Source organism: Bufo gargarizans, chromosome 4, assembly GCF_014858855.1.
Source record: "Bufo gargarizans isolate SCDJY-AF-19 chromosome 4, ASM1485885v1, whole genome shotgun sequence".
In the NCBI taxonomy this organism is placed as follows: domain Eukaryota; kingdom Metazoa; phylum Chordata; class Amphibia; order Anura; family Bufonidae; genus Bufo; species Bufo gargarizans.
In genome coordinates, this window is record NC_058083.1 from 7,394,184 (window position 1) to 7,538,362 (window position 144,179).

Consider the following 144,179-nt stretch of genomic DNA (forward strand, 5'->3'; position numbering starts at 1 on the left):
AAAAATTGTATTTTCTTTTTTTTTTTTACAGAATCTGTGGCCAAGCCTCTGACTGTGAACCTAGTATGCACATTTCTTAGGACTAGAGATATGTGAGAGTGGTGATCAGAGTGGAAAAGATATTTTTTTACAGGGGGTTTATCGATATCCACAAGATAGGTCATCAATATCATGTGATGACCAAGTACATGGTACGACCCGGAACACCCTCGCTGATCACCTGTTTGAAGAGAATGCAGCGCTCAGGTGAGCTCTGCAGCCTCTTCTTAGGCTTGTGACATCACGTTTATCGGTTACATGGCCTAGGCGCAGCTCAGTCCCATTTAAGTAAAAGGGGCTGTGCTGGAATACCAAGCACATTCTCTATACAATGTACTTGATAACCTGTGATAAAGCCAAGGAGCTCACAGGAGTGCCGTAGCCTGAAAAAGCCCTTTCAATTTACCTGAGCAAACCAATAAAGACCATCAGCCTGACCTTTTCATAATATGATTGATACCAAGGAGTATAAGACTGCATTAGCTAACATAATAGATGGAGATAACGTAGACTTTTGGCTACACAGTTATTTCCACCTTAGACATATCTTATAGATAGATTCAGGTCTCACTTCTGGGACCCACACCTATCACTAGAACAGGGGTCCCCTGAGCTCATCCTGCCTGGTTCATGGCTTTATCCAGGTGGAAAATGGAGAGATGGACATGACCATGTGCAGATCTCTCAGACATCTATGGAAGTTACGGAAATAGATGTGCAAACGTGTTTGGCTGTCTCCACCGGATCACTACTTAGTTCCCCAGTAGAAAAACAAAATTGTATGCTAAATTATTAATTTTAAAGGCTTGTTTGTTCCCACCATTCCCATAAATGATGGCAGCTTTTGAGCGTTTTATTGTTTTTCCTTCAGCTCACGTTGTTTTACTTTCAAGAACATCTCCAATAATCTGACAAATGGGCACGTTACCGATGATGATCATTTGTTAGGTGATCTGAATGACATCAAATAATGTTTAATTTCCAACAGGGAAGAAACATTCTTCCATTTACAACATCGGGAAACAAAAAATGATTGCTCTGCCATGGCCCCAAAAGAGAGATGATGATGAAATACGGCCTAGTCAGTCAACTATGAGGCTGAGGAAATGATTTGAGTAGGTTAAAGATTAGGAGCCGGGAGCCGAGCCATCACAGACCCGTGCGGAAACAAAATCTAAATGTCGTTACAGCTGACACCATAATTTACTGTGAAAGGCGTCTAATTCTGTGTGGGTGGTAAGTGCAATCAGTATGAAAATGAAAGCACTCGTTCTTTACACAGTTAATTTGCTAATGTACAAGGAACAAAATATCTCAAGTTGAAATGTGTTTAGCCTTTCAAATGTTAAATGTGAAATATCAAAAATTATTTCTATGCATCTTTGTCAACTGCGTGTCTGTGAAAAGCTTTCCTTTTTATGAAACTTGCTCAAACAATGCAGCTGATGTCAGACATTCAGTGCCTACTGCATTGCGAGTGCACTTTAAAATGTGTCATACATCTGCTAGAAAGTAGAAGAACACATTTCCGTCAGTTGTTATTGACATTGTTTTGGAGGTCATGTGGTTGAGAGTTGGCTATAATGAACCAAATTCTCCACGTTGACAAGAGTCAAAGTTACTGGTTCCAAGTCACCAACTGATGCTTTATTATAGCAATCAAAGGTGGTCACTGCTGTTGGACACCCACTGAATGAACATTGATTAAAGTAATATGTCATTAAATTAGTGGATTGGTTTAAGAAACACATTTTTTAATACACTGTCAGGCAATACCAAGTTAATGCATGGGGCCCCCTGTTTAGGGCTGTCATCTTTTAGTCAAAATGGAGAGAGCAGCTACAAAGAGAGATTACTGCTGATTACCAGGGGGCTCATTGTTGGAGGACCCTTCTAAAAAAAAGTCCCCAAATTAGACATCCTCTCCAAATGAAAACACCCTTTAAAACAGATTAATTACCTAAACATGCCTGTCTTATGTAAGCAACTATGTAAAACTGTAGAAAAGGTATATCAGTGGCACTACACCAACCTATGTGCTATATGGAGTGAGTACCGAGGAGTGATGCCTTGCGGTGGTGCTCAGCCTGTAGCAGCAGTGCATGTGCAAAATAATCTTCAAAGGAGAGAAACAAAAACGAGCGGCACTCACCGATTTGTAGAAAAGGTATTCTTTAATCCATAGTAGGAGGGGGGTGCATAGAGTGGAAACACAGCATCAAGCGACAGCCGTTTTGCTCGTATGTGCGCTTCTTCTGGCTTTCCACAATTGAAAGGGGTCATAGCACCTATAAGTGTGCACAGGAAGCCGCTAGTAAGCAACTAGTCCAGCCTCCTATTAGCTAAAATGGCAGAGCACCTTGGAAACTTGCATTTGAAAAGTCCTGAGCAAAAGCATTAAATGTCTCTACTATGTTAGGCCTTATGCACACAACCTAATTATTCATCCATGTGCTATCCACATTTTTTGTGAATGGCACACTGACCCATCCCTTTTCATGGGGCAATGCATGCATCTGTGCTTTTTTTGCTTTCCATTCCACAAATTATAGAACATGTCATATTCTTGCCTGTAACGTTGAAGGTATCTCTATTTTGCTGATCTGTTGTTTGCATACTGAAATACAAACACGGCCATATCAATGAAGCATTCGGCTGCTCTCACATTTGCCCTAATAATTTTGTTGTTCAGTATAGGAGTAGAGCAATTGAAATTAACGGCACTAGACAGACCCCAATAGAACCCATCAGGCTTCCATTAGGGAGTCCATCATTTTACAGGACAAAATAGTCCTGCACGCAGGACTTTTTTTTTCTCATATTTTTTATTAAATCTGCGATGGAGGACCCAAACAGAGCCTCTAACACAGATGTGAACTTATCCTTGCAAGACAATAAAAGTTCAGTTTCACAAATTTTGAAAATCCTTCCTTCCTTCCTGCAGGATAGCCTATCGGTTACCTCCTGTTTTCATAATAGTATAGGGTATTGATGAAAATCAGGCAAGACCAAGCCTCGGTTATTGCCATCATTCCATTCTGGCCAAAGAGGTCTTGGTTTACTCAGCTCATGCAGGTGACTCGAGGGCAATTTTGCAGACTTCCTCCCACTGCAGAACCTGATATCTCAAGGAGAACAGGTTTTTAATATAGAAAATTTTTCATGGTTTAGGTATCTTCAATTGTGTTCAGTACTATCCAGTTTGGATGACAAACTGGTGTTGGATATAGATAATTCATCTTTTTTGAATGAATGGGTAGGGGGTACACTGTCTAGAATAAAAATTTCAAATATATATAAGCTATTACTTAAGGCACGGTTTAATGATACACATTCACCAGGACAAAGAGCGTGGGAGCTGGATTGCCCGAACTTACAAATAGAAGGTTGGGAGAATATTTTTGCGAACTTAGGTTCACTGTCACAGAACTTCAACCACGTTCTAGTACAATTCTATATTTGCCATAGATTATATATAGGGATGAGCGAACTCGAACTGTATAGTTCGGGTTCGTACCGAATTTTGGGGTGTCCGTGACACGGACCCGAACCCGGACATTTTCGTAAAAGTCCGGGTTCGGGTTCGGTGTTCGTCGCTTTCTTGGCGCTTTTGTGACGCTTTCTTGGCGCTTTTTGAAAGGCTGCAAAGCAGCCAATCAACAAGCGTCATACTACTTGCCCCAAGAGGCCATCACAGCCATGCCTACTATTGGCATGGCTGTGATTGGCCAGAGCACCATGTGACCCAGCCTCTATTTAAGCTGGAGTCACATAGCGCCGCCCGTCACTCTGCTCTGATTAGCGTAGGGAGAGGTTGCGGCTGCGACAGTAGGGCGAGATTAGGCAGATTAACTCCTCCAAAGGACTTGATTAACTGATCGATCTGCAGCTGTGGATCATTGAGCTGCTGATCCTCAATTGCTCACTGTTTTTAGGCTGCCCAGACCGTTTGTCAGTCACATTTTTCTGGGGTGATCGGCGGCCATTTTGTGTCTTGTGGTGCGCCAGCACAAGCTGCGACCAAGTGCATTTAACCCTCAATGGTGTGGTTGTTTTTTGGCTAAAGCCTACATCAGGGTGAAGCTGTCACACCAAGTGCATTTAACCAGCAATAGTCTGTTCATTTTTTGGCCATATACAAAATCAGGGGCAAGCTGCGCCTGTCACCAAGTGCATTTAACCCTCAATGGTGTGGTTGTTTTTTGGCTAAAGCCTACATCAGGGTGAAGCTGTCACACCAAGTGCATTTAACCAGCAATAGTCTGTTCATTTTTTGGCCATATACAAAATCAGGGGCAAGCTGCGCCTGTCACCAAGTGCATTTAACCCTCAATGGTGTGGTTGTTTTTTGGCTAAAGCCTACATCAGGGTGAAGCTGTCACACCAAGTGCATTTAACCAGCAATAGTCTGTTCATTTTTTGGCCATATACAAAATCAGGGGCAAGCTGCGCCTGTCACCAAGTGCATTTAACCCTCAATGGTGTGGTTGTTTTTTGGCTAAAGCCTACATCAGGGTAAAGCTGTCACACCAAGTGCATTTAACCAGCAATAGTCTGTTCATTTTTTGGCCATATACAAAATCAGGGGCAAGCTGCGCCTGTCACCAAGTGCATTTAACCCTCAATGGTGTGGTTGTTTTCTGGCTAAAGCCTACATCAGGGTGAAGCTGTCACACCAAGTGCATTTAACCAGCAATAGTCTGTTTATTTTTTGGCCATATACTACATCAGGGGCAAGCTGCGCCCGTCACCAAGTGCATTTAACCCTCAGTAGTGTGGTTGGTCAAGCTGTGACACCAAGTGCATTTAACCAGCAATAGTCTGTTCATTTTTTGGCCATATACTACATCAGGGGCAAGCTGCGCCCGTCACCAAGTGCATTTAACCAGCAATAGTGTGGTTATTTTTTGGCCATATCCCAGTCTAATTCTGTCACTAAATCCATACCGGTCACCCAGCGCCTAAATACTAGGCCTCAAATTTATATCCCGCTAAATCTCTCGTTACCGCTGTCCTGTTGTAGCTGGGAAAGTTATTTAGTGTCCGTCAAAGCACATTTTTTGTTCTGGGTTGAAGTACAATTCCCAATTTAGCAATTTCATAATTTAGTGGTTTCTGCTATATCAGAGCTATTTGAAATCTATCCCTAAAAGGGTATATAATATTCAAGGTGCACATTGGGTCATTCAGAATAACTTCACACACACCCGCTACTGTGTATTTTCAAGTCTAATTCTGTCACTAAACCCATACCTGTCACCCAGCGCCTAAATACTAGGCCTCAAATTTATATCCTGCTAAATCTCTCGTTACCGCTGTCCTGTTGTAGCTGGGAAAGTTATTTAGTGTCCGTCAAAGCACATTTTTTGTTCTGGGTTGAAGTACAATTCCCAATTTAGCAATTTCATAATTTAGTGGTTTCTGCTATATCAGAGCTATTTGAAATCTATCCCTAAAAGGGTATATAATATTCAAGGTGCACATTGGGTCATTCAGAATAACTTCACACACACCCGCTACTGTGTATTTTCAAGTCTAATTCTGTCACTAAACCCATACCTGTCACCCAGCGCCTAAATACTAGGCCTCAAATTTATATCCTGCTAAATCTCTCGTTACCGCTGTCCTGTTGTAGCTGGGAAAGTTATTTAGTGTCCGTCAAAGCACATTTTTTCTTCTGGGTTGAAATACAATTCCCAATTTAGCAATTTCATAATTTAGTGGTTTCTGCTATATCAGAGCTATTTGAAATCTATCCCTAAAAGGGTAGATCATATTGAAGGTGCACATAGGGTCATTCAGAATAACTTCACACACACCCGCTACTGTGTATTTCCAAGTCTAATTCTGTCACTAAACCCATACCTGTCACCCAGCGCCTAAATACTAGGCCTCAAATTTATATCCCGCTAAATCTCTCGTTACCGCTGTCCTGTTGTAGCTGGGAAAGTTATTTAGTGTCCGTCAAAGCACATTTTTTGTTCTGGGTTGAAGTACAATTCCCAATTTAGCAATTTCATAATTTAGTGGTTTCTGCTATATCAGAGCTATTTGAAATCTATCCCTAAAAGGGTATATAATATTCAAGGTGCACATTGGGTCATTCAGAATAACTTCACACACACCCGCTACTGTGTATTTCCAAGTCTAATTCTGTCACTAAACCCATACCTGTCACCCAGCGCCTAAATACTAGGCCTCAAATTTATATCCTGCTAAATCTCTCGTTACCGCTGTACTGTTGTTGCTTGGAAAGATATTTAGTGTCCGTCAAAGCACATTTTTTGTTCTGGGTTGAAGTACAATTCCCAATTTAGCAATTTCATAATTTAGTGGTTTCTGCTATATCAGAGCTATTTGAAATCTATCCCTAAAAGGGTATATAATATTCAAGGTGCACATTGGGTCATTCAGAATAACTTCACACACACCCGCTACTGTGTATTTTCAAGTCTAATTCTGTCACTAAACCCATACCTGTCACCCAGCGCCTAAATACTAGGCCTCAAATTTATATCCTGCTAAATCTCTCGTTACCGCTGTCCTGTTGTAGCTGGGAAAGTTATTTAGTGTCCGTCAAAGCACATTTTTTCTTCTGGGTTGAAATAACATTCCCAATTTAGCAATTTCATAATTTAGTGGTTTCTGCTATATCAGAGCTATTTGAAATCTATCCCTAAAAGGGTAGATCATATTGAAGGTGCACATAGGGTCATTCAGAATAACTTCACACACACCCGCTACTGTGTATTTCCAAGTCTAATTCTGTCACTAAACCCATACCTGTCACCCAGCACCTAAATACTAGGCCTCAAATTTATATCCCGCTAAATCTCTCGTTACCGCTGTCCTGTTGTAGCTGGGAAAGTTATTTAGTGTCCGTCAAAGCACATTTTTTGTTCTGGGTTGAAGTACAATTCCCAATTTAGCAATTTCATAATTTAGTGGTTTCTGCTATATCAGAGCTATTTGAAATCTATCCCTAAAAGGGTATATAATATTCAAGGTGCACATTGGGTCATTCAGAATAACTTCACACACACCCGCTACTGTGTATTTCCAAGTCTAATTCTGTCACTAAACCCATACCTGTCACCCAGCGCCTAAATACTAGGCCTCAAATTTATATCCTGCTAAATCTCTCGTTACCGCTGTACTGTTGTTGCTTGGAAAGATATTTAGTGTCCGTCAAAGCACATTTTTTGTTCTGGGTTGAAGTACAATTCCCAATTTAGCAATTTCATAATTTAGTGGTTTCTGCTATATCAGAGCTATTTGAAATCTATCCCTAAAAGGGTATATAATATTCAAGGTGCACATTGGGTCATTCAGAATAACTTCACACACACCCGCTACTGTGTATTTTCAAGTCTAATTCTGTCACTAAACCCATACCTGTCACCCAGCGCCTAAATACTAGGCCTCAAATTTATATCCTGCTAAATCTCTCGTTACCGCTGTACTGTTGTTGCTGGGCAAGATATTTAGTGTCCGTCAAAGCACATTTTTTGTTCTGGGTTGAAATACAATTCCCAATTTAGCAATTTCATAATTTAGTGGTTTCTGCTATATCAGAGCTATTTGAAATCTATCCCTAAAAGGGTAGATCATATTGAAGGTGCACATAGGGTCATTCAGAATAACTTCACACACACCCGCTACTGTGTATTTCCAAGTCTAATTCTGTCACTAAACCCATACCTGTCACCCAGCGCCTAAATACTAGGCCTCAAATTTATATCCCGCTAAATCTCTCGTTACCGCTGTCCTGTTGTAGCTGGGAAAGTTATTTAGTGTCCGTCAAAGCACATTTTTTGTTCTGGGTTGAAGTACAATTCCCAATTTAGCAATTTCATAATTTAGTGGTTTCTGCTATATCAGAGCTATTTGAAATCTATCCCTAAAAGGGTATATAATATTCAAGGTGCACATTGGGTCATTCAGAATAACTTCACACACACCCGCTACTGTGTATTTCCAAGTCTAATTCTGTCACTAAACCCATACCTGTCACCCAGCGCCTAAATACTAGGCCTCAAATTTATATCCTGCTAAATCTCTCGTTACCGCTGTACTGTTGTTGCTTGGAAAGATATTTAGTGTCCGTCAAAGCACATTTTTTGTTCTGGGTTGAAGTACAATTCCCAATTTAGCAATTTCATAATTTAGTGGTTTCTGCTATATCAGAGCTATTTGAAATCTATCCCTAAAAGGGTATATAATATTCAAGGTGCACATTGGGTCATTCAGAATAACTTCACACACACCCGCTACTGTGTATTTTCAAGTCTAATTCTGTCACTAAACCCATACCTGTCACCCAGCGCCTAAATACTAGGCCTCAAATTTATATCCTGCTAAATCTCTCGTTACCGCTGTCCTGTTGTAGCTGGGAAAGTTATTTAGTGTCCGTCAAAGCACATTTTTTCTTCTGGGTTGAAATACAATTCCCAATTTAGCAATTTCATAATTTAGTGGTTTCTGCTATATCAGAGCTATTTGAAATCTATCCCTAAAAGGGTAGATCATATTGAAGGTGCACATAGGGTCATTCAGAATAACTTCACACACACCCGCTACTGTGTATTTCCAAGTCTAATTCTGTCACTAAACCCATACCTGTCACCCAGCGCCTAAATACTAGGCCTCAAATTTATATCCCGCTAAATCTCTCGTTACCGCTGTCCTGTTGTAGCTGGGAAAGTTATTTAGTGTCCGTCAAAGCACATTTTTTGTTCTGGGTTGAAGTACAATTCCCAATTTAGCAATTTCATAATTTAGTGGTTTCTGCTATATCAGAGCTATTTGAAATCTATCCCTAAAAGGGTATATAATATTCAAGGTGCACATTGGGTCATTCAGAATAACTTCACACACACCCGCTACTGTGTATTTCCAAGTCTAATTCTGTCACTAAACCCATACCTGTCACCCAGCGCCTAAATACTAGGCCTCAAATTTATATCCTGCTAAATCTCTCGTTACCGCTGTACTGTTGTTGCTTGGAAAGATATTTAGTGTCCGTCAAAGCACATTTTTTGTTCTGGGTTGAAGTACAATTCCCAATTTAGCAATTTCATAATTTAGTGGTTTCTGCTATATCAGAGCTATTTGAAATCTATCCCTAAAAGGGTATATAATATTCAAGGTGCACATTGGGTCATTCAGAATAACTTCACACACACCCGCTACTGTGTATTTTCAAGTCTAATTCTGTCACTAAACCCATACCTGTCACCCAGCGCCTAAATACTAGGCCTCAAATTTATATCCTGCTAAATCTCTCGTTACCGCTGTACTGTTGTTGCTGGGCAAGATATTTAGTGTCCGTCAAAGCACATTTTTTGTTCTGGGTTGAAATACAATTCCCAATTTAGCAATTTCATAATTTAGTGGTTTCTGCTATATCAGAGCTATTTGAAATCTATCCCTAAAAGGGTATATAATATTCAAGGTGCACATTGGGTCATTCAGAATAACTTCACACACACCCGCTACTGTGTATTTTCAAGTCTAATTCTGTCACTAAACCCATACCTGTCACCCAGCGCCTAAATACTAGGCCTCAAATTTATATCCTGCTAAATCTCTCGTTACCGCTGTACTGTTGTTGCTGGGCAAGATATTTAGTGTCCGTCAAAGCACATTTTTTGTTCTGGGTTGAAATACAATTCCCAATTTAGCAATTTCATAATTTAGTGGTTTCTGCTATATCAGAGCTATTTGAAATCTATCCCTAAAAGGGTATATAATATTCAAGGTGCACATTGGGTCATTCAGAATAACTTCACACACACCCGCTACTGTGTATTTCCAAGTCTAATTCTGTCACTAAACCCATACCTGTCACCCAGCGCCTAAATACTAGGCCTCAAATTTATATCCCGCTAAATCTGTCCCTAGTGCTGTAGCTGGGCGAGTTATTTAGTGTCCGTTCAAGCACATTTCTTGTTCTGGGTTGAAATACAATTCCCAATTTAGCAATTTCATAATTTAGTGGTTTCTGCTATATCAGAGCTATTTGAAATCTATCCCTAAAAGGGTATATAATATTCAAGGTGCACATAGGGTCATTCAGAATAACTTCACACACCCGCTACTGTGCATTTCCAAATCTAATTCTGTCACTAAACCCATACCTGTCACCCAGCGCCTAAATACTAGGCCTCAAATTTATATCCCGCTAAATCTCTCGTTACCGCTGTCCTGTTGTGGCTGGGAAAGTTATTTAGTGTCCGTCAAAGCACATTTTTTGTTCTGGGTTGAAATACAATTCCCAATTTAGCAATTTCATAATTTAGTCGTTTCTGCTATATCAGAGCTATTTGAAATCTATCCCTAAAAGGGTAGATCATATTGAAGGTGCACATAGGGTCATTCAGAATAACTTCACACACACGCTTCTGTGCATTTCCAAGTCTAATTCTGTCACTAAATCCATACCGGTCACCCAGCGCCTAAATACTAGGCCTCAAATTTATATCCCGCTGAATTTGAATACAATACATTGGGCCAAATAATATATTTGTTGTTGTGGTGAACCATAACAATGAGAAAAACATCTAGTAAGGGACGCGGACGTGGACATGGTCGTGGTGGTGTTAGTGGACCCTCTGGTGCTGGGAGAGGACGTGGCCGTTCTGCCACATCCACACGTCCTAGTGTACCAACTACCTCAGGTCCCAGTAGCCGCCAGAATTTACAGCGATATATGGTGGGGCCCAATGCCGTTCTAAGGATGGTAAGGCCTGAGCAGGTACAGGCATTAGTCAATTGGGTGGCCGACAGTGGATCCAGCACGTTCACATTATCTCCCACCCAGTCTTCTGCAGAAAGCGCACAGATGGCGCCTGAAAACCAACCCCATCAGTCTGTCACATCACCCCCATGCATACCAGGGAAACTGTCTCAGCCTCAAGTTATGCAGCAGTCTCTTATGCTGTTTGAAGACTCCGCTGGCAGGGTTTCCCAAGGGCATCCACCTAGCCCTTCCCCAGCGGTGAAAGACATAGAATGCACTGACGCACAACCACTTATGTTTCCTGATGATGAGGACATGGGAATACCACCTCAGCATGTCTCTGATGATGACGAAACACAGGTGCCAACTGCTGCGTCTTTCTGCAGTGTGCAGACTGAACAGGAGGTCAGGGATCAAGACTGGGTGGAAGACGATGCAGGGGACGATGAGGTCCTAGACCCCACATGGAATGAAGGTCGTGCCACTGACTTTCACAGTTCGGAGGAAGAGGCAGTGGTGAGACCGAGCCAACAGCGTAGCAAAAGAGGGAGCAGTGGGCAAAAGCAGAACACCCGCCGCCAAGAGACTCCGCCTGCTACTGACCGCCGCCATCTGGGACCGAGCACCCCAAAGGCAGCTTCAAGGAGTTCCCTGGCATGGCACTTCTTCAAACAATGTGCTGACGACAAGACCCGAGTGGTTTGCACGCTGTGCCATCAGAGCCTGAAGCGAGGCATTAACGTTCTGAACCTGAGCACAACCTGCATGACCAGGCACCTGCATGCAAAGCATGAACTGCAGTGGAGTAAACACCTTAAAACCAAGGAAGTCACTCAGGCTCCCCCTGCTACCTCTTCTGCTGCTGCCGCCTCGGCCTATTCTGCTGCTGCCGCCTCGGCCTCTTCCTCCGCCTCTGGAGGAACGTTGGCACCTGCCGCCCAGCAAACAGGGGATGTACCACCAACACCACCACCACCACCTCCGTCACCAAGCGTCTCAACCATGTCACACGCCAGCGTTCAGCTCTCCATCTCACAAACATTTGATAGAAAGCGTAAATTCCCACCTAGCCACCCTCGATCCCTGGCCCTGAATGCCAGCATTTCTAAACTACTGGCCTATGAAATGCTGTCATTTAGGCTGGTGGACACAGACAGCTTCAAACAGCTCATGTCGCTTGCTGTCCCACAGTATGTTGTTCCCAGCCGGCACTACTTCTCCAAGAGAGCCGTGCCTTCCCTGCACAACCAAGTATCCGATAAAATCAAGTGTGCACTGCGCAACGCCATCTGTGGCAAGGTCCACCTAACCACAGATACGTGGACCAGTAAGCACGGCCAGGGACGCTATATCTCCCTAACTGCACACTGGGTAAATGTAGTGGCAGCTGGGCCCCAGGCGGAGAGCTGTTTGGCGCACGTCCTTCCGCCGCCAAGGATCGCAGGGCAACATTCTTTGCCTCCTGTTGCCACCTCCTCCTTCTCGGCTTCCTCCTCCTCTTCTTCCACCTGCTCATCCAGTCAGCCACACACCTTCACCACCAACTTCAGCACAGCCCGGGGTAAACGTCAGCAGGCCATTCTGAAACTCATATGTTTGGGGGACAGGCCCCACACCGCACAGGAGTTGTGGCGGGGTATAGAACAACAGACCGACGAGTGGTTGCTGCCGGTGAGCCTCAAGCCCGGCCTGGTGGTGTGTGATAATGGGCGAAATCTCGTTGCAGCTCTGGGACTAGCCAATTTGACGCACATCCCTTGCTTGGCGCATGTGCTGAATTTGGTGGTGCAGAAGTTCATTCACAACTACCCCGACATGTCAGAGCTGCTGCATAAAGTGCGGGCCGTCTGTTCGCGCTTCCGGCGTTCACATCCTGCTGCTGCTCGCCTGTCTGCGCTACAGCGTAACTTCGGCCTTCCCGCTCACCGCCTCATATGCGACGTGCCCACCAGGTGGAACTCCACCTTGCACATGCTGGACAGACTGTGCGAGCAGCAGCAGGCCATAGTGGAGTTTCAGCTGCAGCACGCACGGGTCAGTCGCACTACAGAACAGCACCACTTCACCACCAATGACTGGGCCTCCATGCGAGACCTGTGTGCCCTGTTGCGCTGTTTCGAGTACTCCACCAACATGGCCAGTGGCGATGACACCGTTATCAGCGTTACAATACCACTTCTATGTCTCCTTGAGAAAACACTTAGGGCGATGATGGAAGAGGAGGTGGCCCAGGAGGAGGAGGAGGAGGAGGAGGAAGAGGGGTCATTTTTAGCACTTTCAGGCCAGTCTCTTCGAAGTGACTCAGAGGGAGGTTTTTGGCAACAGCAGAGGCCAGGTACAAATGTGGCCAGCCAGGGCCCACTACTGGAGGACGAGGAGGACGAGGATGAGGAGGAGGTGGAGGAGGATGAGGATGAAGCATGGTCACAGCGGGGTGGCACCCAACGCAGCTCGGGTCCATCACTGGTGCGTGGCTGGGGGGAAAGGCAGGACGATGACGATACGCCTCCCACAGAGGACAGCTTGTCCTTACCCCTGGGCAGCCTGGCACACATGAGCGACTACATGCTGCAGTGCCTGCGCAACGACAGCAGAGTTGCCCACATTTTAACCTGTGCGGACTACTGGGTTGCCACCCTGCTGGATCCACGCTACAAAGACAATGTGCCCACCTTACTTCCCGCACTGGAGCGTGATAGGAAGATGCGCGAGTACAAGCGCACGTTGGTAGACGCGCTACTGAGAGCATTCCCAAATGTCACAGGGGAACAAGTGGAAGCCCAAGGCCAAGGCAGAGGAGGAGCAAGAGGTCGCCAAGGCAGCTGTGTCACGGCCAGATCCTCTGAGGGCAGGGTTAGCATGGCAGAGATGTGGAAAACTTTTGTCAACACGCCACAGCTAACTGCACCACCACCTGATACGCAACGTGTTAGCAGGAGGCAACATTTCACTAACATGGTGGAACAGTACGTGTGCACACCCCTCCACGTACTGACTGATGGTTCGGCCCCATTCAACTTCTGGGTCTCTAAATTGTCCACGTGGCCAGAGCTAGCCTTTTATGCCTTGGAGGTGCTGGCCTGCCCGGCAGCCAGCGTTTTGTCTGAACGTGTATTCAGCACGGCAGGGGGCGTCATTACAGACAAACGCAGCCGCCTGTCTACAGCCAATGTGGACAAGCTGACGTTCATAAAAATGAACCAGGCATGGATCCCACAGGACCTGTCCGTCCCTTGTCCAGATTAGACATTAACTACCTCCCCATAACCATATATTATTGGACTCCAGGGCACTTCCTCATTCAATCCTATTTTTATTTTCATTTTACCATTATATTGCAAGGCTACCCAAAGTTGAATGAACCTCTCCTCTGCCTGTGTGCTAGGCCTAAATATATGCCAATGGATTGTTGCAGTGGTGGCTGACGTGAAGCCTCATTCTCTGCTATGACATGCAGACTGATTCTCTGGTGACATGAAGCCAGATTGTCTGTTACGGGACCTCTCTCCTCTGCCTGGGTGCTGGGCCTGAATTTATGACAATGGACTGTTGCAGTGGTGGGTGACGTGAAGCCTAATTCTCTGCTATGACATGCAGACTGATTCTCTGGTGACATGAAGCCAGATCCTCTGTTACGGGACCTCTCTCCTCTGCCTGGGTGCTGGGCCTAAATTTATGAAAATGGACTGTTGCAGTGGTGGGTGACGTGAAGCCTGATTCTCTGCTATGACATGAAGACTGATTCTCTGCTGACATGAAGCCAGATCCTCTGTTACGGGACCTCTCTCCTCTGCCTGGGTGCTGGGCCTAAATATCTGACAATGGACTGTTGCATTGGTGGCTGACGTGAAGCCTGATTCTCTGCTATGATATGAAGACTGATTCTCTGCTGACATGAAGCCAGATTGTCTGTTACGGGACCTCTCTCCTCTGCCTGTGTGCTAGGCCTAAATATATGCCAATGGATTGTTGCAGTGGTGGCTGACGTGAAGCCTGATTCTCTGCTATGACATGCAGACTGATTCTCTGGTGACATGAAGCCAGATCCTCTGTTACGGGACCTCTCTCCTCTGCCTGGGTGCTGGGCCTAAATTTATGAAAATGGACTGTTGCAGTGGTGGGTGACGTGAAGCCTCATTCTCTGCTATGACATGCAGACTGATTCTCTGCTGACATGAAGCCAGATTGTCTGTTACGGGACCTCTCTCCTCTGCCTGTGTGCTAGGCCTAAATATATGCCAATGGATTGTTGCAGTGGTGGCTGACGTGAAGCCTGATTCTCTGCTATGACATGCAGACTGATTCTCTGGTGACATGAAGCCAGATCCTCTGTTACGGGACCTCTCTCCTCTGCCTGGGTGCTGGGCCTAAATATCTGACAATGGACTGTTGCATTGGTGGCTGACGTGAAGCCTGATTCTCTGCTATGATATGAAGACTGATTCTCTGCTGACATGAAGCCAGATTGTCTGTTACGGGACCTCTCTCCTCTGCCTGTGTGCTAGGCCTAAATATATGCCAATGGATTGTTGCAGTGGTGGCTGACGTGAAGCCTGATTCTCTGCTATGACATGCAGACTGATTCTCTGGTGACATGAAGCCAGATCCTCTGTTACGGGACCTCTCTCCTCTGCCTGGGTGCTGGGCCTAAATTTATGAAAATGGACTGTTGCAGTGGTGGGTGACGTGAAGCCTGATTCTCTGCTATGACATGCAGACTGATTCTCTGCTGACATGAAGCCAGATTGTCTGTTACGGGACCTCTCTCCTCTGCCTGTGTGCTAGGCCTAAATATATGCCAATGGATTGTTGCAGTGGTGGCTGACGTGAAGCCTGATTCTCTGCTATGACATGCAGACTGATTCTCTGGTGACATGAAGCCAGATCCTCTGTTACGGGACCTCTCTCCTCTGCCTGGGTGCTGGGCCTAAATATCTGACAATGGACTGTTGCATTGGTGGCTGACGTGAAGCCTGATTCTCTGCTATGATATGAAGACTGATTCTCTGCTGACATGAAGCCAGATTGTCTGTTACGGGACCTCTCTCCTCTGCCTGTGTGCTAGGCCTAAATATATGCCAATGGATTGTTGCAGTGGTGGCTGACGTGAAGCCTGATTCTCTGCTATGACATGCAGACTGATTCTCTGGTGACATGAAGCCAGATCCTCTGTTACGGGACCTCTCTCCTCTGCCTGGGTGCTGGGCCTAAATTTATGAAAATGGACTGTTGCAGTGGTGGGTGACGTGAAGCCTCATTCTCTGCTATGACATGCAGACTGATTCTCTGCTGACATGAAGCCAGATTGTCTGTTACGGGACCTCTCTCCTCTGCCTGGGTGCTGGGCCTGAATTTATGACAATGGACTGTTGCAGTGGTGGCTGACGTGAAGCCTGATTCTCTGCTATGATATGAAGACTGATTCTCTGCTGACATGAAGCCAGATTGTCTGTTACGGGACCTCTCTCCTCTGCCTGGGTGCCGGGGCCTAAATATCTGAGAATGGACTGTTCCAGTGGTGGGTAACGGGAAGCCAGATTCTCTGCTATGATATGAAGACTGATTCTCTGCTGACATGAAGCCAGATTGTCTGTTACGGGACCTCTCTCCTCTGCCTGGGTGCTGGGCCTAAATTTATGAAAATGGACTATTACAGTGGTGGGTGACGTGAAGCCTGATTCTCTGCTATGACATGAAGACTGATTCTCTGCTGACATGAAGCCAGATTGTCTGTTACGGGACCTCTCTCCTCTGCCTGGGTGCCGGGGCCTAAATATCTGAGAATGGACTGTTCCAGTGGTGGGTGACGGGAAGCCAGATTCTCTGCTATGGAACCTCTCTCCAATTGATTTTGGTTAATTTTTATTTATTTAATTTTTATTTTAATTAATTTCCCTATCCACATTTGTTTGCAGGGGATTTACCTACATGTTGCTGCCTTTTGCAGCCCTCTAGCCCTTTCCTGGGCTGTTTTACAGCCGTTTTAGTGCCGAAAAGTTCGGGTCCCCATTGACTTCAATGGGGTTCGGGTTCGGGACGAAGTTCGGATCGGGTTCGGATCCCGAACCCGAACATTTCCGGGATGTTCGGCCGAACTTCTCGAACCCGAACATCCAGGTGTTCGCTCAACTCTAATTATATATTACTCCATTGTGGATGAATAAATGTGGATTAAGAGACACGTCAAACTGCCCCAAATGCGATACTGTAGGAGCGGACTTTCTTCATATGATATGGACTTGTCCAGAACTTATAAACTACTGGAATACTATTAATAATTGTATTATGTATAAACTAAAAGTTCGAATCCCTTTTGAACCACAAGTATTCGTGCTTAATGATCTTTCCAAATTAAATAATCACAAGTATCAAAAGATTTTCCTGAGCAGAATATTGATGTTGGCTAGAGTCTTGGTCAGTCGGACCTGGTTTGCTCGATTCACTCCAGATATAAATACATGGATAAATTTAATTGTTAAGGTAAAAAATTATGAGAAAATTATGTACAAACAGAGGGAAGCTGAGGACAAGTGGATTAAGATATGGGGTGGTTGGAGGATTGATTAGTTGAGGTCAAATGGTTTTATTTATAGGGGTTTTATTTTGACGCACCACAGGTAGGGGGGGAGGAGGGGGGTTGGGGGGGAACTGTATCCTTTTTTCTATTCTGTAATGTTTTGATATATTAATTAATAAAGAAAAGAAAATAAAAAAATAAAAAAAATAAAAATAAAAAGGAGAACAGGTTTTTCCACATCTAAACTGTTTCAACCTGACAAACTGGAGGTTGACCATCTCTTATTGCAATTTAGAGGGTTTTCTGATGCCGTCTTGAGGACCATGTCTTTTTCCAGAGCAGAGTCTACAAAAAAAGAGTTATGCCAGGATCAAGAAGATCTTTGTCTCTTGGTGTGCTGAGAAGGAGATCTGATTTCAAAGATCCTTGAAATTTTTGCAATATGGATTTGATAAAGGCCTTAGTGTTTCTACACCAAAGGTTCAGGGTTAGAACCCCCTAGCTTTGCTCATGCCCATTCCACTCACTTAGAGTCTACTTCCTGGGTGGAGAGGAATCGTATTCCCCTGGATCAAATTTGTAGTGTCGATTCTTGGATCTAATTCTCTAAACATTATACACACTCTTTAAACATTACAGAATTTTGTCCAGGAGTTCAGAGAATATGGCTTTTGATCGCTCAGTTCTGAATTGTGTGCTAAAAGAGGTCCCACCCTGTGGGGTTACTCCTTGTTACTTCCCCATTATTGTTCTGCTGGTAGGACATAAAGGAAATGTTGATTTCTAACGATAATCTTGTTTTTCCCTTCGTCCGAACAGCAGGACAAGCTTCCCACTCTAAGTTGTTTATTTGTCCTTTATAACAAGTTGTACTGGGTTTCTGGGGGAGTTATATAGGAAGAGGAGCAGTTAATTTGAATATTTTATTAGTTCATTTAAAATTCCATCTGTCCAAACAGTACTTAGTGAAAACAAGATTAGCGTTAGAAAGCAATGCTTATGGCTACTGAAGCTACTGCAGAACAGCTGATAAGCAGGGAGTGCCGGGTGTCAGACCCTTGCTGATTAGATAATGATAGCCTAGCTTGAGGATAGGCTATCAGTATTAAAGTCCCAGAGAAGCCCTTTAAGCACTCTATGGCTACTACATCATTTAAGCTAATTTGATATTTGGAAATTGCAATGACCCTGACACATGGACTAACCTAAGCTAAGCAGCTTACCTTTTGCTATATCTTTTAAGATGGTACTTGTGTCTCTATTATACCGATAAACTGTAATTACAGCATAAAACAGCAAAAAACAAACCTAGATTTATAACCTCAGAAGTCAATACATACAAGTTTGGGTCAGCGCTGGAAATTCACAAGTAGAGAGTGGTTCAAAAAGCACTGGTCTTTCAGGAGTTGTTTCTCTCAATCTTTGACTACAACTTCCACGATCTCTGAACCAACCAGCAGCCAGAGCTGATGTTATTCAAAATTTCTTCTTCCAGTATCACACATAAAATATATAAAACTCTTGCCCGACCCGGGTTTCGCTCCTGCTTCGTCTGGGGCGTCATAGTTTTGTTTTCGTATGGGCAGTATTTATGGCCCCATCACAATAATCACGTGCTTTACCTAAGCTCCCCACCCTAAATTAATCGGGTACCCCTTTCTTATGAGGGGTTCTCATTTTGGTGCTTCCGTTCCATTTTACTCACATAAAATATTAAAACAGTTACATTTTATCTCTAAAAATTTTAAATAACATACATTTCCTAATAATTTACATTCCTTAAAATTATATTAAAAAAAACTCTACACTCCAGCGTCTGTCCTATATATCCATCTTATCTACTGCTACTCATGTAACTTCCCTAACTCTATACATGGGTATCACTAGTATCATAAAAGGAGGTGAAAAGCGGTATAGATTTCTTATAGTTTATTCTCCTACATATAAAACCTAAATCCAATCCCTACCCTAGTAAAAACTATTCAGACAAGATAGACTCTTAAAGGGGTACCGTATTCCCTCTAATGGAGCGATCCTAACCTACAAAGTTGCAGAAGCTTTCACCACACCTATCCTATCAATGAGGTATCTTATTTCTTCTAATGGAGTGGTCCCCTATCTTCGGTGCTGCAGAAGCTTTCACCACACCTAACCTGTCGCAAGACTCCTTCCTTAGCCTAAAATGTTCCGATCCTAGGGACTTCCTTCCTTTTCTCTCCACTCCTCTTATGGTTCTTTCTTGTACCATAATTAATTTGTGATCTAAGTGCCTTCCGTTATACCTAAGTAATCAGATAGGTGGGTATGGGATGAAGGTTTCCTTTCGCTATTCGTTTCACATTCTTACGTGCATTCTCAGGATCTTACGATATCATATCATACATACAGATTTTATATCCCATTCGATATTTAAACCTGTAGACTGCAGTGTACCCATGCTATAAATCCATTCTACTTCCTTTTTATTTATCTGTTTAACCAGATCTCCCCCTCTCCTTTTTTTATGTACTATTTCCACCCCAGTGAATTTCAGCCCCGAAGGATTTTTTTGGTGCGCTTTTTTTAAAGTGTGCAGAAACACTGTGAGTCTCCAAACCCTTTTGAATATTTGCAATGTGCTCACTAATTCTCACTTTTAACTTTCGAAGTGTTCTACCAACATATTGAAGTTTGCAGGGGCACTCCAAAGCATATATAACTCCCATACTCTCACAAGATAAATCTCCTTTCACTTTTAACTCCTTTTGATTTGCTGTTACAACAAGGGTATTTCTGGTTCTGTTCTTTTTTTTTCCTCTTTAGATCTATTTTTGCACCCTATACAAAAGCCGCACCATGCGAACTTGCCACTGATGGCCTGGGGTTTTTCTTTCCTCAAACAACTGTGTACAATCTTGTCCTCATCTGTAGATGCTCTTTTAAAAATAAACTGAGGTCTATCCGGAATGAGGGGCCTATTAGATCATCATTTTTTTTAATTCCCCAGTTTTGTTGAATAATGTGTTTAATCTGAAGGCATACTGTAGAATATGATGTTGAAAAAGCAAATTTATATCTGTCCCCATCTTCCTTTATCTTATTTTTTACCTCCCCACTATCTTGTCGCACTGCTTCCAAATGGGTTTTTAATATTTCTTCCCTATAACCCTTCTCCTTAAATCTGTCTATAATAAGCTCACTTTGTTCATCAAAATCTTTTAACTAGGATCAATTTCTCCTAACTCTCTGGAACTAGCACTTAGTCACGTTTTTTATCCAAGGACTTTTCGCATCTATATAACCATTTCAGTCTGTCGGTTTAAAAAAGGTTTTGGTATGTATTATACCCTCTATCACCACTATTTCCAAATCCAAGAAATTTACTGTTTATTTAATAATATTTTCAGTAAATTTGATGTTCCAAGTATTATTATTACTATATGTGATAAAATTCCTCAGGGAAGTCTCCTCCCCTCTCCAAATGAATAGACAATCATCTATATATCTCTTCCACATAATGAGGTTTGTGTTTCCCCTATCCCCATCCAGAAAGGGGTTAAAATATGCCCAACTCCCAGTACGCCATGAAGAAATTTGCTAAACTGGGTGCGAATTTCGCACCCATCGCTGTACCTGTAGTCTGAACATAAAAATTATCACTGTACCATAAGTAGTTTTGGCTAAGACAGTAATGAATACAGTCTAATATAAATACTTTTTGGTTTTCTTCCAGAGTGTTATCCTTATAAAAAAATATCTCACCGCTTCCAACCCTATAATCTTAGGGATGATCGTATATAAAGATGTAACATCTACTGTTACTAGAAACATATCGTCCCCTCATTCCCGATAGAACTCCATTTATGTTTAAAAGAGCATCTACAGATAAGGACAATATTGTACACAGTTGTTTGAGGAAAGAAAAAACCCAAGCCATCAGTGGCAAGTTCACGTGGTGCGGCTTTTGTATAGGGTGCAAAAATAGATCTAAAGAGGAAAAAAAGAACAGAACCAGAAATACTCTTGTTGAGACAGCAAATCAAAGGAAGTTAAAAGTGAAAGGAGATTTATCCTGTGAGAGTATGGGAGTTATATATGTTTTGGAGTGCCCCTGCAAACTTCAATATGTTGGTAGAACACTTTGAAAGTTAAAAGTGAGAATTAGTGAGCATATTGCAAATATTCAAAAGGGTTTGGAGACTCACAGTGCTTCTGCACACTTTAAAAAAAGTGCACCAAAAAAAATCCTTTCGGGACTGAAATTCACTGGGGTGGAATTAGTACATAAAAAATGGAGAGGGGGAGATCCGGTAAAACAGATAAATGAAAAGGAAGTAGAATGGATTTATAAAATGGGTACACTGCAGCCCACAGGTTTGAATATCAAATGGGATATAAAATCTGTATGTATGATATGATATCGTAAGATCCTGAGAATGCACGTAAGAATGTGAAACGAATAGTGAAAGGAATACCCTTATCCCATACCCACCTATCTGATTACTTAGGTATAATGGAAGGCACTTAGATCACAAATGAATTATGGTACAAGGAAGAACCATAAGAGGAATGAAGTCCCTAGGATCGGAACATTTTAGGCTAAGGAAGGAGTCTTGGAACAGGTTAGGTGTGGTGAAAGCTTCTGCAGTACCGAAGATAGGGGACCACTCCATTAGAAGAAACAAGATACCTTATTGATAGGATATGTGTGGTTAAAGCTTCTGCAACTTTGGAGGTTGGGATCGCTCCATTAGAGGGAATACGGTACCCCTTTAAGAGTCTATCTTGTCTGAATAGTTTTTACTAGGGTAGGGATTGGATTTAGGTTTTATATGTAGGAGAATAAACTATATGGAATCTATACCGCTTTTCACCTCCTTTTATGATACTAGCGATACCCATGTATAGAGTGAGTTAGGGAAGTTACATGAGTAGCAGTAGATAAGATGGATATATAGGACAGACGCTGGAGTGTAAAGGTTTTTTATATAATTTTAAGGAATGTAAATTATTAGGAAATGTATGTTATTTAAAATTTTTATGGATAAAATGTAACTGTTTTAATATATTATGTGAGTAAAATGGAACGTAAGCACCAAAATGAGAACCCCTCATAAGAAAGGAGTACCCAATCAATTTAGGGTGGGGAGCTTAGGTAAAGCACGTGATTATTGTAATGGGTCAATAAATACCGCTCATACGAAAATGAAACTATGACGCCCCAGACGAAGCAGGAGCGAAATCCGGGTCGAGCAGGAGTTTTGAATATTTTATGTGTGATACTGGAAGAAGAAATTTTGAATAACACCAGCCCTGGATGCTGGTTGGTTCAGAGATCGTGGAAGTTGTAGTCAAAGATTGAGAGAAACAACTCCTGAAAGACCAGTGCTTTTTGAACCACTCTCTATGTGTGAATTTCCAGCACCGACCCAAACTTGTATGTATTGACTTTAATAATATAGGGAAATTGGACCTATTCCCTTTTTTCTGGGACAGCAGTTTAAGTGGTACTAGAAATAGCACACAAATAATCCTTTCTGTCTTATAACCTCAGACATTTTTATTTTTTTTGCAAGATATGACTTTCAAGGGCTCTGCTAACTAAATTAACCTAACACAGTTGTGAAAGATCTATTTTTTAGGCCACTTTATTAATCGCCGGTATGCTCAATTAAAATCAGCTGTAATTTTAGAATAATAATGGCCATTTCAATTCCCGGACAAGTATTTTTGCTGCACAGAGATATGGTGAATCCTCTATGCTGTGTTCAGCCATTTCTGTCCTTACATACACAGCACTCAATAGACCTCTCTGTCGGATAGGGTGATCAATATCAGATTAGTGGGGGTCTGACACCTGGCACTCCCATGATTGGCTGGTTGTGCCAGGCGCCAATGCCAGAAACATAATAGTGGATGGAGTTAGAAGCAGAAGGCTTCGTCAATTGTGTATTGGCCGCCGGAGTATTGTGGCTCAGCTCCCATTCATGTGAATGCCCTAACCCAGCACGGCCACCACACAGTGTCACAGCTAATTGTGTGGGTGCCAGGTGTCAGACCCCTGATTATCTGGTATTTAGGACCTATAGTTCATGGTACAAAGGTTGTGGTACAAAGCCTAAATGATAGTTTTTTGGTGCAAATTGAACTATTCTAGTGCATTTAGCTTAGTAACGCTCACTTGATAAAAAACGCTATTTTTCTTTGTTGATCTGAGGCTCCGTTCCCGTAATATGATACTTTTTCTTAACATGCTCTACAAGCTCCACTTCCTTCTGTGGCCAGCAGTTTTGATTTACAGGGACAGACAGTGTCAGAGCAGTGAGGTTGGAGCTGAGCAGAGCTTGGGTGCAACAGGAGCAACGGTGATGCCCTCATTGCACCATGTCACAATTTGCATATTATTAAAAAGTATCATAACTCGTGAACAGAGCCTCAGATGAACAAAAAAAAAGCTACTTTTAAAGCCTGTTTCACAGCCTGACGGATCTGTGAATACCGTGCACTACCGTGCGCTGCCGAGATACTGTCCGGTCCTATTGATTATTATGGGGAGTGGAGGAGATTCGGTCGCTACGCGACAAATATGCTCAGAACCGGCCGGAAGAAAACTACTGTGTTTAGCGGTATTTTTCCGGCCGCTCCTCTGCAAATGTGAAATGAGACCACAGCTATGTGTCTATGCAACCAGTTTGATAGGGAGGTCTGTTTGTTGGGAAAAATGCAAAAATTATTTTAGTAGCCTAAGAAATTTAAAAATTGCTAAAAAATGGTATTTAAAAAAAAATTATACTGTTACTTTTCCAGTATATGACCTGCGGCATTGAAAACATCATGAAATATGAAATTATTGTCCTTTCTACTAACAGCATATAGAATTGGTAGTTTGATGGCTACTCAATGGACATAATACACTCACCTAAAGAATTATTAGGAACACCATACTAATACGGTGTTGGACCCCCTTTTGCCTTCAGAACTGCCTTAATTCTACGTTGACTGAAATAACCACTCGTTACACCCGAGGTCTGCAGCAAAGCATTTATGAAGCCACAACACGCACAACCTTGAGGCGGATGGGCTACAACAGCAGAAGACCCCACCGGGTACCACTCATCTCCACTACAAATAGGAAAAAGAGGCTACAATTTGCACGAGCTCACCAAAATTGGACTGTTGAAGACTGGAAAAATGTCTTAAATTTGGCGTAAACAGTATGAGAACATGTATCCATCATGCCTCGTTACCACTGTGCAGGCTGGTGGTGGTGGTGTAATGGTGTGGGGGATGTTTTCTGGGCACACTTTAGGCCCCCTAGTGCTAATTGGCCATCGTTTAAATGCCACAGGCTACCTGAGCATTGTTTCTGACCATGTCCATCTCTTCATGACCACCATGTACCCATCCTCTGATGGCTACTTCCAGCAGGATAATGCACCATGTCACAAAGCTTGAATCATTTCAAATTGGTTTCTTGAACATGACAATGAGTTCACTGTACTAAAATGGCCCCCATAGTCACCAGATCTCAACCCACTAGAGCATCTTTGGGATGTGGTGGAACGGGAGCTTCGTGCCCTGGATGTGCATCCCTCAAATCTCCATCATCTGCAAGATGCTATCCTATCAATATGGGCCAACATTTCTAAAGAATGCTATCAGCACCTTGTTGAATCAATGCCACGTAGAATTAAGGCAGTTCTGAAGGCAAAAGGGGGTCCAACACCGTATTAGTATGGTGTTCCTAATAATTCTTTAGGTGAGTGTATATGGAGAGTGCGTGTATGACTGCGTCCATGTATGTGGAGAGTGCGTCCATGTATGTGGAGAGTGCATGTATGACTGCGTCCATGTATGTGGAGAGTGCGTCCATGTATGTGGAGAGTGCATGTATGACTGCGTCCATGTATGTGGAGAATGTGTGTATGACTGCAGTATGAAAGGTACAGAGGCTAAAATACTTGTGGATATGTAAAGGTAAATCAGACATGTCTATTACAATTGCAGCGCAGGTTTTAAAGGGGTTGAGTTGAATATAAACTCCGTCAGCAACTGTAAATGTTAAAAAAACAAAGTCGTGCTAAAAATGACAGTAACTACAGTAAATAAAAAGCCACAAAATAGCCATATAAGAGGGGTTTGCACAGGAGGAGGCGGTATGTGAAGAAGTGTGTGTGTGGGGGGCCCCGTACAAAAATTTGCTGTGGGGCCCAGTCAGTTCTAGTTACGCCTCTGACCACAACCCTACATGCATTGAAGCAGCTGCCATGTGATTGGTTGACTAGATAATCACATTAATGAGAAATAGAACAGGTGTTCCTAATAATTCTTTAGGTGAGTGTATATAATTTGTTACAGGACATATGGACACCAGTCAAGGGGGCCCCATTGCTAACTAAGTTTCTAACACCAAGTTGCTAAGTAATTTGCTCTTGCTCTGGACTTGGCTTGTGTATGGCCGGCCTTTTTGTTTGAGTGGTCAACCAGGACTGCATGATAAATGTACATCTAGCTTTCCCTTGGCATTGATAACTGATCACTAAGGTTTCTAAAAGTAGGTTGGCTTAAATTTTAAAAGGGGTTGTCAACTTAAGACAAAAGACAACAGGCTAGTGCTTTATTTAGTAAGTGCTTTACCAGAATTAATCGTTGGACTGGAGTTCCTTACTTTCACCAAAGGTGATGGTTCTGAGAATCCATGCAGAATGTTCACGTCCACTTTTGAATGAATCATTGATATCATTATACACACAGGACAGATCATGAATGAGATCTAGTAAATTATTTGTGAAACAACCCATAAGAAATAAACCCTAGTGGCAAGTAATTTCTCCAAAGTCACTTTGAATGTGGTTGTCCACTGTTATCTCCCCTCCTGCATATTTTAAAAGGGTTGTCTGAGTTATCTTTTTGTTCTTTGTATGTTTCTAACTAGGCAAATGTAAGTACTTTACAATTCACTTACTTTATCTCCAGCTGCTGCTTTCTCAGATTTCACTGAGGGTCACACGACCTAAGGCCTCATTCACACGAACAATATGGATTAGGTACGGATGTGTTCAGGGTGCATTCAGTGAAACTCGCACCATTTTGCAAGCAAGTTCAGTCAGTTTTGTCTGCGATTGCGTTCAGTTGTTCAGTTTTTTCCACGCGGGTGCAATGCGTTTTGATGCTTTTTTCACGTGCGTGATAAAAAACTGAAGGTTTACAAACATCTCTTAGCAACCATCAGTAAAAAATGCATTGCATCCGCACCTGCTGGCCAGGGCTGCGTGTAAAATGCAAAATATAAAACATCCTGCGTTTTTCACACAACGCAGAACTGATGCATGAAAACCAATGCACATGTACAGTACACAGACCCATTGAAATGAATAGGTCAGGATTCAGTGCTGGTGCTCTGCGTTCACATCACGCATTGCACCTACGCGGAAAACTCGCTCGTGTGAAAGGGGCCTAATAGTGCCTCATTTTAAACCGCACACAGTCACAATGTGTACCGCACAACAATAATTGCTTATGGTAATTGCTAATCCCTTTGAGCCCCCAGCAGAAAAAAGGCATTCCCTCTTTTATGCTCCCCTACAGAGATTTAACAAAAAAAAAAATACTTGCATAATGTTCTTGTCTTAGTAGACTGTCATTTCCCAGCCTTCGCTGCTAGCCATCCAGTGTAGGCGGCACTATGCGTTTTTTTTTGCTCCATCAGCCCTGCCCCAACCCAAAACATATGTGACCCGATAGTGGGAATGGCATATTGGGAGCTGATGGCACTCTGCTATACCAACGTTTTCCACTGTACAGGTGAAACTTGAAAAATTTGAATATCGTGCAAAGTTCATTTATTTTAGTAATGCAACCTAAAAGGTGAAACTAATATATGAGAGACTCGTTACATGCAAAGCGAGATATTTCAAGCCTTTATTTGTTATAATTTAGATGATTATGGCTTACCGCTTATGAAACCCCAAAGTCACAATTTTGAGGTATCCTTTGCTCGGAGCATGGATTAATTAGCTGACTAGAGTGTGACACTTTGAGCCTAGAATATTGAACCTTTTCCCAAAATTCCAATTTTAAGCTGCATTAATGCAATTCCTTTTAATTTGCATTACTGAAATAAATGGACTTTTGCACGATATTCTAATTTTTTGAGTTTCTCCTGTATGTGCACCCTAGAGATGTGGATACAGTTAGTTGAAAAGGGGCCACTGCAACACCATATGCCCTTCTTATTTTGCGCCCTTATTATCTTTTAACATTGTTGCACTTTTTTGTAATAGTCAGAAAACCAGTCATTTTTTCCCCCTCAGGGCAGACGCATCCATTTGCTTGTAAAATAGAATTGGGTGCCCTGCAAGGTTAATAGGAAATATTTTGTGTTTCTGTTTTTCTAGAAGAGCATAGACCTGCTTCTCCAGTCAGCAGACGAAGGACCTTCCACTACAACCTCAAAGCTTCTTGCTATGAATATAAATGTTATTGTCACTTTAGCAGCTGATATATAAATAGAATGAAAACGTAAAATAATAAAAGGCAATGACACGCGGTGCTGCACCTTTAACAGTTGATGTCAGGTAATGACATTTTGCATAGAGAAATCTTTTTATACTTGGAATTTCTTATGTCTATGAATTAATAAAGGAATAGAGTCTTCTACAGAAAAGATACTGGAGGCACTGAAACACTCAAATGAATATAATTAAACCAGAGAGACAATGCATCATCATTTGGAGAATACGTTGAGGTCGGAAACTTTATTTATTTTTCAATCAATGACTATTGTTATAATAATATCTCCATACAGTTTATCAGCCTATATTTGAATATATAAAACATTGTAGTATAAGTATTACAGGGATTGTATAAGAATGTGGGGGTTTCGGCAACCTCCCCACCTGGCTGGAGTCTGGACCTTTAAAAGGAAGACTACTTACCTATTTCCTGGCGCTGACTCCTCACTCCTTCTTCTCCTAGCCTACCCCAGGTTCCCTCATAGTAAACATCCAATCACTTGCAGCCAATCACTGGCCATGGTGGTGATCGGCTTCCCTTAATTCATGACAAATGGTTACATGAAGCGAGGGGATCCAGTCACTGCCATGGCCAGTGCTTGGCTGCAGGCAATGTCGATCCAGATGTTTACAGTAAGGGAGCCCAGCAGAGCATCGCAGGTCGGGAGGAGAAGGAGCAAAGAGCCAGTGCCAGGAAGCAGGTAGGTAAGCTTCCTTTTACAGGTTCTGCCATTCTTCTATTTTTGCAAAACCCGTTTATGGAAATGATTAATCTTCCTTATCTTCCAGCAGCCTGGTCTCTTTTCCCTGCCTACAGGCTGTAAGTTAATGTTCAGACTCCTTCTCAGTCCTCTAAAACAACCACATCTAGCGTAAAACTGTAAATAGTAACCAGGGAAAAGAGGGAGGAGAGGGTGTTGCTACAGTTTCTTAGAGGGAGATTTATTAATTTTATTTTTATTTTTTACCTATGCCAGTTGCGACCTCCCAGGCAGGGTTGCACCTAGCCTTTCTGCTGTCTGAGGCAAAAACTGAAACAGCACATGCCCCAATGCCAATTTCTTAACCTAACCCCTTTGCCACAATGAAAGTGCTCATAGCCCATGGCCATTCTGCTGCCCCTCTCTTGCCCCTTCCTGGTGCTGCCTGAGGCGATCGCCACACCTGGCCTCATTGGTGGTGCACCCCTGCTTCTGGCACCGAAAGAGGTGGATGCCCTCTGATTACTAGGGGCTAATGTAGACTTGAGATATAATTTACACAAGTTTCTGGTGTAAATTATAGTAAATACTGTGAGCAGCTGCTAGACTCCTCCCCTTTTCTCACTACTACAGAAAAGTGGCAAGAAGCACAAGTCACAAATTATGGTGCAAATATGGTGTAACAGACTGCCTTCCCTGTGGGTGGGAACATTAAAGGTGCAATGATAGGGAACAGTGGGTGGGAACATTAAAGGTGCAATGATAGGGAACAGTGATTGTGCCCCCCCCCCCCTCAGTTGGCGAGTTAAACTGATGATTATTTATATTTTTTTATTTTAACGTCATTCAGGTAAAACCACATTATGAGAATGGCAAGACAATTTGGCCAGAGGAACTAGAGCCCACAGAATGAAATTTTGGTGAAGGTGTAAAAGTGCGCCACATAATAGGAGAACAACAAGACACATATGGACAGCTAGCCAGAGATAGTAAAGCCTGCTGAATTCATTTATGGTGAAGGCACGGATGTGTTCCACATTAGCAATTTTAAATGGTAGCAAAATTGCAGTGTCACTACCAGAGCTTTGAGACGTTCTCAAAGCTCTGTGTCTCCACCCCTGTGATGATGTCACTTAGGGTTGGAGGTTTTCTCACTGTTCTGTTTCTCCGCCCCTGTGATGAGGTCTTACTCTCAGCTGTCTCTCCTGCGTTTGATTTCTCTGCCTTTAAATCACCCCTCCTCCTATTGCAGGGCGTGGATTATATTTCTCCTTTCAGTTGTAGCTCTGCCTTGAGTATCTTCACTCCTTTAGCTACTAGTTCTCTGGACCTGTGTTCTGCTGCTGCAAGCACTCCGGATATTGCCAGCGGTCCTTGGATCCGTCTTCTCTACGGCTGCAGCTCCATCAGCTAAGTGTGCAGACTTTGTTATGTACCTGGTGATTTCCTGACTGGATCTGAGGTGGCCCCGGTTCCCTCCTTATTCTGTGCAGGGCATCGGAGGCCGTGCCCCTTCCACTATTGTAGGGGTTACAGGGCTCATCAGTCTAAGGTACGCGGGCATGCCTCGTTCCACCATTTGGATCCGGGCATGTGCTTTAGCAGCATAGGGAGAGTGTTGAGGGTCTGACAGGGGTCACCCTTTCTCTTCCCTAGTTTGGGTCCGGTCAGTAGCTCTTTTTACTGTGTATACTCTTGTTACCCTTAAACAGCCGTGACATTATAATCCACCAAAACCGTCCTTGTTGACATGGATCCGCTTTCTGACCTGGTTGACCGCATGCAGGGTCTTTCTTTGGAAGTAGCGGATCTCCGTCAATCTCTGACTCAGTTACAAGCATTGGGCTCTGCTCCGGCTCATGGAGTCTGTTGCGAGCCAAAGGTCTCACTTCCGGAAACGTTCTCCGGGGGCAGTGAGAATTTTGTTCGCTTCAGAGAGGCATGTAAACTCCATTTTTGTTTGTGTCCCCACTCCTCTGGTAATGAGGAACAGAGGGTGAGGATTGTCATCTCCCTGCTCAGAGGTAATGCTCAGACTTGGGCTTTTTCGCTGCCATCAGGGGATCCTTCCCTGCGATCCGTGGAGAGGTTTTTTGTGGCCCTGGGGCAGATATATGATGACCCGGATCGTGTTGCTCTGGCAGAATCGAACTTACGTGTTCTATGCCAGAACAAACTGTCTGCGGAGCTTTATTGTTCTGAATTTCGGAGATGGGCAGCTGATTCAGGCTGGAATGATGCTGCACTCCGAAGTCAGTTCTGTCATGGTCTCTCAGAGGGTTTGAAAGATGCCTTTGCTTTCCATGAGAGACCAACATCCTTAGAGTCTGCCATGTCATTGGCGGTACGCCTTGACAGGCGTCTAAGGGAAAGAAACAAGACCTCTCCGTCCAGCCATTGTCAGTCTAGGGGCAATGGTGCGGACTCATTCAGTATGCAGGGGTCTCATCCTGTCTCGCTCCCCTCTGAGGAGGAGCCCATGCAGCTAGGCCGACTTGCCCCTGATAAAAGAGGATTTAGTCCTCAGAATATGGTGTGTTTTTGTTGTGGGGGCATAGGTCATTTGGCAAATGTTTGTCCGTCTAGGAGATTCCTGAACTGTACTAAGAGCGATAATAAGAGAAAAACCTCAAGAGGTAGATCATCAAGTTCTGCTTCATCTGCTACTTTGGGCAAAGTTGATGTGGGAATTGATGCTTTTCCTCTGACCTGCAGTTCCCGTTTTCTCCTGTCTGCCAGGGTGGCGCTAGAGAGCAAGGTCATTCCTTGTGAGATTTTTGTCGATAGTGGAGCGGCCGTCAATCTTATTGACACTCAATTTGTAGCTTTGCATGGGTTTCAGGTTTGTACATTAGAAAAGGATATACCTGTTTTTGCTATTGACTCTGCCCCACTCTCGCAGAGATCTCTGAAAGGCATTGTTCACAATATCCGGCTAGCTGTAGGTGACACTCATGTGGAGGAGATATCTTGTTTTGTCCTTAACGGATTGCCTTCTCCTCTAGTTTTGGGGCTACCCTGGCTCACTAGACATAACCCCACTATTGATTGGCAAGGAAGGCAAATAAATGAGTGGAGTGACTTTTGTAGAGAGAATTGTCTCACAGCCACTCTTGCTGAGGTGTCTACTAAAACTCTGCCATCATTTCTCTCTGATTTCTCGGATGTGTTTTCCGAGAGCGGTGTTCAGGAGCTACCTCCTCACCGGGAGTTTGACTGTCCCATTAACCTCATTCCCGGCGCCAAGCTGCCAAAGGCACGCCTCTACAATCTCTCACAACCGGAGAGACTCGCAATGCGAACCTATATCTCTGAGAGTCTCGAGAAGGGGCATATTCGTCCCTCAAAGTCGCCTGTTGCCGCGGGTTTTTTTTTTGTTAAAAAAAAAGATGGCTCTCTGAGACCTTGCTTAGATTTTAGGGAGCTGAACCGTATCACGATTCGCGATCCCTATCCCCTTCCTCTGATCCCGGACCTCTTCAACCAAATTGTTGGGGCCAAGGTGTTTTCCAAATTGGATCTGAGAGGCGCGTACAACCTGGTCAGGGTCAGAGAGGGGGATGAATGGAAAACGGCCTTTAATACCCCTAACGGGCATTTCGAGAATCTCGTTATGCCTTTCGGCCTGATGAATGCTCCGGCCGTCTTTCAGCATTTTGTTAATAGTATTTTCTATCATTTAATGGGGAAATTTGTATTGGTGTATCTTGATGATATTTTGATTTTTTCCCCTGATGTTCAGACTCATCAGGATCATCTTTTTCAGGTCCTGCAGATACTGCGGGAAAATAAACTGTATGCCAAGCTGGAGAAATGTCTTTTTATGGTATCAGAGATTCAATTTCTGGGTTTTCTCCTCTCTGCTTCTGGTTTTCGCATGGATCCGGAGAAGGTCCGTGCTGTGCTGGAGTGGGAGCTTCCTGAAAATCAGAAGGCATTGATGCGCTTTCTGGGTTTTGCTAACTACTACAGAAAGTTCATTTTGAATTATTCCTCTATTGTCAAACCCCTTACTGACATGACAAAAAAGGGGACGGATTTTTCCTCTTGGTCGGAGGAGGCGCTTGCAGCCTTTTCTAAGATTAAAGAGAGTTTTGCGTCTGCTCCCATCTTGCTGCATCCCGATGTTTCCTTACCTTTTATTGTTGAGGTGGATGCTTCCGAGGTCGGTGTGGGTGCAGTTTTGTCCCAGGGCCCCTCTCCTGCCAAATGGCGACCTTGTGCCTTTTTCTCTAGAAAACTCTCCCCGGCAGAGAGAAACTATGATGTGGGAGATAGGGAGTTGTTGGCCATCAAGTTGGCTTTCGAGGAATGGCGCCATTGGTTGGAGGGGGCCAGGCACCCTATCACCGTTTTTACCGACCATAAGAATCTGGCGTACCTGGAGTCGGCCAGGCGTATGAATCCGAGACAGGCCAGATGGTCTCTGTTCTTCTCCAGATTTAATTTTGTTGTTACTTTCCGCCCTGGGATCAAGAATGTGAAGGCTGATGCTCTTTCTCGCTGTTTTCCGGGAGGAGGAAACTCCGAGGACCCGGGTCCCATTTTGGCGGAGGGGGTAGTTGTTTCTGCTCTATATTCCGATTTGGAGGCCGAGGTCCAGGCTGCCCAGTCTGAGGCACCTGCCCGTTGTCCCTCCGGGAAGTTGTTCGTGCCTCCTGAGCTACGTCACAAACTCTTTAAGGAACATCATGATACAGTTCTTGCTGGTCACCCCGGGAGTAGAGCCACGGTAGATCTCATTGCTCGGAGATTTTGGTGGCCGGCTCTTCGTAAGTCTGTGGAGGGTTTTGTGGCGGCTTGTGAGACGTGCGCTCGCGCTAAGGTCCCTCGTTCACGACCTTCAGGTTCCCTTCTCCCGTTACCCATACCTTCCCGTCCTTGGACACACCTGTCCATGGACTTTATCACGGATCTTCCTCGTTCCTCGGGGAAGTCGGTGATCCTGGTGGTCGTGGACCGTTTTAGCAAGATGGCTCATTTCGTTCCTTTCCCTGGTTTACCCAATGCTAAAACGTTGGCGCAAGCTTTTGTCGATCATATTGTTAAATTGCACGGCATTCCCTCTGAGATTGTTTCCGATAGAGGCACGCAGTTTGTGTCCAGGTTCTGGAAGGCTTTCTGTTCTCGCCTGGGGGTTCGGCTGTCCTTCTCTTCTGCTTTTCACCCGCAGTCGAATGGTCAGACTGAGCGCCTCAATCAGAATCTGGAGACATATTTGCGCTGTTTTGTGGCAGAGAACCAGGAGGATTGGTGTTCATTTCTCCCTCTTGCTGAGTTTGCTTTGAACAACCGTCGTCAGGAATCTTCTGATAAGTCACCATTTTTTGGTGCATATGGGTTCCATCCGCAGTTTGGGACATTCTCGGGAGGGGCTCTTTCTGGTTTACCTGAGGAGGAGAGATTTTCCTCGTCTTTGTCTACCATTTGGCAAAAGATTCAGAGTAATCTCAGAAAGATGAGTGAGAAGTATAAGCGTGTGGCTGATAAGAGACGTGTGCCTGGTCCGGACCTGAATGTGGGTGATCTGGTGTGGTTGTCTACAAGAAATATTAAACTGAAGGTTCCCTCCTGGAAATTGGGCCCCAAGTTTATTGGGCCTTATAAAATTTTGTCAGTCATCAATCCTGTTGCCTTCCGCCTTGATCTTCCACGGGTTTGGAAGATACATAATGTTTTTCACAGATCTCTCTTAAAACCATATGTCCAGCCCACGGTACCCTCCTCTTTGCCTCCTCCTCCGATTTTGGTTGATGGCAATCTGGAGTTTGAGGTTTCCAGAATTGTGGACTCTCGCATTGTCCGCGGTTCTCTTCAGTACCTCGTTCATTGGAAGGGTTATGGTCCTGAGGAGAGGATGTGGGTTCCGATGTCGGACATTAAAGCCACTCGCCTTATCAGGGCATTTCATAGGGCTCATCCTGGGAAGGTGGGTCCTGGGTGTCCGGAGTCCACCCGTAGAAGGGGGGGTACTGTCACTACCAGAGCTTTGAGACGTTCTCAAAGCTCTGTGTCTCCACCCCTGTGATGATGTCACTTAGGGTTGGAGGTTTTCTCACTGTTCTGTTTCTCCGCCCCTGTGATGAGGTCTTACTCTCAGCTGTCTCTCCTGCGTTTGATTTCTCTGCCTTTAAATCACCCCTCCTCCTATTGCAGGGCGTGGATTATATTTCTCCTTTCAGTTGTAGCTCTGCCTTGAGTATCTTCACTCCTTTAGCTACTAGTTCTCTGGACCTGTGTTCTGCTGCTGCAAGCACTCCGGATATTGCCAGCGGTCCTTGGATCCGTCTTCTCTACGGCTGCAGCTCCATCAGCTAAGTGTGCAGACTTTGTTATGTACCTGGTGATTTCCTGACTGGATCTGAGGTGGCCCCGGTTCCCTCCTTATTCTGTGCAGGGCATCGGAGGCCGTGCCCCTTCCACTATTGTAGGGGTTACAGGGCTCATCAGTCTAAGGTACGCGGGCATGCCTCGTTCCACCATTTGGATCCGGGCATGTGCTTTAGCAGCATAGGGAGAGTGTTGAGGGTCTGACAGGGGTCACCCTTTCTCTTCCCTAGTTTGGGTCCGGTCAGTAGCTCTTTTTACTGTGTATACTCTTGTTACCCTTAAACAGCCGTGACATGCAGCTGGTTTTTAGAAAGAAAAAGGCACAGTTGCGTACAATTCCTGCTCTCCCTGCCCACCTGCTGATGATTGACAGTCTTCTACCTATAAACAGCAGAAAAAAGTTTCAGCATTATTGAAGATTCTGTTGCTTTGTCTTTATTTTTAGTAGCAAATTACATCATGTGGACACCATCTCACACCCCCGCACATTAACACGTTTCGAACTATACCGTTCTTAGTCGTAACTGTTACAACTAAGAACGGTATAGTTCGAAACGTGTCAATGTGCGGGGGGGGGGGGAGGTGTCACGGATGAGGATGGGGGAAACCCTCAACCGTGCGATGTCAATAGGATAAGGATAGCTGCTAGGCCAGGACGACAGGATCAGGGAGCAGGTCACCTCCTAGCGCATCCCTAATTCTGACCCTGACTCCTAACCGTATGAGCCAACCCAGATGGTAGGAGGGCTCATACTCCGTAACCTAGGGTCCCTACTAGCCCTGAGGAAATCCCTGGACTAGGAGCAGGGTAAGATGACCTGTTTGTCCTAGACACGGATGAACAGGAGTCTCACTGGCCAAGGAGCAAGGAGGGGGGAAACATATACAGCATATGGATATGGCAGGTGAGTTAAACCAGTACTACACCTACCTGCCACAGACACGCTGACTGGAACCCGTGCACAAGTACTGATGTCCACACAAACACTAAGGACACAGCACACACCACAAATCACACAGGTACCCAGGACTCCCATAGCTGCAATAAATATAAAGAGCATTAAAACATCTTCTTAACATCATACATATATTTTAGATCACAAGGGTGGCCCTCACTGGATAGATGGCAGATAAAGACCAGGAGGATGACTCCAGCATAAAGCATGGCTGGAGTACCCCCCAGCTACAGGCATCCAGCAGGAGCTAAATAGCCCAAGCAGCCACACCCACACACACATACTAAGAAATTAGTTAACCCTTCCAACACCAGACAAGGTAAGTGTCACTTAAAGGGGAAATGCACACACAACTAAATCCAGTGCAAACCAAACATGGAAAGTGAACACATACAAACACACGTTGCCAGATGCAACCGCATGCCTTGACAGCGAGCCGCCTGGCAACCAGCTCAGGCTGCTACACTGCCAACAACATCATGTTGCCAGCGGCAACCACACATGAGGCAACATACTAACTGCCCTCACCTGCGGTAGACAACAAAGTGCAGACTGCTGACAACTGCATGCGACACAAAGAGTCACGACCAAACCATAGTCGTGACAGTGAGATGGTGTCCACGCGATGTAATTTGTTACTGAAAATGAAGACAAAGCAACAGAATCTTCAATAGTGATGAAACTTTTTTCTGCTGTTTATATCTGGAGAACTTACCTGGTTCGTTCCGTGCACGGAGGATAAAGTATACATTATAAGCTGGACATTTTGTTTATTAGTCTTCTACCTAGTTTTCTCCCTTTCTCTCTAGGAGAAAACTGCCAATCATCAGCGGAGAGAGCAGGAGACTATATAATAACCAGGACTCTTCTCAGGTAGATTTGACTCTTTTCCAGGCCTGAGCTTCAATGATTATGATGTCGGTTCTCAGCAACCACTTACTTTTAGCTCATAAGTGACACACCGCTGAGATCAGCATTTCTGTGTAAATTATGTGTTTTATTTTAATTTGACACATATTTTTTTACATAAATGAACATCGGATTACTGAGCAACCTAAACATATCACATACTTAATAGCAGGAGGGGTATGGGAAAACGGGAAGGGTAATAGGATAGGGAAGGGGGAACAGGATTAGTGATCAGCAGCACAACATTACCTTCAATATTCAGCAAATAGTACAATGTCCTATCTTACTCATAGAAGTGTAACTTTAATAGTCCATTCAACAGTGAGCCCTGAGCTACCTAAGCAAAGTTAAAGTCCGGCAGCATTACACATAGATGAAATAACGTCCGTTTCCACCTTTTCCAGATCTTGACAAGCTTTTCAGGCTTGTGTGCAGCATACCATCTTTTCTTTTCATAGTCATAGACTTTGATAAATTCGGAGAGCCAATCACTCAATGCCGGTGGATCCTTTTGGAGCTTTCGATTCTGAGCCCGGGGATTGCTCTTCAATCTCCACTTCCTGCGTCTCTGAGCTTGCAGAAGTAGAGGATGTTTCCATTCTCCCAACTAATGCCACAGGGTTTGTAGAAGCACTTGAACCCCATATAGCCTCACACAAGGAAAAGTAACACCAGGTTTGGCGGTCATTTCTGCTCCGGCCATTGTGATCCACAATTTGATGGTACTGCTTTTTCCGTACCTTCACTTGCGCTTTGGTTCTATTTACACCACGATTGCGGAGTAAACTGGTGATTTGGTCATAAGCAACAGAATCTCTTGCCGTTCCTTTAATCTGTTTGACTATTTCTGCATCAGCTCTTACTGAAAGTAGTTTGCGGATCTCCTCATCCTTCCAAGTTGCCATTTTGTCTCGTGGTTCCGGTGTGTCTATTGTTTCTTTCTGTTTCCGCCAAGTCACATGACAAACATGTCAACACACCAGTCACATAGCGAAATTGTTTGCAACACGCCTACTCAGATTATCCAAAACATTTACTGCTACTTTCTCACATGCGCTCACTTGGATAACATCCGGAGTTATGACTAGTAGTGATGAACGAACAACAGCCGGTACGGTTCACAAACGCGATTGCGCAAACAAAATGTTCGCGAACCGCAAGTTCATTTCATTCATTTTAATGGCAGGCGAACCTGAAAAACCTTCAGCTCATATTTGCAGCCAAGAAATAATTACTAGAAGTGCACAAATTGTCCCACAACATGGACAGTGACATACCAGATGCATTATTCAAATTTGCAATCTCCATTCATTATTTTTCTCAATGTGAAATATCGGCAATATAATTTTCGCGTACGCGCATGCACAAATGCACTATACAGGACCCAAATGCACGATAAAGAAAGTATATTGGTATATAACACCCCGCTTCAATCATTTTTTTGGGGGGGACTGGTATATCACACCAGTAGAAATTATTTGCTCCAATAACACTTGTCCCTCTATATACCTGCAGTATCTCAGCAGAACCGCACACAACTGCCGCACAATACAAATGCACTATAATATACTTCCTAACATAGAAAGTATATTATAACATTGTACAAGGAAGGCAATCTATTAGAATATACATAAAGATAAAACGTAACCTTTAATAATGTTACTATGAGGGTCCATTCACACGTCCGTAAGTGTTTTGCGGATCCGCAACACACGGACACCTGCAATGTGCATTCCGCAATTTGCAGACCGCACTTAGCCGGCACTATAATAGAAAATGCCTAATCTTGCCTGCAATTGCGGACAAGAATAGGACATGTTCTATTTTTTTTTCGGAAACGGAAGCACGGATGCGGAAGTGCGGATTCGCAAATGTGGATGTGGATCCGCACATGCGGACAGCACATTTCAGCCCCATTGAAAATGAATGGGTCTGCACCCGTTCCGCAAAATTGCAGAACGGATGCGGACCCATTTTGCGGACGTGTGAATGGAAAAGATATCCCTCAAAATGAAAATAAATTTAATTATCAAAGTTAAGCAAAAAGCATAGATGTGGTTGGCAATAACAAGTGCTCGGCGGCACCAAATCAGAAACCATATGTCCTACCACAATCCAGGGGGTTCCAGTGCACATCCATGAATCCCGGAGGGAAAGCAAAAAACATCCATCCCTGGGCTAGATGATGATGTGGTATTGAAGGTCAGGGTGGGCAAAGAACTGTCCCTGATATTGCCCTACAGGGGGTGCTATTCTGGCCCTGATAGCCTAACCACAGACCACCCGCCCTGATAAGAGCGACCCCGTCCGGAACCTTACCCTATATAAAAATGGCCGCAATTTGCGGAACGGGCGGCCCATTGTAGAAATGCCTAATCTTGTCCGCAAAACGGACAAGAGTAGGACATGTTATATTTTCTTTGCGGGGCCACGGAACGGAACAACGGATGCGGACAGCACACGGAGTGCCGTCCGCATCTTTTGCGGCCCCATTGAAGTGAATGGGTCCGCACCCGAGCTGCAAAAACTGCGGCTCGGATGCGGACCCGAGCAACGGTCGTGCGCATAAGGCCTAAGTGTGAATGGGGCTTAGGATATGTCATCAATGTCAGATAAGTGCGGCTCCTACCTCTGGGACCTGCTCCTATCTCCATAACGGGGCCCCTATCTATCTATCTATCTATCTATCTATCTATCTATTTAATATTTATCTATTTCATATCTATCTATCTATCTATTCTATCTATCTAAGCATTCCCTTGTGATTAGTGATGCCTGAATGGATTCTGAAATAATTGAAAGCATTTACAGAACATAGACTCCGGGCACTGGTAATGCATCAGGGAAGAGATTTATTAAATCTCCCAGGAAAATATTATAATCTGGAAGCCGTTTTGTTGAGGATATTGATTGATGGGTTGAGTGAATTAATGCTGCGGTCAATCAATGCAGATTTCCAGTTGAATCCGCTCGCAGGTCATAAGTAGGACGACACGTGCACTTCGAGAGGTGCTTCCTTCAGTACATTTGTCAAACTATTTAAATCCATCAAGCGGTTTGGTAAATTAAATGGCATGCTCCAACTGCATTAGCCGGGATTACCAACTGTGTGTCCAGTCCAATAAACAGCAGATACTCCGAGGGATTGATCTGGATGTACAGTGGTGCAAGACCTGACACAGTCCTTACATTTGAGTTAATAGTAACGCTGGGTTCACACCTGAGCGTTTTACAGCGCGTTCCTACGCGCTGTAAAACGCACAACAGGCAAGAACCAATGATTCCCTATGGGAATGGTTCACACCTGGGCGTTTTACAGCGCGTACGATCGCGCTGTAAAACGCCCGCCGCTCAAACAAGTACAGGAGCTTTTTTTGGCGCGTTTGACGCGCGTTTGGGCCATAGACTCTTTGGACAACACTGCTGTCAATCACCCAAACGCGCGTCAAACGCGCGTTTACTATTACAAAAAACGCGCATAAAAACGCGCGACAAAATCGCGCATAAAAACGCGCATTTGCGAAACGCTTAGGTGTGAACCCAGCGTAAGAAGCAGGGGTTGATATGGGGGGCAGTTATTTTCTCAAAACCAATCCGCCACAGTTATGTCTCATCCATTTTTCTTGAATTCAGTTGAATCTGGATACTATTGAATATAATTAGAGATTAGCAAGTTTCTTAAAAGTTTTATTCGGCTGATTCGCCGATTTTCACAAAAAAATTTGCTGTGTGACGAATTACTTTGTCATGAAGCGTATTTTTTTCGGAAGTAGTGGGTGCAATGACAGGGAGCTGCGATAGCGCTGCCCCCGTCATTGTACCCCTCAGATGCCGCGTTCATACATGAAGTATAAAAACTGTGTAAAATTAACAATAAAAAATATATATTTTATCAAACTTACCGCCTCCATTTGCTTGCGACGGGCCAGCCGGCGCCATCTTGATTGAAGATCTCGGCCGAAATCCTGTGCGGCGTGAGATTACGTTATCACGCCAACCGGCGTGGTGACTTATGACGTTATCACGCCGGCCGGCGTGATGATGTAATCTAACGCCGCACGGGATTTCAGCCGAGATCTTCAAGCAAGATGAAGACTGGCGGCCAGTCACGAGCAAGTGGAGGAGGTAAGTTGAATTTTTTTGTTTTCTATACTATTTCAGGTTAAATTGATTCGCTGACACGAAGCACGAGGAAATTTGGCTTCTAGGCGAATCTAATTTATCCTGAAATTCAGATCGAATTCCACTTTATGGTATTTAATTCGCTCATCTCTAAATATAATAGCAGGGTTGGTGTTGGACAGTCCAGCTTTCTGCCACTCTGTCCTCCAGGCCTGGATGGACACTGGGAGGTCCTCCTTTTTAGTGGCTCCACGCGCAGACAACAGCACAGCTCACCTTCAGGTCTACTCTTCACGTCTTTTTTTTTCTCTGTTTTTCACGGGCACCGTTACTGGAAGAGGGCGTGGCTTGGCTGAGTTGGGATTATGTCTTAGCAGAATTGGGTCGTGGCCTACATGTCCTCCTTTTCGGGGGGAAGCAAGTAGCCACTCTAGATGCAGGCAGAGTGATGACGTTCTGAAGATGCCGTAGACAAGTGATGGGATGACAACGTGGTAATATTGGAAGGTAAGTATTCTGTTCCTGGGGTGACAGTTGCTTATTTTTTAATAAAGCCACATTGTGGAGCATATATTTACTCAGGGAGCACAGTGGTGACAGTTCTTTATTATAATCAGGGGCACAGTGGGGCATTTTTATTAAGGGGGCATGAAAGAGGGTTGGAATTCAGCCTTGTACTTCTTACAAAAGTAACTGTGTTGCTATTTGGCATTGTTGTGGTGGCTAAACCACCTAATTGACCTGTAATGTGACTGCATTGCTATATGTTTGTGTATATGCATGCTATTGTATGACCCAGTACTTGCAAGCATGATGATATGCCATGTTGTGATGAAATGTAATTTTCCATATACTGTGAAAGTATTGTACGTTGTTTTTTTGTTTTTCACCCCCTGCCTTCCTAAAGCCATAATTATTTTATTTTTCCATTCAGATAGCCTATGAGGGCTTGTTATTTGTTGGATTTTTTGCAGGAAAGGTTGTACTTTTTAATGGCACCATTTAATATTGCATATGAATCAGTGGGAAGTTCCAAATGGGGTGGAATTTGGAAAAAACAAACAAAATTCTGCCAGTTTTATGGGTTTTGTTTTTACGGAATTTCCTATGTGGCAAAACTGATAACTGCTATCTTCATTCTCCGGCTCAATACAATTAGAGAGATTCCAGATTTTTATAGTTTTCCTTGTTTTGATACTTTAATTACTTTATGTGTACGGTGTTGTGTAAAGGCAAATTTTTAACTGGGTGATCTGTAGTAAATCATACTTACCTCATCCAGTGCAAAGAGACCACCACGGCCATCTTGCTTAAAGATCCAGCGCAAAATCTTGTGCGGCGTGTGATGACATCATCACATTGGCCGGCGTGGTGACATCATATGATGGGATCTTCAAGCAAGATGGCTGTGGTGGTCTCTTTACACTTAAATGGATGAGGTAAGTATGATCTCTTTATTTTTATCGCCATTTCAGGGAAAAGCACGAGGAAATTCGGCTTTGCAACGAATCTAATTTTTCCTGAAATTCGGATCGAAGTCCACTTGTTAACTTTGATTTGCTCAATACTAGTAATAATGCCCACATTGTGCCCCTTCACAATAGTTATGCCCACAACATGCCCCTTCACAATAGTTATGCCCACATTGTGCTCCCCTCACAGTAGTAATGCCCACATTGTGCTTCCTTCACAGTATGTGCCCCTTCATAGTAGTATTACCCACATTGTGCCCCTCACAGTGGAAATGTCCACTTTGTGCTTCCTTCACAGTATGTGCCCCTTCACAGTAGTAATACCCACATTGTGCCCCTCTCAGTAGTAATGCCCACATTGTTCTTCTTTCACAGTAATTATGCCCACCTTGTGCGCCCTCTCAGCAGTAATGCCCTCAGTTTGCCCCATTCTGTAATGCCCCCTTCAGCTCCATTAATAAAGTAAAAACGATGAAGCAGGGAGCTACTTCCATATCTGCGTTTTAGCTGGATCCATCATGGGTTCAGCAAAAACGAATCCGGTATATAATATAACCGTCTGCATCCGTTCAGAATGGATCCAGTTGTATTATATCGCAAATGAACAAGAAGGATCCGTCACTAAATCCATTGTAAGTCAATGGGTGCCGGATCCGGTTTTTTTTTCGTGTCTGACACATCGTGTTTCATGACGGATCCATCTTGCAGCACTTTTGTGTGTGACATGGGAACGCCATGAAACGGAACAGAATGCATTGTTGTGCACTGCGTTTCGTTCGGTTCAGTTTTGTCCCCATTGACAATGGGCACAAAACTGAAGCGTTTTCCTCCACTTTTAAGATTCTATGATGCATCTCAATAGCGGAAAAGAAAACGGTGATGCGAAAGTAGCCTAAATTAACTGTCCAGGCGCGCCCTCAACCCTCTGCACCCAAAGCATGTGCCCCACTTAGCCTCCCTCCTCACCACTCCCCTGTTTTGGAATGCAGCAATGCCTATGATCTTTATTTTTTTTATTATTCTTAAAATTTGGAAAGTTGTGATGGTGTTAATTTTTCTATCTATAATTTTTATGTATTTAACAAAAATTCTGTACAGTTTTTTTTTTAAGTTTCCCTAGGGGGCTTAAACATGCGATCATTTCTCCCATAGACCACAATGAATTTACATGGGAGCTTCACTGTGTTTCTATGGAGCCATTTCACAGGCAGGGCATTACTGGGACATAGCTGTGGCAGGCCTCTGAGCCTTCTGAAGGCCCGAGGTTTCCATAGCAACCAAGTGGCTCCCTCAATCTCAGCATTGTAGTAAAAAATAAAGTGTTAGAATCGCACTCACCGGATCTTGCGGTCAACCGGAATGCAACAGCCCACCTGGAGTCCAAGATTCTTTAGGGCTCCCTCATGATGAATCCGAAAAAAAGCAATGGAGGCAGCATGTCCGGTAAAAAACCCTTTAATGGGCACAGCCAAGTGAACTTAACGTGCAAAAAAGTTGTGACGTTTCGGCCGCTTCACAGCCTTTATCAAACACACTGTGCAATTTAAAAGTACCTGCTTAAATATACTAAAACACACCCACTGTCTATGGGGTGGCCAATGACAGAAACAAGAGATACTGATGTCATACAAAGTGCGCCCACATGTGCTCTTACAAAGTGTCTCATTCATATATGATAGGTCCCCTGTCCCACATACCTTCACATCGCACGTGTATCACGGCGTACCCTGGCCTCTGGCGCGCATGTCGGGAGAGGGAGCAACGTCACTGGCCGCTTTACTCCGAATCAGCTGACCGCAGGAAGCTCCGCCCCTTCGTCGCACGTCATCACCAGTCTCCCGGCATATGCGCCGTTGCCAAGGACGCCTAGGAGTCACCACCACCCCGTCACTTGCATGCGATCGCTCCACCGCATCACGTCCACAGCACCAGCAGTCAAACCCCAGATCCGGTGGCGCAAACCAGGTAGCTCACCTCACACTTGCGCCCTCTCACACGAAGGGGGACATCCGCACATGGGCCGGTAGCAACACCACGCCTCCAGCCAAAAGACCGGCCTTGGTGACGTCGCGACTCCACCCTCCTCATGTCCGTCCCCCCCAGGTCTGTCAGAGACACAACTGAGGTCTGAACCCGCCCATTGCTGTGACTGCGCGGCGCGGGACGACCGCCTGCACGTCAGGGATGAAGAATGGATCCCTCATATCATATCGTGCTCTGCTCCGTGCGGACCAGGGAATAAGTGAAACAATGTGTATATAATACAGAATACAATTAAAAAAACACTACACAGAGAACAAGTTACCATGGTCACCTTACACATTTGTAACTGAGAATTCTATGTTCATTCCGAACGGTTGCAGGGCTCTCATTGCAAAGATCCACTTAAGCTCCTTCTTGCGCAGAATGCGATCCTTGTCACCCCCTCGTCTCAGAGGGCCGACAGAATCAATAATTCTGAAAGCGTAGTTGGTTGACCGAGTGTCCACGCTCCACGAAGTGTTTTGCCACCGGCTTATCTATCAGAGCCCTGCGGATATTGCTCTTATGTGAGTTGATGCGCTCCCTGGCTTCCATTGTGGTTTCCCCTATGTAATAAGGCCACACGGGCACGTGATCATATAAATCACGTCCCGTGACCTGCATGTGTAGAAGTTTTTTATCTTGTATGGCTTGCCACTGTAGGGATGGGCAAAGGTATCTCCCTTGAGCATGTTACCACAATTGCAACAACCAAGGCAGGGAAAACAACCCAACTTCCTTGGTGTCAGATACCTCTGCCCATCCCCCCGTGGCTCACCAACTTCCGTCCTCACCAATTTGTCACGCAGGCTGGTCCCTCTCTTGTATGCCATCATGGGGAAATCCACAAACTCCTCCACCCTGGGTAATCCTTTTTGCAGGATGTGCCACTCTTTACGAATAATCCGCGCTATATCACCACTCTTAGATCCGTATGTGGAAACAAACGGAATCCGTTTGGCATCCCTCTCCTTCACCTTCCCTTGGAGCGTGGACTCTCGGTCAACCTCCCCCACTTTCAGTGAGATCTTATCCACTAGTCGTCGTGGGTATCCCCTATCAAGGAATTTCCTCCCCATCTCCTCCACCCTCCTCCCAAAACACTCCTCCCCAGATACCACCCGTCTCACCCTCAACATCTGACTCCAGGGTAACGACTCTACCATCCGTCGGGGGTGGTTACTCCTGAAGTCTAACAGATTGTTCCTATCCGTTGGTTTATGGAAAATATCTGTTTCAATACCTCCCTCCTTAATGTGTACCATCACGTCTAGGAATTGCAAGGGAAACTGTCGACATTGTCATGGTGAACCCCAACCCGGGCACCATATTGTTGAGGAACTCACAAAACAGCTGTAATTCACCTTGGGAGCCCCCCCACACCACGAAAATGTCGTCGATGTAGCGCCACCAGCACCGGGCTCTCCTAAACAAGTCAGCCTGGTAAATGAGTCTGTCCTCCACCTCTGCCATGAACATATTGGCATACGTGGGCGCCACGTTCGAACCCATGGCCACTCCACGCAGTTGTTGATAATAGGTGTTCCCAAAACGAAAATAGTTTCGCCTCAGGACCACCTCCAAGAGATGGAGGACAAACCCACGGCCGCCCAGGGAGAGCCCGGTGCGGGCCAGGGCCACATCGACGACATTCAATCCATAGGTGTGTTCTATGGAGGTATAAAGGCTGTGAAGCGGCCGAAACGTCACAACTTTTTTGCACGTTAAGTTCACTTGGCTGTGCCCATTAAAGGGTTTTTTACCGGACATGCTGCCTCCATTGCTTTTTTTCGGATTCATCATGAGGGAGCCCTAAAGAATCTTGGACTCCAGGTGGGCTGTTGCATTCCGGTTGACCGCAAGATCCGGTGAGTGGGATTCTAACACTTTATTTTTTACTACTGTCTGGATTCCTGGAGTCAGCACCGGGGTTTGATCCTCCAACATGGAAGGAACCCCAGGATCTACTAAGGTCAGTGATACCGCCAATGTGAACTCGTGCTTATACACAGACGAACAGATTCAGAGACTCATACATGGAGATAGCGGGGATGTGGCTTTTTTAAGCACCCCCTCTACGGATTTGCTCAAACGTAAATATGAGCAAGAGTCTAAAAGATTAGTCACATTGGACTTACACTTGAACACGCTGAGAGAATATTACCGCACACAGCGGATACCTCGGGGGTTGAGATCCCATCTCAGACCGACCCTACTCCCTAATAATGAGGAACTCTGCAAAAAATTTGAATTAATTAATAACAAACATGCGTTTGAATTGATGCTGCTTAATATTGATTTTTTGGGCCAAGAAATCGAGGGGGTGAAAGTGTCCATGACAGCCTTGGAGTCACAGATTCACCACCTATTGACTAGTGACGAGGCCACTACGTTCTTTGATAAAATCAAGAACTACACACTTCGACACAAAATGGAAGTAGAGAAAATCAAAAGAGACAAGTGGTACCGGGATCTGGATGACTACCAGACGGGCCAGGTCTATAATTGGCAACAACAGACGCAGAATAAACCTCGCAGAAAGAAGGGGAGAAAGTTTGAGCAGAGTCGATTTGGCTTCACGACGGGCGAATCTGACTCCTCAGACGATATAGGCAAAGCCTCTTTTTTAGGCCCCCCGCCACACGGCCAAGACGGAGGTGCCGTAGGGGGGGAAGAAAATACCATAGACCCCAGAAAAACCTTACCGCCACCGTTCCAAAAACAAAAGAACACACGGGGACGGGCGACGAGACGCAACCAGATCTGACCCTGAACCTGGTTGTCAACATCTCTACGAGACAGCTTTCCACTGAACAACAACGTGTCCTGGGACGTGGATTATCTTTCTGTCCAGGTCATGATATGGACTGGTTCGATTTGGAACTTGACCTCCAGCGTTTTTACCGCACACTCAGATTGAAGGCCTTCTTTCTTGACAAGGAGGAAAGGATGACGGTGCCAGCATCGGATGGAGCGGCGAATGCTGACTTTGTCTTAAAGGCACTAGATTTGAGGAACAAAAGTGACTTTGCTCCACCACGTAGTAATCACGTTGTGGAAACATATATTGCCATTGTTTCTAAACAGATTGAGACCTTGAGGGAGCTGAAGGAGGGGAGGGCTACATCGAACCTGACAAGGGGGGAAAAAGAGGCACTTAAACAACTGACTGAGGATAAATCTTTAACGATTAAATCTGCTGATAAGGGAGGGGCGGTGGTGGTGATGGACACACCTAGCTATGAACGGGAAGTACATAGACAGCTGGGTGACCGGGAGGTATATGTTGAACTTCAGAATGATCCCAAGTGGGACATCAAACGTATTTTGGAAACAATTATCGGTGAAGCCCTGGTTGGGGGTATCATCGATATGGATGTTAGGGAATTCCTTCTGATTAAACACCCGGTCACTCCCCTGTTCTATGTACTTCCCAAAATACATAAAAGCTTGGTTGACCCCCCAGGCCGGCCCTATTGTGTCGGGCAGGGATTCAATCTTCAGCAACATAGCGATATTTCTTGATAGGGTATTGCGGGTTCATGCCACCAGCGCCCCTTCATACATCAGGGATACCAGCCACTTTTTGTTGAAGCTCAGGGAACTGAGCCTACCTATTGACCCCATCCTTGTCAGTTTCGATGTAGTCTCTCTTTATACCTCCATAGAACACACCTATGGATTGAATGTCGTCGATGTGGCCCTGGCCCGCACCGGGCTCTCCCTGGGCGGCCGTGGGTTTGTCCTCCATCTCTTGGAGGTGGTCCTGAGGCGAAACTATTTTCGTTTTGGGAACACCTATTATCAACAACTGCGTGGAGTGGCCATGGGTTCGAACGTGGCGCCCACGTATGCCAACATGTTCATGGCAGAGGTGGAGGACAGACTCATTTATCAGGCTGACTTGTTTAGGAGAGCCCGGTGCTGGTGGCGCTACATCGACGACATTTTCCGTGGTGTGGGGGGGCTCCCAAGGCGAATTACAGCTGTTTTGTGAGTTCCTCAACAATATGGTGCCCGGGTTGGGGTTCACCATGACAATGTCGACAGTTTCCCTGCAATTCCTAGACGTGATGGTACACATTAAGGAGGGAGGTATCGAAACAGATATTTTCCATAAACCAACGGATAGGAACAATCTGTTAGACTTCAGGAGTAACCACCCCCGACGGATGGTAGAGTCGTTACCCTGGAGTCAGATGTTGAGGGTGAGACGGGTGGTATCTGGGGAGGAGCGTTTTGGGAGGAGGGTGGAGGAGATGGGGAGGAAATTCCTGGATAGGGGATACCCACGACGACTAGTGGATAAGATCTCACTGAAAGTGGGGGAGGTTGACCGAGAGTCCACGCTCCAAGGGAAGGTGAAGGAGAGGGATGCCAAACGGATTCCGTTTGTTTCCACATACGGATCTAAGAGTGGTGATATAGCGCGGATTATTCGTAAAGCGTGGCACATCCTGCAAAAAGGATTACCCAGGGTGGAGGAGTTTGTGGATTTCCCCATGATGGCATACAAGAGAGGGACCAACCTGCGTGACAAATTGGTGAGGACGGAAGTTGGTGAGCCACGTGGGGATGGGCAGAGGTATCTGACACCAAGGAAGTTGGGTTGTTTTCCCTGCCTTGGTTGTTGCAATTGTGGCAACATGCTCAAGGGAGATACCTTTGCCCATCCCTACAGTGGCAAGCCGTACAAGATAAAAAACTTCTACACATGCAGGTCACGGGACGTGATTTATATGATCACGTGCCCGTGTGGCCTTATTTACATAGGGGAAACCACAATGGAAGCCAGGGAGCGCATCAACTCACATAAGAGCAATATCCGCAGGGCTCTGATAGATAAGCCGGTGGCAAAACACTTCGTGGAGCGTGGACACTCGGTCAACCAACTACGCTTCAGAATTATTGATTCTGTCGGCCCTCTGAGACGAGGGGGTGACAAGGATCGCATTCTGCGCAAGAAGGAGCTTAAGTGGATCTTTGCAATGAGAGCCCTGCAACCGTTCGGAATGAACATAGAATTCTCAGTTACAAATGTGTAAGGTGACCATGGCAACTTGTTCTCTGTGTAGTGTTTTTTTAATTGTATTCTGTATTATACACACATTGTTTCACTTATTCCCTGGTCCGCACGGAGCAGAGCACGATATGATATGAGGGATCCATTCTTCATCCCTGACGTGCAGGCGGTCGTCCCGCGCCGCGCGTCACAGCAATGGGCGGGTTCAGACCTCAGTTGTGTCTCTGACAGACCTGGGGGGGACGGACATGGGAGGGGTGGAGTCGCGACGTCACCAAGGCCGGGCTTTTGGCTGGAGGCGTGGTGTTGCTACCGGCCCATGTGCGGATGTCCCCCTTCGTGTGAGAGGGCGCAAGTGTTAGGTGAGCCACCTGGTTTGCGCCACCGGATCTGGGGTTTGGCTGCTGGTGCTGTGGACGTGATGCGGTGGAGCGATCGCGTGCAAGCGACGGGGTGGAGGTGACTCCTAGGCGTCCCTGGCAACGGTGCACATGCCGGGAGACTGTTGATGACGTGCGACGAAGGGGCGGAGCTTCCTGCGGTCAGCTGATTCGGAGTAAAGCGGCCAGTGACGTTGCTCCCTCTCTCCCGACATGCGCGCCAGAGGCCTGGGTACGCCGTGATACACGTGCGATGTGAAGGTATGTGGGATAAGGGACCTAACATATATGAATGAGACACTTTGTAAGAGCACATGTGGGCGCACTTTGTATGACATCAGCATCTTATGTTTCTGTCATTGGCCACCTCATAGACAGTGGGTGTGTTTTAGTATATTTAAGCAGGTACTTTTAAATTGCACAGTGTGTTTGATAAAGGCTGTGAAGCGGCCGAAACGTCACAACTTTTTTGCACGTTAAGTTCACTTGGCTGTGCCCATTAAAGGGTTTTTTACCGGACATGCTGCCTCCATTGCTTTTTTTCGGATTCAATCTCAGCATTGGGGAGTCATTCAGGCCCTGGGACTGGAGTGCAGTGCTCCCAGGGAAAGTCTTCTCAGATCCTGTGGTCGCATTTGACCGCAACATCTGATGGGCTATATGTCCATGCCTGGTGTTCATGCTGATCATTGCTTCCTGATGTCTGCTGTGTAAAACTCCAGAGTGGGTGCCATCTTTAAAGACTTAACATGTGCTGTGCATATACTGCACATGTCTGGAAGAGGTTAAGCCACTGTGAAAAGCCAGCAAGGAAATAATAGATGTATGTTCACTACTGTGGATGAGACACCCTTTTTCTCCTTTTGCTGTGCTCGCGTCTAGAGAAGGCATCCCACCCTGTAAATATTGAGACTGCATCGGGAATGTACAAACCAGATTCCAAAAAAGTTGGGACACTATACAAATCGTGAATAAAAACTGAATGCAATGATGTGGAGGTGCCAACTTCTAATATTGTATTCAGAATAGAACATAAATCACGGAACAAAAGTTTAAACTGAGAAAATGTACCATTTTAAGGGAAAAATATGTTGAATCAGAATTTCATGGTGTCAACAAATCCCCAAAAAGTTGGGACAAGGCCATTTTCACCACTGTGTGGCATCTCCCCTTCTTCTTACAACACTCAACAGACGTCTGTGGACCGAGGAGACCAGTTTCTCAAGTTTAGAAATAGGAATGCTCTCCCATTCTTGTCTAATACAGGCCTCTAACTGTTCAATCGTCTTGGGCCTTCTTTGTTGCACCTTCCTCTTTATGATGCGCCAAATGTTCTCTATAGGTGAAAGATCTGGACTGCAGACTGGCCATTTCACTACCCGGATCCTTCTCCTACGCAGCCATGATGTTGTGATTGATGCAGAATGTGGTCTGGCATCAGAGATGACGTCTGGATGGGAGCATATGTTGTTCTAGAACCTGAATATATTTTTCTGCATTGATGGTGCCTTTCCAGACATGCAAGCTGCCCATGCCACACGCACTCATGCAACCCCATACCATCAGAGATGCAGGCTTCTGAACTGAGCGTTGATAACAACTTGGGTTGTCCTCTTTGGTCCGGATGACATGGCGTCCCAGATTTCCAAAAAGAACTTCGAATCGTGACTCGTCTGACCACAGAACAGTCTTCCATTTTGCCACACTCCATTTTAAATGATCCCTGGCCCAGTGAAAACGCCCGAGCTTGTGGATCTTGCTTAGAAATGGCTTCTTCTTTGCACTGTAGAGTTTCAGCTGGCAACGGCGGATGGCACGGTGGATTGTGTTCACTGACAATGGTTTCTGGAAGTATTCCTGAGCCCATTCTGTGATTTCATTTACAGTAGCATTCCTGTTTGTGGTGCAGTGTCGTTTAAGGGCCCGGAGATCACGGGCATCCAGTATGGTTTTACGGCCTTGACCCTTACGCACAGAGATTGTTCCAGATTATCTGAATCTTCGGATGATGTTATGCACAGTTGATGATGATAGATGCAAAGTCTTTGCAATTTTTCGCTGGGTAACACCTTTCTGATATTGCTCCACTATCTTTCTGTGCAACATTGTGGGAATTGGTGATCCTCTACCCATCTTGGCTTCTGAGAGACACTGCCACTCTGAGAAGCTCTTTTTATACCCAATCATGTTGCCAATTGACCTAATTAGTGTTAATTGGTCTTCCAGCTCTTCGTTATGCTCAAATTTACTTTTTCCAGCCTCTTATTGCTACTTGTCCCAACTTTTTTGAGATTTGTTGACACTGTGAAAATTTGAATCAACGTATTTTTCCTTTAAAATGATACATTTACTCGGATTAAACGTTTGATCTGTCATCTACGTTCTATTACAAATAAAATATTGACATTTGCCATCTCCACATCATTGCATTCAGTTTTTATTCACAATTTGTTTAATGTCCCAACTTTTTTGGAATCCGGTTTGTATAATGATGGTGTCATCATTATACAGGAATTCATGTACTTTAAGTAGGTTGTGATGGGCATTGCACTAAAGACAAGGGAGAACGCTCTGTGATTATATTACACCGATGATATACTGTATATTGTATACTACACTTTATATTATGAAGGTATGCATGGAAAGCATGTGTGTTTAGAATAATGCTGTGGTTATGCTGCCATCTATTGAGCAATTCATTATCACTGTTGGATAATACATGGGATGATGCAATACCGTTCTGATCATCTGACTGAATTACCAGCTAAGGTCTTTGTGCTGAAAAGAGATCTTGGAGACCACCCACAGGAAAGTCCTTGAGTATGTAGTAAAGGCAGCGATCATGAGATGATATAAGAAAGTACTATGAATGCCTCATGTTCAGTTTGAGACTGGAAATGAAAGAGTAAGCTGGTGGCTGCTGCTGGAAACAGATCCTGTTGCCGGTCACAGACTGTTGTGGCCATGGGCTTGTTGCCCCAGTCAAATAGGAATCACCTTTTTAAAGTTAAAACAGTTTCAAGAGCACAGTGAAAAGTTATTATCCCTAGGGGCCATGGTGTGTGGAGTTATTAAATTCTGGTGGACCCTGACTGTTAATTTTGGAGACAAGGATGCTTTTAGTGTAGGGATCTAGAGCAAAACCGAGTAACCAAAGACATCTGGGTGACACACTGTGCAGAGACGAATCATGACTAGGACAAACAATCATGAAGGTGTAGTCCATACGAAGAAGAAAATACAAAAAGCAGCCCAGTGAGTCCACAAAATGTAAATGTTTATTCTGCCTCTGACTGTGTTTGATCAGTGCTGCTTTCTCTTTTATAGTGTGGTATTATTGTTTATATTTGTACTATACTTGTGTAGTGGTAGTACACAGTTGAAAAACGACGCATGTCTCTGACTATGTTGTCAGACTGTCAGAGACAACATAGTTGTTTCTCTGTTCCTCTTTTATATTCCTTCTTTTGTTGGTTAGTTGATATATTTATTTAATGTAGTGTCAAGGAGGCAAGAAATTTAATGTGGGTACAAATCAATAAAATGAGAATGCTTGGACTGGGAGAAAAGAAAATGTCTGTATGTGGGTAAGTAACTGGCTGAGTGATAGAAAACAGAGAGTGGTTATTAACTGTACACACTCAGATTGGGTCACTGTCACTAGTGGAGTACCTCAGGGGTCAGTATTGTGCCCTCCCTATTCCCTTCAATATATTTATTAATGATCTTGTAGAAGGCTTGCATAGTAAAATATCAATTTTTGCAGATGACACTAAACTGTGTAAAGTAATTAACACTGAAGACGACATTATTCAGCTACAGATGGATGTGAATAGATTGGAGGCTTGGGCAGATAAGTGGCAGATGAGGTTTAACACTGACAAATGTAAAGTTATGCACATGGGAAGGAATAATGCAAGTCACCCGTACATACTAAATGGTAAAACACTTGGTAACACTGACATGGAAAAGGATCTAGGAATTTTAATAAACAGCAAACTAAGCTGCAAAAACCAGTGTCAGGCAGCTGCTCCCAAGGCCAATAAGATAATGGGTTGCATCAGAAGGGGCATAGATGCCCGTGATGAGAACATAGTCCTACCACTTTACAAATCGCTAGTCAGACCACACATAGAGCTGGAGAGGGCCATTTGGAGGGCAACTAAAGTAATAACTGGAATGGGGCAACTACAGTACCCTGAAAGATTATCAAAATTAGGGTTATTCACTTTAGAAAAAAGATGACTGAGGGGAGATCTAATTACTATGTATAACTATATCAGGGGTCAGCACAGAGATCTATCCCATCATCTATTTATCCCCAGGACTGTGACTGTGACGAGGGGACATCCTCTGCGTCTGGAGGAAAGAAGGTTTGTACACAAACATAGAAGAGGATTCTTTACGGTAAGAGCAGTGAGACTATGGAGCTCTCTGCCTGAGGAGGTGGTGATGGTGAGTACAATAAAGGAATTCAAGAGGGGCCTGGATGTATTTCTGGAGTGTAATAATATTACAGGATATAGCTACTAGAGAGGGGTCGTTGATCCAGGGAGTTATTCTGATTGCCTGATTGGAGTCGGGAAGGAATTTTTTTATGGGGAAAATTGGCTTCTGCCTCACAGTTTTTTTTTTTTTACCTTCCTCTGAATCAACTTGCAGGTTAACAGGCCGAACTGGATGGACAGATGTCTTTTTTCGGCCTTATGTACTATGTTACTATGTTACCTCAATTGGAAGCACTATAAATTCCTTCCTTAACTTTAGCCTCTTTTCTCTCTTCTTTACTCTCTCATCTCTCTTCTCTCTCTTCTCTCTCTCCTCTCTCTGTCTTTCTCCTCTCTCTTCTTTTCTCTCTCCTCTCTTCTGCCCCTCTCCTCTCTCGTCTTTTCTTTGTCACCTCTCTTCTCTCACTCTCCTGTCTTCTTTCTCTCTTCTCTCTATCTCTCTCTTATCTTCTCTCTCTGCTCTCTTCCGTCTCTCTCTTCTCTTCTCTCTCTCATCATCCCATCGCTCTTCTCTCTCTATGATGTCTTCTCTCTCTCCTTGCTCTCTTCTCTCTCTTTTGGAAATTCTACCAAAACAAATCTAAAGAAATTCTAATTCTACCAAATGAGAATTTTTTCAAAGATTCTGGTCAATTGATTCTCTCATCTATTATCTAATTGTATGACTATGGTATATCCAGTATTTTCTCATCTTATCGAAAATAATATACTAATGTATTAATTTCAAGTAATAGTATGATCGTTGATGTTCATAGCTTACAGATTCTTCAATATTACAGTGCAAAACATAGCACTAATCTACTTTTATGCTCCATTTTTTACAAATATAAGTCCTCAAACATAAACAACCATAGAATCACATCTGCTGCCTCTATTGCTGTGTTATTCGGTTTTCTATGGTCCCACTAAAGAAAATTCAACAATAATTATGAATTTTCTTCATGAATATTTTATATTAAGGTATCACTCTGACATCTGTCTCCAGTTTCACCAGTACATTACTGTTCATCAGTATAGAGCTCTATTCATGCTGCATCTGTTTGATGAAGACATTGGGAAATGCTCCGAACATAAACTTTCAACAGATATCTCCGATATCTCCGACTAATGGCATATATTGGCCATAAATCATCCTGTATACCATACTTTTTTTGTATTGTCAGGATGTATTTAAAAAAAGAATACGAGCTGTGCTATTTATTCAGCAAAAAAAGGGTATATTAAGGAATTGTCTAGCTAGTGGCAAACATTTAGGGTAAAGACAGTTTATTTTTTTTATGTAGGAGGATATCCGGTGGGTCTGGTTGCAAGCCCCTCCTTCATTGGTCATGTTCAGGAAGGGAGGGCCATGCAGTCTTTGGAAAAGTCTGTTCTAACAGGTGGACGTTTCGAGCTGCTGATCTTCTAATATCTACAGTATATATTAGTAAACTGTACATGATCATGTTATCCTGTTCTGAAAACATTATCTTAAAGAAATGACCAGCCCCTTTAACATAAATTATCTATGGTATATAGAAATTGTACTTTCATACTCAACAGTATTATCAGTTAATAACCTACAATATTTTGACTTTATGACCTATAGAATTTTTGAAAGCCGTGCCAATTAAGTCTGTAAATCCATTCGTTAATAAAAGCAACATTCATATATTTTGTGGCATCACAGAATATAATTTTGTGAGACAGAATCTATTGTTTCCTTTTCAAATTTATGGTCACAAAATTATTTTTGCCATCTGTAGCTATATAAAATGTTTATAGTTGCAATGAAAAAAAAAATCCTTATTTTTGTCTCTGATTTTCTGATACTCTTCAGTTTCCTCCTTTTCTTCCCTCACTATTTCTTTGGCTTTGTTCTGAAATCACCATATTTCTGAGGACCCCTAGTATAATTTCCTACCAGTGTCAGCTATAAACCGTCATTAGTTGAGCACCATGTATTATATCACAGTCCTTGCTTCCCAGCATGTTCCACTGACAATGATTCACACACGGCAGATGGCAGAGATACAAATAAATAGATTTAATGGCTACGCTGATGTCTGCCTAAATTCTGCAATTAACTTAATCTCTGTTAAATGATGTCAGAGACTAAATGTTTTTATTATGGGTTGTTTTATTTTATTTATTTATTTTTTGCTTAACTATTATGATTTTAGAAACCTTTTGTCAAGTTTGACAGTTTAGAAAATTTGGTAAAAGTGATTACGTCTTTCAAACAAATGGCAAAAATATAAATAGCAATATGTTCATATGATAATACAAGTTAAAGGCCATCAGCTACATCACACCAAATTTTCCTACATTTTGCTTCCGCAGAGTTTGTGTAAATCCTTCACCTAGCTGGCGGTGCTGCAGAATCTGATATTCTGTTTTTGTAGGCTCTCTTAGCTCTCCTCCTCCCCTTTTTAACTAATAGCAGAAGAGTGGAGAGGGAGGGGAGGATCCAAGGAGGAAAGAGAGAAAACACGAGGAAATTTGCTGGGGAAGACACAAGCACCATGGAAACACAGATCCAGCATTTATTACTGGGAGGGATACAGTCGCATGACAAGTCTGAATATACAATAGAAGCAGGTACCAAACAGAATTTTAGGGTGTCCAAAAAATTAATCAATGAATAAAGTTTGAAGAATTAACCAATAACATATATAAACATATGTTTTTCTCATCAAAGGTGTCCATAGCCTTCTGTCAGCAGATTTGTACCTATCTCACTGTCTAACCTTTTACATGTGCACTTGGCAGCTGAAGGCATCTGTGTTGGTCCTATGTTCATGTGTGCCTGCATTGCTGAGAAAAATTAATTAAGTTTTCATAAATGCAAATGAGCCTCTGGGAGCAAAAGGGGCGTGCCCTCTCCACTTTGATTGACAGGGCCAGGCAGTGAAAACATTATAACGCCTGGCCCTGTCAATGAGAGTGCAGAGGGAAAGGCAGTTCGAGAGAAGAGAGCCTCTAGGTGTAACAGCAACGCCCCTGTTGCTCCTAGAGGCTCGTTTGCATATATTAAAAGATCATTTTTTCTCAGAAATGTCGGCACATATGATCACAGGATCAACACAGATGCCTTCAGCTGCCAAGTGCACATGCAACAGGTCAGCCAGTGTCATATGTACAAATCTGCTGACAGATGCACTTTAATTAATTTCAATGTTCACATCATCTCCTTACTAATGTTGACAATAATGAAATACCTAAAGCAACCCAATAACAAGTTGGCCTTATTTATCAAAATTAGAGATTTGAGAATTTCTCAAAATTCCATTGCTGGTCCAATGTGGCCACCCAATCCAATTCTGGTTTGAATAAATTTGAAAATCCCTCTCTGTCTCCCTCTTACTCTCTTCCATTCTCCCAAAATCTCACAATATTCTGGGATGTTTGAATTTGGGTAGAATTTCAGAATTTTTGAATTGACCCACTTATCTTTATTCCCATAGCAATGAATCAGCGATCTGCTTTTTTAAATGGTTCTGGGTAGTAAAAGCTGCATATTGATATTAAATAAAGAAGGGCAATTGTGTCAAAAATTTAAAGGAATTTTACCTTTAACAAAGACTTTTTGACATGCTAATGGAGGGCCATACATTGCATAGAGTTGGACTGAGAGCCGCTATGTGGCCTTGGGGAAGAACATTTGATAGCTACACAAAGAAAATGTGGGTGGCACTGCTAGCTGTCCTTCTTGTCTCCGGTAGGATTAAATAATACGCCCGATACCGGACCCCCTTATCGCCACTAGCGGTGCTCAGCTTCCAAATGAAGAAAAATGTCAGTAATCTGAGGAAACGCACTAGCGTGAAACAACCATCGCTGCTTGATCTGGCTTGTGTGGTGTTCAGATTGCCCACCTATGCCTTGTGATTTGCTTTTACTCATTTGATGGAATACAAGAAGATTTCTTTGACTACTATGGTAAGTGCCACCTTGTTTCTTATTATGGACAAGAACATTTGATAGTCCCATCCCTTTTTACAATTAGATTATAAACTGTGTGGGACTCTCTTCCTCCCGAAGAACTTCATGTCTAGAAAACTCACCCATAGATATCAATAAACATCTCCCGCCTATTGTGCCTAAGGTTCTCATGGCTGCTGTAAAACGTATCTCTGAAGGCTATTTTAATCCTTGCCCCAGACAGCCTCCAAACCCGCCACCAGAAGGCCGTATACACAAGCTGAATTTGCTGGGGTTGCCTCTAAAAATTCAGGGACTTTCAGAGAAAGCTGTTTTGTGATTGGTTGATATGGGCAAAAGGATTTAGATCTTGTAGATAATTTCATAAATCTCCTGCACTGTCCATGGTCCTGTTATCAGTAGGAGCCTCAGATACGGTAAAGCATAAACCATTATCAAAGACATTTATCAAGACTGGTGTTTTTTTTCACCGGTCTTGATTTCCCTTGCGCTACCGGGGAAGGCGCCAAATTTATGTAGAGGCACACGCCTCTCATAGATTTGGTACATCCTCGTTGGCCTTGTACCTTCCTAGCTGCCATAGATTTCTGTCTTTATTCACCCCATAAGGCTCCATTCACACGTCCTTAGAATGGGTCCGCATCCGTTCAGCAAATTGCGGAACAGGTGAGGACACATTCATTCTCTATGGGGCAGGAATGGATGCGGACAGCACACAGTGTGCTGTCTGCATCCGCATCTCCGGAGCGCGCCCCCGCTCTTCTGGTCCGCGGCTCTGGAAAAAAATAAAACATGTCCTATTCTTGTCCGTAATTGCGGACAAGAATAGGCAGTTCTATGGGGGTGTCTGCCGGGTGTATTGCGGACAAGAATAAGCAGTTCTATCGGGGTGCCTGCCGGGTGTATTGCGGATCCGGAATACACTACGGACGTGTGAATGGACCCTTAAACTGGCGTAATAAAGATAAATGTGGCGGGCCTGCTGCAATGCTCCCTCCCCGTCCTCGCCACTCCCGCTTTTCTCATCACTCCTGAAAAGTGGCATGAAGGAAAAACTGCAGATGTGCCTCAAATATGGCGTGCGACATAATATGAGACTTTTTTATGCCAATATTGTGGCATAAATAAAATAATAAATGTCTTCCTTTGAACGTAATCTAGTCCAGCAGTAATTTTTTTAAAATCATTTTTGGACATAAAACATCTATGTATTTCTAACTGCTATAGACATTTATTTTGCCATATTTTTTCTTTCTTTTTTTCTATTTAATGGCCTACATCCTTCATATCATATGTAATTCCCATTGATGGTAGGTCACTGTATATTAATTGTATTTTATGATTATTTATTCGTGTATGTAGCATACAGTATACTGTATGTATTTTGAATGCCTTTATATTATGTATATGTGTAGAAATGCAGCCAAGGGTTGATGTTTTTAGTTGTCTTATGATTATATCGTTCATTATTATATAGTTAAACTACGTAAACATACATTATTCATTTTACTTTTTGTCTTCTTTGGTTGAATAATGTTATAGTAATAATCAGCTTTGTGAATTGTCTCTGGAGAGACACATCTTTTATTATTATTATTTATTATTCCATTCATTCCATAGCGCTGTACATATGATAAGCGGTGCACATACATAACACAGACAATTGCACTAATCATAAACAAGATGAGTTACAAAGGAGAGAGGGCCCTGCCCGTGAGGGCTTACAATCTACATGGGCTGGCTATATTAATACTTTCCTTATTCTCTCACTGTATAGTAGGGGTTGTACATAGTTAGGAAAACACGCTATCTTCCAAAAATGTCACACCGGTACATGTTTTAGTAATTCTGGACAACCCCTTTAAGGTTTTTTATTACAATTTTTTTTGTTAAATGGGTATTATTTAGTTTAGTAGCGCATGAGGTATGACATCTACTATCAACTTTTAAAAATGATAGTACGTTATTTTTTAGCTTTTAACTCTTCCTTATGTTCATCAGGCTTCATGCACTTTGTTGTTCTATGGTCCTATGTTGTGCAGATCCATAAAAACGGCATCTGGGTCCTTAGTGTGGGTCTGAGGGAAAGGAGTTGGCCTAGTTCGCACAGGAATAGAGATGAGTGAAGTTCCGAAAATTTGGTGTGGTCCGATTAATCCGATATAGCAAAAAAAAACTAATTTGGGTACAAACTGATTCTACACAAATCAAAAGTGCTTTAAATGCCTTGAAATTTTTTCTCTCTCTCAGTTCTACCCAACCGAACATGAAGACATTTTTATTCTGAATTCTAAATCTGAATCCTTTCACAATTTGGGTCAAATTTTGATTCTAACAAATGATTGACTCATCTCTACACAGGGAGTCTTATAGCAATTGTATCCTGAAAAATAGGGAATGTGTAAATAATCTGGATTGTGTCCCAAAACCTATTCTTCATTTTTCAAAGTGCCAGATCTGAATATTTTTGTAATTATATGTAATTAAAAATGTAGGATACCTATTGAGATATTCAATAAAATGTATCTGTATAGCGCCACCTGCTGTTTGTTCTTTTCCTTATTTTTTTGTCCATCTCACTGAGCTGGTCGCACATGCTGAGTTTAAATCTTGAACTTCCGAGCTGCCAGGCTGAAGATAATCAGGCAAATGAATTGGGGCAATGAATGAGATGATCTCTGGATCCATATAATGCTCAGGGCTGGAGCTAGCTGTCTGATTTTCAATTTTACATCAATCATGGCATAACCCCTTTAACTGGAAGGATAAAACCTGACTCTCTACTGCCACCTATGGGGTGACTACCGTATAAAATCAATCCCTTTGGGACTTGACTTTGGATATAAACCAAAACCAGAATCTTTTCTATAAGATAATTAAATAGATTAATAAATCACAATTATCATCAATAGCTGTTTGAGGGTTTTTTACTTATACGGTAGCGTTCCAATAGGGGGCACTAGATAAGAGCTTATTTACATTTGAAACAGTTTGCAGTATGTGTCATTGCCAGTCATTTTATGGAGGTGTATGAAGTAACCATTCTGAGTCCTGTGTACGTAATATGGACCCATAGGAACTAGGATTGCCCCAATAAAGGGTCTGTGCTCATTGGCTTTGTGTGGTCATAAAAGGTAATATATTCTATCTATCTGAAAAGAAACAGGACTCATATTTATTTAACCAAATAAAAAATGCAATCCACTTTGCTATAAATCCACAGCAAGCTGATTTGATGCCTGTCATTAGATTCCTGCGTCCGCTTGCTTGCAGAGTTTCAGTTTCAACTTTAATAAAACCATAACCCAGACAAATATTGAATTTATGTTACTTTAGCTAACACAGGCTGGGGGGGGGGGGGGGGGGTCCGTCCTCTCCCACAGCCGCGGTATTGCATTTACTGGAAATAAATGTACCTCGCTATCTTCAACAGATTCATTTAACTCTGACTTCACCGTCTAAGACCAAGGGATTTCTGGCTATTATATTACCTTGGAAAAAAATATCAATTTTCAATAGATTTATTTCTTGAGTAATTATGGCTATGATGAAAACGTTGAAAAACCTCAGGCAATTCTGTGCATAAAACCCAAAATGAGGAGCCAGTTATCTGAGGAGCAGGTTTATGAAACAATGCCCCGAAGTACTGGGATAGAGTTCACTGGAGAGATTATTGCTCAACCTGTCTCCACGTAGAACTTTCATTTATCAGTCACAATGTAAGAAGCTCAAGAAAAGAAACACTATGAAGTATTGTGCAAGACTTGATGGAGTTGTCCAAGATCAGAAAAAAATATTTGTCCTTATCCAAAAACACCGCTCCATATCTTTTTGTAGACTGTGCCTATGTAACGGTCTCTGCTCCAGAAGTCAATCAAACAGGTTCACCTACTCTGGAGCAGAGAAACAGTAGGAGGCTTGAGAGTCAATGTAGGACTGCTGTATGCCAGTTTTTGTACCTGCTTTTTGCCCTTTTGTGCCATGTCCACTGCGTCACTACTTCTGGCAGGTAAAGGTGCCACGCTGCTTACCCCGCCGACTTCTCCTCCCTACCTGCAGCCCGGGCCCATTCTGTGGTTGAACCTGCCTCCCTATTTCTCAGGTCAGTTATTGACCTGAGGTAGGGAATAGTCCAGTCCCGAAACACATTGCCTTCTTTTACACTATCAATAAATGGTTGATGTTACAACTACTCCTTTGAAGATCCATTTATAAAGCAGCACTCAGGCAAATTTGCTTTTTATGGCTATATGAGAGACATCATCTGGATTGATCTTCCAGGGGGACTATAGGGCAGCAGTTTCCTTCAAAAGTTTCTTTGGCTTTTTTGGTTGTTGTGCCCACAGCACAATGCCCTCAGATTAGTGAGACCGTCACCCACCCCCACACTTGACTAACCCTTAGGTATTGTTCTATGCATGCTTTTTGAGTATTTTTAACACACTACAGTGAGTTCCCTCGATGAAGGTGTATGGTTTAGTAGGAAAGAAGCGATCTCGGGCCCTGCGGCATCTGAGGATCACAATGACGGGGGGCAGCACAATCATTGCTTTCTGTCCTTGCAGCCATTACTTACAAAGAAATGCACTTTATGGAGAAGTAATTTGTCACAAAGCAGCCAAATCAAATTTTCCAAAACTTCGCTTATCTCTAAAAATGACCATGAAAGCAATCTAACTTCAGAGATTCTCCTGTCCTTCTGAAAGGCGTTAGCTCTAACCACTAAACTTCTCCCAAAATGGAAATGATGCATCACACGACACAGCAGAAATAAAACAAAATAAGCGATTTATACATATCCTTTCTAAAATTCACAAGCTTGAGGGTTGATGTCTCACACAAGAAGCAGATGTAATGGATGAATAAGCTGTGACAAGAGGACCTCACACATTGCAGCAGATTGCTTAAATCTTTATTTTTGTCCATTTCGGGGTAATTCAAAGAGAAAGAAGCGCTTGACTGGTTTCCATCTATTCAGTTCTTCCACATCTTTCTTCTCTTCTTCCAGGTTTTGCTTGTGGATCATGACTTTGTATGGAACACTGGGAACAACAAGCAGAAGAGAAGATGCAATACTGAAAGTCATGAATTCTGCCAGTGAAGATAATGAGATGACTGTTGAAAAGTGATCTATACAGAACAGGAAGTCTCAATATACAATTAGGCTTAGTAGCCAGTGCGAAAAATGGAGGATTTTCGGATAAAAAAATACACATATTAACATAAAAAATTAGTTTAAATGATTAGTCATTTTCTGATTCACTGTTTAGCAATTAGCACATCTAAGGGTTTACCAACTAAATGGGAGTCCAGTCACACATATGTGCATCAATGGGGTTCTTAGGAATGGCTTATTAGGATTATTGAAGGCTAACATTAAAAAAATGACACAACTTTGCACAAATCTCCTTTTTGGTGTATACAGATCCTATGCAGACCTATGTGTCTCCACTGTAACAGACTATAAACTGTGTTGTGTACTCTGACCCTTCAGTCATAGTTTCCTTTGTGTTCTGCATCTCCTTAAAGTACAATCAGTCCATTCAGCTGTCAGTACCTAGAGGAGGCTGATAACTTTAGCCATAAAGGTTCTGGAAAGCCGATTATTAAATACACTGTTAGGCCTCTTTCACACGGGCGTCTTATTTTTGGCCCGGATAAGAGGCGGGTGCGTTGCGGGAAAATGCGCGATTTTTCCGTGCGAGTGCTAAACATTGTCATGCGTTTTGCACTCGCATGAGAAAAATTGCGCATGTTTGGTACCCAAACCCGAACTTCTTCACAGATCAGTGTTCTGTAGATTGCTAATATTTTCCTTTATAATCATGTTATAAGGGAAAAATAATACATTCTGAATACAGAATGCATAGTAAAAGAGCGCTAGAAGGGTTAAAAAAAAAAGAAAAAAATTTAACTCACCTTAGTCTACTTGATCGCGAAGCCCGGCATCTCCTTGTGTCTCCTTTGTTGAATAGGACCTGTGGTGAGCATTAAATACAGGTAAAGGACCTTTGATGACGTCACTCCAGTCATCAAATGGTCTTTTACCATGGTGAATCACCATGGCAAAAGATCATGTGACCGTACCATGTGATGACCGGAGTGACGTCATCAAAGGTCCTTTACCTGTATTTAATGCTCACCACAGGTCCTATTCAACAAAGGAGACACAAGAAGATGCCGGGCTTCGCGATCAAGTAGACTAAGGTGAGTTAAATTTATTTTATTTTTTTAACCCTTCTAGCGCTCTTTTACTATGCATTCTGTATTCAGAATGCTATTATTTTCCCTTATAACCATGTTATAAGGGAAAATAATAATGATCAGGTCTCCATCCCGATCGTCTCCTAGCAACCGTGCGTGAAAATCGCACCGCATCCGCACTTGCTATGGGGCCTGCGTCGTGTGAAAATCGGACAAAATAGAGCATGCTGCGATTTTCACTCAACGCACAAGTGATGCGTGAAAATCACCGCTCATGTGCACAGTCCCATAGTAATGAATGGGTCGGGATTCAGTGCGGGTGCAATGCGTTCAACTCACGCATCGCATCCGCACGGAATACTCGCCCGTGTGAAAGGGGCCTTAGGGCTTAGCGAAGGGGGGTTCCCTTTCACAATATACTCTTAAAGGGAAAGACTCAAATATATGTATTTCTACTGATAAAAACACGTTCCTTTTTCTAATCTGTTTTTATTTTCTATTTTTTATTTTATGTCTTGAAAATTATTATAAGGGCAGCCAGCTTGCCTGAACTGCTGTTAACGGCATTTAGAGGTGTGTTTTATAGCAGTCACATGGGTCATAGACACACTGGAGAGGAGATGACTCATTGACTTCTATAGGCAAGGGAGGATTGGACATAGACCCTACAGGGAAATTTCCCAGTGGGCCAATGCCCGAGGGGCCACCCAAGTCCTCCTGATGGTTGCATGGCAGGTACATAATGATCTAAAGCTAAGCAGACGCAGTTGCCCTCTTGAACTCTACTGTATTACCATCCTCAGGACAATGATACAGTTGAATACTGTGGAGAGTGCGGCAGTACTTTGTGCAGCACTGTGGTATTTGACTCTGCTAGGGCGGTATTTTCTACAACACTGTGATATTTGATTCTGCTGGGGCGGTACTTTGTGCTTTACTATGGTATTGCAGACCCTGTCTACTTCTGTTGTCCCTGCTTACTTATGTTGGCCCTTCTCTAATCAATTTAGTCCCGGCTACAACATGGGGCCACTTTAAGTTCCCAATCCATCCCTGTCTATAGGAGAGTTTCCTGTTTCATGATCTCTGGCCTGTGTAGAAGTAATTGCGCAAGGAGGGGATGAGTTGTGATATCAATTATTGTGAATGGTGAATCCTATCTATCTATCTCATATATTATCTATCTATCTATCTATCTATCTCATATCTATCTATCTAATTTCTATTATCTATCTATCTATCTATCTATCCACTGCTTGAGAAAAATCCCATTGAGAGGATTGAAACGTCGCATGCTTGGTGAATAAAGTTTTTTTACTTCTTCACGACTTGGATGTGCCGCGGAGTTCATTTGTTCTATATCTATCCATCTATCAATCAATCTATCTATCTTATATCTATCTATCTCATATCTATCTAATTTCTATTATCTATCTATCTATCTCATATCTATCTATCTATCTATCTATCTCTCCATGTTACCTTCCATTGTAATTTTGCCAGTGAAGATAATGAGATGACTGTTGAAAAGTGATCTATACAGAACAGGAAGTCTCAATATACAATTAGGCCTAGTAGCTAGTGCAAAAAAATGAGGATTTTAGGATAAAAATATATACATATTAACATAAAAAATGTATTTAAATGATTAGTCATTTTCTGATTCACTGTTTAGCACATCTAGGGGTTTGCCAACTAAACCCCATTGATTGTCTACATGGACCCATTTAATATACAAATGTTTTGCACCTCATCAAACATTTATATATATTTGTCATCTACTATAATTATATATACCATCAGATGTCATACAATGATAAAAAAAATTGCAAATGTTTCCACATTTATAAAAATATAGTCTAAATAATCCAGGGTTATCATGGTCTAGGGGGTTCAAATATGTAGAAATAAAAACCAACAATGCAATCGTTTGGTGATACAGAAGAAACTGAGCTGAGTTGGTCTTTGTAACGGAAATGCTGTTAGAATTCTAATCTATAATAAAGAGAATCTGCCACCAAGCACAATGTCTTGTAGGGCTAGCTCAGCTGACTATAATGATCCCTTTCACTTAAAGACCTGTTGTCTCATTCTGGAAAAAAAAAAAGTACTTTTCATCTATATGAAATGAGGAGTTAAGTGCATTGAGGGCGGGCCCAAGCCACTCTATGCATGCTTGCTCCTCCTGCTTCCTCTATCTCCTTTTTGATTGACAGGACCAGGTTCTTGCAAAGTCATCTCACCTGGTCCGGTCAATCAAGAAGTAGAGGGAGATGCTAGCAGAGGAAACAGGAGGGGCAAGGGTACACAAAATGACTTGGACCCACTCTCGGTGCACTTAACAGTTTATTTGCATATGGATCAAAAGTAATTTTTCTCCAGAATGAAGCAACGAATCACTAAGTAAAATATATCTTTACATTTAGATGAGTTAGCCCTACAAGACACTGTGCTTGGTTTATCAGTGGGTTTCCTTGTGAGTCGTGACAGACTCCCTTTACAGAGCCCATATAATGCTGACATATTGCTCTCATATAATACTGAAACTAAATCCCACCATCAAATCCCACCATTGTCACTAAATAATAAAGGATTATTTTAGCTTGCTTTTGTTATAATTTTTTTTTTTTTAAAGAGGGCCCTGGAGAGTTGCCCAGTTTTCTATTTCCCTAAAAATGAACCTGTCGATAATAATAGGCAACAAAACGTCTTTATACTTACCGTGGTCTCTTGGGCAATTTTTGAAGAGGAATGAATGTATCAGCTTTAATTTTATAGGATTCCCTGCAAGAAAACACTTTACTGTAATATAATATAAATTAGTATTGGACGTATGAGATATGGATCTGTATTTGTACATTAGTAGTAATAAGTATTTATTTTCTGGGATCAAGCAGGTTTTTTAATAGTTTGGCTATTTCTCTCCAGGGAAGGCTTTCTAAGCACATCACACCTACCTTACATGCTAGGCATACAGGTCAACAAGAAGCATTATAGCAGAACTAATAGCATAAAGGGACACATCCATCAAAGTTATTTTTATCACATACACATATTAAAGGCTATGGACACCTTTGGGGGGATTATATATTTTTTTTATATTGCATTGTACTCGTTTTGCGCTAAAAAAATCATTTTTTTAAATTGGTTTTTATTTAAAATGCTGAGCCCCTTTCTCTGTACAGCCTCGGAATTCTCTAGTAGCATGTTTTGTGCTTTAATGCTTCCTGTAGGCAGCTCAGCTGACAGCTCCTTATCTGTGATCTCATTATAGTGCAGTTCTTATCTTACTAATAAGAATGAGGCTTAAATAAGTGTTTATGACCTTTTAGAGATAAAGTTTATTAGATGACCAGCACAAAGAGAAAGTGCAATTCACACAGCTAGACATACAGTTAACCCATTGTGACAGAACTACTGAATATTTTATTTTTTATTTTTAAATTAATTTAAAAAAAAATTATATCCGCAACATAAAAATTTACAAAACATGATGTTACACAGTTACAGTAGTTATCCACAAAAATTTACAAAACATTTCCATCATGAGTACAGATTTCATATACAAAAAAGGTAAGTGCCCTATTTACTCCCTTTCCCTCCTCCCTTCCCCCACCCTCATTATCGCTGTCTCGGGGCATATCCGCGGCAAACAAGACTCTATGACCATGTTGACCAAGTTTTGTCCCAACTCATTTTCTGGCTCATCGTATAACTGGTGATTTTCTCATATTGATATATTGACATCTGAATATTTATAATAAAGACCAATTGAAAAAAAGATTTTTAGCCCAAAATGCAATCATAAACAATTGCCCTTGAAGGCGTACATAGCCTTTAAGAACCACCAGGATAAAAAAAATAAAAAATCCTTTTTCTCTGAAAAGCAGTAACCGGAAGGAACAATCCCACCAGGCAGTATGTTTGATTTAATAGGGTTGATCCTACTAACAGGTGCCCTTTAAGGTTGTTAGGAAAATGTGACAACTACTACCACAGTTGATCATAAAAATACTAATACTAATTTTACTACCACAACCTCCACTACTGCTACACATAATAATAGTCTGATGATAATGTCTCTTTAACTTTAGAAAGAAAACGGTTATTCCATGCGACATAATGCAGAAGAATTTTGTATACAAATACCTGTTCATTTGGATTCTTGCCTAAATGTTTAGGTTCATAAACCTCCTGCACTGTTAGCACTTCCCTAATAACAATGCGGCTCTCCAGTAAAAAAGTGCAGCCGTCCGAGATGTTCCTAGCGACACAAATTTACTGCTGACTCGGGTGAATCGTCTCTTGTTTACAACGTGCGGAGCAGCTGCATAATGCGTGAGACAGCAAAAATCTTACAAGTTATTTGGTTAAGTTGCTTAAAATTCTGGAAAACTATTTTTTTTTTTAAACTTAGGCCTTATTCAGATGTCCATATTACAAAATCATTCATGTTCCAGCTTCCACACACGGACACGTTTTCATATGCTGGAATGACCGTGTAGGACACAGACCTGGCAACCATTCATCTCCAGGTCCGTAAAATATGGACAGAATAGTTCTTGTCCTGGGTCTCTCTGTATGGTCCTTGGTCTGTGCAGAAAAAGACTGAAGTGTTTATATCACCTTGGGTCAAGGTGCAGTCCGTGTACACATGGATGTGAAGAAGGCTTAAAAGAGTCACTGTACTTTCACAAAATTTTCATTTAATTTCATGAAGAATCACTTAATTTAAAAAATCTGCCTGCATCAACTTGAATAGAGTCATGGCCCTAGAGGTCTCACTTCCACCTAATTTGCAGTCCACTGTCTGTTGTCAGGCAAGATCTGTCCATGGTAACAGAGACTCAGAAGACTCCAAGGAAATGGGGGGGTGTCAGAGCTAGCTGAGACCTTGAGCCTGATAAAAGAACTGCATCTACACTGCTTTGGATGATTATAGGAGCCTCTTTTGTGTCTATAAGTTTGACTTCCCCCAGGAGTGCACCTAGCCTTTCTGCTGTCTGAGGCGAAAACTGAAACAGCGCCCTCGCCCAATGCCAATTTCCTAACCTAACCCCTTTGCCACAATGAAAGAGCTCATTGCCCATGGCCCTTCAGCTGCCCCCCTCTTGTCTCTACCTTGTGCTGCCTGAGGCAATCATCTCACCTGGCCTCATTGGTGGTGCACCCCTGCTTCCCCCTCCTTATCTGTTCTGTGAGCACCGGAGCTAAAAACAAACAATTGAAGGGTGTTCTATAAGTTATCTACCTGAATTTAAGAACAACATTTTCTGAGAAAATAAAATTTGAATGTAATCTCCCTTGACTTCAACATACCTATTCCACTTCGCCTCCAGTGATCAGATGCCCTCAGAATATAAGGAGACTTCTTGCTGCAGCAGGAACTCTGTTATGGCCTCTCTGACTGCATTATCATCAGGAAATTGTTGCCTACACCGAAATTTCTTCAGGTTCCGAAAGAGAAAGTAATCCCTGGGAGCCAGGTCTGGACTGTAGGGTGCATGGTTAAGCTCTGTGAAGCCCATTCCCTGAGAGCATCTTGTGATTTGTGAAACTTTTGAGCTGGCGCGATGTTGTGAAGCAGGAACACAGCTGCTGAAAAGTTTCCATGGCAATTCTCTGTGATTACCTACCATAATGTCTTAATTGTTGAAGCATAGGTGTCTCCAGCAATTTTTGTCTTGTGTGACATGAATTCTAGTGATAAAATGCCTTCTCTATCCCCAAAAACTGTTGCCATGATCTTTCTAGCTAAATGCTGCACGCAAAGTTTCTTTGGAGTTGGTGACCTCTTTTGCTTCCATTGCATTGACTATTGTTTGGTCTCAGAATCATGGTGGTGGACTCATGTTTCATCACCCATAATAATTTGAGAATACAAGTATACTGGATTTTTGTAAGCATGTCTAAATTCTCTTGGCTAAATTGCTGGCAACAAGTTTTTTGCTCAGGTGTCAACATTCATGCTGCCCACCGGCAACTGACCTTTGAAATTATCAAAACATCATGAATGATGCCTAATTCATGAGCTATAATGCTGACCCTGACCTGACCATCTTTCAAAATCATGGCCTCCATGTAATGACCGGCAACACGCACAGGGAGGAAAACAGGGAAAGCCCTGCCCAAGGGAGAGGGAAAGGTGGTGACCCCTAACTCACCTTGCAGCTGGCACCTGCCTGCCCTGACGTCCCTAGACGGGTTCCTCACCCGTGCGGCGATCACGTGCCTAAACCCTGGCTTTCCCTGAAATGAGCCCTAGATAATGAACGGGCCGGTGGGATCGCTAGTCCTCACCACTGCACTAAGAGGGAAACACCAGGGAGAGGACAGACAAACACAGACAAACACAAACACCCAGGTGGACGGCAACAATTGTCCACAAAGGTCCAACAGGGATCCGGAGGGTAGCGTTCTAAGGCAACACTCAGAGAACGCAGCAACACAGCTCCAGTGGGTCAGAATAGATGTCCAGGCAGGAAGCTCTATATCTGGCAACCAGAGAAGTGTGAGAGGGGAATATAAGGAGGATTGGGAGTGCTGGACAAGGAACAGCTGAGAGAAGGAGCTACGGATCCCTGAGTGAGCCAAAAGGGTTTGTAAAGCAAACCCAGAAAGCTACAATAAGGAAACTTCCCTATCTGACATAGAGCGTGCAGCCAACCGCTGCGACCTCCTGACCCCGGGTACAACGGAGTCAGGCGTGGCTCTTGACACCCTCGTGACAGTACCCCCCTCTCTACGAGGGGCCTCCGGACACTCAGGACCAGGTCTCTCAGGATGAGAGGCATGAAAAATCCGGACTAGCCTGTCGGCGTTTACCTCAGACGCAGGAACCCACATTCTTTCCTCGGGACCGTAACCTCTCCAGTGCACCAGATATTGGAGAGAGCGGCGGACCCGACGAGAATTAACAATTTTGGATATCTGAAATTCCAAACTACCATCCACGACAACAGGAGGGGGTGGCAGCGGTGACGGTTCTAGAGGTGGAACATATTTTTTGAGTAACGACTTATGAAAGACATTATGGATTTTAAAAGTCTGAGGTAACTCCAGGCGAAAAGCCACGGGGTTGATGATGGCTACAATCTTGTAAGGACCAATAAACCTAGGACCCAGTTTCCAAGAGGGAACCTTCAACTTGATATTCCTAGTAGACAACCACACATAGTCATTCACTCCTAGGTCCGGACCTGGCGACCGTCTCTTATCAGCCATGCATTTGTATTTACCTCCCATATTTTTCAAGTTAGCTTGCACCTTCTGCCATACTGATGAAAGAGATGACGAAAACCGTTCCTCTTCGGGAACCCCAGAAGACCCCCCCTCTTTGAAAGTACAGAATTGGGGATGAAAACCATATGCACCAAGAAAAGGTGACTTGCCAGTGGATTCCTGACGGCGATTATTTATGGCAAACTCAGCTAACGGTAAATATGACGACCACAACTCTTGGTTTTCAGACACAAAACATCTTAGATATGTCTCCAGGTTTTGGTTGGTACGCTCAGTCTGTCCATTCGACTGAGGATGGAAAGCTGAGGAAAAGGACAAGTGAACCCCCAAACGGGAACAAAAAGCTTTCCAAAATTTAGAAATAAACTGGGTTCCCCGATCCGAAACAACATCGGAGGGGACCCCGTGAAGCTTCACGATCTCACTGACGAATACCTGAGCAAGAGTTTTAGCATTAGGTAGTGCGGGTAACGCAATAAAGTGTGCCATTTTGCTAAACCTGTCCACTACTACCAAAATCACTGTTTTACCCGCAGACAAAGGTAAGTCAGTGATAAAATCCATAGACAGATGTGTCCATGGTCTATTGGGAATGACGAGTGGTAATAGAGACCCTGCAGGACGTGTATGTGAAACTTTTGCGCGCGCACAGGTAGAACAAGAAGACACAAAATCCAATACATCCTGACGCAACCTTGGCCACCAAAAACGACGAGACAATAGCTCTAAGGTTGCTTTACTACCCGGGTGCCCAGCAAGTGCCGAATTATGATGTTCCTTTAATAATTCGAGACGTAGGTTCAACGGTACAAACAATTTCTCTGAGGGGCAAGAGACCGGGGCGTCCCCCTGGGCCTCTAACACCTTCCCCTCCAAAGCAGAGTGTACCGCAGAGACAACTACTCCTCTTTGTAGAATGGGTACCGGATCACTCACATTACCCCCTCCAGGGAAACAACGAGATAGTGCATCAGCCTTGGTATTCTTTACCCCAGGACGATAGGTAATCACAAAGTTAAACCTGGTAAAAAATAGCGACCACCTAGCCTGTCTAGGGGTGAGACGCTTAGCTGATTCGAGGTACAGCAGATTTTTGTGGTCCGTAAACACAGTGACGGGGTGGACTGCCCCCTCTAAAAAGTGACGCCACTCCTCAAACGCAAGTTTAATAGCTAACAGTTCCCTATTGCCAATATCGTAGTTCTGTTCTGCTGCAGATAGTTTTTTAGAAAAGAAAGCACAAGGACGCCATTTGCCAGGAGACGGACCCTGAGACAGCACAGCCCCCACTCCCACCTCTGATGCATCGACTTCAACAATAAAAGGCTGAGAGACATCAGGTTGGACTAGTACAGGTGCTGAGGTAAACCTCTCTTTTAGAGAGGAAAAAGCAACTTTAGCGGCGTCAGACCATTTAGAAAAATCAGTCCCCTTCCTAGTCATGTCAGTAAGGGGTTTTACGATCACCGAATAATTTTTAATGAATTTCCTATAGAAATTTGCGAAGCCCAAGAACCGTTGTAGTGCTTTGAGGTTCTCAGGAAGATCCCAATCCAAAATTGCCTGGACCTTCCTAGGATCCATACGGAAACCTGACGCAGATAAATAATAACCTAGGAATTGTATCTCCTGAACGGCAAAAACACATTTTTCAATTTTAGCATATAATTCATTCGTCCGTAGGACCTGTAGTACTTGTCTGACATGCTCCTCATGTGTTTTCAGATCAGACGAATAAATTAAGATATCATCTAGGTATATTACCACAAACCTGCCGATTAGATGACTAAAAATGTCATTAACGAAATGTTGAAAGACGGCAGGAGCATTGGTCAGGCCGAAAGGCATAACTAGATTTTCATAATGCCCCTCAGGGGTGTTAAAAGCTGTTTTCCACTCATCCCCCTCTTTAATACGAATCAGATTGTAGGCCCCCCTAAGATCGAGTTTGGAGAACCACCTAGCACCCGCAATCTGGTTAAACAGGTCAGGAATGAGAGGAAGAGGGTATGGGTCTCGGATGGTTATCCGATTTAATTCACGAAAATCTAGGCAAGGACGCAGGCCCCCATCTTTCTTTTTAACAAAGAAAAACCCTGCAGCCACGGGTGAAGAAGAGGGTCTGATGTGTCCCTTAGCCAAACTCTCGGAGATATAATCCTTCATGGCTTGTCTCTCTGGACCTGAAAGATTATATAACCTGGTCTTGGGCAATTTTGCGCCGGGAATAAGGTTAATCGGGCAATCATAAGGACGATGAGGTGGTAACTTCTGACAACCCTTTTCAGAAAAAACGTCCTCAAAGTCCGAAACAAATGTAGGTAGGGTAGTTATGGAGGCGACTAAGCAATTGCTATTTAAGCAATTTTCTCTGCACGGCTCACTCCACTCCAATATCTCCCTGGCCTGCCAATCCACCACTGGATTGTGCGCTACCAACCAGGGAAGGCCCAGCACCACCGGAGTGGGAAGCCCCTCCAGAACAAAACATGAGAGCATCTCGTTATGGTGGTCCCCTACCCGAAGGTGTAAATTATGAACGATGTGGGTGAGGTTTCTCTGAGACAGAGGAGCAGAATCTATAGCAAATATGGGAATAGGTCTCTGTAACGTACAGAGAGACAAACCCATAGTGTGGGCAAAATGGGCATCTATCAAATTTACCCCTGCTCCACTGTCTAGAAAGAAAGAAACAGTCTCTGTCTTATCACCAAAAACAATAACCGCTGGCAACACAAATTGCGATGTACGTATGGAGGAAACGTATACCCCCCGGCTGACATCCTCCACACAGCCTGGGGTTAGTAGTTTTCCGACGGTTTTTTTGTTTCTGAGGAAAGAAGGACAGACGTTAATGAAATGACCCCTCTCCCCACAAAAAAAAACAACCCCCACGCCTACGGCGAACCTCAGGAGGACGGACCTGACGAGTAGTTCCTTCTAGCTGCATAGGCTCGTCTATGTCCGTACAGACTAACTGCTGCTTGGGAGGGGTTACCAATGGCTCCGGTTTTTTCAACCTGTCCCTAAGGCGTCTATCTATACGGATAGAAAGGGACATAACTGCATCAAGGGAAAAGGGGGTCTCATACAATGCAAGCGCATCCTTAACCCTTTCGGATAACCCAGAGCAGAACTGACTCCTGAGAGCCGGGTCGTTCCATTGGGTATCCGTAGCCCACCTACGGAAGTCAGAGCAATACTCCTCTACCGGCCGCTCTCCTTGTAGGAGTCTCCGTAATTTTGATTCAGCCAGTGCGACTCGGTCAGGGTCGTCATATATGAGACCCAAGGCCCCGAAAAACTCATCCACTGACCGAAGAGCCTGGGAATCAGTAGGTAAAGAGAACGCCCAGGACTGCGGGTCCCCCTGCAGCAGGGAAATAACAACACCCACCCGCTGTTCTTCATTACCAGAGGAGTAAGGACGCAGTTTAAAGTATAGTTTACAGGCCTCACGGAACGTCAAAAACTTGTCCCTTCCCCCAGAAAATCTGTCAGGGAGAGGGACCTTGGGTTCCGCAACAACCTGGTTACCAGTAGCAACCGCTGGGCTTGCGGTCTGTTGTAATTGCTGCTGTTGCTGGAGGACCGACGCCTTCAATCCTGCCACCTCCAAAGACAGGCCATGAAATTGTTCGGACAGAGCAGCAATTGGATCCATACTGGATTCTAAGTAGGTAAAAAAAAAAAATTTTATATTTTTTTTTTACCTACACAAAAATAAGGGCCAGATATAATGTAATGACCGGCAACACGCACAGGGAGGAAAACAGGGAAAGCCCTGCCCAAGGGAGAGGGAAAGGGGTGACCCCTAACTCACCTTGCAGCTGGCACCTGCCTGCCCTGACGTCCCTAGACGGGTTCCTCACCCGTGCGGCGATCACGTGCCTAAACCCTGGCTTTCCCTGAAATGAGCCCTAGATAATGAACGGGCCGGTGGGATCGCTAGTCCTCACCACTGCACTAAGAGGGAAACACCAGGGAGAGGACAGACAAACACAGACAAACACAAACACCCAGGTGGACGGCAACAATTGTCCACAAAGGTCCAACAGGGATCCGGAGGGTAGCGTTCTAAGGCAACACTCAGAGAACGCAGCAACACAGCTCCAGTGGGTCAGAATAGATGTCCAGGCAGGAAGCTCTATATCTGGCAACCAGAGAAGTGTGAGAGGGGAATATAAGGAGGATTGGGAGTGCTGGACAAGGAACAGCTGAGAGAAGGAGCTACGGATCCCTGAGTGAGCCAAAAGGGTTTGTAAAGCAAACCCAGAAAGCTACAATAAGGAAACTTCCCTATCTGACATAGAGCAGTGCAGCCAACCGCTGCGACCTCCTGACCCCGGGTACAACGGAGTCAGGCGTGGCTCTTGACACCCTCGTGACACTCCACTTTAAGGCACATTTCCTCTGAAGACGCTCAACAGGTCACCCTGAACAAGGGTCGTCCTGAATTGATTCCCTACCCCATTTAAACAGCTCGTCCCAAAACTTTACTTGGTAGTAGGAAGGTGCATAATCATTAGGGAGGAGCAAAGTAAGCTTCGGATCCAAGATCCAAAGTCGTTTCGCTCAAAACTTTGGTGTAGCCTCCAACGAAGCAATGTGAGTTATTCCTGAAGTCTTGAGAGACTTTGGTGAATGACTTTGGCATTTGATTTTTAAAGTGAAAAAAAAAAACACATTTTAAAACTTGGATCCGAACTCGGCTTTGGTTCTGAGGTACCACATTTTAATGCTGTATGGAGACGGATCACTGTACAGCATTAAACTAAAGTTTCGAGCAAAGCAACTTCAGATGTAGGACTTGAAGCTCTCTTCTCTCATCCCTAATCATCACCATATACAGCAATCATCCTTTCATGAATCTCTTTAGGCTACTTTTCTTCCACTGTACTGCACTTGCGATCCTGTCACTTCCAGTGCTTTCCTCAGACTGCTATTGTGTGTGTTGCAGGTCCAAACATGTATCTACCTGCAGAATTCGCTGGGGCAGATAACTTATTGAACACCCCTCATAGTGGGAAGTAAGAGCAAGGATGTCACAGCAGTACAGTGCTCGTAGATTTCATTGAAGGGAGGTGCTCCCTGCTTTTGAGAGTAATACATCTACTGTAGCTGTGCAACTGAAACAATAAATAATATGGCTGAAAGAGACATTAGGAACACCCAAAAAAATCCTGTTCCTTCACAGTTATGATTGTATAAAGAAGCACATCCATTATGCAAGCTTTTTTTGAAAACTCAAGTATGCTTTAACTTTATGTAACAAAGCTTTCTCTTTTAGACATCTTGATTCTTGGGGTCCAATATGGATATACATACTGTATATATGGTGGATAGTTAATTTGACAATTATAAGAGGGTAATAACCATTAGTCAAGGAGAGGCGACAGTCATACCCAGGCCCAGAACCTGACCTTCTACCATATAAGAAGACCATATGCGCCAATTCTCCTGAAACGTGTGGAAGGCTGCCAGAAAAAGAACAGACCTTCTGGACTCCCCAAAAATTTGGAAAATCTCCCAGTGGATTAAATGGAGGGTTGCTTTCTCTCTCCATGAGTGCTAGCTGTATGCAACAGTGGGATGCTCCAGCTTCTGCGTCCATACATAATCTGAAGGAGCGTGAATGTATGATGACCATACAAGAAGAGGAGGAGTTTCCAAAAGTAGTTGCTTCCACACACAGAAAAATGATCTGTGGCGCTACTTCTTTCACTCTTCAAAATTGCCAAGTACGATAAAAACGCCATTATAAATGGCACTTAGTAGGTGGGGGAGCCTGTCATGGATTTATCAGACCACTGCCTTTATTCTACAAATCGCAAACATACCTAAAATTTACCACCGGCATCGTAGATCCAAGCATGTGAAAACCGGGACTGTATTCTACTGTGCGGAAAGGTTTATCACCAGGATGAGCCTCGGGGATTCCGTTTCGAGGATTGAAAACTGAAAAGCAAAGTAAAAAGGAAAATCTTTTTAAAACTTTCTAAATAATGTGAATAACTGTTCTTGTTACACCATAGCAACCAATCACAGTGTGATTCGATTGTCCAGACAACAGAGCTGTGACTAGTTGATATGGACAGCAATACAAGTTTCTATGTTAAACAGTTTTGATAAATTAAATCATTTTTTATATATTTCATGAAAAAGATTATCACTAGGAATGAGCAAATCGACTTCGGATAAAACATCCAAAGTCGATTCGCATTAAACTTTGTTCTAATACTGTACGGAGCAGGAGCTCCGTACAGTATTAGAATGTATTGGCTCAGATGAGACAAAATTATTGCTTCGCGAAGTCTCTTCATAAATTGATTTCTACTGTAAAAAAACATTTTCCAAAGTAGAGTTCGGTTCCCAGGTACCACTTGGAACTGAACCCAGCAAATTGCATTCATCATGTAGAGAAGGTTAATACAAGGCACTTACTAATGTATTGTGATTGTCCATATTGCCTCAATTGCTGGCTGGATTCATTTTTCCATCACATTATACATTGCTTGTTTTCAGGGGTTACGACCACCCTGTACTCCAGCAGCGGTGGTCGTGCTTCACACTATAGGAAAAAGTACCAGTCTCTCTAGTACTACTGAGCTCGTATTTGTGCTGCAACGTTGACCTTTACCTTGAAAACGAGCAGTGTATAAGGTGATGGACCAATGAATCCAGCCAGCAAAGGAGGCAATATGGACAATCACAATACATTAGTAAGTCATTTGGGGCAAAAATAAATTCTTCAATTAAAAATATTGAGCCATTCTGTCACAAAGCGTTAACTGTGCTGTGTAATGGTGCTTTCACTTTCCCTTTGTGCCAGTCATCTAATCTTATCTCTAAATTACTAAAAGATCATAAGCACTTTTTTAAGACACATTCTTATTAGTAAGATAAGAATTAAGCTATACTGAGTGTTTAGGAGGTCAGAGACTAGAGATAAGGAGCAGTCAGCTGAGCTACTTGAAGAAATACAGATTTTTTATAAGTCACAAAAAAGTAGCAACCCACGCCAGGAACTACTTCGACTATTATACATAGGTGTAAAGCACATTACACTCACGCCACGTTCAGGTACACCCAGTTCATAAATTTGGTGCACGCACACAAAGCAAAGCCAGACTTAAAACTGACATAAAAACAACTTAAAATGATGAATAATCCTCCTTTTTTATTGTTTACCTTTTTTTACTTTGACTTGAACATGCAGTCATCTGCTTCTCCCATATACTGCAATGAATTACCATTGCGGTCTATGGGAGGTTAGCTATGTTCCTATGGAGTACATGTTTAAACCCGGACTTCCCGAGTATATGTACAGCAGTCATCCTTATAGGGGCAATTGCATGATTTAAGAAATGAAACCAGATATCTCCCCGTTCATTGCTCAAATTGCTCTGCTAGACTCTCTTATGGCTGGAAGCTCGAGGGGGGTGTCCTTTCTGCTGTAGCTTTCCTTCTATCACAGTTCTGGGGATGTGTTAATTCTGATGCAGCCCTCCTTCTATCACAGCTGAGGAGACATTTCTTTTCTACAGCAGTTTTCTTCTTTCCAAAGCTCAGTGTGGCATGTCCTTTCTTCTACAGCTCTGTCCGTACCAAAGCTCAAGTGGCATGTCATTTCTGCTGCAGCTCTGTCCTATCACAACTCAGGGGGCATGCCCTTTCTGCTGCAGCTCTCTCCTCATAACTGTCACAGCTTCAAAAATAGATATGGCTTGTGGAAGTTGAAGGATGGAACTGAACATGTGCAACCATTTGAGTAGGTGTACGTGCACATTATTATACAGGTAAAACACCAGGGGGGGGGGGATTAATCATGAAATAAAGAAATTATCTCACAACTGAAGCATTTTTTCTAACAAAAAGTAAATTAAAAACATAACTAGTTTTTCTTGCTGAATTATATTAAAATAACATTTAGCACAGCACCTTTAAGTAGAACAGGGGTTTTAACGATGCAAAGTCATTGAAATGCGATTAGTCTTGATGGTAGAATACACGTAAGGTAAAGTGCCCCTTTGCTTAGGGCCCGACCATGCACCATTCCATCAACTGCCATAGTGACTAGGTCAGAGGCACCATCAGGGTTCTGCTTTATTAATAATTGTATCACATCTCGGAATGTATCACTAAATTTGCTGACTTGCTGACTTCTTCGCAGTAGGAATAATCCTATTCTATGCAGCATTATGATGGCTGAGAATATTTGTCGGTGGCCGTTTTCCTCTCTTTTTGTTGGCTCATTCAATTATTCATTTATAAAAAGAAGCGTGAAATATTCATTACTGGAAGAAGAGAGGAGTCTTGAAGAAAGGCTATATATTGTGAAGTAGCCATTGTTTACAAACTGTGGTGCTCAGGCTCCCTCTTTTGGGTGATTTATGGAACTGCATGTTGGGAAGATTACCTGAATGCAGAGGAGGCTTGGTGTAATAATAAACATACAAAAAGTGGTAAGCATAATCCTGCTTACTTTTTTTACAAGTGCTGATAACTCAATGGCTTTTTGTGAAGATGTCCAGTAATCCACAGAAGAAAGACCTGGAAGGAGGGGAAGTGGTAGCTGAGGCAATGATAAGAGTAATAGTGGTTCATGGTTGCTCTCTGGGGCCATGCAGTGTATGGAGAATGTACTCCTTCTTTCGGGACACACTCTGGTCTTTTAAAAGAGACTTTTTTGGGTGTTTGGTGGGTGCCATCGATGTTAGGTAGATAGGTGCAAGGCAGGAGGGTAGATGTCGCTACCACAGATGGATGGTGGAGTCACTGACCAGGCCCGTTTGGTTACAATAAATAAGCCTCTCTTTACTGAATGGATGATAGGAGTTGCAGTAGATATAGAAGCAATAGCCACAGTTCCAAGAGCCTTCGCAATCTTCCCAAAGTTAAGTACCATTGAAAGTGATATGTCATGTTCTTAATACTTTATTTTTATGCCATGTATCCTCAGACTCTGAGCACCTCATGGCCCATTACAGCAGGAGGTGGAGAAAAATTGTCTCAGCAGTGTCACCATTCGTGTGTTAGTTGATGACATCAGGAATGATCAGTCACAGGGGGGTATCATTTGGTGCTCTGGGTCTAACTTGATGGTGGATAGAAGCATTGAATTGCAGCATTTATGGGTGATGTTGAGATGCCTCCATAAAACCATGTGTGTGCGTACAGTCTTGGCCTAAAAAGCCACCAAGGAGCACACTGGTGGGCCAGAAGAATGACTGAAGCCTGAGAAAGAGTGGCGCCCATGGAACCACATGTAAGGATGTAGAGAGAGAATGAGAGACAAATGTTGGATCTGAAGGCCATTTTAAAGATCTAAACAATTTCAGCATTGTACTAGGACTGGCTTATGTATGGTGTGGAGGATGCAAGGGACTGTGTCTACAGGCGCCAGTGAGAGACCGACACAGAATCAACAATCTTCTACGAGTAAAAAACCCACAGCACCAAGACTCAAATGGTGTAAATAGCGATGAATAAATGATTCAGTGGAATTGTGTGCTATATTCTCAAGTTAAAGTGGTACTCTGCTAGAGGAGATAACAAGGTTAAGAACTGTGCAAACTGTGGACTTCAACTGTGGTAAAAGGGATCATACTGGGATATATGAAGCATCATTGACACACAAACTATACCTACTGGCAGCTGAGTTTGATCAAAATTATTCTGCAACTCTTTAGTGGCTTAACAATTAGTGATGAGCAGCAGGGGTCATATTCGAATTAGCGATATTTCGCGAATATTTTGTAGAATATTCGTCAAACATTCGCGTATTCAATATAGTGCTATATTCAATATAGTGCTATATATTCCTTTTTGAACCACGCCTGTATTGATCGTGTAATATTCGCATATTACGCGATCATTGCATTGCTGATTTTTCGAGTAGAAAAAAAAGACAAATATTCGAAAAACAAATATATAGCACTATATTCAAAATATTCGCAAATTCTATAAGTTGCTATATTCACGATAAATATTCGTAATTCGAATATTCGCGCTCAACACTATTAGCGATCACAGAAGCCCCTGGAGACACCAGGGCAGTACATGCAAAAGGCTGGTGCAACCCCAAAAACTAAGCCTAGTTGTGCATTCCATGGTAGAAAGTAGACCGAATTAGACCCATAGTGGCACAGAAGGTAAAGGCAAGATCCGTCAGTAATTCAGAGGGCAACCTGACCTCTAGACCTTTATAAAGACTGTATCAGTTTATTACATGGTCCTTCGGTTCTTCAGTTTAAGAGACTGTGTCCACCAAAAGCAAGAGAAAGTGCTGAGTTGTGTGCTGTACCTCTGGTAGAGACAGTAATTAGTACAGAAGGAAGGAATTAGATAGATAGATACAGGGTTGCACCACCAATGAGGCCAGGTGAGGAACGGGTTAGATTAAGAAATATGTATTAGGAAGGGGGGGGTGCCGTTTCAGTTTTCTCCTTAGGCAGCAGAAAGGCTAGGTGCACCCCTGGATAGATAGATAGACTGACAATTGGATAGACAGACAGACAAACTGTTACGACAGGCGGATAGATATAAAATAGTTTGATAGGTAACAGATTGATAAATAGATGATAGATAGATAGATAGATAGATAGATAGATAGATAGATAGATAGAAACTGGTGAGAATGACAGCAAATTGTTACTTTCATAAAAGCTACAATAGTTTTCTTTTGCTATTTTCCCTTAATCAGAGCAACCAGATTTGACTGCACCCAACTGTTCCCTCTGGTGCGCTGTTTAGATAGACTTACCTTTCTTCTTCTTTCCAATGTTCATTGGAAGTGTGTGAACATGCGAGTCCGCTTGGCTGCTCCTGTGAACACCACCAATGATACATCTCTTGCCAACATGGTAAGTAAATGGGCATCCGTCGTTCGGATAAAAACTCCATTCAGTTCCAACATTGAGGCTGCTTTCTGCAACAAATAGATGGAATAGTTTTCATTATGCCTTGTTCTAGGTTTTAGGCGGCAGAAAGATATCTATAGAAGTGCGGCTTTTGTCACATGCTGAGTATCAGCAAAATGAGTCTCCACAAGTTCCAGCTGACGGCAGATTTCATGTAAATGTTATGGGAGAGACATTCTGCACTATAGGTGGTACTTGGCACAATTCATAGGGAGGAAAGTATCATTATGGGACATTTTGAAGTTAGTTTTGCTTTGACTTTGAGTTGGCGAAATGTTCTCCATATTTATTCACACAGTCCCTTTTAGAGACCCTCGGGATATTATTTCATTATACTGTAATGGTCTATAGGACCAAAAATCCCTTTAGGGGTCCCTAACCAACATTTAAAATCATGTCTTTAGTATTTTTAATTTGACTTACAAACATATAGAGGAGAAAACACAAAAAAACTATTAAAACTTTCAGCTGCAGTGAGATGTGAGACAATTATTATTACGCCTGGTTGCTGCTTTCACAACCTATTATAGCATCTCTTTGTCTGTGGGTTACACAGAAAATATCTATTCATATAGAGGTAATGATGTATTTACTTGTTTGTGTGAGGAACACCGGTTGGTATATTACAACCAACTTTTCTCTGGTCAATTATAAGTACTCTGCAGTTAGCCTTATTTCGGGATCAGTAATTTAACGGTGATTGCATGATTCATTCAGAATATCCCCACTATATAATTCCTGTACTGGGGGTTATGATTCATTGACAATGGTGCCACTACTAAAGTTGACACTTTTATAGCAATACACCTTCCACTGAATTCGAGTGGCCACACTGTTGCCTCTATTTATCCTCATAGAGGTCAGTGTAAACACTACTCTGTATCTGATCCACTGCTAGACACTTGCTTTAACTTGCTGTGTTGGTTACATTACACCATGGTGCATCTTTAAGCTGTCTAGAAATGTTACTGCTAAGCAGTGATTAATGTGCAGTTAAACTAAGTGGGATAGCAAACCACACTCACTTTGACACCACTTTTCAAAAGTGGTGAGGGTGGGATAAAATGACAAAGTTGAAAATTTTGCTGCAAATAGACAACTTTTGAATTCCATGAACTATAAATAAAAAAGAAAAAGTACTCTGCATCTGAACATGCCCTCACCGTAAATGCAAAATACTCTGTGATTCTTAGAGGCACATGAGGCATGCATCCTGGGTCCTCCATCACTTTGGGGATCTGGGGGGCCTCCACCACCCACTTTCTCTGTTGACCTTTCCAAAGTGAGTTGACTCATGAAGACAAGTCCCTATGTGAGTAGCTGAATGCTGGTCTGGTTCCTGGAAACTCTAGCCATCATCTGCTGTACAGCTCCCTGCTCTATCTCATAGAGAGAGTCTTGACAGAGATATCCCCATCTATAATGTCCATATGTGTTATGGAGGGGGGTGTGGAACTCCGAATTGTGTGCCAATCCAAACAGTTTGACTTTGGGATAGATGTATACCTATGGGCGTTATCCTGGTGGTCCCCTGGTACTTACCCTTTAACCCCTATACAAAGCTCTGGATTTTGCTGCAGGGAACCACAAGACTGCTACTTCCTGAAATAGTTCTGTTGTAGTTGGTAGCTGACTCATGGTGGTCAGAGACACCGGTGCGGGGCAGCAAAGGATCAGGCAAAACCATAGTCAGTAACGGACTAAGGTCAGGGCAGGCAGGGTTTGTGTGAATACAGGAAACAGAACCCAGGTCATGTTAGGCAGCGTCAGAATGATAAACCAGGCACAGGTCAGGCAGTGGAGAATCAAAGTCCGGAAAGGGCAGAGGTCAGGCAGACAACAAAACAACACACCTTCACAGGGATCTAGCAAAGATAAGAACCTTATTGTTGTTAGCTCTTGCAAGCAGGGCCCTGACTCCTAGTGTTTCAGTTGTATATTAGCCAGTTACTTTTGTTTTGTATATGAACCCTATGAATTTGTGAAGCGCTGCGGAATATGGTGGCGCTATATAAATAATAGTTCTCGTAGTAAGATGGGTGGAAGTATAAAAATAAGTGTGGAGATGAAGAAAGTTAAAAATCGAAGTATAGTTAAAAGATTTAGAAGTTATAAGTAATGGGTGATCACCACTGGGTAATGAGTACCCTGTAAAATATCAAGAAAAAAAAAATATCAAGAAAAAATCTGGAAAAAAGTCCCAACCGGATTAAAATATACAGCACTAGAAAAAGTAAAAAAAGACTGGAGAGGGGGCAATTTTATACATAAAATGTCTAGAATAGAATCTAGGAGGATCTTTGAGTTTAATTCTGTTCTGCCGAACGGATTGAATGCAGAGATGGAGATCTTTAGTTTCCTCTAAAAGGGTGGCTTATGAATCCTTCCGGTTGCCCCTTGGGGAGCGGCCGCCCCTCAATAGCAACTACACCACCTATAAGCATAATCGACAAGCCCTATACATGAAACAAAGAGAGAAGTTATAAGGAGAAACTAACATCTATTAGGACCCCAAGCCTCACCATATTCAAATCACCATCATATTTACAAAGCTCCATATGCGCCAAATTTTGGGCGCTCCTATTATATTGACACCATACTAGACTCATAGGTTAATATATGCCTTAATTCAAATCAGGCTTTTTTCTTCCTTTCGCCGTATCCAGATTTGCATTTTCTCTCCCCCCCCCCCTTTGGAAATTTACAGGGAAGGCAAATCCAGGCAGCCACTGGGTCTATCATATTACGGACCAGTGATACAATGGATACCCCCCACTATATGTCAATAATCAGGAAATACCATGACATACCACAATGTAAATATACGAATATTTAAAATTATAATATAAACACTAGAAAACCTCAAGACTGTACGAGATACACAAAAAAAACCACAAAAAAAATAATTTATCAAAATCTGCATCAACAACCACTACTTCCCTATACCAGAACTAGCGAACATCATCTCTCCACACTACATAAATCTAAAATATGAAATCCCGTGCTTTGCTATAGTCCATGTTGTGTTTTTTTCCCTTTTTTTGGTACATATGGGATGATAAACCCGAAATATCTGCTGGGTCTTTTACACTACGGACCAGCAGTATAATGGGCCCATCCTACTATGTGCCTACAACTAGGAAACATCAGGACCACTACATGTCCACTAGTAGGATACACCAGGACCACTGTATAATCACAATTAGAAAACAGAAAATAGACCGATTTTACATCCGGAATTAAAACAAGTCCTCCACCCATTAAATATTATTAATTAATAAATACCATAAATACTACTAATTAACAAATACCCATATTATAGAAACCCATCTGAGACATATCCAACCAAATAAGCTATTCCCTGACATCACCAAAATAAAGGTGTTTGACCTACGAGACAGGCAAAACAAAGACAAAATCAGAATACCCATAAAATTAACTGACCTATAAAAATAACCACCTTATCAGAGGAGTGATTGGTCCCAATCAGGCATCCCCACCTATGCTTTTATATCATTCCCACCCCTACATACAACATATATATATTTGTGATCCTTCCAGTCTAACTTCCATTTCATTATCTCTATCACTTCAATTTTCACCTTCTTTCAAACTGAATATGCCAAATAAGATGGGCATAAAAGTAACTAATTGAGCGCATCAACTTTATTGATAATGAGAATTAGCTAATAAATGAGTTGATTACTGCTGCCCTATAAATACCACAGCATCCACCATAATCCTCCACTTACTGATGAAGGGACTGCGTCCCGAAACGCGTTTAAGAAGCTGAGGATTATTGTACCAATCATCACCTGAAACAGAGCAGGAGGAATACGGAGAACAAACTCTGAAAAGTTCGCGATCACGGGACCGCTGACGTCATCCACCAGACGCGCGAACCACGCCCCCAGCGTCCTAGGCAACACGAGGGACGCTATCGACTCTGAACAGGATTGAACCTACACAGCCTTCCAGGAACCGCCGATCACTGCCGGAGGACGAAACACAACCAGCGCTAGGAAGGGTAAGTGACCTCTGTAGCCAGAGACAGTGCGGGACGCCGCACTCAGGCACAGAGCTCCGCTTCCCTCCACAGCTTGGCATACGAATACAATAACAGTCTAGATTGCCTAAAGAATTATAGCCATATGCACATGCCTACTGCTTTATTAGAAACATATTAAAATAGTGCAATATTTATCCTGGACTGTGCGGCGACTGACATTCACAAGATTATACAAACAGAGTCATCTTCCTCTGCTCAGCGTTTTTTTACCTCTACAAAGGACTACCTCATCATATAAGATATCTTTTAGCAATTTTATCTTTTAAACAGTGGCCACCATCATATGGAAAACAGTTTATGAAAGACTCTATAGACTTATTTTTTCCAGACTAATTTTTCCAAGACTTTTTTCCAGATTTTTTTCTTGATAATTTTTTTTTCTTGATATTTTACAGGGTACTCATTACCCAGTGGTGATCACCCATTACTTATAACTTCTAAATCTTTTAACTATACTTCTATTTTTAACTTTCTTCATCGCCACACTTATTTTATACTTCCACACATCTTACTATGAGAACTATAAATAAATTATTTAATTGTACCCAAATATTCACAGTTCTCCAGCCGTTGGCTGGTGAAGATTAGGGCATGTGCATTGACGCTTTAAAAAACCTGAAGGCACTGGTACTACTGGCACTGGAGGAGGGACCTGGCTGACAAGCAAGCCAAAGCTTCCTTGCTGTCTTACATTTAGACCATTTTCTATGTCTAAACTAGGCGTACAAAATGGTAAATGAAACGGGCCTACTGGCCTTTCCCCTTCCTCGGCCACACCGCGCCCACTTTTTTAGACCTGGCGTTAGCGGGGAAAATTTGCAGATTGTAGCACAAAGGATGTTTATATATAGTCGTATTTCTGGTTAGTAAATGACCCCCTATATATCCCTTTAAAGGGAAATGCAGTCATAATAAAACCTCTGAAAACATCATATTAGTAAAGTTCCAGAATTAGAGTGCTCTAAATATAGAGCAAAACCTTTAGCAATTAATCAGATATTTCTTTGCACTCTAAAATGGAATTAATAGAGCAAATACACTCACTGAAAAAAAAATGTATAAGTTTATTAAGGAAAACTGTACAATTGAAAAAAGGTTCTAGGACTTTATTGTGCTGCCTCTAGTCTGGATACATGGGATACGGCCTCTAGCCTGGTTACAAGATGAGATATGGCCTCAGGCCTGGAAATAAGATGATATACGGTTGGGCATGGAGGCATACAGGTTCTGTATGGTATTCTGCAGCACATTTGCTCACAGATGTTACAGCCGGGCCTGTAGATCCTGTACACTAGAGTTGAGCGAACACCTGGATGTTCGGGTTCGAGAAGTTCGGCCGAACATCCCGGAAATGTTCGGGTTCGGGATCCGAACCCGATCCGAACTTCGTCCCGAACCCGAACCCCATTGAAGTCAATGGGGACCCGAACTTTTCGGCACTAAAAAGGCTGTAAAACAGCCCAGGAAAGAGCTAGAGGGCTGCAAAAGGCAGCAACATGTAGGTAAATCCCCTGCAAACAAATGTGGATAGGGAAATGAATTAAAATAAAAATTAAATAAATAAAAATTAACCAAAATCAATTGGAGAGAGGTTCCATAGCAGAGAATCTGGCTTCCCGTCACCCACCACTGGAACAGTCCATTCTCAGATATTTAGGCCCCGGAACCCAGGCAGAGGAGAGAGGTCCCGTAACAGAGAATCTGGCTTCATGTCAGCAGAGAATTAGTCTGCATGTCATAGCAGAGAATGAGGCTTCACGTCAGCCACCACTGCAACAGTCCATTGGCATATATTTAGGCCCAGCACACACACAGGCAGAGGAGAGAGGTCCCGTAACAGAGAATCTGGCTTCATGTCAGCAGAGAATCAGTCTGCATGTCATAGCAGAGAATGAGGCTTCACGTCAGCCACCACTGCAACAGTCCATTGGCATATATTTAGGCCCAGCACACACACAGGCAGAGGAGAGAGGTCCCGTAACAGAGAATCTGGCTTCATGTCAGCAGAGAATCAGTCTGCATGTCATAGCAGAGAATGAGGCTTCACGTCAGCCACCACTGCAACAGTCCATTGTCATAAATTTAGGCCCAGCACTAGTGTTGAGCGGCATGTCCCATATTCGAATTCGCGAAATTTTGTGAATATTCGAAAGAATATTCGTAAAATATTCGCGATTATTCAAATTCGTTATTATTTCGCATATGCGATAATTCGAATTATCGCATAATACATATGCTATGCAAAATTCACATGTGCGCTAATGAAATCGCCTTACGAAGATTCGCAACTCAATTCAATCACTAATGTATGAATGCAATGCCCTTTGCCTCTGTTCTGGGACAAGTGTAGATATTCGCATGTGCGCTAATAAAATCGCCTTACGAAGATTCGCACCTCAATCACTTTCTAGGGAATGTGAGACTTTTGGGAATCAATCGAGATACAGTGGGGGGTGATGACAGTAGTTGACAGAGTACAGATCAATGTAATCTGTAAGGTGGAAAGTAAAATAAAAAATACGAATATTCGTAAATCGAATTTTACGAAGTTCTACGTATTCGCGAATATGGTGCTATACTATATGAATGCACAGGCCTTTGCCTCTCTGTTCTGGGGACAAGTGTAGATATTTGCATTTGCGTTAATAAAATCGCCTTACGAAGATTCGCAGCTCAATTCAATCACTAATGTATGAATGCAAAGCCCTTTGCCTCTGTTCTGGGACAAGTGTAGATATTCGCATGTGCGCTAATAAAATCGCCTTACGAAGATTCGCAACTCAATTCACTAATGTATGAATGCAAAGCCCTTTGCCTCTGTTCTGGGACGTGCCGATATTCGCATGTGCGCTAATAAAATCGCCTTACGAAGATTCGCAACTCAATTCACTAATGTATGAATGCAAAGCCCTTTGCCTCTGTTCTGGGACGTGCCGATATTCGCATGTGCGCTAATAAAATCGCCTTACGAAGATTCGCAACTCAATTCACTAATGTATGAATGCAAAGCCCTTTGCCTCTGTTCTGGGACGTGCCGATATTCGCATGTGCGCTAATAACATCGCCTTACGAAGATTCGCGCCTCAATCACTTTCTAGGCAATGTGAGTAAGATCTGAGCTGTTGGACCTTTGGGAAACAATCAATTATATGTGTACTGTAATTTTGTGGGGGGGGGAAAAAAACAAAAAACGAATATTCGTTTTTACGAATATATAGCACTATATTCGAAATATTCGCGAAATCGCGAAGTTGCGATATTCGCGAAAAAAATTTGCTTTTCGAATATTCGCGCTCAACACTACCCAGCACCCAGGCAGAGGAGAGAGGTCCCGTAACAGACAATCTGGCTTCATGTCAGCAGAGAATCAGTCTGCATGTCATAGCAGAGAATGAGGCTTCACGTCAGCCACCACTGCAACAGTCCATTGGCATATATTTAGGCCCAGCACCCAGGCAGAGGAGAGAGGTCCCGTAACAGACAATCTGGCTTCATGTCAGCAGAGAATCAGTCTTCATATCATAGCAGAGAATCAGGCTTCACGTCACCCACCACTGTAAGAGTCCATTTTCATAAATTTAGGCCCAGCACACAGGCAGAGGAGAGAGGTCCCGTAACAGAGGATCTGGCTTCATGTCAGCAGAGAATCAGTCTGCATGTCATAGCAGAGAATCAGGCTTCACGTCACCCAACATTGGAACAGTCCATTGGCATATATTTAGGCCCCGGCACCCAGACAGAGGAGAGGTTCATTCAACTTTGGGTAGCCTCGCAATATAATGGTAAAATGAAAATAAAAATAGGATTGAATGAGGAAGTGCCCTGGAGTCCAATAATATATGGTTAAGGGGAGGTAGTTAATGTCTAATCTGGACAAGGGACGGACAGATCCTGTGGGATCCATGCCTGGTTCATTTTTATGAACGTCAGCTTGTCCACATTGGCTGTAGACAGGCGGCTGCGTTTGAGGCCTAGTATTTAGGCGCTGGGTGACCGGTATGGATTTAGTGACAGAATTAGACTTGGAAATGCACAGTAGCGTGTGTGTGAAGTTATTCTGAATGACCCTATGTGCACCTTCAATATTATATACCCTTTTAGGGATAGATTTCAAATAGCTCTGATATAGCAGAAACCACTAAATTATGAAATTGCTAAATTGGGAATTGTATTTCAACCCAGAACAAGAAATGTGCTTGAACGGACACTAAATAACTCGCCCAGCTACAGCACTAACGACAGATTTAGCTGGATATGAATTTGAGGCCTAGTATTTAGGCGCTGGGTGACAGGTATGGGTTTAGTGACAGAATTAGACTTGGAAATGCACAGTAGCGGGTGTGTGAAGTTATTCTGAATGACCCTATGTGCACCTTGAATATTATATACCCTTTTAGGGATAGATTTCAAATAGCTCTGATACAGCAGAAACCACTAAATTTTTAAATTGCTAAATTGGGAATTGTATTTCAACCCAGAACAAAAAATGTGCTTTGACGGACACTAAATAACTTTCCCAGCCACAACAGGACAGCGTTAACGAGAGATTTAGCAGGATATAAATTTGAGGCCTAGTATTTAGGCGCTGGGTGACAGGTATGGGTTTAGTGACAGAATTAGACTTGGAAATACACAGTAGCGGGTGTGTGTGAAGTTATTCTGAATGACACAATGTGCACCTTGAATATTATATACCCTTTTAGGGATAGATTTCAAATAGCTCTGATATAGCAGAAACCACTAAATTATGAAATTGCTAAATTGGGAATTGTATTTCAACCCAGAACAAGAAATGTGCTTGAACGGACACTAAATAACTCGCCCAGCTACAGCACTAGGGACAGATTTATCTGGATATAAATTTGAGGCCTAGTATTTAGGCGCTGGGTGACAGGTATGGGTTTAGTGCCAGAATTAGACTTGGAAATACACAGTAGCGGGTGTGTGTGAAGTTATTCTGAATGACCCAATGTGCACCTTGAATATTATATACCCTTTTAGGGATAGATTTCAAATAGCTCTGATATAGCAGAAACCACTAAATTATGAAATTGCTAAATTGGGAATTGTATTTCAACCCAGAACAAGAAATGTGCTTGAACGGACACTAAATAACTCGCCCAGCTACAGCACTAACGACAGATTTAGCGGGATATGAATTTGAGGCCTAGTATTTAGGCGCTGGGTGACAGGTATGGGTTTAGTGACAGAATTAGACTTGGAAATGCACAGTAGCGGGTGTGTGAAGTTATTCTGAATGACCCTATGTGCACCTTGAATATTATATACCCTTTTAGGGATAGATTTCAAATAGCTCTGATACAGCAGAAACCACTAAATTTTTAAATTGCTAAATTGGGAATTGTATTTCAACCCAGAACAAAAAATGTGCTTTGACGGACACTAAATAACTTTCCCAGCCACAACAGGACAGCGTTAACGAGAGATTTAGCAGGATATAAATTTGAGGCCTAGTATTTAGGCGCTGGGTGACAGGTATGGGTTTAGTGACAGAATTAGACTTGGAAATACACAGTAGCGGGTGTGTGTGAAGTTATTCTGAATGACACAATGTGCACCTTGAATATTATATACCCTTTTAGGGATAGATTTCAAATAGCTCTGATATAGCAGAAACCACTAAATTATGAAATTGCTAAATTGGGAATTGTATTTCAACCCAGAACAAGAAATGTGCTTGAACGGACACTAAATAACTCGCCCAGCTACAGCACTAGGGACAGATTTAGCTGGATATAAATTTGAGGCCTAGTATTTAGGCGCTGGGTGACAGGTATGGGTTTAGTGCCAGAATTAGACTTGGAAATACACAGTAGCGGGTGTGTGTGAAGTTATTCTGAATGACCCAATGTGCACCTTGAATATTATATACCCTTTTAGGGATAGATTTCAAATAGCTCTGATATAGCAGAAACCACTAAATTATGAAATTGCTAAATTGGGAATTGTATTTCAACCCAGAACAAGAAATGTGCTTGAACGGACACTAAATAACTCGCCCAGCTACAGCACTAGGGACAGATTTAGCTGGATATAAATTTGAGGCCTAGTATTTAGGCGCTGGGTGACAGGTATGGGTTTAGTGCCAGAATTAGACTTGGAAATACACAGTAGCGGGTGTGTGTGAAGTTATTCTGAATGACCCAATGTGCACCTTGAATATTATATACCCTTTTAGGGATAGATTTCAAATAGCTCTGATATAGCAGAAACCACTAAATTATGAAATTGCTAAATTGGGAATTGTATTTCAACCCAGAACAAGAAATGTGCTTGAACGGACACTAAATAACTCGCCCAGCTACAGCACTAAGGACAGATTTAGCGGGATATAAATTTGAGGCCTAGTATTTAGGCGCTGGGTGACCGGTATGGATTTAGTGACAGAATTAGACTGGGATATGGCCAAAAAATAAACAGACTATTGCTGGTTAAATGCACTTGGTGTGACAGCTTCACCCTGATGTAGGCTTTAGCCAAAAAACAACCACACCATTGAGGGTTAAATGCACTTGGTGACAGGCGCAGCTTGCCCCTGATTTTGTATATGGACAAAAAATGAACAGACTATTGCTGGTTAAATGCACTTGGTGTGACAGCTTCACCCTGATGTAGGCTTTAGCCAAAAAACAACCACACCATTGAGGGTTAAATGCACTTGGTGACAGGCGCAGCTTGCCCCTGATTTTGTATATGGCCAAAAAATGAACAGACTATTGCTGGTTAAATGCACTTGGTGTGACAGCTTCACCCTGATGTAGGCTTTAGCCAAAAAACAACCACACCATTGAGGGTTAAATGCACTTGGTCGCAGCTTGTGCTGGCGCACCACAAGACACAAAATGGCCGCCGATCACCCCAGAAAAATGTGACTGACAAACGGTCTGGGCAGCCTAAAAACAGTGAGCAATTGAGGATCAGCAGCTCAATGATCCACAGCTGCAGATCGATCAGTTAATCAAGTCCTTTGGAGGAGTTAATCTGCCTAATCTCGCCCTACTGTCGCAGCCGCAACCTCTCCCTACGCTAATCAGAGCAGAGTGACGGGCGGCGCTATGTGACTCCAGCTTAAATAGAGGCTGGGTCACATGGTGCTCTGGCCAATCACAGCCATGCCAATAGTAGGCATGGCTGTGATGGCCTCTTGGGGCAAGTAGTATGACGCTTGTTGATTGGCTGCTTTGCAGCCTTTCAAAAAGCGCCAAGAAAGCGTCACAAAAGCACCAAGAAAGCGACGAACACCGAACCCGAACCCGGACTTTTACGAAAATGTCCGGGTTCGGGTCCGTGTCACGGACACCCCAAAATTCGGTACGAACCCGAACTATACAGTTCGAGTTCGCTCATCCCTACTGTACACTCATAAGTTGCTGAAGGTAGGGTCCCAGCTGGTCCCATAAATGCTAAATTAGTGATAAATCAGGTGACAAGGCAGTCCAAGGAAGTCTTGTAATCTGGTGGAGACATTTCTGGGAAGCCCTTGCTGTGTGTGGTGAGCATAATCCTGCTGAATAATGCCATTTAGAAGCCCTGCCATGAGAGGAACACATGTGGTGGCAGGTTGTCCTGCACTTATTTTCAAAGAAAGGGATCCGCTCACCTCTATTCTCTCAGGATAGGTGCTCCAAACCAAAATTTGAGTCACCCCTCAAAGTTTAGGATAGATAATGGAAATAGGATAGAATGGTCACTCTTATATGGAAATATAGGACACTTTATTAAGCATATACACTACGTGCAGAATTATTAGGCAAATGAGTATTTTGACCACATCATCCTCTTTATGCATGTTGTCTTACTCCAAGCTGTATAGGCTCGAAAGCCTATTACCAATTAAGCATATTAGGTGATGTGCATCTCTGTAATGAGAAGGGGTGTGGTCTAATGACATCAACACCCTATATCAGGTGTGCATAATTATTAGGCAACTTCCTTTCCTTTGGCAAAATGGGTCAAAAGAAGGACTTGACAGGCTCAGAAAAGTAAAAAATAGTGAGATATCTTGCAGAGGGATGCAGCACTCTTAAAATTGCAAAGCTTCTGAAGCGTGATCATCGAACAATCAAGCGTTTCATTCAAAATAGTCAACAGGGTCGCAAGAAGCGTGTGGAAAAACCAAGGCGCAAAATAACTGCCCATGAACTGAGAAAAGTCAAGCGTGCAGCTGCCAAGATGCCACTTGCCACCAGTTTGGCCATATTTCAGAGCTGCAACATCACTGGAGTGCCCAAAAGCACAAGGTGTGCAATACTCAGAGACATGGCCAAGGTAAGAAAGGCTGAAAGACGACCACCACTGAACAAGACACACAAGCTGAAACGTCAAGACTGGGCCAAGAAATATCTCAAGACTGATTTTTCTAAGGTTTTATGGACTGATGAAATGAGAGTGAGTCTTGATGGGCCAGATGGCTGGATTGGTAAAGGGCAGAGAGCTCCAGTCCGACTCAGACGCCAGCAAGGTGGAGGTGGAGTACTGGTTTGGGCTGGTATCATCAAAGATGAGCTTGTGGGGCCTTTTTGGGTTGAGGATGGAGTCAAGCTCAACTCCCAGTCCTACTGCCAGTTTCTGGAAGACACCTTCTTCAAGCAGTGGTACAGGAAGAAGTCTGCAAGGTAAGAAAAACATGATTTTCATGCAGGACAATGCTCCATCACACGCGTCCAAGTACTCCACAACGTGGCTGGCAAGAAAGGGTATAAAAGAAGAAAATCTAATGACATGGCCTCCTTGTTCACCTGATCTGAACCCCATTGAGAACCTGTGGTCCATCATCAAATGTGAGATTTACAAGGAGGGAAAACAGTACACCTCTCTGAACAGTGTCTGGGAGGCTGTGGTTGCTGCTGCACGCAATGTTGATGGTGAACAGATCAAAACACTGACAGAATCCATGGATGGCAGGCTTTGAGTGTCCTTGCAAAGAAAGGTGGCTATATTGGTCACTGATTTGTTTTTGTTTTGTTTTTGAATGTCAGAAATGTATATTTGTGAATGTTGAGATGTTATATTGGTTTCACTGGTAAAAATAAATAATTGAAATGGGTATATATTTGTTTTTTGTAAAGTTGCCTAATAATTATGTACAGTAATAGTCACCTGCACACACAGATATCCCCCTAAAATAGCTAAAACTAAAAACAAACTAAAAACTACTTCCAAAAATATTCAGCTTTGATATTAATGAGTTTTTTGGGTTCATTGAGAACATGGTTGTTGTTCAATAATAAAATTAATCCTCAAAAATACAACTTGCCTAATAATTCTGCACTCCCTGTACGTTGAGATTATGTGCAATAAAATTACAATAAAATATTACAATTATAATAAAAAACGTAATCAAAAATACAATATAAAACGGACTAAAGCAGATATTAAATGGTTCCCAATAAACCCCTCTCTGTCATCCAGACTAATCAAGTCCCAAATGCGATGACTCTATCAGCTTGCAGAGATAGGTTGGTGCAAAAATCAGCATCCGTTTAGCTGAAAATCCAAATGGTTGCAAAATACATCACATAAATAAAAAGTTTTTTTGTATATAATCCTATATCAATTAAAACGAATATTCCACCCTCGGGTCTGTAAGTCTCTGGATTTTAATTGTTCACTGATGTTTGAACACAATTTGTTCCGACGTCTGTATCAAAGGCTGCTGCAAAGACTGATTAAATAGTGTCAGTTTTGCCTACTGCTATTTGTTTGCAGTCTGCTGTTGTTTCAAGTTGTAACAAAGAATCTTCACTTGAATAACCAACCACGGTTCGTTTGATTATGCGATACTTCTAAGTGTAGTACCCACTACTGTGGGCTTACCTTCATCCGCGCTGTTGGTCACACCGGGACTTGCTGCTGAGCTCTCACTCCGTTGAGTCTGCCGGCGTCCCGGCTATGGAGCTGCTCGTGTCCCACGTGTCCCTCACAGGTGATGTTAGAGCCAAGTCCAATGTGAGGATCACGGACCTTTCTTTGCTGGCGCTGTAAGATGACGTATCGCAATCTTCTGAGATAAATGGGTTCCTTTTCTTTATAGTGCACTATGTTGAATAGGAAAGTGGGGTATTCATCCAAGTTTTCTTTACGCCAGACGCGTTTCGGGGAGACGCTTCCCCTTCCTCAGTGGCATACCCCCATTCCATAAATCAATGTGGTTTCAGTGCGTTTTTTCAGGATTCGGTGCGTTTTCTCTCTTATTACATGGTATAAAGGTAATAAGAGAGAAAACGCACCGAATCCTGAAAAAACGCACTGAAACCGCATATGCGTTTTTTGGTTATTGGCTTAAAAAATAGAAGATTCTATATAGAAAATACCCCTGATGAACCACAACTATGGTAGAGAAATAATAGGTGAGAAAACACATCAAATCTCCCCAAAAAACTCGTTTTTTTGGCTAAATATGTTTTCTTGAGAGATTTTCAATGGAGGAGGAATAATCCCTCGATGTAGAGCTTGGGAAAACTGCCTTGAGTGTATATATATATATATTTATTGTTTTAAATGGATTTTACTCTGTTTTTAGACACATTGTATAAATAGATGACAATAATAGCATATATGAGAAAAATGAGAATCCACATTGAAGATTATAAGTTTTTGAAGTAAAATATATCAGGATAGAATCCATTGAAATTGGAATAAATGTATTGAAATGGAATCTAAAAATTCCAGACCAGCTTTTGGAAACTATAGTTCCGGATCCAGCCCGGATTTTTTGAAAAACCACCATCGGGTATAAATTACATTGATTTATGGAATGGGGGTATGCCACTGAGGAAGGGGAAGCGTCTCCCCGAAATGCGTCTGCCGTAAAGAAAACTTGGATGAATACCCCACTTTCCTATTCAACATAGTGCACTATAAAGAAAAGGAACCCATTTATCTCAGAAGATTGCGATACGCCATCTTACAGCACCAGCAAAGAAAGGTCCGTGATCCTCACATTGGACTTGGCTCTAACATCACCTGTGAGGGACACGTGGGACACGAGCAGCTCCATAGCCGGGACGCCGGCAGACTCAACGGAGTGAGAGCTCAGCTGCAAGTCCCGGTGTGACCAACAGCGCGGATGAAGGTAAGCCCACAGTAGTGGGTACTACACTTAGAAGTATCGCATAATCAAACGAACCATGGTTGGTTATTCAAGTGAAGATTCTTTGTTACAACTTGAAACAACAGCAGACTGCAAACAAATAGCAGTAGGCAAAACTGACACTATTTAATCAGTCTTTGCAGCAGCCTTTGATACAGACGTCGGAACAAATTGTGTTCAAACATCAGTGAACAATTAAAATCCAGAGACTTACAGACCCGAGGGTGGAATATTCGTTTTAATTGATATAGGATTATATACAAAAAAAATATATATGTGATGTATTTTGCAACCATTTGGATTTTCAGCTAAACGGATGCTGATTTTTGCACCAACCTATCTCTGCAAGCTGATAGAGTCATCGCATTTGGGACTTGATTAGTCTGGATGACAGAGAGGGGTTTATTGGGAACCATCAGCACCCATTTAATATCTGCTTTAGTCCATTTTATATTGTATTTTTGATTAAGTTTTTTATTATAATTGTAATATTTTATTGTAATTTTATTGCACATAATCTCAACGTATATGCTTAATAAAGTGTCCTATATTTCCATATAAGAGTGACCATTCCATCCTATTTCCATTATCTGTCCTGCACTTATCACTGACCTGTCAGTGTCCCTCATATCTCTACTAGGGGTGACCGACTGTTGTTTGTGAAGGCTCCCCTGATTACACCAGTAGTTGTTGGGGCAATGTGCCCACAGCAAAGAATGGCTTGAAGCGCTCCCCACAAGGCCTCCATAGTCAAACCTAACCATCATGGGATCCCAAACAGAACCTGGATTCATCATTAAAGTACGGTTTCAGTCCGCAGCAGTCCAGGTTTCTTATTCGTGACATCATTGCAAATGAAGGCGATGGTGGCTGTCTGTCAATGGCAGGACACGTAATGGGAATCATGACAAACAAAGGTGTATAATGAATGTGCTACCTTTATCTGGATGGTGGACAACAAAACTGTGGGAGCTGCTCGTGCTTGTTGGAAGATCAAAATATCTTCTCTACTGGTGGTCTGTCTTGGGCTATCCGTTTGCCATATGTGCATTCCCTCACTCAACCACTGCTTCCAACACCTCCTAACAGCTAGGTCAGAACAGCTTAGATGGCGGCTATCCGTTGAAATTACCATACTGCTTTTCTCAGTCCAATGATGCACCTCCTCTCAAAGTCTGTCAACTGAGCAAAATGTCTTATGCAGTGTCTAATTGGACCACATCCTTTACATATCTGCTTGACAAGTTTTGAAGCAATCTAACATGTCTATCTGGGTGCGTTATTTTTTTTGCCAATGAGTGTAACATTTATGTGCGAAATAAGAATACCTCTTTCATTATTTTGCTTAGATTACTCCATCTATCATAGTCATACCCAATGAGATAGGAGGTCACTTCAGTGGTCAAACAATGAGGATATTAAAAAATCATTAGGCTCCTCATATTGTACTTACTTGGATATGATCGTTGAAGTCTAATTCGTTCTGGGAATTTAACGTCCTTTATATGAGGCAGAGGAGCATCTGAATATCGAGGTGAAGGCAGCCATCGGATGCAAGGTTTCCAGTCTAGATCACAGCTGTGGAGAACAACAGGAAAGTAGGTTGTGTATTATTTCCTTTAAGATTACATCAGATTACACATTACAGAGGCCTTCTCCATTGGATGCCATATAACATCACAATCATTCTCAATCAGATGTATTTTTGGTGCATTATTGTATTCTTTGCCATGGGCTACCCTATTTATTTTGTTATGTGTTGTTGTTTTATGCTTAATCCCATATTTTAACTGCCAATTTTGTACCACTAATGTTTTTGTTTTTGCATACCTCAATTAGCATTTTTTTTCAGGAATGGCACAAAATAAAGTCATAAAAAGAGATCCTCCAGAATTGTTAACTAAGACATACCCTGGGCCAAGTTTTTACTTGACTTAAATGGTATGTCCCAATATTCAACCAATTTTCTTTATTACTGTGTCACTGAAATAAAATAAAAAAATGTATGTAAGTCTGTAAAAAGTCTTTATTAAAAATCTGCTACCGTTTTGTGTGTATAACACCTATGCAAACATTTCTCTATGTGACTCCATGTACGTTTGGAGTGGCTGGTCGACCTGTGAGACTGGGAGGCAAGCCAGAGATAGGAGGGGTATTTAAGTCTGCTAGTGAGTCTTGGACAGCTGATGGTGATTGCAAATATGTGTCCTGTGCTGTGCTTTGTACTTGAGCTCTAGATCTGCTTGGTAAACTTCTGTGCACCAACCATGGTTTGTTTTCTGGATTATCCTCTCGTCTGCTGTATTGCTTTCTGCTGATTCACCTGGTATTTTGATTATTGTTAGTTTCTGGATTAACTCCTCATCTGCTGTTTAGTCCTTATCCATTTCCCCTGGTTCTGTCCCTGCTTGTCAACTACTCTTTCCACCCCGGTCATTCTGGAAGGTCTACTTCTAGGGAGCTAGCACCAGTTTTCTGCTACCTTACTCCAAAGACATAACCTGGGTCCATAGCAGCCAACTCCATCTGGCCTTGTGGCAGGCTCTGGTGAAAAACATAGGGGTAGTCTTATCTTCCTACCAACTTGAGTGGTTAAGGAATACTGGTAGCAGTTTCTGAGTTTGCTAGCTGTGGTTTTGAATGGTGACTGTAGTATTTCCTTACACATGTGATATGAACCTCCAGTGTCTTTCACCTGAATCTACTTCACAACTTACTAAATAGATGATAGCAAGAAGTAGGCAACAAATGGTATAAACATGGTCTCATTCAAGACAAAAAAGTGAAATTAAAATTGTATGTAAAAAAACAACGCAACTTACTTAGGGTAGGTAGGGCTTTTGTAGTGAATAATTGGGAAAGCATTTCTGTCATGCTGTTCCTCTTCAGAATTAAAATGAGGTTCTTCTGGGTTGCAGGTGCAGTCGTGATGTAGTAAATTATTACAGTTTTCTAAAAAGTCTGTAAAGATATAAGAATGTAAAAATATTATTATTAGTCATATTATTATTATTTTAATAGTGCAACTGGTCAGATAAAAAAGGTTATTCAAATGACTTCCCATAATATTATGTTGCCAAACTTTTTGTCTAACAGAGCACCTTCTTCCACGTGTTTGATCTGCTCCCTACCTGGCTTGTGGCAAGCTGCAAAGGAGACTTCTTATGGCTTGCTTTAAACAATGGCTTTCTTCTTGCCACTCTTCCATAAAGGCCAGATTTGTGGAGTACACGACAAATAGTTGCCCTGTGGACAGATTCTCCAACCCGAGCTGTGGATCACTACAGCTCCTCCAGAGTGACCATGACCTCTTGGCTGCTTCTCTAATTAGTCTTCTCCTTATCTAGGCTGTCAGTTTAGGTGGACGGACATGTTTTTGTAGGTTTACAGTTGTGCCATGCTCTTTCCATTTTCAGATGATGGATTGAGATGTTCAGAGCTTGGTATATTTTTCTTATAACCTAACCCTACTTTACACTTCCCCACAACTTTATCCCTGACCTGTTGGGTGTGTTCCTGGATTTTAATAATGCTGTTTTATCACTAATGTTCTCTAACAAACCTCTGAGGCCTCCACAGAACAGCCATAGTAAATTACACACAGGTGGACTCTATTTACTAATTATGTGACTCCTGAAGGCAATAGGTCATACTCGATTTTATTTAGAGGAATCAGAGTATAGGAGGCTGAATACAAATGCACACCACACTTTCAGATTTGTATTTATTAATATTTTGAAAACCATGTATCCTTTTCTTTTCACTTCACACATACTTTGTGTTGGTCTATAACATAAAATCCCAATAAAATACATTTAAGTTTGTGGGTGTAACGTCAAAAAAATGTGGATAAATTCAAGGGGTATGAATACTTTTTCAAGGTACTGTATACCAATTATTGACTAAACCTTTACACTGAAGCTACACATGGAGGATGTGCATTGCTGAAATGTCTGCTTGTATTGTAGGACATTTCTGGTGTGATAGGTAGAGTAGCCCAGAGGTACAGACTACTCCTGGATAGGACCCTTCTGGCACCTCCTACGCTACTTTGAAGGTGTCCAGGGCCAGGGAAACTACAGGTGGCAATAAACAGTAAATCTCCCAAATAGGAGTCACCACCCTGTTTGCCACTCTTCCTAGGCAGCTTGTCTAGGAACCTTCACTTGTATGTTTCCAGGATCTTCTGCTGCCCTGCACTAAAGTTCACACTCTGTGCCAGGACCAGACCGCATCAGTGCATTGTTTGATTTAAGCTAGCATCAGAACACTTGCTGAGCCCCCCTATAGCAGTAGCTGGGGCTGTTGTGGCTGTACTCTGGGGCATAGCTAAAGGGGGTCAGAGGTACCAGTCGCTACCAGGACCAGGTGCCTGAGGGGGTCTAAAGACCATTGTGGTGCATAAGAAGACACCAGTATTAAAGAAAGTGCATGCTGGTCAAGTTAGGTAGAGAATTTGGCATGGGGGGATGTCATTTATATTTTTGTCCCAGGCAGCACGAAGACTATGTGCTTCCCAGCCCCTGGCTACAAGGCACTGAGGGAAGGGGGTCCCAAGCTGAACCCTTGCACCAGGGCCCATGAGCCTTTAGCTACACCCATGGCTGTACTTCTGCTTCTGTATGTGTGACAAATAGTTGTCTGCTAAGGCCCTGCCCCCTCCTTCTTCACTACTGTCAAATCTTCAAGCAGTTATCTGGTAGCAGCACTAAGATAAAAGAATCAATGTAAATAATTAGAATTCTCTGACAAGTACTGCCCCCCCCTCCTTCCTGACACCCTAGGCAAGTGCCCTCATATGCCTTGTTTTAATACAGCCCTAACTGCCTATCTATCTATCTATCTAATCTATGTCTGTGTATATATCTCTATACATACTGCATATGATATAAACACATGATTACAAAAATCTACACCCTGTATAAAATATGTATTTTTTTCCACTTCCACTGGTCCAATTCTTTGTGAACTTTAAAGGGAATAGGTCACCTATTTTGACCATATAAAACCATTAACATAGCAATGTGCAATAAAGTACCTTCATTCCAGCATGTGTCCTCTTTCTTTTATTCAACTTTTCTTTTAGATGAAAAAGCGATTTTTCTGATATGCAAATGAAGTCTCAAGGTGCCCAGAGGGGCGTTATTACTCTGCTCTAGCGCCCAGTAACGCCCCCCCTGCAGTGCCCAGCCCGCCTTTCTTCCAAGCCCAGCATGCCTCCTCAGAAATAAATGTCCTCCCACATACTTGCCGAACAGCGCCGCCCCCTTCACTACGTAATTTAATTTATTCACTGCACCATCCTTACTTCCTCCTCTCTTGATCTCTGAAATCCCGCGCAGGCGCAGTATCACTGAGTGCCTGCGCCTGTACGATACTCCTGCTCCTGAGGGCAACAGTGCTCTGATTACATCACTGGGCTCGGCGCATGCCCAGTGACACTATTGAGGCTGTTGCCCTCTGGAGCAGGAGTATCGTACAGGCGCAGGCACTCAGCGATACTGTGCCTGCGCAGGATTTCGGAGGCCAATAGAGGATGAAGCAAGGATGGTGCAGTGAATAAATAAATGACGTAGTGGAGGGGGCGGCGCCGTTCGGCAAATATGTGGGAGTACATTTTTTTTCTTAGGAGGCGTGCTGGGCTTGGAAGAAAGGCGCGCTGGGCACTGCAGGGGGGCGTTACTGGGCACTAGAGCAGAGTAATAACGCCCCTCTAGGCACCTTGAGACTTCATTTGCATATCAGAAAAATCGCTTTTTCATCTGAATGAAAAGTTGAATAAAAGAAAGAGGACACATGCTGGAATGAAGGTACTTTATTGCACATTGCTATGTTAACGGTTTTATATGGTCAAAATAGGTGACAGATTCCCTTTAAGATACTGACATTTGCCTATATTGTAATTTGCTATGTCAGCTACTTTAAATCTTCCAAATTTGCAGATTTGCAAAAAATACTGGCAGGCAAAGCAGTTTATGTTAAGAAACGGCCAAATGATGGTAAGACCCATACTATGAGAAGTTTTATATGTAGATCTGGTGATTTTCTAAGTCTGAAAAGCTCATACATCATAAAGTTCATTTTTTTGGGATGAAAATAAATTGTCCAGGATCCAGATTGTTGGAATAACAATGACCAGATCTTCGGCCTGGGACAGCTCATAGAGTTCTGTGGCTTTTAGTTTATTACTTTTATGCTGATGACACTCAAATTAAGGCCTCTTTCACACTACCGTTTACGGGCCGTTTTTTGCGTTCTGTATAGGGAACCATTCATTTCAATGGTTCCGCAAAAAAAAACGGAATGTACTCCGTATGCATTCTGTTTACGTATTTCTGTTTTTCTGTCCGTTGAAAGATAGAACATGTCCTATTATTGCCCACAAATCACGTTCCATGGCTCCATTCAAGTCAATAGGTCCGCAAAAAAAAAAAAACGGAACACATACGTAAATGCATCCGTATGTCTTCCGTATCCATTCCGTTTTTTGCAGAACCATCTATTGAAAATGTTATGCCCATCCCAATTTTTTCTATGTAATTACTGTATACTGTATATACCATACCGAAAAACGGAACGGAGAAAGGGAACCGAAACGGAAACGCAACGGAAACAAAAAACGGAAAATCGGATCTGGAAAAAAATGGCCTGCAAAACACTGAAAAAGCCATACGGTCGTGTGAAAGAGGCCTAACCTCTGGTCCAGATGTTCCCTCCCTATGATCCAGAATTCCTCAGTGTCTATCTGCTATATCTTCCTTCTACTTCTCTTGGTTTCTGAAACTTAAAATAGAGAAAACAGAATTATTATTCCCCCCTCTCAGGTGACCCCTACTGTCACCCCCCCCCCCCCCAACAGACCCATCTATCACAGTCAATGGCTGCATGCTCTCCCTGGTTCCACAATTCTGCTGCCTTTGGTAACGTTTGATTCTTCTGTGTCCTTCCAAACACACATCCAAGCCTTTTCCACCAGTTCAAAACTATCTCTTAGGTCTGCACATTCCTCAACCAGGAGTCTTCAAACATTGGTGCATTCCCTCATCTCCTGCATCTCCTCTTTCTCTCCTCAGGGCTCTCCCTGGAGTTGGGGAGTTTGACCACTCTTGGTGTTGGATGTTTCTTTAAGTGTGCCGCAAAAATATAGTTGTAGTGGCAAGCTGATGGTGGAGTAAGGAACCAGGCCAGTTGATTCCAATAAATAAAGACTGTTTTTATGAAAGTGAAAAATGTGAGTAGTAGTTCATCTAGTAAAAACAAGGCACAATTTGAAAGCACAGTGCAATTCTTCTCCAATGGTAACGTATGGATAGCATCAGTAATGAGGGTTGTAGCACTCCTATCTGTCTCTCTCAAAAGACTCTCTGCAGAACCTTGGTCCAGGCAATGAGACTCTTGGAAAGCTTCCTGTGCTGAGGGGTGCAGATGTGAGATAAGGTGATCAAAAACATCTCAAAATCTGGAAGGGTGCATTAGCAATGTTCCCTCTCACAGCAGAAAGGTCTCTCTGCCATAAATGTGCACGGTGCCTTGCTGCCTGACTCCAATGCATGGCCTTGGGGGTTCTAGACCTTCTAACTTCCTTCTCTCAGGAGCACTTTGGTGGTTAAGGTGCTTTCTTGGCTGTAGAATTGTCACAGATAAGAGTTTTCTGATCCTGGATGTAGCTTTGAGGAGCTTGCACATTAAGGTCTGCACTGTCGCCTGGCTAGAACTCAACTGAGTTGACTAATTAAACAGAGGGCACACCTAAGTCCATCTCCTGACAACTCAACACAATCAGCCAAAAAGTTAACCATTAATTGTCTGTCCATACAATTAACTTAGCAATGTAAAGTCTGTATTAGACAGCCCGATTCTGCAGACGATTGTTGGGAAGGAAGTGTTCTTTGCTGGCAATGCCTGCTCGCTAGAGGAGGAGACCGCTGCTCTTACATGCAGTGATTGTCTCCACAACATGAGGAGGAACGATCGTTATGCCATCGCTTGTCCCCATACTGTCTAGTTGTTTGCAGGCGGCAGATTGTCCTGTCTAATCACGATCATGCTTAAAAATCACAGTTGCCCGATGAACAAGCGTTTGCTCGTTCATCCAGAAATCGGTGGCAATAATAAAAACTGCCGGATCATCGTTAACGAGCGTTCCTGCGAAAAACCCATTAACGATGAACTGACTGAGAATAAGCCAGTCTAATACACCTTTAACATCATAGCAATTAACCCTTTGCAGTAACCCTGTTCTGAGGTACTCCACTCTCATCTAACACTCTTGTGCCCCTCCAATCAATCCTCAAGTTTGCAACCTGACTACTCCACCTCCCCCCATGTTACTCCTCTGTCTCTTCTTCAAATCTCTTCACTGGCTCTCCATTGCTCATAAAATCCAGTACAAAACATTAGCTATGACATACAAGACCATCCATGATCTGCCCCCTCCATACATCTGTGACCTTTCCACACATAATCTGTGATCCTCACAAGACCTCCTTCTTCTTCTTTTATCTATTCTTTTCACAATCATCTCCAAGATGTATCCTGTGCATCCGCCATGCTCTAGAACTGTCTACCCCAACATATCAGACTGTCACCTATGGATTGCTGTATCCAAACCCGATACTTTTGTAAACTTAGTTAACAATATAGCCTCCGTCCTACTGTAAAATGTATGGGCTCCACGAAGGTATTTGCGATCTTGCTTGTCTCGCGTCTATGACCTGAAACTTTGTTTATTCGCATAAATGATGGTGTCAAAATCCGAAGCTGAACCGACAGGTATATACAGATGCGGTCAGTGCGCGGCTTGCACCTTCTCCTGTACCCTCCACCGGCAATATATCTAACAGATCTTTCATGAATTGCAAGACCATGGTGTCATTAACCTTCTCATATGTGTATGCGGCCCTCAATATATTGCCTCATCGGGAGGGGGGGCTTTTTCCTTAAATACTCACATTTAAGCGGCCGCGGATGGCCACCCAGCGCCGACAGGTGACCACGCACCACCAGTTGTGGTACACCGCACTACTGTCTGCATTATTATATCCGGCTACTACAGCTCCCAATAACTGACTCAGAAATGCGTAATAGACTACTAATGTTCGAGCATATGCGTCACCGAAGTTAGCTTTCTAAAGCAGGGGAAATGGGGTTGATACTGCTGACCTTGCCCACAGAATAACATCGAACTGCTGGGTTAACAAGACGCTACTTCTGCATTGCCCATCGTATAGGCACTTCAGTGTTTATGGGGTTGATACTGCTGATCTTACCCGCAGCTTAACTTTGTGCTGCTGGGCTGACAAGAAACTCCTTCAGCATCAACCCCTCAAGCACAAGAGCAAATTAGCCCAGCTTTCCCATTGCATAGGGGCTTCATTGTTGATGGGGTTGATACTGCTGATCTTTCCCACAGTTTAACTTCGAGCTGCTAGGCTGATAAGACACTACTTCAGCATTAACCCCTCAAGCACAAGAGCACTTTAGCCCAGCTTTCCCATTTCATATGGGCTTAGTGTTGATCAGTTGACACTGCTGACCTTGCCCGCAGTATCTGCCAAAAATACGGATGACGTCCGTGTGCATTCCGCACTTTGTGGAACGGAACAGCTGTTTTTTTGGGGCACGGACGTACGGAAACGGAATGCACACAACATAACTTCTGTTTTTGTTTTTTTTTTGCAGATCCATTGAAATGAATGGTTCCACATAGGGTCTGCAAATAAAAACGTAACGGCCACGGAAACAAAATACGTTCGTGTACATGAGCCCTAAGAGTTACATTTTAACACTGCACATTTCAGTGATCCTACAGCCACTATACCGCCATATGAGCAGCTTCTACCCTTACCTACTGTATCCCTGCCCAATCCCTTGATGATTGTAAGCCTTCATGGGAAAGGTCCTCTCTGCTTCTTTGCCGATTTGTAAATCCTTATTTTACTTGTTTTGTATTATGTACTGTATAAACTCTTTTCATATATAACTTATATATAACATATATATATCTGTCGACATATCCATCATTGATCAATCTATCGATCTGTTTAAAAAAAGTTGAGCAATTAATCACACACCCCAGTCATGTGGAAAAAAAACTTGCCTTGTAGATCTTGATGCTATGTTATTCACACCAATTTAAACCTATTAAAAACCAATGAGCTAAACTTTACAGAACTAAAATTAACATTTATATAACATTTATATAACAGAATCTACTGGCTAAAATATCTTGTGTTGAAAATTCATTAAAAAAAATGCAATCAGATAACAACATCCCTGTAACATTTTTCAAAAAGATACAGTCACCTCTGTTAGGAAGGTTCTCCAGTAGGTCCAGCATGATCTCTTCTTAAGACGTGTAGAGCAGTGTATATACTGTACAGTAGGCTATGGCTTTTTCCTCCCTGGCTTCTGGCCACATTCCTGGCGCGGTCAGCAGCATGTTGTGGTAAACACACTCTCTATTCAGTCCTGACAACAATTGATCTACATAGAACAATGATGTAACCATGGAGACAGCAGAACAAACACCGGGAGCAAAGACTGCAGAAAGTGTCCCACTGCCATAGCTGTGATGTATCATACTGCTACTGGAATGGATTATCAGACACAGTTATCTATCTATCTATCTGTCTATCTATCTATCTATCTATCTATCTATCTAATAGCTATCGATATAAGTATCTATCTAATATCTATCTAATAACTATCTATCTATCTATCTAATAACTATCTATCTCCTATCTATCTATCTATCTATCTATCTATCTATCTATCTATCTATCTATCTATCTATCTATCTATCTATCTATCCATCGATCTGTGTTACCCATTCTAATATTAAAATGAACATAAAAGGGACTCATCCCTGGGAAAAGACATATACAAAAACACACCATATGTCGGCGTTTAGTGGTGGCCAGTAGTGATAAACGAACATCGGCCGGGACGATTCACGAACGCGATCGTGAGAAAGTGATCAAATGTTCGCGAACTGCAAGTTTGCGGCAGGCCCCATTCACTTAAAAAAAATATGTATTTTAATCAGGGGCCATTTTTATGCATCTTAAATGGAAACTCTCAAAAACGTGCCTTGCTCGAGCCTAGAAAATTGTATTTTAGGCCACAGAAGTAGAGATGTCCCGAACTATTCGCCGGCGAACAGTTCCCGACGAATATCGCATGTTCGCGTTCGCCGCGGCAGGCGAACATATGCGATGTTCGGTCCGCCTCCTATACGTCATCATTGAGCAAACTTTGACCCTGTACCTCACAGTCAGCAGACACATTCCAGCCAATCAGCAGCAGACCCTCCCTCACAGACCCTCCCACCTCCTATCAAAAAGCAAGGACAGCATCCATCTTAGATTCATTCTGAAGCTGCAGTGTCACAAAGTTGTAATCGCAATGCGATTAATACAGGTCATATTAATCGCATTGCGATTACAACTTAGAGCTGGGATCCTAATGGTTATATTGATATAATATAACAAAGATTGAGAATATAGTGCTATATTCATTGTCAATTCTAGCAATACAACCATTAGGAACTCAGATCTAAGTTGTAATCGCAATGCGAATATTGCAGGTTACATTAATGGCATTGCGAATTCAACTTAGAGCTAATTTCCTAATGGTTGTATTGCTAGAATTGACGAATATAACGAATATAGCACTATATTCTCAATCTTCGTTATATTCTAGCAATACAACCATTAGGAATCCAGCAGCTCTAAGTTGAATTCGCAATGCGATTAATTAAAGTTCTATAAATCGCATTGCGATTTCAACTTAGAACTTCTGTCGACTTCGGTTTTCATGGAGCGTTCCCATCACCATGGGAATGACTCTATGCTAGAATGTACTGTCGGATTTGAGAAAGTTGAAATCGCAATCCGATTAATTCAAGTTCTATAAATCGCATTGCGATTTCAACTTACCACACTCTGCGTCAACTACTTAATTTTCCATGGGAGTTTTGCATGGATCCCCCTCCGGCATGCCACAGTCCAGGTGTTAGTCCCCTTGAAACAACTTTTCCATCACTATTGTGGCCACAAAGAGTACCTGTGGGTTTTTAAATTCGCCTTCCTATTGAAGTCTATTGCGGAACATTTGCGGAAATTCGCGTTCGCCGTTTGCGAACGGAAAATTTTGTGTTCGCGACATCTCTACACAGGACTACAGGCCCCAAAAATGATTCATTCACCAGACAGAAAAGAACAATTGTTAATGTGGCTGGAGGTATATTAGGCGGTCACCGTATAACAAGTTTACTGTTGGCCAGTTAGATTACAGGCCCCAAAAATAATGCATTCACCGTACAGAAAAGATCAAGTGATTATGTGGCTGTAGGTATATTAGGCGGTCACCGTATAACAATTTTACTGTTGGCCAGTTAGATTACAGGCCCCAAAAATTATGCATTCTCCATACATAAAAGATCAAGTAATTATGTGGCTGGAGGTATATTAGACAGTCAATAGATATCAATTTTACTGCAGGCCAGTGGAGTACAGGCCCCAAAAAATATTCATTCACCATGCAGAAACGAACAAGTGATTATGTCGCTGGAGGTATATTAGAAGGTCAATGGATATCAATTTTACTGCAGGCCAGTGGACTACAGGCCTCAAAAATTATTAATTCACAGTACAGAAAAGAACAATTGATAATGTGGCTGGAGGTACATTAGGCGGTCACCGTATAACAATTTTACTATTGGCCAGTTAGATTACAGGCCCCAAAAATTATGCATTCACCGTACTTAAATGATCAAGTGATTATGCGGCTGGAGGTATATTATACGGTCAGTAGATATAAATTTTACTGCAGGCCAGTACAAATAGATGTCAAATACATAAGAACAAAAAAAAAATAATTGGATAAAAAACATGGCTAACGAAATCATCAACAGGTGTTGATTTCCTCCAAGGTCCCAAACATTAGGCATTCACCGAACAAAAAAAGCCTTTTATGCCGCTGTATTTACCTAAGACAGGGACCATTATTTCTTCTGGGTGGTGGTGGATATTTGAGGACTGTCATGAGGAAATTCAATTCATCTTGCTCCTCACAGTTGTTAAATTCCTCTGAGATCCATGCCTCATTCATTTTTAGAAATGTGAGGTAGTCCACACTGTCATGAGCTAGGCGATTACGCTTATCGGTCACGATTCCCCCTGCTGCACTGAACGTTCTTACGGACAGGACACTCGACGAGGGGCAAGCCAAGAGTTCCATGGCAAATTGTGCCAGCTCTGGCCACAGGTCAAGCCTGCACACCCAGTAGTCCAGGGGTTCCTCTCTTCTCAGAGAGTCCACATCGGCCGTTAACCCAATTTAGTCGGACACCTGTCGGTCTAGGCGTTCCCTGAGGCTGTATCCGGAGGGCGGCTGTCAATGGGTTGGCTGCAAGAATGATCTCATATCCGAAGTGACCAACACATCTTCAAACCGCCCTCTTCTTGCATGCGCTTTTGGATTGGTACTCACAATTGTTTCTCTGTGGGTGGAAATTCCTCTGCCAGCGCCCGCAACAGCAGAATGCAGCATCTCTGGCAGCAAGGCCTGGAAATGCTGCATTCTGACAGCCCTCTGTGATGCTGGTAACATGTCTGCCATTTTGTGTTTGTACCGGGGGTCTAAGTACGTTGCCACCCTGTACTCGTCCTTTCCATTTATGCTATAATTTTATGCGGGGTCCCTCTTCAAACACTGGAGCATGAAGGCCCCCATTTGCACTAAATTGGAAGCAGTGGAGTGGCCTGGCTCCTGCTTATCGCCCAGGAGAATGTAGTCTTCGGTCTCCTCCCCCATCCACGGAAAACACCAGGGATCCCAGAAAAGTTTAATGCCTGCTCTTCTTGCTCCTCCTCCTCGCCCCAGGCACCATCCTCCTCTGGCTCCTCTTCAGACTCCTGCTGACTTGTCTCAGATGGAGTAGCCCACCCTGGGAATTCATTCAGCATTGCGACCTCCTCATCTTCCTGCTCCTCGACGGCTTGATCAATGACACGATTCAATGCACGCTCCAGAAAGAAGGCATAAGGTACGATGTCACTGATGGCACCCTGGCTGTGACTGACCAGTTTGGTGATCTCATCAAATGGCTTCAGAAGTCTGCATGCATCGCGCATGAGCAGCCACTGGCGGTGAAAAAAAAAATAAGCTCCCCAGAACCTGTCCTGCCGCAGAGTTCGTACAGGTAGTCATTAACCACACGTTTCTGCTGAAGCAGCCTATCAAGCATATACAAGGTGGAGTTCCAGAACGTTGGGCAGTCACAAATCAGACGTCTGATGGGCAAGTGGTGTCGTCGCTGACCGTCAGCAAGGGGAGCCATGGCACTGTAAGATCTTCTAAAATGGCCAGAGATTTTCCTGGCCTGCGGCAAGACATCCTAGAACCCAGGGTATTTGACAACGAATCGCTGCAAGACTAAGTTCAGGATGTGTGCCATGCACTGCATGTGTGTCATTTTGCCCTGTTTCAGCGCGCCCAGCAGATTTTCACCATTGTTGCACGCCACTGTGACCGCAGAGCTAAAACGAGTACAGGAACGGTGTGGCTCTTGGCTTCCAGGCACAACAGCCGCAGCACAGCATAGCAACGTCTCACCTGGCACGTCGAATAGGTTCTGGGGGGGTGCAGCAGAAGAGGCGGTAGCAGTGGAAAAGGAGGAGTCAGCCGAAGAGGAGACTGAGGATGGAGTAGGAGGAGGAGAAGAAGAGGCAGGCCTGCATGCAATTCTTGGCGGTAACACCAAATCCACACAGGTGCCACGGGTTACATGCTTGACAGCAGTCAGAAGGTTCCACCAGTGGGCAGTAAAAGTTATGTACCTTATGTACCTTCCCTGCCCGTGTTTGCTAGACCATGTGTCTCTGGTCAGATGTATCTTGGCACTGGCACTGTGTGCCAGAGATACATTTACTTGCCGCTGAACGTGGCCATATAGCTCTGGGATGCCGTTCTGGGAGAAATATTTCCTTCCAGGGACCTTCCATTGCGGTTGGCCAATGGTCATAAATTTTCTAATGGCCTTCGAGTCCACCAATTGATATGGCAGTAGTTGGCGGGCTAGCAGTTCCGACAAGGCAGCGGTCAGCCGTTAGGCAAGAGGATTATCCGGCGTAATAATTTTGTTACGCTCGAACATTTGGTCAACGGAAGCCTGCCTTGTGCCAGATGAACGCGACGACAGCACGGCGGAAGGTGGAGTTGAGGACAAATGGGAGGAGAGAGGAGAAGGAGAAGAGGTAGGATGTGGAACACCAGCAGTGTGGCTTTGTGGGTTCTGACGGTGTTTCTCCCACTGGGCACGGTGATAGGAGGCCAGGTGCCTTCTTAAGGCGGTCGCCCCTAGGTGAGTGTTGGGTTTAACGCGACTTATGCGTTGACAGCACAGGCTGCAGATGGCAACACTATTATCAGCAGCTGATAAGTTAAAAAAAGCCCACACTGTGGAGTCATGTGTCGGCGTTCTGGGAGCGCAAGATGTGACCGTGCATGGTGGATGGCTTGCTCAAGATACATTTGCAGTCTGCTTTTTGCCTCCTGTGCACTGCGAGTTCTGCCTGCTTCTCCCCCTTCTTCTCCTCCCTATTGGCTGCTCCGTCTCTCCCTCTGAACTCCCCTCCTCTTTCTCTCTTGTGGGCACCCACGTGACGTCCATTGACACATCATCATCGTCACCTTCACCACCACTAACATTAGAGACAACAGCGGGGACCACCATCCTTGGGATGATCTGGGTACTGTCGTCAGACCACTAGGTGGCGGCCGTTGCTACCTCCTCTTTTTCATCCAATGCCAAGAATGGCTGTGCATCGGTAAGGTCTGGGAATTGATGGGAAAATAATTCCTCTGACTTGAGTGGAGGGGCTATGGTGGTGGTGGTGTCTTTGGGGGTGCACACAGCAGAGAGTGAGGAGGGTGCAGATCCAGAGGATGAGGAGGGTGCAGAAGTGGAATGCTGAGTGAGCGACTCAACCAACTCTGGTGCGTCCTTTGACATAATCGCACGCACCTTCTCCAACTTCCCACTTAGGCTCCGCCCTGGTGCACCTGCCTAGCGCCTACTACCCCTGCAGAATGGCTTGCCTCTTCCTCTGCCTATCATTTTCAAAATTACCCTGTGACAAAGTCCCTATAGAAGAGCAGTATTTGTTGAAGCAGGTATATAGAACTGCTTAATGATTTTTTGCTGGAAGCAGGTATATTAAAACCTTTAATCAGTTTTTTTTTGGGGGGGGGGCAACAGTTATATCAAACCAGCTGAAATTATTTGTTCAAATAGCGTTTGTCACTATGTATAGCTGAGGTATTTCAGCAGAACCGTACACAACTCCTGCAAATTACAAATGTACCATATGGAAATTATATTATATGTATATCACACCCCTGCCTCAATCAGTTTTATTGGGGGGCGACTGGTATATCACACCAGTTGCAATTATTTGTTCCAATAGCATTTGTCCCTCTTTATAGCTGGGGTATCTCAGCAGAACCGCACACAACTGCTGGACAATACAATATGTTAGAAAGTATATTATAAGTATATCACACCCCTCAGTATGTCACACCTATCGATAGCACACCTATACCAGTCCTTAAAAGGACTTTTGTGGCCCTATTACCTAGTGTTTGGTGTCCCTAACAGTCTGTCCCTGCTCCTCACAGCAACCTCTCCCTACACTGGCAAAAGACTAAATGTAAAATGGCAGCCAGATCAGGTTTATTTATAGGGTATGGGGTATGTCCATGTGCTGAAACGTCTCAATTGGCTATCCTGTTCCACCTGATGGATGTGTCATGGGTCAAAGTTCGACGCTAATGTAACACCCCAGAGTTGTGTTACTAAACGCCTCTACCCCGCTACTATATTCTAAGGGCCTTTACATTGTCATCTGATATAATTTATATTGTGCCTTCACAAATGTGCATGTAAAACCATGTTAAACACAGGTGGCAGCAACACTTTGGCAAGGTACTAGTCCCAGTTTAGTGAACCTAGGCTGGAATAGATTACTCCAGCTTAGCTCCCCCTCTGTGGAGGGTGGGCAGTTCCCAAATCCTGCAGCATGGGTGGAGAAGGAAGTTAGTGTCAGTGTAGCCCCCCCCCATGCTAGGGGAAGGCTGTGTGATAGCGTTCAGGAGATCCCCCTGTATAGGGAAGACAGCAAGGACCAAGTTTCGTCTCATCATATTCCCAGTCTGAGCACCTTCAGCCTCAGCTGGATGAAGAAGTAGAAAACTAACTACAACCTCCAGAATTCCAGGATGAAAGCATCCCCTTAGAAATCATCTGTGAGTTAAGTCCAGAGACCTAGGATAAGCCAATTCCTCCTCAGCTAGTTTGTCCCCATACAGCAGAAGTTACAGAAAAGTGCAGAAGATTAATCCCTGCCACAATTACAGAGCTAATTAAAGCAGAAGTATTTATTTCTGCCAATCATTGCCAAAACCTGCTGGGACCAGAGACCAAAGCTATATACTGCTTGGATACAAGTTATGTCAAGTAAAGAAACGTTTGAACTTCGTCTATACATCATTTCTGCTGCAAAATTCCTCTATTACTGCTACTATCACTACACTCACATTTATTGCAAGTGAGCCAGGAGCAAGGAGTCCAGCCGTACCCAGGAAGGAGTCACCGTTGACACAATTATCACCACCCTATAGAGACGTTATAGGCCATCACACCACTCTGGCATTCCTAATCTGGGACGTGCGTTATAACATCTTGGAAGGGCCCTGGGATAGTACCCTGCGCACGTTGCAATTGGCGAACAAATACAGACTATTATCCACCTGACCTGGCCACTGCATTAAATTGGTGTCAGCGTACACCTATCCTGGCCATTTTGGATATCGCATGTTCGGCGGATCGTGAACAAACAAAGTTTGCCGCAAAACAACCGCCGGGCAAACCGCAAGGCCATCTCTAGTGATTATGTGGCTGAAGAAGGAGAAAAGTCCGGAGGTACTGGAACCACTTGTTTCGGCGCTGTCAAGCACGATGTTGTAGGCAGGACTTGTCTTTTCACACAAGATTTATTTTGGTCAACGCGTTTCAAGGGCTTGCAGCCCCTTTCATCAGGACAATATTCACATACAACAATTTAAAAAGCACATGTATTTAAATCCGCTATTTCACTGCGCGTGGCTAAAGAGGGGGCACGGCCCCCCCAAAAAAAGAGAGGGGGAGGGGAGAGAGGGCAGGGATTCTCTTATTAAATCAATAGATTGAGCATAAAGGTCAAACAATACAAATGTGCTACACAGTAAAATAGAATCAGAGAGTAAAAATTGTTATTAAAAGTATTATTCATAAAAAATATGTATATATAGGAAATATATATAGAAAAAACGGGGGTTACAGGATTGATGTGTTGGATTGTGAGTTGTACCCAGTTTAATGTAACTGAAGGACGTGATAGTGTTAGTGCAGGGAATGGATCTATAGGCAGAGGCTCACTAGCATGCCCGGCTGACTTGCGTTAAATGCGAGTGTTGAGTTGATAAATCCAGAAGACTTCTCGTTTCTGTAGGTGATCAAATCGGTTATAAGGGTTTTCAGGTATATGCTCTAAGGGAGTAACCTTAAAGGGGTGTTTTTCTTTCTCTATTGTAGTAGCGCAATGTCTAGAGAGTCTATGTTTCTGATAGTGGCGTTAAATATTGTACCTGTGTTGGTTCATGCAACAATGTAATGCTTGAGTGGTCGCTGCACGTATTGTAGGCCGCAACCGCATTCTATCAGGTATATAACATACATAGATTGGCAAGTCCTGTGTTGTTTTATCTGAAAGGTCATGGCATTGTGTTTCGAAGTAACAGAGGTTTGTTCATGGATAATAATTTTGCAGCATAGGCATCTGTTTGACTGGCACATGAAACTTCCCAGTTTCTTCAGGGTGGTAGTATTGGACCTGTTTTCCTTAGTGTTGTGTTGTTTTGGTTTATTAGGGGCTAGGATGCGCCTAACGTTTGGGGCTCGTCTATATGTGATTTTTGGGGTGTGTGGCATTTTGCCAGGTGAGGATCCTGAAAAAGTATATGCCAGTGTTTTGCCAGTGTTTCTCTGATGTATTTGTTTGAGGTGCTATACCGTGTAATTAAATTTACATAGTCTAGTCTCTCTTGCTTTTGTGTTGTTTTCGTTAGACATTCCTCCTGTGATGATAGCAGACTCTTTTTTATAGAATTTTTTATAATGCTGGTGGGGTATAAATGATTGGGGCATCAGAAACATAGACTCTCTAGACATTGCGCTACTACAATAGAGAAAGAAAAACACCCCTTTAAGGTTACTCCCTTAGAGCATATACCTGAAAACCCTTATAACTGATAGTGATGAGCGGCAGGGGTCATATTCGAATTCGCGATATTTCGCGAATATTTTTTAGAATATTCGTCGAATATTCGGAAAAAAAAATTTTACTTAAAAAATCGGCAAGGTAATGATTGTGTAATATGCGAATTTTCGTAATTCGACTTTTCGGATTCGAATTTTTATTGCAAATTTTTCAACTTACAACTATTAGACAAAGAAGATTATAGCACTATATTAGCTAAATTGCTCTATATTCGAGTTTTTTTGAATATTCGCTATATTGCTATAACTTAGTTTTTTCGAATATTCGTAATATTCTAAAACAAGAATATATAGCAATATAGCGAATATTCGGAAAAAACAAATATAGAGCAATTTAGCTAATATAGTGCCATAATCATTTTTTTTATAGTTGTAATTTTTTTCCAATCTGAACTTCAGATGAGAAAAAAATTACAACTATTAGACAAAGAAGATTATAGCACTATATTAGCTAAATTGCTCTATATTCTTTTTTTTTTTGAATATTCTCTATATTGCTATAACTTTGTTTTTTCGAATATTCGTAATATTCTAAAACAAGAATATATAGCAATATAGCGAATATTCGAAAAAAACGGATATAGAGAAATTTAGCTAATATAGTGCTATAATCTTCTTTGTCTAATAGTTGTAATTTTTTTCTCATCTGAAGTTCAGATTGGAAAAAGATTACAACTATAAAAAAAAGATTATAGCACTATATTAGCTAAATTGCTCTATATTTGTTTTTTTCGAATATTCGCTATATTGCTATAACTTTGTTTTTTCGAATATTCGTAATATTCTAAAACAAGACTATATAGCAATATAGCGAATATTCGAAAAAACGAATATAGAGCAAAATTTGCAAACACTACTACTCCTAAAGTCAAGTATATTGCAGCCTTCTTATTGGCCCACAAGCTAGAAGCAGGGAGGGATCATGTGTACTGATAAAAAAAAAAATTGAATAAAAAAAAAAAAGGAAAAAAAAAATCGAATATTCGAAATTACAAATATATATAACTATATTTGAAATATTCGCGAATTTTTGAAGTACCTATATTCGCAATAAAAATTCGAATATTCGTGATCAACACTTATAACTGATTCGATCACCTACAGAATCGAGAAGACTTCTTGAATTATCAACTCGACACTCTAACGAGAAATATTTCCTTCTGAGGACCTTCCATTGCGGTGTTCCAATGGCCACAAATTTTCTAAAGGCCTCCAAGTTCACCAGTTTAAATGGCAGAAGTTGGCAGGCTAGCAGTTCCATCAAGCCTGCGGTCAGGTGTTGGATAAAAGGGTTATCCGGCGCCATCAACTTTTTACATTCAAAGATTTGGGCCACGGAAGCCTGCCTTGTGCCAAATGAACGCGACGACGGCGCGGTGGAAGATGGGGTGGAGAACAAATGGGAGGAGAGAAGAGAAGGAGAAGAGGCAGGACGTGGAGCGCCAGGAGTCTGGCTTTGTGGGTTCTTATGGTGTTGCTCCCATTGGGCTCGGTAATGGGAGGCCAGTTGCCTTCTTAAGGGGGTCGTCCCTAGGTGAGTGTTGGGCTTACCACGACTTATGCATTGACAGCACAGGCAGCAGATGGCAACAACATTGTCAGCAGTGGACACGTTAAAAAAAGTCTGTGTTTTTAACACTTTAGAAGGTTATTCTGTTTGTTTGTCTGTGTCCCATCACATGTGAATCACACACACCAGTGACACTTTTTAATGAATAAAATAATAAAAGTGAAGTATTATTTTGCACTTGGGCCAAGATAGGTTTCTATTGCCCTTATAGGCATTTGTAAATACACGTTAAAAAAAGCCCACACTGCGGAGCCATGTGGTCGGCGTCCTGCTATCGCAAGATGTGACCATGCATGGTGGATGGCTCACTCCAGATACATTTGCAGTCTGCTTTTTGCCTTCTGTGCACTGCGAGTTCTGCCTGCTTCTCCTCCTTCTACCCCCCTATCTGCTGCTCTGTCTCCCTCTGAACTCCTCTCCTCTTCCTCTCATGTGGGCACCCACATGACATCCATCGACACATCATCATCGTCACCTTCACCACCACTGACATTAGAGATCTCGGAGTAGGCAGCAACAGCGTGGACCTCAGTCCTTGGGCTGATCTGGGTACTGTCAACAGACCGCTGGGTGGCGGCCCTTGCTAGCTCCTCTTCCTTATCCAATGCAAAGATTGGCTGCCCATCAGTAAGGTCTGGGAATGGATGGGAAAATAATTCCTCTGACTCGAGTGGAGGGGCTATGGTGGTATCTTTGGGGGTGCACACAGCAGAGAGGGAGGAGGGTGCAAATACAGAGGATGAGGAGGAAAACTGTCTTAATCAGTTTTTTGCGGGGGCAACTGGTATATCACACCAGTTGCAATTAGTTGTTCCAATAGCGTTTGTCCCTCTATCTAGCTGCGTTATCTCAGCAGAACCGCACACAGCTGCTGCACAATACAAATGCACTATAATATACTTTCTATGTTAGAAAGTATAAGTATATTACACCCCTCTGTATGTCACACCTATCGATAGCACACCTATACCAGTCCTTAAAAGGACTTTTGTGGCCCTATTAGCTAGCGTTTTGGTGTCCCTAACAGTCTGTTCCTGCTCCACACAGCAATATCTCCTTACACTGGCAAAAGACTCAATGTAAAATGGCGGCCAGATCAGGATTATTTATAGGGTAGACGGTGTGTCCATGTTCTGAAATGTCTCAATTGGCTGTCCTGTCCCACCTGATAGATGTGTCATGGGTCAAAGTTCTGCACAATGCAAAAGAATATGGCCCGGCGGACATTGCCATATGTTCGCCTGTTCGGCGAATCAAGAACAAGCAAAGTTTGCAAACTGCAAGGCCATCTCTAGTGGCCAATGCGCATGTAAGAATCGTGAGGAACGGAGGAGCTGTCAAATCTCAAACTCTCGCGAGGTAAGCGCATCATAGAGAGAATGCTACAATCACCATATTGGAATAGGGCAAATGGCATACGCATTCCCACAGAGGCGCAGCGCTATCATAGTGATCCTAAGGGTCAGTGAGACCGCTCCGTACGCTATTAAAACAAGGTTTTATACAAATCGACTTCGGATGAAGGGTGCAAAGTCAATTTGCTCATCCCTAGTATCTATACTTTGCTTTCTCCATTTCTTAACTGGTGCTAATTTAAAAATGCACTCATTTTAACAAGTACTGTTTGTATAGATTTATTGTCATGATTCGTATCAGACTAGTTCTGGAAATACAGATTATTCTAGAAGTCCAATGCACTATTAGCTTCAGTTAAAGAAAGGGAGAAAGCAAAGCATAGGTACCTATGGGGAACGGCAAGTTTGCAAGTGCCTATCCTGTTTAATTATTGATTAAGAACACATGTTCTTTGATATTCTTCCAACATATTTTGATTGATCCGTTTTGAAGGGATTACAATCCCTTGCAATCCAATGGACCGATTTTGGTCAAGAACGTTGACTGCCACAAGAACAAAAGTGTGCCTACTGGCTCTGTGGCGCAATAGATAGCACATTGGACTTCTAGAATAATCTATAGTGATTCAAAGGTTGTGGGTTCGAGTCCCACCAGAGTCGACTTTTGTATCACGCGTCTAATTAGAACTTTGTCGATATCTTTAGATTATCGTAAAATGAGACAAACGAAAAACTCTAGACAGCAGCCGTGGGCACGAGTGTTGAGCTAAAACTTACCTGGGCCTTTCTTTTTCCGAGTAAACTATGAGGACAGCTCCCTTTTGTTAATTTTTAAGATGACTGTTATTGCATAGTACTGAAAATGCTGGATTCATATAGATCTATCTTGTAACCAAGAAGTGAAATGAGCCATTTGATGTCTGTCGCATGTCTCTAAAAGATTGCCCACTTGAAGATATTTTTGAGAAGTCCTTAATTTACAAAAAGCAAGAATTATTTGTATTAAAACTCTTCAAAAGTCTTGGGAAACCAGGCCAAGAAGAGGTCAATTAGTGCAACCGATCTCACCTGGTATGTTCATAATAGCATTGATATTCAAAGATTTTAGGTTCAAATCCCTCCAGAGTCAAATCTGATAAGAATTATGAAGATAAATCGATACGAACAGTGCTTGTTAAAAATTGGTGCATTTCTAAATTAGCTTCAATTAAGGAAAGGGAGAAAGCAAAGCATAGGTACCTATGGGGAACGGCAAGTTTGCAAGTGCCTATCCTGTTTAATTATTAATTAAGAACACATGTTCTTTGATATTCTTCCAACATATTTTTATTGATCCTTTTTGAAGGGATTACAATCCCTTGCAATCCAATGGACCGATTTTGGTCAATAACATTGACTGCCACAAGAACAAATGTGTGCCTACTGGCGCTGTGGCGCAATGGATAGCACATTGGACTTCTAGAATAATCTGTAGTGATTCAAAGGTTGTGGGTTCGATTCCCACCAGAGTCGACTTTTGTATCACGCGTCTAATTAGAACTTTGTCGATAGCTTTAGATTATCGTAAAATGAGACAAACGAAAAACTCTAGACAGCAGCCGTGGGCACGAGTGTTGAGCTAAAACTTACCTGGGCCTTTCTTTTTCCGAGTAAACTATGAGGACAGCTCCCTTTTGTTAATTTTTAAGATGACTGTTATTGCATAGTACTGAAAATGCTGGATTCATATAGATCTATCTTGTAACCAAGAAGTGAAAAGAGCCATTTGATGTCTGTCGCATGTCTCTAAAAGATTGCCCACTTGAAGATATTTTTGAGAAGTCCTTAATTTACAAAAAGCAAGAATTATTTGTATTAAAACTCTTCAAAAGTCTTGGGAAACCAGGCCAAGAGGAGGTCAATTAGTGCAACCGATCTCACCTGGTATGTTCATAATAGCATTGATATTCAAAGATTTTAGGTTCAAATCCCTCCAGAGTCAAATCTTATAAGAATTATGAAGATAAATCGATACGAACAGTGCTTGTTAAAAATTGGTGCAATTCTAAATTAGCTTCAGTTAAAGAAAGGGAGAAAGCATAGGTACCTATGGGGAACGTCAAGTTTGCAAGTGCCTATCCTGTTTAATTATTGATTAAGAACACATGTTCTTTGATATTCTTCCAACATATTTTGATTGATCCGTTTTGAAGGGATTACAATCCCTTGCAATCCAATGGACCGATTTTGGTCAAGAACGTTGACTGCCACAAGAACTAATGTGTGCCTACTGGCTCTGTGGCGCAATGGATAGCGCATTGGACTTCTAGAATAATCTGTGGTTCGATTCCCACCAGAGTCGACTTTTGTATCACGCGTCTAATTAGAACTTTGTCGATAGCTTTAGATTATCGTAAAATGAGACAAACGAAAAACTCTAGACAGCAGCCGTGGGCACGAGTGTTGAGCTAAAACTTACCTGGGCCTTTCTTTTTCCGAGTAAACTATGAGGACAGCTCCCTTTTGTTAATTTTTAAGATGACTGTTATTGCAGAGTACTGAAAATGCTGGATTCATATAGATCTATCTTGTAACCAAGAAGTGAAATGAGCCATTTGATGTCTGTCGCATGTCTCTAAAAGATTGCCCACTTGGGGGCGGAGCCAGCGCTTGATCCGGATGGATGTGTGAAGCGCTGCTCTCCCGTCTGCATATCCCTCTTAGCACTGTTTAATTAGCCTACTGCCGACTGAAATGGTGAAGATCGGGGGCCAAAAGCCCACAGACCAGCCTGGAGGTAACCGCTCCCAAAATCAAACCGGGGATATAGAAAAATTTATGAAAAAAGCCTCCGCTACACAAGGGAGCCGTGAGACCAAGATGGCGCCCGGCACCCCGCGCTCCGGACACAAGCAGCTTGCCGCATGCAGCAGTGAGAAGGTAGGAGACGAACTCACTGAGACGGAAAGCATGCCGATCACTAGAGCATTCTTTAAAGAGGCTCTAATAGAGGCTCTGGGCCCTATCAGTGTGGACATTTCCTCCATAAAAGAGGATCTGAGGCACATAGGAAGGAGAGTGGAGAGCTTAGAGGAGGCGCAGGCCACAATCCTCCAACACCAGAGTGAAGTGTCCTCCAGCATGTCTCTTGCGCAGTGCCATATCAACGCCCTATATACTGCCATGGAGGACCAAGAAAATAGGAGCAGGCGAAATAACCTGCGCTTTAGAGGAATACCGGAGACTATTCCAGCTGTGGACATTCCTGAAACAATTACTCAGATTTGCCTCAAGATTCTAGGCTCTGACTCAACGCACGAGGTCCTGCTTGAACGTGCACACAGAGCTTTCAGGCCCAAACCGCAGGCGAACGAGCCGCCTAGGGATGTCATATGTAAATTTTTACACTTCCCTGTGAAAGAGGCCATTTTGGCAGGAGCCAGGAACTCCAACTCCGTAGAATGGGACAACAACAGCATCGCCATTTATCAAGATCTGTCGCAATCGACCCTCAAGAAGCATAAAGCTTTGAAACCCCTTACCGACTGGCTAAGGCAACGAAGAATCCTCTACAGATGGACTTTTCCCTTCGGATTATCCTTCCTCCATGAGGGACGCCGCATCCACGTTTCTTCGTTTGCAGACCTGGATAAAACCTATGACCTCCTTCAGCTACCTCCGTTGCCTATTGCAAACTGGGACATGGTCCAAAACCTCAACTCTCTTCCTGATTTACCCAGGACAATCCCCTGGGAGCCCCAACGCACACCAAAGCCTCAAAGAAGTAGCAGAAGAAGAGACTCCTTTTCCACCCCAAAACGCCGTGCATTGGCGGACGAGTAGCTGACTTCGCCTTCTCACCCCCAGCTCTGGATGAACAAGAAAAAAATGTCTGATGGACGTTACTAAAGTTATGCCTTTGATAAGTATCTGAATTATTGACTATCAGCTATGTGCTGGGGGGGCAGCTGGGCTCGCCTTATATTCGGGCCCTGCTCCTCTCCTAGCATTGAACGTAGAGACAGCAGGGACCTCTCTCTTGAGACTTCCCATCTGTTTTGAAGCCAGTCTAGTCATGATCTGATTAAATGACCTAATTGTTGTTAAGCTGATTCTTCATATTCTACCGGCCCCACTGCACTGATGGGGTTAGGTGTAGTACTATTGCTTACTGACATCTTTTTGGAGCGGTACTACTGCACGCTTCCCCTGAGGGTTGATGATGGAGGCACCCTAACTCCGTCACTCTGCCCTTAATTGCAGTAAGGTAAACGTCCATCTTTATGTTATCTCATTTACCAAGATGTTCCCCAACCTTTCTTCCATCGTTAAGATTGTAACAACCACCAAGCTGCAGTACCTTTGCTGCCATAGAGGGTAGTGCTTCTGGGTGTAATACCCTTTACCCCCCTACTTCATACTATCCCGGATAGGCAGGGTTATACCACCATGCCGTATCTGGATGTTATTCATTCATATTCTGCCTTTACTTACCTATTTCTTTTTCTTGGTTTCTGTTCTATTTGTTTACGTTTTGACAGGTACTCAAGGGAAATTCTAGCATCTCTTCTAATCCGAAACAGTGAAGCCCCTTTTGGATCCGCTCGTGGCCGCACTCTCCCCCTCACGATGTGTCTGGTTTGTCAAAACTCTTTTTGCAGCGTCCTTTATAGCCCTTGGGCTTTTCACCTTATCAAAACAGTATGGCAGATTTTAAATTAGCCTCATACAATGTCAAGGGGCTGAGATCCCCTTCTAAGAGATGCCAGATCCTATCTCTCCTGCACAGAGAAAACTGTTCAGTGATCTTTCTTCAGGAGACGCATTTCAAACACAATAATTACCCCAATCTCTCCCACTCCAGGTATCCCTGCTGGTACCATTGTGGGGCTGGGGGTGCGGCCTCGAGGGGAGTTAGTATAGGCTTCCGCAGAGACCTACCCTTTCAATATAAGTCTCATACCCAGGATCCAGAGGGCCGGTTTTTGATCCTTAAGGGCCAGGTGGGACTATCCATGTTCACATTTGTGAACATTTATGCCCCAAATACTGACCAACTTAGCTGGCTCATTAATATTTTCTCCATGATTGAGCAATATAGGGAGGGCTTCCTAATTGTCGCAGGAGACTTTAATGTTGCTTTTAATCCTTTAATAGACACGTCATCCAAAAAATCACCCTTCTCTGCTAAGACTCTTAGACTGCTGCACACGAAGCTGCACAACCTGGGAATAATAGACGTGTGGCGGTGTCTCAACCCAAACGTAATTGACTATTCTTATTACTCTTCTGCGAATAACTCCTATAGCAGAATTGACTACATTTTAGTCCCGAAGGAGAAACTACAATCCTGCTCCCTACCCAAAATAGGAGACATCACTCTATCAGATCACTCCCCAATTTTCTGTAATATATCCCCGGGGAAGGGAAACGCCAGACAACCAAATTGGAGATTCAATGAATCTTTATTGAATAACTCTAAACACACAGCCCAAATTACCTCTTACTTAGAAGAATATTTCTTAACCAATAATACCCCAGAAATGGCCCCCCAAGTTATCTGGGATGCGCATAAAGCGTATATACGAGGCAGACTGATCAGTCTCTGCTCTTTTCTAAAGAAAGAGTCGGAGAAAAAACTTAACACCTTGCTTTCACAAATTCATCAAATAGAAAAAGCACATAAGCAATCTGTAATGGCACAGAAATTATCGGAACTTTCTTCTCTTAGAACTCAACTGAAAAATCTTCTGAATGAGCGCTCAGCTAAATTCTTTCTGTCCGCTCAACAGAAAATTTATGCCCATGGAAACAAAGCTTCCAAATATGTCATGAGTCGAATCAAACAGAGACGAAACTCCCGCTATGTTCAGTCCATTAAGTCCTCCCAGGGGGACCTTCTATTCAAGGCGGAAGAAATTGCTGAACAATTTAGACTATTTTACCAATCTCTATATAATCTCCGTGCCCCAGATCTTCCTAATCCTTCCCTAGATAAAGAAAGTAATATTAGTTCCTTCTTAGAGACCCTTAACCTTCCCACATTAAACTTGGCACAACAAGAATCCCTGTCCACACCGTTCACTATCCTGGAACTAACTGCCGCGATTAAATCTACCCCTAGAGGTAAATGCCCTGGCCCAGATGGTCTCCCCATAACTTATTATTCGGCCTTTCAAAGTCTCCTGCTACCCCACCTACTCCCTATTTGCAACTTGTCACTGTCCAATCACCCACTCTCTTCCGACATGACCAAAGCAGTCATTACAATAATCCCTAAAGAGGGTAAAGACCCCACGCTCTGTCCCAGCTACCGTCCTATTTCTCTACTTAATGTAGACCTTAAACTCCTAGCCAAAATGCTGGCCTCTAGGCTACAAAATCTTCTCCCGGAATTAATTAACCCTGATCAGGTCGGGTTTGTCAGAGGAAGGGAGGGTAAGGACAATACCACTAAAATCCTAGATGCCCTGTTTTATGCTAAACATAAATCCTCTCCATTGGTCCTTCTTGGCACGGACGCCGAGAAGGCATTTGATAGAGTTGAATGGACTTATATTAGACTAGTCCTGGCTAAATTTAAAATCCCAGAGCAGTATATCAATTCTATGTTCTCTATGTACACCTGCTCCTCGGCGTCCGTGTCAGTGAATGGTCTTCTTTCCTCCCTCTTTCCTATTAAAAACGGAACGAGGCAGGGATGCCCCCTCTCCCCACTCATTTTTGTCCTTGTAATGGAATCCCTCCTTCAAGCCCTCAGACAGGACAGTGAAATTAGAGGTCTGAAAGTGGGGAGCCGTGAATTCAAACTGGCGGCCTTTGCCGATGACCTTCTGATTGTCACCACTAACCCACAGAGGTCCATGCCCAAGATTCTCTCAACGCTCAACCTTTTTGGCTCCCTTTCCAATTTTAAGGTCAACCCCTCTAAATCTCAGGTCTTACATATAGGCCTCTCCCCTGCCACTATCGCCTCCCTCCAAATTAACTCGCCTTTCAATTGGCAGACCCAACAATTAACCTACCTAGGGATCAAGCTATCCCCCCACCTGCCCGATCTATTTCATTTGAACTACAAACCCCTCCTAGTCTCCATGACAACTCAGATGGACTCCCTAGACTCTCCCTACCTCTCATGGTTTGGTAGAAAGAACATCTTCATGTCACTGATCATGCCAAAACTTACATATATGATGCAGGTTCTCCCTATTGATATCCCCGGGTCATACTTTGCTTCCTTAAATAAACACATCCGTAAGTTCATTTGGCAAGCAAAGAGCCCTCGTATATCTTTTGACACCTTGACCAAATCTTGGAATAGAGGAGGTATTGGCCTCCCTGATCCAAAATCTTATATGCTTGCTATCCAGCTTTCTAAAGCCATTGATTGGATCAGGGAACCCTCCTATAAATCCTGGCTATCATTGGAGACTGCTCTCCTTCCCTCCTCTCCTAGGGCCCTCTTGCTGGCCGACAGACCACCCCCGACCCTAAGCTCAATACCTAACCCTCTTATACGTAATACCCTAAGGACCTGGGGGGGTTTCTCGGCCAGCTTTGGGGCTCCGACGCCTTTTGCCACACTGCTGCTTGTAAAAGACTTAGTTGAGTTGGCCCCTAAAGAGCTGAAAGAAAGCTGCACACAATGTATCAGGAGATTAGAGATCCCCATTACCCAGTTTTTAGACTCAGACGGCTGTTTACTCCCTGACTCGGAGATATGCACAATTCTGGGGACACAGATCCACAACCCCACCTTGTTACGCTTTATTAAAACGGAGCTACTTAGTAAGACGAAAAGCCCCCCTCCACCAGAAGATTCAAACTGGTTTGTGGAAATGATAAATAATAGAAGATACCCGCCTAAAGCTATCTCCAAGATATATAAACACTTGAAGTCCCCTGCCTCTTTTATTAAACCAGCAGTAGTGGGCAAGTGGGAAAAAGATCTTCAGAGGTCCCTAACGCCTCAAGAAACCTCTAAAATGCTGATTCTTCCACACAAGATATCTAGATGCATACGCATCCAAGAAAATAGCTATAAGATCCTTATGCAATGGTATAGGACCCCAGACAAAACCTACAGATATAACAAAATAGCCAGTGATCTATGCTGGAGATGTCTCGGAGTTAAGGGAACCTTTATACATGTATGGTGGGCATGCGCCTTGATTAACCCATGGTGGCACAACATAACCCGACTATGTAACCAGATTTGTCAGTCATCTCTCACCTGCTCTCCTGAATTAGTCTTATTGTCACTCGGAATGGAGGGCCTGGGCCCATATAAAAAAGCTCTCTTTACCCTCCTGTTAGCAGCGGCTAGATTACTGTTACCAACCCTTTGGTTATCATCAGATATCCCTAGTATTGAACATTGGTCCAATAAAGTTGATCAGATATATAGGCTGGAGGAGATTTCACATTGGGAATCGCATTCTAGACCTTCTTTCATTAAAACATGGCTACCTTGGAAGCAATACAGAAATTTCCCTTAGACTTCGAGCTTAATAGCACTCTTCTATTGCCATATCTCTCCCGTCCCTCTACGGAGTGCGCCTATTTACCCATTTTAACTTATCCACAAGGGGGGGGGTCCCCCTCCTCCCTATTACTAGCTCTCACTATGGACGCCCATCCTATCAACCCATGAGACTGGATTTATAATGTCACCTTAGTAAGGTTTACATGACTCATTATTCTTTTGCCAATACCTGTCTTGTTGGGCTTAACCGCCCTTGTGTTAATTGTAACTGTGACATTTCGGAATATGTGATTTTCGCCTATATTTTTGTCACATGGTTTGTTGTATACTTTACTCATTGGAAATATCTTTGCAATGGAAAATTGAAAACAATAAAAAACTTTCAATTGAAAAAAAAAAAAAGATTGCCCACTTGAAGATATTTTTAGTTCCAATAGTTTTTTATTAGTAGAGAATCTGCTCACACAGACAGCTGAGAAGCTCTGACAGAGGCCTTTCAGAACCTCCTCCTTGAGTTTCTGTGTTGTGGTATTCAGCTCCTCCTCTCGTCAGCCTCTCTCAGCTGTCATGTGTTGGACTAATTGCTTCCCTTTAAATTCTTCCCCAGAAGGCTTTTCTGGGCGGCTTATACTACTTCCTGGAGTGTGTGTGCACGCTGACTCAGTCCTCCTGTTTGCTTCAAAGCTAAGTGTTGTACCTTTATCTGTTATTATCTGTTTGCTGGATCCCAGGTGACCCTGACTCCCTCCGTATCTTGTGTATTGTATTATGTGTTACAATATCTTGTGTTATTGTAGGGTGCTCAGGGCTTTATAGTCAAGGTTCGTGGATATGCAAACCTCCACCATTCGGATCTTTGCATAGGCTGAGCAGCCAGGGAAAGTGCCAGGTCTTCTGCAGGGGTCTCCCTTGGTTCCTTAGTTTTTGGATCCAGCGAGTCGTTTATACATGTTGCTTTGCCTTGTTTCCTGTACACCGTCCGTGACATTATAAGCCGCCATAACCGTCTCAAGCATGGATCCGGTTTCACTTTTGGCTGAACGCTTCCAGGGTCTTTCATTGGAGGTAGCTGATCTCCGTAAGACTTTTTCTCAGCTTCAAGTGACCGGTTCAGCTTGCGTTCATGGAGTTTGTTCTGAGCCTAAGATCTCGCTCCCGGATACGTTCTCCGGGGGTAGTGAGAATTTTGTGCGTTTTAGAGAGGCTTGCAAACTCCATTTTCGCCTTCTTCCCCACTCCTCTGGTGATGAGGAACGGAGGGTGGGGATCATTATATCGCTGCTCAGGGGTAACGCTCAGTCCTGGGCCTTTTCACTGCCGGAGGGGGCACGGCCTCTCCGTTCAGTGGATGAATTCTTTTTAGCCCTGGGTCAGATATATGATGATCCGGATCGTATTGCTCTGGCTGAGTCTAAACTACGTCTATTATGCCAGGGTAAACAATCCGCAGAAATATACTGCTCAGAATTTCGGAGATGGGCAGTTGATACTGGTTGGAATGATGCTGCGCTCCGAAGTCAATTTTGCCATGGTCTTTCAGAGGGATTGAAAGATGCATTTGCCTTTCATGAGAGGCCTATTTCTTTGGACTCTGCTATGTCTCAGGCCGTTCGTATTGACAGGCGTCTTAGAGAGAGAGGAGAGATGTCTCCTTCCTGTCATACGCAGTCCCAGGACAGTGCAGCGGTCCCGCTCTGTGCGCAGGGGTCTCAGTCGCCGTCAGCCCCTTCTGAGCAGGAGCCCATGCAGCTGGGGTTGATTGCTTCTGACAATAGAAGATTCAGCTCGCATGGGAGGGTTTGTTTTTGTTGTGGAGGTATAAATCATTTGGCAAATATTTGTCCCTCTAGGAGATTCAGGCAGTTTTCTGGGAGTAATAAAGAAACAAACAGGAAAAAAACTTTTAAAAATGTTCCGTCTGTTACTATTGGCAGGGTTGAGGCGGAAATTGAAGGTTTTCCATTTGCTTGTAGTTCCCGTTTTGTCCTGCCGGCTAGGGTGGCGCTAGAGAGCAAGAAAAATTTTTGTGAGATTTTTGTGGATAGTGGAGCAGCGGTTAATCTCATTGATAATCAATTTGCGATAACTCATGGTTTCCAGGTGCGCACTTTGGGAAAGGATATTCCTGTTTTTGCTATCGATTCCGCTCCACTTTCTCAAAAATCATTAAAGGGCATAGTTCACAATATCCGTTTAAATGTGAGTGATGCTCATGTTGAGGATGTGTCATGTTTCGTCTTTAGCGGTTTACCCACCCCTCTGGTGTTGGGGCTGCCCTGGCTCACTAAGCATAACCCCACCATTGATTGGCAAGCGAGGCAAATAAATGGTTGGAGTGACTTTTGCAGAGAGAATTGCCTCATGACATCTGTTTCTGAGGTTGCTACTAAGACTGTACCATCTTTTCTCTCTGAATTTTCGGATGTCTTCTCTGAGAGTGGAGTTCAGGATTTGCCCCCGCACAGGGAGTACGATTGCCCTATTAATCTCATCCCAGACGCCAAGCTGCCTAAATCTCGTTTATACAATCTTTCCCAACCTGAGAGGATCGCTATGCGTGCTTACATCTCTGAGAGTCTGAGAAAAGGACACATACGACCCTCGAAGTCACCTGTTGCCGCTGGTTTTTTCTTTGTTAAGAAAAAAGATGGTTCTTTAAGACCTTGTCTGGATTTCAGGGAGCTGAACAATATCACAATTCGTGACCCTTATCCGCTTCCTCTGATCCCGGACCTATTTAACCAGGTTGTTGGGGCTAAAGTCTTTTCCAAATTAGATTTAAGAGGGGCATACAACCTGGTCAGGGTCAGAGAAGGGGACGAATGGAAGACGGCCTTCAATACCCCTGAGGGCCATTTTGAAAATTTGGTTATGCCTTTTGGTTTGATGAATGCCCCAGCCGTTTTTCAGCATTTCGTGAACAGCATTTTTTATCATTTGATGGGAAAATTTGTATTGGTGTATTTGGATGACATTTTGATTTTTTCTCCCGATTTCAAAACTCATAAGGAACATTTACGTCAGGTCTTGCTCATCCTGCGGGAGAATAAATTATATGCGAAACTGGAAAAATGTGTTTTTGCGGTTCCAGAAATTCAATTTCTGGGGTTTCTTCTCTCCGCTTCTGGTTTTCGCATGGACCCCGAGAAGGTCCGCGCTGTGCTTGAGTGGGAGCTTCCTGAGAATCAAAAGGCGCTGATGCGTTTTTTGGGCTTTGCCAATTATTACAGGAAGTTCATTTTGAATTATTCTTCTATTGTTAAACCACTCACTGATATGACCAGAAAGGGGGTAGCTTTTTCTTCTTGGTCAGTAGAGGCGCGTAAGGCTTTTTCTGATATCAAGGAGAGTTTTGCTTCCGCTCCCATCTTGGTGCAACCTGATGTTTCTTTACCCTTCATAGTTGAGGTTGATGCTTCTGAGGTGGGTGTGGGGGCGGTCTTGTCTCAGGGTTCCTCTCCTGCCAAATGGCGACCGTGTGCCTTTTTCTCAAGAAAACTCTCCTCCACAGAGAGAAATTACGATGTGGGAGATAGGGAATTGTTGGCCATCAAGTTGGCTTTTGAGGAATGGCGCCATTGGCTAGAGGGAGCCAGACACCCTATTACCGTATTTACTGACCATAAAAATCTGGCCTACTTGGAGTCAGCCAAGCGTCTGAACCCGAGACAGGCCAGATGGTCGTTGTTCTTTTCAAGGTTTAATTTTGTTGTCACGTTCCGCCCTGGAGTTAAGAATGTGAAGGCAGATGCCCTGTCACGTTGTTTTCCGGGAGGCGGGAATTTTGAAGACCCGGGTCCCATTTTGGCTGAAGGTGTGGTGGTCTCTGCTCTTTTTCCTGAATTGGAGGCAGAGGTGCAGGCAGCCCAGTCAGAGGCTCCTGATCTTTGTCCTCCTGGGAGGTTGTTTGTGCCTCTCGCTTTAAGACACAAGATTTTTAAAGAACACCACGATACGGTCCTTGCTGGGCACCCGGGGGTAAGAGCCACACTGGATCTCATCGCTCGGAGATTCTGGTGGCCTGCGCTTCGTAAGTCGGTTGAGGGTTTTGTGGCAGCCTGCGAGACTTGCGCTCGTGCCAAAGTCCCTCATTCACGGCCATCAGGTCCTCTCCTTCCCTTACCCATTCCTTCCCGTCCTTGGACACATCTGTCCATGGACTTCATAACGGACCTGCCTCGTTCCTCGGGGAAGACTGTGATTCTGGTGGTGGTGGACTGTTTTAGCAAAATGGTGCATTTCATCCCTTTTCCTGGTTTTCCCAATGCTAAGACGCTGGCGCAGGCATTTGTTTATCACATTGTCAAATTGCACGGTATTCCTTCAGACATAGTCTCTGATAGGGGCACGCAGTTTGTTTCCAGATTCTGGAAGGCTTTCTGTTCTCGCTTGGGGGTTCGGTTGTCATTCTCTTCTGCTTTCCACCCGCAGTCGAATGGCCAGACAGAGCGCGTCAATCAGAATCTGGAGACATATCTGCGTTGTTTTGTGGCGGAGAATCAAGAGGATTGGTGTTCTTTTTTGTCCCTTGCTGAGTTTGCTTTAAATAACCGTCGTCAGGAGTCCTCTGATAAGTCACCATTTTTTGGTGCATATGGGTTTCATCCACAGTTTGGGACTTTCTCGGGAGAGGGGTCTTCTGGTTTACCTGATGAGGACAGATTCTCCTCATCTTTGTCATCTATTTGGCAAAAGATTCGAGATAATCTAAAGAGCATGAGTGAGAGATATAAGCGTGTGGCTGATAAGAGACGTGTGCTTGGTCCGGACCTGAATGTTGGTGATCTGGTGTGGTTGTCTACCAAGAATATCAAATTGAAGGTTCCCTCCTGGAAGTTGGGTCCTAGGTTTATTGGGCCTTACAAAATCCTGTCTGTCATCAATCCTGTTGCATACCGTCTTGATCTTCCTCAGACTTGGAAGATCCATAATGTTTTTCATAAGTCCTTATTGAAACCTTATGTTCAACCCATTGTACCCTCGCCTTTGCCTCCTCCGATTATGGTTGATGGGAATCTTGAATTTCAGGTCTCTAGGATTGTGGATTCTCGTCTTGTCCGCGGTTCTCTTCAGTACCTTGTTCAGTGGGAGGGGTATGGTCCTGAGGAGAGGATGTGGGTCCCAGTGACGGACATTAAGGCCTCTCGTCTCATCAGGGCTTTCCATAGGTCCCATCCTGAGAAGGTGGGTTCTGAGTGTCCGGAGTCCACTCGTAGAGGGAGGGGTACTGTCACAACCAGACAGCTGAGAAGCTCTGACAGAGGCCTTTCAGAACCTCCTCCTTGAGTTTCTGTGTTGTGGTATTCAGCTCCTCCTCTCGTCAGCCTCTCTCAGCTGTCATGTGTTGGACTAATTGCTTCCCTTTAAATTCTTCCCCAGAAAGCTTTTCTGGGCGGCTTATACTACTTCCTGGAGTGTGTGTGCACGCTGACTCAGTCCTCCTGTTTGCTTCAAAGCTAAGTGTTGTACCTTTATCTGTTATTATCTGTTTGCTGGATCCCAGGTGACCCTGACTCCCTCCGTATCTTGTGTAGGGAGCCGGTGGTCGTGTCCCCTCACTATTGTAGGGTGCTCAGGGCTTTATAGTCAAGGTTCGTGGATATGCAAACCTCCACCATTCGGATCTTTGCATAGGCTGAGCAGCCAGGGAAAGTGCCAGGTCTTCTGCAGGGGTCTCCCTTGGTTCCTTAGTTTTTGGATCCAGCGAGTCGTTTATACATGTTGCTTTGCCTTGTTTCCTGTACACCGTCCGTGACAACATGTTACAAGTACATTAAAGCAATAAGAGCACATTTCTCCAGAGTTTTCAAGTTTTGACAGAAAACATAGGTAAGTTCAATTCTAAAACATTAATTTGCTCAGAAAGCATAAAGGGGAAGGAATAAAGATACGAATAAATAAAAATACGGAATAAAATATAACATACAAACAAAGTCATGTCATACATTTAGTACGTCTTATCATCAATGGGAAAAAATGAATGTTAGTGTTATGTCCAAGTGCACTTCTGCAGTTAAGAAATTCCAAAGGCTAATCCACTCCAGAATAATACAACCTTCTCACCCCATTCCGATTCTCTCCTGAATCGATGGAGTCAGACCCCTCCAGGCCCCCCAGGCTTTAAGGTGACGGTCAACTTGAAACGCTTGGTGGGCAATCATGTACTCATATGACCTGGTCAAGTCTACTGACCGTACAATTTCGTGCACAACCGGGATAGTTTTGCTTTTCCAGTTTCTTGTAATTGCTAATTTGGTTGCTATCAAGAGATGGGCTACTATAACTCTAGACCGAAGAGGTAACTTATCAAGATCAATGAAGAGAAGGGCCAAAGCGGGGCCTGGAGAGATCCGACAACCAGCAATCTCGGATACCTTAGCGAATACCTGGGTCCAAAGGGGGTGAACCTTCGGACAAGACCATAGGATATGATAAAGTGACCCTTGCTCCCCACACCCCCTCCAACAGTAGGCACTAACATTAGGATAGAGCACCTTTAATCGAACCGGCGTGTAATACCATCTGAGCGCGGTTTTGATATAGGCTTCTACATGTGAGGAACACCTGAAGACAGACATCGCCATTCTTTAAGCAGATCTCCACTGTGCCAGCGAAATTGATGTCTTCAGGTCTTTCTCCCATGACAAGAGAGGAGTTGTTTTGATAAACTGGTCTTTATCCCCTAAATACATGTATAGGAATCGAATCCCCGTTTGTACCTGGTCCGCCGCAGACCAACGAGTTAAAAGTTGGATATTCCCTTTGAGGCTAAAAGACGGATTGTCCCCTAAGACATGTTGAAGCTTAATGTAAGAAAAGGTTTCACTGGGGGGGATATTAAACTTGTGTGTGATTGTACCAAAGGGCATTAAAGTCGAATCTGAGATCACATCAGCTACCAGTTTTATACCTTTATCTATCCACGTCTTTAGATTTAAATCCGTGGCAAGATGCTGTAAAGACTCTATTGGCACTAAGTGCGCCATAGATGTTGGGTCACCACTTCCTTTGCTATGGTATGTTTGCCAAATTGCTAGAGATGTAGAGATAAAATAAGCGGGTTGTATAGCCGTATAGCTTCCGTGTAATGCAGCCATGAGTATTGCGCGTAAGCTACGGCCTGGAACCTGCGATTGTTCGATATGTACCCAGTGTTTCCTTATGTCCTCCCTCCACCAATCTTTTAGTTGATTTACTCTAGATGCCGAATAGTAGTCATAAAGGTTCGGCAGCCCCGCTCCGCCACTTCTTCTATGTCTGTTCATTATACACCTTGCCACTCTTGGTTTTGATTTGTTCCAAATAAAGGAATTCAACATCTTGTTGGCTGAGTGGAAAAAGGACATCGGAATAGGTACAGGAATGGTGCGGAATAAATATAACATCTTGGGGAGGGTGTGTTGTTGAAATGCCGCAATACGACCAAGCCATGACAGTTCCGCCCTAGCCATGCTGTCTAACTCTGGTTGGAGTGAGCGTAGCAGGGAAGGGAAGTTAGCTTTGTATAATTCTTGGGGGGTGGCAGTTACATTAAACCCTAAATACCGGACTGTCTTAATTTGCCAATCCAAAGTGAATTCTTTATGCATTTTCGCCAAGATTCCATCCGGAATACCTATTGGGAGGGCCTGAGATTTACTTTAGTTTATTTTATAATACGAAAGGGCACCGTAGGAGCGGATAATTTCCATCACGGTCCTTAGAGAAACCTGAGGGTTGGTCAAAGATAAGATTATGTCATCCGCATACATAGATATGCTATGCTGTCTATCTCCTACCCTAACCCCGTTTACCATTGCTGATTGGCGAATTGCCTGTGCCAATGGTTCCAAAGATAAAATGAAAATTAAGGGTGATAGGGGACAGCCCTGTCTGGTGCCATTGGACAGTGCAAAGGAATCAGGTAGTTCTCCATTCGCTAATACACGGGCAGATGGATTCGAGTAAAGCACTCGTATAGCTTGCAGAGTAGCATCGGGGAAGTCCATTTTACGGAGTACCGAGAAGACCCATTCCCAATTAACTCGGTCAAAAGCCTTCTCGGCATCCAGAGTGACCAGCACCGTCGGCGTCCTAGATCTATTAGCAAAATCAATTAGATTCAAGACTCTCCTTGAGTTGTCTGTGATTTGGCGCCCTTTCACAAACCCCACTTGGTCAGGGGCAACCAGGGTAGGGATGATATCTGCTAACCGGGCAGCTAAGATCTTTGCATAGATCTTAAGGTCAGTGTTGAGTAGGGAAAGAGGGCAGAAGTTTTGGGGTATAGAAGGTTCTTTGCCAGGTTTGGGTAAAGTAACAATAACCGCTTCCAACATTTCATTGGGCATCTTACCTGTCGACATGGCACCAGACAGGGCTGCCTGAAGGTGAGGGAGTAGTGTATCCAAAAAGGTTTTATAGTAAGAATTCGGAAGCCCATCAGGGCCAGGACTTTTTTGATTCGGCAGGTTCTTTATTATTCTAGCAATTTCCTCTTGTGTTATGGGACTGCATAGGGATTTTTTCTGGGACGTATCCAAGGATGTAATAGTCAATGTATTCAAAAAATTATCTATTGCGTTCTTAGTTACTGGGATAAAACCCGGCTCTTCTTTTAAGTTGTACAGTTGTGAGTAGTAAGACATAAATCTGTTTGCTATAGATTTTGGGTCGTATATTTTATGCGATTTAGCCGTATCCCAAAGGAATGGAATTTTCGACTTTAAAGCCCGAGCCTTAACCCTGCTTGCTAGCAACTTCCCTGCCTTGTTGGCCTGAGAGTAGAATTTAGTTTTAGTTTTCTTTAAGGAGAGTTCATAGGAGTGAAGAAAACATTCGCGTAGTTGCGATCTGAGTAATCTAAGTTTGTCAGATAGCTCTACCGATGGGGAAAGCTTATTTTTATTCTCTAAGGTTTGGATTTTCATTAAAAGCTCATTTTGGTGTTTTTCCCTCAGTTTTTTATACCGGTGTCCTATTTTCAATAAAATGCCCCTTACAAATGCCTTGTGGGCTACCCAAACAGTGGTCGGACTGGGACCAGAGTTAGTATTAAATTTAAAGTATTCCGCCAGGGCAGCCTTTACTTCTGGTTGGAATTTATTATTGGCTAAGATGAACTCATTAGCTCTCCAAAGTGGGTTTGGGGGGGAGGTGTACTCATCAGCTAGTTCTAACGAAACTGGGGCGTGATCGGACCACGTAATTGATCCAATGGAAGAACTTTTGGACGCCGCTAGAGAAATCCTGTCCGTTAAGATTAGGTCAATGCGGGAATAGGATTTATGTGCTGGCGAAAAATATGAAAAATCCCTTTCTGATGCATGGTGGACACGCCAAATATCATAAAGTGAATTTTCTACTAAGGTGTTAGCCAGTGCATCCGAACCGGTTCTCGCAGCAGCAGTGGAATCCTGATGCGGATCCGGGACAATGTTAAAGTCTCCGCAAACGACTAATCGGCCTTCTTTCAAAATTTGAATTTTCTTGAAGAGTTTATTCAAGAATCGGATAGGTCTTATATTAGGGGCATACATTCCCACTATCGTGTAGGTAATATTGTTTATAGAGCAAATATGTATAACATAACGACCTCCCACATCTACCACCGTTCTTTTCTCTACATGTGCCACCGAATTCTTAATTGCCAAGAGCACTCCTCTCTTTTTCCCTGGGCCATGAGAGTGGATCAATATCGGAAAAGCTGGGTTTTTCAGCCTTTCTGCATCTGCATTAATGATATGCGTCTCTTGTGCGCAAAAGATATCGCATTTAGATGACAGCGCTTCCCTCCACATCATCCGTCTTTTATATGGGCTATTCAGGCCCCGGACATTAATCGAGACAATTTTGAGTGCCATCTGAATATTCAGGTTTAGCTAAGAAAAAGTCGCACGAACGATATGGAGGGAAATGCAGGCCATAGTTCCACAATGCAATCAGTATACAGTACAATTGACATGACATGACAGAACATAATAAAAGGGATAAAAGAAGAACATGAACAGTATAAACAGACTGTCCGTATAACAGGACAGCGTTAGAGTAATACAAGGGTATGCACGCATTAACCCCTTGTAAACAATATGGGGAAAAGACAGTCTTGCCTACCACCAGGAGATTCATACAAGTAGAACAAGATCCTCCTCCTGCTGGATATTGGCAAGAGCCTGAAGAAAATAAAACCACTCAACGGTGCTTCTTCTGCCTTCTGTGTTCAACACGATGCCATTCTCCCTCTTCGGATAGATGATGAAGTTGTTTCACTTGCGGAACCTCCACCACTGCAATGTTCCACGCGGCAAGTACAGCTTTTCCCTCTTCCACCGAGCGGATAACCGTTAAGGTGCCGTTTTGTTGGACCAGCAATTTCACTGGGTAACCCCATCTGTACTGGATTGCGTGCTCCCGCAACGCTATGGTGATGGGTGCCAATGCACGGCGCAGTTGAAGAGTAGCCATGGATAAATCCGCAAACAATTTTACTTGCTGATAGGGGTCCGGCAAAACTTCCAGCTTCCTTGCCGCCGCCAGAGAATCTTCTTTAGTATGAAAAAAGTGCAGACGAGCTAGCACATCTCTCGGTATGTCATCCGGCAGGTGCTTGGGTTTCGCTATTCTGTGTGCACGATCTATGATGAGATCCTGATCAGTGCAGTTAGGTAGTAAGAGTTTAATCAGTGATTTGATGTAAGTTTGCAGCTCTGTGGCTGGAACAGATTCTGGCACGCCACGCAGCTTCAAATTGTTTCTGCGTGATCGGTCCTCTAAGTCAGCAACTTTTGCTTTAAGGAAAGCAATTTCGTCAGACTGGGAATCATGCGAGTCAATCAGGCTATTATGGGATTCAGCAAACTCCCCCATCTTACTTTCAATGTGCTGCACTCTGTGTCCCAAGTCACTGACCGAAGAGTGAATAGGTGCAAGTAATTGCGAGATGTGGGACGTCATTGAATTATTAAAAGCCAAGAACATTTCCTTAAGTAGCATACTGGACGCAGGCTTATCGTCCGTTGGAAAGCTGCTCAGAGCCTCAATTAGGTTGTTAGAGGTAGCTCCCTGTAGATTGTCAGCCGCAGCAACCGGAATCTCAGGTTCCTGAAGTCTGGGTCTCTGTTTCGCCGGGCTCTTTGATGGCGAACGAGTGGCGGTCTGGGTAGGAGAAGCCACAAAGGCGTGTCCCGTCCTGTCTCCTGCACTCTGAATGAGAACGCGCTCACCCGACTCAGCCTGGAGCGGTGGTCCCCGTGGGCTCTGGTGTAACGAGCTGCCATCTTCCGATGCGCGGGGAGATCCGGTGCTTGCTGATAAAAGCGGGCTAGGGGAGGATTCGGCCTGTGAGGCCCTCGCGCCGGCGCCATCTTTGTCTCGGTCTGGACCGAAGAAAAATTCAAGCTTCCCTTGCTTCTTCATGCCCCTCTTGCCTCTAGTCATCATCAGGGCAGGTTCCGGTACTGATTGGGACAAATGACACTCTGAGAAGCACAGTGTGAGGGTAATGCTGATAGAAAACGCTAAGCAGGAGCAGGAGCTCTGAAATCAAGAGGCCATACTCCTCGGCTTCACGGCCACGCCCCCCACTTGAAGATATTTTTGAGAAGTCCTTAATTTACAAAAAGCAAGAATTATTTGTATTAAAACTCTTCAAAAGTCTTGGGAAACCAGGCCAAGAGGAGGTCAATTAGTGCAACCGATCTCACCTGGTATGTTCATAATAGCATTGATATTCAAAGATTTTAGGTTCAAATCCCTCCAGAGTCAAATCTGATAAGAATTATGAAGATAAATCGATACGAACAGTGCTTGTTAAAAATTGGTGCATTTCTAAATTAGCTTCAGTTAAAGAAAGGGAGAAAGCAAAGCATAGGTACCTATGGGGAACGGCAAGTTTGCAAGTGCCTATCCTGTTTAATTATTGATTAAGAACACATGTTCTTTGATATTCTTCCAACATATTTTGATTGATCCGTTTTGAAGGGATTACAATCCCTTGCAATCCAATGGACCGATTTTGGTCAAGAAAGTTGACTGCCACAAGAACAAATGTGTGCCTACTGGCTCTGTGGCGCAATGGATAGCGCATTGGACTTCTAGAATAATCTGTAGTGATTCAAAGGTTGTGGGTTCGAGTCCCACCAGAGTCGACTTTTGTATCACGCGTCTAATTAGAACTTTGTCGATAGCTTTAGATTATCGTAAAATGAGACAAACGAAAAACTCTAGACAGCAGCCGTGGGCACGAGTGTTGAGCTAAAACTTACCTGGGCCTTTCTTTTTCCGAGTAAACTATGAGGACAGCTCCCTTTTGTTAATTTTTAAGATGACTGTTATTGCATAGTACTGAAAATGCTGGATTCATATAGATCTATCTTGTAACCAAGAAGTGAAATGAGCCATTTGATGTCTGTCGCATGTCTCTAAAAGATTGCCCACTTGAAGATATTTTTGAGAAGTCCTTAATTTACAAAAAGCAAGAATTATTTGTATTAAAACTCTTCAAAAGTCTTGGGAAACCAGGCCAAGAGGAGGTCAATTAGTGCAACCGATCTCACCTGGTATGTTCATAATAGCATTGATATTCAAAGATTTTAGGTTCAAATCCCTCCAGAGTCAAATCTGATAAGAATTATGAAGATAAATCGATACGAACAGTGCTTGTTAAAAATTGGTGCATTTCTAAATTAGCTTCAGTTAAAGAAAGGGAGAAAGCAAAGCATAGGTACCTATGGGGAACGGCAAGTTTGCAAGTGCCTATCCTGTTTAATTATTGATTAAGAACACATGTTCTTTGATATTCTTCCAACATGTTTTGATTGATCCGTTTTGAAGGGATTACAATCCCTTGCAATCCAATGGACCGATTTTGGTCAAGAACAGTTGACTGCCACAAGAACAAATGTGTGCCTACTGGCTCTGTGGCGCAATGGATAGCGCATTGGACTTCTAGAATAATCTGTAGTGATTCAAAGGTTGTGGGTTCGAGTCCCACCAGAGTCGACTTTTGTATCACGCGTCTAATTAGAACTTTGTCGATAGCTTTAGATTATCGTAAAATGAGACAAACGAAAAACTCTAGACAGCAGCCGTGGGCACGAGTGTTGAGCTAAAACTTACCTGGGCCTTTCTTTTTCCGAGTAAACTATGAGGACAGCTCCCTTTTGTTAATTTTTAAGATGACTGTTATTGCATAGTACTGAAAATGCTGGATTCATATAGATCTATCTTGTAACCAAGAAGTGAAATGAGCCATTTGATGTCTGTCGCATGTCTCTAAAAGATTGCCCACTTGAAGATATTTTTGAGAAGTCCTTAATTTACAAAAAGCAAGAATTATTTGTATTAAAACTCTTCAAAAGTCTTGGGAAACCAGGCCAAGAGGAGGTCAATTAGTGCAACCGATCTCACCTGGTATGTTCATAATAGCATTGATATTCAAAGATTTTAGGTTCAAATCCCTCCAGAGTCAAATCTGATAAGAATTATGAAGATAAATCGATACGAACAGTGCTTGTTAAAAATTGGTGCATTTCTAAATTAGCTTCAGTTAAAGAAAGGGAGAAAGCAAAGCATAGGTACCTATGGGGAACGGCAAGTTTGCAAGTGCCTATCCTGTTTAATTATTGATTAAGAACACATGTTCTTTGATATTCTTCCAACATATTTTGATTGATCCGTTTTGAAGGGATTACAATCCCTTGCAATCCAATGGACCGATTTTGGTCAAGAAAGTTGACTGCCACAAGAACAAATGTGTGCCTACTGGCTCTGTGGCGCAATGGATAGCGCATTGGACTTCTAGAATAATCTGTAGTGATTCAAAGGTTGTGGGTTCGAGTCCCACCAGAGTCGACTTTTGTATCACGCGTCTAATTAGAACTTTGTCGATAGCTTTAGATTATCGTAAAATGAGACAAACGAAAAACTCTAGACAGCAGCCGTGGGCACGAGTGTTGAGCTAAAACTTACCTGGGCCTTTCTTTTTCCGAGTAAACTATGAGGACAGCTCCCTTTTGTTAATTTTTAAGATGACTGTTATTGCATAGTACTGAAAATGCTGGATTCATATAGATCTATCTTGTAACCAAGAAGTGAAATGAGCCATTTGATGTCTGTCGCATGTCTCTAAAAGATTGCCCACTTGAAGATATTTTTGAGAAGTCCTTAATTTACAAAAAGCAAGAATTATTTGTATTAAAACTCTTCAAAAGTCTTGGGAAACCAGGCCAAGAGGAGGTCAATTAGTGCAACCGATCTCACCTGGTATGTTCATAATAGCATTGATATTCAAAGATTTTAGGTTCAAATCCCTCCAGAGTCAAATCTGATAAGAATTATGAAGATAAATCGATACGAACAGTGCTTGTTAAAAATTGGTGCATTTCTAAATTAGCTTCAGTTAAAGAAAGGGAGAAAGCAAAGCATAGGTACCTATGGGGAACGGCAAGTTTGCAAGTGCCTATCCTGTTTAATTATTGATTAAGAACACATGTTCTTTGATATTCTTCCAACATATTTTGATTGATCCGTTTTGAAGGGATTACAATCCCTTGCAATCCAATGGACCGATTTTGGTCAAGAAAGTTGACTGCCACAAGAACAAATGTGTGCCTACTGGCTCTGTGGCGCAATGGATAGCGCATTGGACTTCTAGAATAATCTGTAGTGATTCAAAGGTTGTGGGTTCGAGTCCCACCAGAGTCGACTTTTGTATCACGCGTCTAATTAGAACTTTGTCGATAGCTTTAGATTATCGTAAAATGAGACAAACGAAAAACTCTAGACAGCAGCCGTGGGCACGAGTGTTGAGCTAAAACTTACCTGGGCCTTTCTTTTTCCGAGTAAACTATGAGGACAGCTCCCTTTTGTTAATTTTTAAGATGACTGTTATTGCATAGTACTGAAAATGCTGGATTCATATAGATCTATCTTGTAACCAAGAAGTGAAATGAGCCATTTGATGTCTGTCGCATGTCTCTAAAAGATTGCCCACTTGAAGATATTTTTGAGAAGTCCTTAATTTACAAAAAGCAAGAATTATTTGTATTAAAACTCTTCAAAAGTCTTGGGAAACCAGGCCAAGAGGAGGTCAATTAGTGCAACCGATCTCACCTGGTATGTTCATAATAGCATTGATATTCAAAGATTTTAGGTTCAAATCCCTCCAGAGTCAAATCTGATAAGAATTATGAAGATAAATCGATACGAACAGTGCTTGTTAAAAATTGGTGCATTTCTAAATTAGCTTCTGTTAAAGAAAGGGAGAAAGCAAAGCATAGGTACCTATGGGGAACGGCAAGTTTGCAAGTGCCTATCCTGTTTAATTATTGATTAAGAACACATGTTCTTTGATATTCTTCCAACATGTTTTGATTGATCCGTTTTGAAGGGATTACAATCCCTTGCAATCCAATGGACCGATTTTGGTCAAGAACGTTGACTGCCACAAGAACAAATGTGTGCCTACTGGCTCTGTGGCGCAATGGATAGCGCATTGGACTTCTAGAATAATCTGTAGTGATTCAAAGGTTGTGGGTTCGAGTCCCACCAGAGTCGACTTTTGTATCACGCGTCTAATTAGAACTTTGTCGATAGCTTTAGATTATCGTAAAATGAGACAAACGAAAAACTCTAGACAGCAGCCGTGGGCACGAGTGTTGAGCTAAAACTTACCTGGGCCTTTCTTTTTCCGAGTAAACTATGAGGACAGCTCCCTTTTGTTAATTTTTAAGATGACTGTTATT

At 43.1% G+C, this 144,179-nt stretch overlaps 1 protein-coding gene and 7 non-coding genes across 10 annotated transcripts; 7 read left to right on the forward strand and 1 right to left on the reverse strand.

Annotated features, from left to right (window-relative positions):
* Nucleotides 1-59,782: 59,782 nt before the first annotated feature.
* On the reverse strand, nt 59,783-108,110 carry SPATS1 (spermatogenesis associated serine rich 1). 3 transcript variants are annotated; one of them, XM_044291736.1, is made up of 7 exons: nt 107,993-108,110; nt 100,510-100,648; nt 99,141-99,265; nt 82,349-82,513; nt 77,424-77,541; nt 67,063-67,125; nt 59,783-63,179 (listed from the first exon to the last, which is right to left on the reverse strand). In XM_044291736.1, exons 1-7 carry the CDS (start codon nt 108,024-108,026, stop codon nt 63,050-63,052), a joined length of 774 nt encoding a protein of 257 aa, XP_044147671.1. In that variant the 5' UTR covers nt 108,027-108,110; the 3' UTR covers nt 59,783-63,049. The 3 variants fall into 3 exon arrangements, with proteins under 3 accessions (XP_044147671.1, XP_044147672.1, XP_044147673.1); XM_044291737.1 differs by lacking the exon at nt 67,063-67,125; XM_044291738.1 differs by lacking the exons at nt 59,783-63,179; nt 67,063-67,125 and adding an exon at nt 68,619-68,934.
* Nucleotides 108,111-120,565: 12,455 nt separating this feature from the next.
* Nucleotides 120,566-120,653, forward strand: TRNAR-UCU. The gene is given in 2 exon segments: nt 120,566-120,602; nt 120,618-120,653. It is a non-coding gene; the product is annotated as a tRNA-Arg (tRNA).
* A 764-nt stretch (nt 120,654-121,417) lies between these two features.
* On the forward strand, nt 121,418-121,505 carry TRNAR-UCU. The gene is given in 2 exon segments: nt 121,418-121,454; nt 121,470-121,505. It is a non-coding gene; the product is annotated as a tRNA-Arg (tRNA).
* Nucleotides 121,506-140,494: 18,989 nt separating this feature from the next.
* On the forward strand, nt 140,495-140,582 carry TRNAR-UCU. The gene is given in 2 exon segments: nt 140,495-140,531; nt 140,547-140,582. It is a non-coding gene; the product is annotated as a tRNA-Arg (tRNA).
* A 765-nt stretch (nt 140,583-141,347) lies between these two features.
* TRNAR-UCU lies at nt 141,348-141,435 on the forward strand. The gene is given in 2 exon segments: nt 141,348-141,384; nt 141,400-141,435. It is a non-coding gene; the product is annotated as a tRNA-Arg (tRNA).
* A 764-nt stretch (nt 141,436-142,199) lies between these two features.
* Nucleotides 142,200-142,287, forward strand: TRNAR-UCU. The gene is given in 2 exon segments: nt 142,200-142,236; nt 142,252-142,287. It is a non-coding gene; the product is annotated as a tRNA-Arg (tRNA).
* A 764-nt stretch (nt 142,288-143,051) lies between these two features.
* TRNAR-UCU lies at nt 143,052-143,139 on the forward strand. The gene is given in 2 exon segments: nt 143,052-143,088; nt 143,104-143,139. It is a non-coding gene; the product is annotated as a tRNA-Arg (tRNA).
* Nucleotides 143,140-143,903: 764 nt separating this feature from the next.
* Nucleotides 143,904-143,991, forward strand: TRNAR-UCU. Its single transcript is given in 2 exon segments — nt 143,904-143,940; nt 143,956-143,991. It is a non-coding gene; the product is annotated as a tRNA-Arg (tRNA).
* The last annotated feature ends 188 nt before the right edge of the window (nt 143,992-144,179 follow it).

Excerpts from the sequence above, each read along its gene's own strand:
- SPATS1 (XM_044291736.1), bottom strand. The coding sequence starts at position 108,026 with ATGCTGGACCTACTGGAGAACCTTCCTAACAGAG. Across the intron at positions 77,542-82,348 it reads CATTGGAAAGAAGAAGAAAG|TTTTCAATCCTCGAAACGGA; the intron begins GTAAGTCTATCT and ends TTTGCTTTTCAG. Across the intron at positions 67,126-77,423 it reads ATGCCGGTGGTAAATTTTAG|GGAATCCTATAAAATTAAAG; the intron begins GTATGTTTGCGA and ends GTTTTCTTGCAG.